Here is a 134,748-nt window from a genome sequence, read left to right as displayed (position 1 = left end):
TCAGGGGTGTCCATAGTCCCAAATTTAAAATTCGGAAAATTAGGCCGTGGGGGAGGGGGGGGTCTGTGGACTCAAGTCCCCAATGTAAATAAAGGGCAGTGCCCCCCCCCCCCCTCGAGCCCTCACTAATTATTCTATTCAATAGTCTTTCTAGTTGCTATTTCTGGTGAGTACTGTGCGAAATATTATAAATCAGACCGTCTGTATCACCTCATGTGTATTCGTCATTCTATGTATGTTAATCAAGGACGTCAAAAAAATTAAATCAATGCAAAAATGTGTCTAAAAACGACAATCCGAAAATATGTTTTGAACATGAAATAAAATGTGTATATCGTTTGAATGCCCAAAAATAAAATATTTGACCTTGTAAGATGACCTTGACCTTGTGAAGGATGACCTTGACCTTTCACCACTCAAAATGTGCAGCTCCACGAGATACACATGCATGCCAAATATCAAGTTGCTATCTTCAATATTGCAAAAGTATTCATAAAATAAGCGATTTGGGACACATATATTTGACCTCTGACCTTGAAGGATGACCTTGACCTTTCACCACTCAAAATGTGCAGCTCCATGAGATGCACATGCATGCCAAATATCAAGTTGCTATCTTCAATATTGCAAAAGTATTTATAAAATAAGTGATTTGGGCCACATATATTTGACCTCTGACCTTGAAGGATGACCTTGACCTTTCACCACTCAAAATGTGCAGCTCCATGAGATACACATGCATGCCAAATATCAAGTTGCTATCTTCAATATTGCAAAAGTATTCATAAAATGAGAGATTTTGGCCACATATATTTGACCTCTGACCTTGAAGGATGACCTTGACCTTTCACCACTCAAAATGTGCAGCTTCATGAGATACACATGCATGCCAAATATGAAGTTGCTATCTTCAATATAGCAAAAGTTATTGCAAAATGTTAAAGTTGGCGCAAACAGACAGACCAACAGACAGACCAACAGACAGGGCAAAAACAATATGTCCCCCACTACTATAGTGGGGGACATAAAAAAACAGTTACCTAGCAAATACGTAATCAATATATATTTTGGTTAACATATTGCTTTACAATATGCTATTGCATTGCTTTACTTTGCTAATCCATCACTTAGAATATTTCATGATGACGGACATGTGCATTGTTTCGTTGACTTGTAAGAGTTTTGAAAAGTAGCGACGATTTTTCGTCAGCTACCGTCCATGTCCAAGCCATCAGCTAACCAATCAGCAATTAATAAATAAAATACCGGGAAAAATCGGTACCAAGCGCACATTACCAGAAAGACGATGAAGCTTTAACAAATATATAAAAAAAATCTTAATTGATTGCGCACTTTAAAGAATCTCTTCTCCACCCCCAACCCCCGCAAAAAAATCAGATTTACATTGATCTCAAAATCGACTCTGGACGGCCAGGGTTTTTTTTAGAAAAAGGGGAAGACGCTGGACGCTGGGTAAAAGGGGAAAATCGAGCGCGAAAGAGACATATTTGGGGAAAAAATAAAAACTGTTCATTTCAATTTCTATAACTCGCCTACAGACTTCAGGTTTTTTTTTTTAGAAAAAGAGGCATGTCTCTGACCTTTTTGTTCTTAAACAAATGAACAAGTATGATATTAAAGTCAAAGTCCTAAATAAAGTTGCAGGGGTAGATCTAATAATGGGAATTGTTTTCAACTGGGGCCGGGGGAACGATGTCAATATTGTGATTTCAATTTCATGATGAATGGGTTGACGATCTAGATCTGCTACAGTATTGGAAGGGAAAGGTGCGGCAGCTGCCGATTGTCTACTTTCACTTTCACAATCATCCGACAGTATTAATCGATGTTGATTACATGTACCTCCGAATCCTGCTGGGTTTCAACGGTTTTTGATGATTCATTCTTAAACAAGATGCGTTTGTGAAACACAATGTCCCCCTATATGACGTTTGACCTTGGAGGATGACCTTGACCTTGTGAAGGATGACCTTGACCTTTTACCACTCAAAATGTGCAGCTCCATGAGATACACATGCATGCCAAATATCAAATTGCTATCTTCAAAATTGCAAAAGTATTCATAAAATAAGCGATTTGGGCCACATATATTTGACCTCTGACCTTGAAGGATGACCTTGACCTTTCACCACTCAAAATGTGCAGCTCCATGAGATACACATGCATGCCAAATATCAAATTGCTATCTTCAATATTGCAAAAGTATTCATAAAATGAGCGATTTTGGCCACATATATTTGACCTCTGACCTTGAAGGATGACCTTGACCTTTCACCACTCAAAATGTGCAGCTTCATGAGATACACATGCATGCCAAATATGTAGTTGCTATCTTCAATATAGCAAAAGTTATTGCAAAATGTTAAAGTTGGGCCAAACAGACCAACAGACAGACAGGGCAAAAACAATATGTCCCCCACTACTATAGTGGGGGACATAAAAATGCGTCAACGAAATTAATATTTTCCGAGTCCGAACGTTTTATTTTGTTCGTGTATGAACGCCAATTGTGAGACTTTTTTCTGTTTTAACGTTTATATCTTGGCTTTCACATAACCCGGATGAAAATTCGACTGGTTTCCGGTAATTAATTGACGAAACACCCTTCTCGCGGAAGACCGGAATCCAGTAAAATAGTCACATGATTAATACGATTAGTTGCCCGGTTTCCATGACGTAATTTAAGAGCTATATATAGAATCACTGGGATTCCCAGATTTGAGTGTTCGTCGGGAGAGTGAGAGAGAGAGAGCGAGATCGTTGTATATGGTACAAATTGGATGTGTCGACTTCCCATAAGAAAAAAAAACATTTCTCTGAGGGTAGAATGTTATATTTTGGTGAAAAATTATATTTTGGGAGAGGAAATGGTAGTTTTAGGGGAAAAATTCTTGTAGGGGAAGACGCCGAATATCGGCGTCACTTTCTTAGTAAAAAAAAACCTGACGGCTAAAATCCAGATTTCCGGAATAATCTGGATAATTGACACCCATGACACTGTTATACATAACCAAGCAACAGTGACTGCATAGTTTTTTTCAGTGAATTGTGACAAAGTTTACATTAAAACAAAATGCAATTTCGATGAATTTGTATACCCTGACGAATTCATTTTGTTTTTATTGACGAGTGCAGATGAATGTACAGGAAAATAAATGTACGATTACAAAGTGTAGGTTTATTGTTTTTATGCATTGCAATTCTACTATACACCCATGCACTTACATTTTGAGATTCTGTATGGTATATGAGATATAGCAAATCAAAAGTTACATAGCAAGAAAGTGTATGGTTATGGTTGTTAAGCATGGCACTTCTCATTGATTACAATACACCCATGCAGTTTCATGTTGAAATCTTATATAGTTTCTGAAATATGTATAGAGAAGTAGATATATGAAAATCTTGTGACAGACGGACAGACTGACTGAAAACGCCAATTCTATATCCATCGGCCTAAAGGGGGACATAATAAATATGTCATTGATTACTGTTAAACATTAAACAATTAATAATTGTTATAAATAGAAGTAATTAAGTATTTTTTACTAAATTTTCAAAGTGATTTTTGTTGCACTTCAGGCAAGTAAAACAATTGTGTTAAATCAATCTTTATCTTTCCTTGACCCACTACACCAGTAATAACGCCAAAACAATATCCCTCCGCCTCTGGCGCGGGAATATATTCATACCAAGTTTCAAAGAAATCCGCCAAAGCGCTTCCAAGATATGGCTCCGGACACAAAAATGCCCATAGTTAAAAGCATTTTTTCAAGATATAAAGGGCCATAAGTCTGTTTTTAACAGATGGTGTACAATGCCATTTGGCATCATCCTCTTATGCATATATATACTCATACCAAGTTTAAATGAAATCCGCCAAAGAACTTCCAAGATATGGCTCCGGACACTAAAAAACATTTTTTCAAGATACAAAGGGCCATAAGTCTGTTTTTAACAGATGGTGTACAATGCCATTTGGCGTGCATCATCCTCTTATGCATATATATACTCATACCAAGTTTAAATGAAATCCACAAAGAACTTCCAAGATATGGCTGCGGACACAAAAGTGCCGGACGGACAGCCGGACGGACGGACAGACAATGCCAAAACAATATCCCTCCGCCTCTGGCGGGGGATAAAAATCACACCCCTGTTAATAACAGACTTTTTGCCAAGCTATTAGGAGAATTGCTTTGTCCACTTACATTTGGCATCCTTCCTTCTGGCCGTCAACAGGAAGTCTTTTATTTCCTGGATCTGTCGGGGCTGCAAACACAACACATACAGTCATGTTAGTAACCTACGAAACTGTGTCATTCTGGGAAAACGGGGCTTAATGCACATGCATTCCACTCGGTCTAATTGTATAAAGGGAGTCTCTTCTGAACAAAAATCCAGTTTAGATGAAAGTGTTGTTGATGATTAGCCTGTGCTAACAGAACAGGCTAATCTGACACGAGACTTTATGTAGCCTGTGTTGACAGAACAGGCTAATCTGACACGAGACTTTATGCACATGAATTAAGCCCAGTTTTCCTAGAAGCAGACCGATACCATAGCTTTTAACATTGCTGCTTTCACAGTCTGTTTACCTACCATGCTACGATGTATTTGACAAAAGCAGTTATATTTATATTAATGATTCACGCTCTGGGATTATACTGTAAAGTCAGCACAGGTCAATCAGTGATGACACTTTCCGCTTAACAATTTTTATAAAGAAAGTCTTCTTTCAGACAAAAATCCAGTTAAGGCAGAAATTGTCGTCCCTGATAAGCCTGTGGGGAATGCACAGGCTAATCTGGGTTGACAATTTTATGCACGTTCATGAAGCCCAGTTTTCTCAGAAAGCAGCTCATGTAATCTGCTTCAATTGATTATTCACTACTCTGAATCATTAAGCAATCATAGCAAATATGTGAATACAGCCCCCCCCCCCCCCCCCCCCCCTCAATTACATTCCACATGCACAGGGCCCTCAATCCATTTTAGGGGAAGCGGGTCGCTACCGATAGCAGGGGGAATATTCGCGGCGTTTTCCCTTATTGGGGGATTTTTAAATTACCCTCTAATTATTACATTTGTACATGTTTGCACTATATTCATTGCTTATTACATAAGTTAGTATGTTTGACAAGATTAAATTACAATAGAATTGAGATATAATAATCATGAGACATCTATCTATATAAAAAAATGTGTTTTTTTTTTTTTGTAGGGGGAATTTTTACCCCCAAAAGGGGAAAAAAGTATACTTTTCAGGGGGGAATGCGGCCGAATTTCGGCCGTGGATTTGACAGATTGAGGGCCCTGACGCATGAAGCCAAGTTTCCCATGGACGAGGCTTATACTATAGAGCTCACCACCTCTGCTGTACAGAGTCTGGTTAACAATTTATGTGACAATGTATTTCAAGAAAGCAATAGTACTATAAACAAGCAAATTTGTTGAATAAATATCCCCCGCAAAATAAAAGTTTAAGATAGACGAAGGACTGACAGACGAACAGGCAACCCCTAAACTATATGATATCCCTTTGCATTTGGCTGGGGATAATAAGCTGCACTCTGGGAAAACAGGGCTTAATGACTGTGTAGTGTCGACCTAGATCAGCATAGGCATGAAACTTCATTTTGCCAGAGCAAGGCTAAGAAATACAAGCTAAATCTCTTACCATTGTGTTAGTGTCTTTCACAGAGTTTTATCTGAAATACACAAAAAGAATATTTGTACACTGATGTTCTAATGAAGTTATAAAATGTAAAATGATGTTTTGATGAATGATGCAGTGTTTAAAATAAAGGCATGTTCAAACAACAATCACCAGTAAAAGCTCAGTCTGGGTAAAGCTCACATGTGACAAGCCTGAATGGTCTTGTGAAAGACAAAATCTCTATTAACACAGTTTGCTAAATAAGACTTGGTCTTTATTGGTCTGCAAGATCTATTAAAGAGAATTCGCCAGGTGCCCAACTAATAAGACAGTTTGGGCTGGTGTATATGGTTCACCGGTAGAGCTACATGTTGGAAGAGCTCTTCCACAGAGTTTCTCTGTTCAATTAGATATTTTAAAGAAATAGCACAGAACAAATGTAAATATGGACAAAACTATAGTATATCATTCAAAAACAAAGGCTATCTCTTTGAGAAGACCAGATTAAACATAAGTAATTCTGCACTTTGTATTATAAACATTTTACTTAAATAGCATCTGGATGTAAGCAATTTTTTTGTTGGAGCAGACAAATATATCTGCAACAATATAACAAATTAAAGTCGGGTATTAAGCAAACCCAAATTTGAAAGAAGTGGAACCTTAGTCTCTGATTATTGGACGGCTCATATTTCATCAGATAATTAATGTACCTGTTGCTGCACTAGTGGATGGTGATGTTTTAGTTAGAATCTTATAAAATTATCATATATTTTGGTAACCTAAGAATCTATATACAATAATAATTGATAGCTTTAAAATATATGTATTACTATGTTTTAATGTAATCAAATTGCTTTGCAATCTACAAGTTTTTATGAAGTGAAAACTTCTGTGTTGTCATCAAACTCAAGTGCTCCCAAACATGTGGTAATCCGCCCTTTCAAAATTCAAACTGAATTCAAACTTTGACATTGCGATATTTGAATTTGACCTGTTAAAAGAGGGCCATTGGTCCAAAGGCGCACACCTGAGACCCAAAGGCTAAGGTGGAGATCAGAATAATCAAAGAATTTTATGAAACTTAAATATTTTATTTTGGGATATCATTATACAGTGGAACCCCTCTAAACCGGACAACCCCGGGACCGACAGGAAATTCCGGTTTAGAGAGGATTCCGGTTTAGAGGGGACATCGACTATTTTACTTTCAGAAAGTCAATTACATAGCCTAATGTGGAAAAAACTCTTTCAGTAAATTTTAAAAGTATATTTACATATATCAGCATTATCAGTCACAACATAAATCAAACAGTGCACCCTGAAAAACAAACTATTTTATACATGTATGCATTTGTTATGTGAATTTAATTTTTTCGCACGATATCCCCGACCGTCGATTTTCCTACCCCATATTTCTCTGACAGCATCTTAAGTGTAGGTTGAGGGAACATCTCTGACTCTTTGATCAATTTGATTTTGTCTTGTTGGGACAATCCATGCGCATTTGCTTAGAAGGAGGTTCGGACATTTTTAGTCTTAGTTATCTTAATTAACAGTTTAAAAATCTAAATGAATATCTCAATGCAACTGCTCCAAAAACTCTGCAAATCACCATTTCATATGACACTTAATTAGCAATTGTGATAAACAACACAAAATTAAATAGCATTAAGATTATTAAACTTTTGCACGGCTTCCTACATCAAAACCAAAACACACTAAAGAACTCTATTTCGTTATCAGTAATTATAATCCGTATTAACACCTCCATTGATCGATATGTACATCACAGGACAAGTATCTTTTAATTGTTTTGCAATTTTTACAGTTAACTATTTTTTCGACCACCTTTATTAATTTCACGCATCTTAATCCGCTATTCACAACTTTTTGACACTAGGTCTAAGGTGCAATAAACCGGCCCTGAGCGGTTTAGAGAGGTACAATTACATATGGAATGACCCAATTTTGATTCAAAGAATGACCGGTATCGGAATTAAGGGGATTCCGGTATTGAGGAGATATTTTACACATGGTTTTATATGGGAAAAAATGGGACCGGACAATTTGTCCGGTTTAGAGGGGATTCCGGTATAGAGAGGGTCCAGTTTAGAAGGTTTCCACTGTAATTATTGTTCAGAATTTTAAGAAGATTTGACTTGAAAAGTGACTTTTAGAGTATTATCATATTTTTTCTTTAATTCGACCGTGTGTCCTTGTTTTAACCTCACTAGCCACCGTTTCAAACTCCGTCTAGACATTATTGGACATATGTTGGACAATTTTCTGCCTTAGTTTCGCATGACGATTTAACAATACATGTGGCAACTACATGTATAGTGTTAACAACTTAAAAGTTGATGACATATGACACTAACAAACAACGGACAAAAGACAATCACAAAAGCCTGAGCCTGTCTACATGGAATCTAAAAAACATTCAAGGTCCCAGAGCACATATCAGAAAAATAACTATTATATCTTAACTATGAGTCTGGTTTGTCTTGAACCAAAAGATGTTTTATGTTAAATGATTTAACTATAAAGGATTTCAAACTACCATCTTAACGTCTCAGATAAAGAAATAACAAAATGGAATTATTCATGGACCTTGTGCAGTGGTACTAGCTTTGTACGAAGGGTGAATGACTGAAGAAACTCAAACATTATAATCTTATACATGTATAAAGATTGTTTGATGCTCATTGATTGGTATAAAACATATACAACATAAAGACATTCTATTTTAGGTATGTACATGTACTTGCTTTAACAAAACAAACCATTCATTTATGGAAGTGATTAGAACTTAAGAATACAGACATGGAAAAAATGGGCATGGTTCATGTGAATGAGAAAGAAAATCACATTTTGAGCAGTTGTTTCAATGTTACTGGCACATTTAACCCGTTACCACTTAGATGCGTATTTTCACCCTGTGTAGTCCCTTAAAATGTTATATTTAATTTAAGACCTTTCTTATTAGATTCAAGTATTTAAGGCTTCATCTCCAAACTTCCGATACTGATGAGCAGCGAACAGCATTAAACCTAAACAGACTGCGAGTTACTTGCAGGCTGTTCTAGTTTTATGCTGTTCCCACATTTGAACTTTGCTTCTGAGTGGGAAAGGGTAAATCCAAGAATTTCAATAACTGTACAGCGATTTTCCTCCTTCTTTATAAAGTACCGGTAAACGGTACTTTCCCAATCAAGCAAAAATTCCCAAATTCCCAATCGGCATCTGAAAAAATCCCAATCGGCGTCCGAATTTTTTCTCAAAACGACCGAAAGTTTCGTAACAAAACCCAACTTTCGGCGAGCGAACAAAGAAAATCGTATACAGTAGACTCTGCCAATACCGGACTCTCGGAATACCGGAACTCTCCCGATTCCGGACGGTCGGGCCAGTCCCGTATTTTCTCCTATTTCTTTGTTAAAAAATGTTGAATAAACCGAACTCTCTGAAAACCGGAAACCGGACGGGTATCTCCGTAAATTTGGTCATTTTCAACGTAAAATACATCGAGTATACCGGACGGTCTAAATTCTCAAGATGCCCGAGGCGTGAAAATAACAATACCTAGTCGGCAAAGCGAGTGCGGTGTCACATTTTGCTCGCGCAATTATCGATAATCGGATTAAACAAACCATAAAGGTGTCAAGTCGTTACCGCGCTATGGGATTCCAATTAAGTAATGTAAACAAACTGTGAATGTCTATAATAGACGTGCGGTAACACCAAAAAGTGATTGACTCGATCGTTTTATTAATTATTTATTATCGCCTATGATAAACAATTTAATTAAGAAATTAATGCATGCCGTTGCGACGATCACTTTCTTGTGATCTTCTCGGGTATTTTAAAAGATCTTATAGCCATGTTTTTAACGCTGAAATGGTTGTTTGTTTGTTTGGCAGATAAACTGTTAGAAATATGACTGTTAAATATCCATCCATCTGTATTTGCTTTTAATCGATTAAAAACACATTTTTTAAGAATGCAATTAACATCATCAGTACCTGCGTACAGTTATCACATGGTACATGTAAATGTATACGGTTTGTTTTATTTAAATGTGATTCTGTACACAATGAATACCGTGTATATTTCGGCAATATGAAAAGTCTTGGTAAACCGGAACTCTCTGAAAACCGGACGATTAGGCCGGTCCCGAGACCGTACGGTTTACAGAGAGTCTACTGTAGTTGTGTGTAACCACGCGCTCGATTAATTTCAGGTTTTATTATTCAGCGCGTGCAATCAATAGAGTCGTTACTGTTTCCGGTTCTTTTGTCAGGCAGCCAGCGTACTGTTTTACGTCGGTTTGTAACCTTGCCTCTGTGGAAAGGGTGTTCAGTCTAATGAACAATCTTTGCACAAACAATCGGAACCGTCTATCACACGACACATTGACAGCACTAATGATGCTGTGCAGAGAGGGATGCCAGCAACTGATAGATGATCAAATATCAAAGATTGTTGAAATTTTCAAAAAAAAAAAAGAGACATTGCTTAACAAGAGATTAAAACAACTTGTAATTGATTTTGTGTGTTCTTTATAATATTTTGTTATTTATTTCAACTTAATTACTTAATGGTCATTAAGGCATGCCTGCAAATGATTATTTTAATGGGTATGTTCAATTAAGTATGAACTGTATGATGTATTCAATAAGACCCAAACTTCACGACGCGATTTTCCCAATTTAAGGATTTCACGACTCGATTTTTTCCCAATTTTGAGGTTTTCACGACTCAATTTTTCCCAATTGGACCGGTACTGGTACTTTTCCCAATTGGACAAGGAAAATCGCTGCTGTATATCATAATTATTTGTCGGACATTACCTTTTGTTTATTTCATGTGTTGCCCCATCCATCAATTTAACACAAACACTGCAGAAAATGACCAATGCAGACTCCTTATATAGTCAAAAATTAGATATTGAAAAACTACAACATTTTATGATGGACGTAGATTTTGTATATCAATGATTGTACAGTATCTAAAAGTAAGAACTGGACTGGTATTCACAACACAGATTTGTTTACGTGTCACATTTCTACATTTCTATAAACAATTACCTACATACATGAACAAATGTAAAATGTTACAATTGCCTTTGTCTCATGCAAACATGTGTTAATGTGTCATTTTAATCATTGAAGATACTGTATAATGTGTCATTTCAAACATTGATGATAACAAGGGCTGTTTGTAAAACATGCATGCCCCCCATATGGGATGTCCGTTGTAGTGGCAGCCATTGTGTGAATACAATTGTCACTGTGACCTTGACCTTTGACCTAGTGATCTGAAAATCAATAGGGGTCATCTGCGGGTCACGATCAATGTACCTATAAAGTGTCATGATCCTAGGCAAAAGAGTTCTTGAGTTATCATCCGAAAATCATTTTACTATTTCGGGTCACCGTGACCTTTGACCTTGTGACCTCAAAATCAATAGGGGTCATCTGCGAGTCATGATCAATCTACCTATGAAGTTTCATGATCCTAGGCGTATGCGTTCTTGAGTTATCATCCGAAAACCATTTTACTATTTCGGGTCACCGTGACCTTGACCTTTGACCTAGTGACCTCAAAATCAATAGGGGTCATCTGCGAGTCATGATCAATCAACCCATGAAGTTTCATGATCCTAGGCGTATACGTTCTTGAGTTATCATCCGGAATTATTTTACTATTTCGGGTCACCGTGACCTTGACCTTTGACCTAGTGACCTCAAAATCAATAGGGGTCATCTGCAAGTCATGATCAATCTACCCATGAAGTTTCATGATTCTAGGCGTATGCGTTCTTGAGTTATCATTCAAAAACCATTTTACTATTTCTGGTCACCGTGACCTTGACCTTTGACCTGGTGACCTCAAAATCAATAGGGGTCATCAGCGAGTCATGATCAATGTACCTATGAAGTTTCATGATCCTAGGCCCAAGCGTTCTTGAGTTATCGTCTGACAACCAACTGGTGGACGGACCGACAGACCGACCGACATGAGCAAAGCAATATACCCCCTCTTCTTCGAAGGGGGGGCATACAAAAATATGGTTCATTTTAAACATTGATGAAGATGTATTAACAAACATGTGTCATTTTAAATATTGATGAAGATTATATTATGTGTAATTTTAAACATTGATGAATATTTTAGGTGTCATTTTAAACAGTGATGAAGATGCCATTACAAACATGTGTAATTTTAAACACTGATCAAGGTACCAAAATAAATGTGTAATTAATTTTTTTAATGAAGAAATTATAACTAACACAGTTCAATTTAAAAATTGATGAAGATATTATAACAAGCACGTGTGATTTTAAACATTGATGAAGACATTATTGCTGTACAAGAATAGGGACATAAGGACCCAAAATGTCACATCCCAGACGTTGATCAGCAGGTACGTGGAATGGAAGGCAGGCTCTATGTCCCAGAACGTCTGGAAGGGTCTACTAAACACCTCATGACACACGTACACCACAATAGAGTTCATGCCTGGGTAGAAAAACGGGGCCCCAGTCCACACTTTGTAAACGTCCACTATCAGGTAACAGGCACTGAACAACACAAATGCAAAGCAGGCCATTGATAGGATGTACGACAGAGACCACAGGTTCTTGTTCACCGGAATCCAGCCATCGTTCTTACTGAACCTGCACAGTATGGCTGCTACAATGCCACACCCTGCTGCCCACACTGCATAGCGACGTAATCTGGAACCTGGCTCCTTGTAGATAATCAGGATCTTGCCAGCTTGTAGACCAAGAAAGCAGAGGAAGCAGGAGTTCAGAGTTCCAAGAAGACCCTCAGGATCATAGGGTACAGTACTTTGGTACACTTGTTTGCTGGTAGGGCTGCCATATATGAGCTGGTCTCCAAATACTTGTCTATCAATGTAGCCAGCAGCTCCACCTGTAAAATAAAATGCATGTGCATGTCATCCCAGAGTAGCCTGTGCAGTATAATCAGGGTTGAAACTTTCCGCTTCAACTCGATTTTTGCTTAGAAGACTTCCTTTAAACGGAAAAAATACAAGAAAAGCGTTAAGTATCGTCCCAGATTTTAGCCTCAGCGGACTGCACAGGCTAAACTGGGACAACACTTAACGCACATGCATTAAGCCCAGTTTTCACAGAACCCACCTGTACAGTTGAAGGCACTGGACCCATTGGTGCCATCATTGGCCAGCCCGCCAGGTCCCAGGTACCCCGTGGGGCAGCCAGGCACAGGCAGCAGGAGGGCCAAGGTCAAATGTATCAGCACCAGGGACAGCTGTACCAGCCACTCCCTCCAGTACAACACCAGGTCCTTCAGTGTGGCACGCACCCCACTCAGCTGTACATCCGTGTTAGTCATGAACAACAGCTGAGAGGTTGCCGTGACCAAGTACGTCAGAGCGAATCTCTGCAGCACCCCCATGATCCTCCAGTGGTGGAAGTTGTGTGAGCCTCCAGAATTCACGAGGATTCCTAAGGCAAATAGTGTCACGGAGCGACGGCAGATTTTCACAAAGATAGACAGCTTGGATGCTTGTGATTTGTGAAGGGATTGAAATGAAAATGCGAGAGCTGTTCCCATAATCCATATAAACCATGGAAATACCAGGTCAGCCACTGTCAACCCATTCCAGATTGAATGATTGAAGAACCAGTAGTTTGCCCCACCATAGTTTACAAACATCATTATGACAAGAGAAAACCCCCTGAAAGTATCCAATGATTTAAGTCGTTCTTTCTTGGGTTTTCTTTCCTGTTCTTCAGTACTTGGCAGGCCTAGGTCATTTTCTGCAACTATTTCAGAATCCACGATGTTCACAGTTGATGGGGAGATATTTGACAGCATGTTCAGACAGGCCCTTCTGCCTTTCTTGATGCTCAACCAAATGATAGCCAACGCAGCAAAGATACCAAACGCAGCATATATAGCCACACAGTTGTCACCTGGGTCATTGTCAAGGACTGGAGGCTGGCAGGTGATATTGCCACCCTTCTGAGTGACATACAAGATGTATACCCCAGACTCCTTAAAGAGGAAAGTCAAGCGGTCAACTGAACAGTTTCCATCAGTCGGTGCACCCATGCCAACAACGGCCATCTTCATCGGCCATCGTGTGTCTACAGCAACTGAACAGTTGTTATCTTCAGTGATGTAAGAGATGTTCTGCAGGGCACATTTGTGGCACTCGGAGGTGATCATCTGCAGGACTATGGTGCTGTTGACACCAACTTTGTTGACTACCAGATTAGCAACATTCATGCCACCAAGGGGCTTTGATAGTAGTGGGCACAGGGGAACCATCTTGGCATGGCAACGGATCACCAGTAATCCAACAAGACAAGCCCACAACTTTGACATTTTAACAGTTAACTGCCAGCTAGTGAAGTAAAGAGTCACAAGATTAATTTATCAAAGTTGACATACATAAACTTATATCAAACTCAATGAGATTACACATTGCAAAGATAACATCTAAATAAGTAGTGAATTATTTTAAACCAATTTAAATCTGGTAACATTTAATAAGGCATGCGTTTTAACAGAACCAAAGTTTGCAATGGTCTACTAAGCAATACAAATTTCCTCTGCCTTTTGGATCGGAAATAGCGCGATAAACCATGAAATTGGGAAAAATGAAACATAATTTATTTGTTTATAAATAACAGTAGTTATATTGTTTAACTGCTTTTTTAAATTTAAATTATAAAGTGCTACATAATAATATTGCTATATTACACATGAAATAAAACAATTATTTAGTTCATTTGAAAAGTTTGGTATTGTTTTTTGGGAAATTTTGGTAACATGATTGGGATTAAAAACACAAAACTTTTTGCCATTTCACAACAGCCTGTAATTTTTGTCTTGAGCATATGTTTTGAACTCCTATTAACATTTGGTGGATCTCGCTCATAATTTCAGTTTTGACAGAATTACCCACAACTCTTGGTCTGGGGCCAGTTTTGATCCAAAGTCATGATTTAATTTTATTGAGGGTAATTTCATAAACAGCAAGGCTCACCTCAGACATATTAATTAAACTAACCTGTTATGTGCAGATTTTGTGTTTAAACAAGAGCACCGCCTTGCGGCTGCAGACCGCTCATCTATTTTCTTTTTAAAGGTGAAGGGACTCTCAATTTTAAATGCGAACAAAAAATGCAAAAAAACAAAAAAAAACATTCGGGGGTGGGGGTGGGGGGGTATAGTGTGAGGGTGTGGTGGTAATTTGTGAGATGATTTAAAAAAAAAAAAAAAAAAAAAAATTAGGGGGGGGGAGGGCACGGGGGATGGTTTGGGTGGAGTCTATTGTGGTATGTCAGGTAAGAGTAGTTTTGTCAAAGTATCAATAAAATCTAATCATAAATAAAGAAGTTATGGCAATTTTAGCAAAATTTAATAATTTTACCTTGAGAGTCAAGGTCATTCAAAGGTCAAGGTAAAATTCAACTTGCCAGGTACGGTAACCTCATGATAGCATGAAAGTATTTGAAGTTTGAAAGCAATAGCCTTGATACTTTAGAAGTAAAGTGGATCAAAACACAAAACTTAACCATATATTCAAAGTTTTTAAGTAAAAAAAGGGCCATAATTCCGTAAAAATGACAACCAGAGTTATGCGACTTGTCCTTTTACTGTCCCATTATGATAGTTTGCGACTGTTCCAAGTATGAAAGCAATATCTATGATACTTTAGGGGTAAAGAGGACCAAAACACAAAACTTAACCAAATTTTCAATTTTCTAAGTATAAAGGGCCCATAATTCCGTCCAAATGCCAGTCAGAGTTACATAACTTTGCCTGCACAGTCCCCTTATGATAGTTAATAAGTGTTGCAAGTATGAAAGCAATAGCTTTGATACTGTAGGAATAAAGTGAACCTAAACACAAAACTTAACCAAATTTTCAATTTTCTAAGTATAAAAAGGGCACATAATTCTGTCAAAATGCCAGTCAGACTTACATAACTTTGCCTGCACAGTCCCCTTATGATAGTTAGTAAGTGTTGCAAGAATGAAAGCAATAGCTTTGATACTTAAGGAATAAAATGGACCTAAACACAAAACCTAACCAAAATTTTCAATTTTCCAAGTATAAAAAGGGCACATACATGTAATTCTGTCAAAATGCACGCCAGAGTTATCTTACTTTGCCTGCCCAGTCCCCTAATGATAGTAAGTAAGTGTACCAAGTTTAAATGCAATAGCATTGATACTTTCTGTGAAAAGTGGACCTAAACGCAAAACTTAACTGGACACCAACGCCAACGCCAAGGTGATGACAATAGCTCATTTTTTTTTTCAAAAAATAGATGAGCTAAAAATGTTCTTTTTATCCAGGTTTTTAACTCTTTATGACACAGACTTATAAGATATATATATATCCTAGAAAAGCAGTGTGTTTTCATTAATCGATACATTTACAAGTTTATATGCTTGATTTGGCAATTGACAAGATAATAACCCAAAATGGCAATATATTAGCACTTAACTACACAGCCCGTTTTCAACGACAATTAGTTGCTTGTATCCTGTCATCAGGGTTATATTGGAGCTACAGTGTATGTTTATTAAATCATTACCACAGATTTAAACTGCACATTCAAATAAGGACTAGTGTAATATGGATTAACGTGTTAATAATGTAACAAAGAATAATATGAATGATTTGTTTATTCATTCTTTACTTAAATTGAGTTGTTTGCTAAAAATATGAAGAGAAGACACATGCAATATTCAACGTGAATAGTTTTGGAACACCTTTCTGTTGGGACTCCTACTTTTTCCAAGTAAGAAGTCCCAGGACTCCTGTTTTAAAATCTCACTCAGTGGATTAATCAACCTGTAAAATATCTAAACTCATGTGTGACAGATCAGTGCTTCTTAGAGGAATAATGAAAATTCATCATGGTTGCTCTGCAGAGAATATGTCATCATTTCTGTCCACACAGATGTATCAAATACTGTTGGTGTACCCTCATATAAATTTAATAATGAACAAAAAGACCAAGCTTGGCCCCAATTAACCAACATATTCCTACACTTAAGGCTAAAAAATAGAAGTCCTAAGATATTGAATGTCCATGTTACTATGAAGACACCAGCAAAAATAACCCAACTCACATCATAATAATTTAAGACTAGGAAAACAGTGTTTAATGCAAATGTGTCTGCATTGACAATTCAGAAACAAACTTTCCGCTTTTATGGTATCTTTTTGTAAAGAACATCTCTTCTTAGCAAAAATCCACTTTCGGCAGAAGCGTTTGTCCCTGCTTAGCCTGTGCAGACCGCACAAGATAATCAGGGACAAAATCCAAAGCACATTCATTATGCTCCCCCTTTTTTTCCCAGAGGCTTATTAGTTTGTGGCACTATGAGCATCATTGGTACCTATAATAAGCAAGGCTTGCTGATTTGATTTCTTAGCCTCACTGTTACAAGTTTCTTACTTGCATCAAAGTTCTCAAAATTCTAACTACAATCACTGTTTTGAAATTTCTAAATTAGATCACTGTTCTCAAGTTTCTAACTTGAATCATTGCTACAAGACAACAGATAAGATTTCATGTCAAATAGTTTTCACTACAAGCTTTTGTTACAAATAGTTTTTTCACCTCAGAATTATTTCTGATTTTTTTTAAAAATGTATTCAAAACTTCCCTATGTTTCTGGATGAGAACAGCTCTTTATTTTGGACATTGATAATCCTCCGCAATTCTTATTCCAATTAATAGTCATTATAAAGTCACATTGTCAGTAGTTATTTGTAACTATTAATTGTCTATTGAAATACTGAATTTGATATCGACTGTTCAGGTTCCGTAACAAATTGTAAAATGTTGGACTTGCACGTAGTTATTGAAAGTTTCCTAGTGCATTCGCGTTCAGCAGCTGACAATTATTTGCCTGTTATTTAAGATGGAAGTAAATTGTTTATATTCACAGTTTCACACCGGTCAAAACCGATGTCTATACAAACTTACAACAAATATTACACCTGCAAACGTGTCGCAGATGGAAACAGTACAGTTAAAACGACCATGATTCAATTGCAATGTTTTTCCAGTTTCATATTTGTTTTCTGTATACTTAATTTTTTATTTCTATTTGTTTTCTGTCAAATAAAAATCGTTAAAACAATACTTATCTATTGCCCTGGGCGAGACCCTCAGGCCTGATTTGTAAATTTTACATGCCTCAATTATTAGTGTTCTACCCAGGAGGGCATAGGGACAAGGCAAAACTAGCACAAAATGCGCAGTTGAAGAAATGGCCCCCAAAAAATGAAAAGCCGGATTTTCAGTGAAAAATTATCAATGTAAATCAGAAGTGTGTTGTGTTATTGATGTATTTAACTGTGTCTTACTTAGATATTTAATATGTTTACCTTTCAATATCTTCCATTTCACTAACATGTTATTACAATAACATGTTATTACAATAAACAGTGCAGAGTGGCAACCATAATATAGCAGAATATGCACATGTTTCTGATTGCACACAGATCACTAACATGTAAGTCAAACAAAAGTTCCATTTGGGAAAGATAATCTAGTAAAAAAAATCTTTGCAAGTAGACTGAACTGAACAATGTACAAACACTACTTTCCGTGTCAGACAATTATTCACTGTTTTTTTAACAAAAATGTCTTATTTGAATCTTCTCTTATTCTCCATCAAAGGCATCATTGAAGGACATATGCTTTTCAATTATCAATATTAATTATATGTGCATCTTTAATTTGATTGTTATATGTCATAATACATTTTCGCAGAGAATCCCTAATTTCTGTCCTCAAATGTCCACCAAATTTGAACAAGCAAATTTGTTGAATTGATATCCCCCGCCATTATACTTCTGGACACAAAAGTTTTCTGGATGGATGGACAATGCCAACATGCATCATCCTCTCATCCATTATATACTCATACCAAATTTCAATGAAATCCGTTAAAAAACAAGAGCACCGCCTTGCGGGTGCAGACCGCTCATCTATTTTCTTTTTAAAGGTGACGGGACTCTCATTTTCAATCACAAAGGAGGGAGGGGTGGAGTGAAGACGGGTGAATAGTGTGGGGGTGTGACATTTATTACATAATTTTCCAAAAATGGGGAAAAAAAATTCGGGGGGGGGAGTGGGGGGGTGGGGGGGGTGGGTGGGTGGGGGGGGAGATTCTTGGGTGCGATGGTTGGACGGTATTTCAAACATAAATTTTTTTTTTATATATATTTGTGTTTTTTAACCGTTTAAAAAAAATAATTGGGGGGGGGGGTGTGGTGGGGGGGGGGGGGTATAGTGTGAGGGTGTGGTGGTCATTTGTGAGATGAGCAAAAATAAAATAAAAACAAGATGTGTTTCACGTGTTTGTGAAACACAATGTCCCCCTATATGATGTTTGACCTTGTAGGATTACCTTGACCTTGTGAAGGATGACCTTGACCTTTCACCACTCAAAATGTGCAGCTCCATGAGATACACATACATGCCAAATATCAAGTTGCTATCTTCAATATTGCAAAAGTATTCATAAAATAAGCGATTTGGGCCACATATATTTGACCTCTGACCTTGAAGGATGACCTTGACCTTTTACCACTCAAAATGTGCAGCTCCATGAGATGCACATGCATGCCAAATATCAAGTTGCTATCTTCAATATTGCAAAAGTATTTATAAAATAAGCGATTTGGGCCACATATATTTGACCTCTGACCTTGAAGGATGACCTTGACCTTTCACCACTCAAAATGTGCAGCTCCATGAGATACACATGCATGCCAAATATCAAGTTGCTATCTTCAATATTGCAAAAGTATTCATAAAATGAGCGATTTTGGCCACATATATTTGACCTCTGACCTTGAAGGATGACCTTGACCTTTCACCACTCAAAATGTGCAACTTTATGAGATACACATGCATGCCAAATATGAAGTTGCTATCTTCAATATAGCAAAAGTTATTGCAAAATGTTGAAGTTGGCGCAAACAGACAGACCAACAGACAGGGCAAAAACAATATGTCCCCCACTACTATAGTGGGGGACATAAAAATTTAGGGGTGGGGGGGGGGGGGGGGGGGGGCACGGGGGATGGTTTGGGTGGAGTCTATTGTGGCATGTCAGGTAAGAGTAGTTTTGTCAAAGTATCAATCAAATTTTATCATAAATAAAGAAGTAATGGCAATTTTAGCAAAATTTAATAATTTGACCTTGAGAGTCAAGGTCATTCAAAGGTCAAGGTAAAATTCAACTTGCCAGGTACAGTAACCTCATGATAGCATGAAAGTATTTGAAGTTTGAAAGCAATAGCCTTGATACTTAAGAAGTAAAGTGGATCGAAACACAAAATTTAACCATATATTCAAAGTTACTAAGTCAAAAAAGGGCCATAATTCCGTAAAAATGACAACCAGAGTTATGCAACTTGTCCTTTTACTGTACCCTTATGATAGTTTGCGAGTGTTCCAAGTATGAAAGCAATATCTATGATTCTTTAGTGGTAAAAGTGGACCAAAACACAAAACTTGACCAAATTTTCAATTTTCTAAGTATAAAGGGCCCATAATTCCGTCCAAATGCCAGTCAGAGTTACATAACTTTGCCTGCACAGTCCCCTTATGATAGTTAATAAGTGTTGCAAGTATGAAAGCAATAGCTTTGATACTGTAGGAATAAAGTGGACCTAAACACAAAACTTAAACAAATTTTCAATTTTCTAAGTATAAAAGGGCACAAAATTCTGTCAAAATGCCAGTCCGAGTTATATTACTTTGCCTGCCTTATGATAGTTAATAAGTGTTGCAAGTATGAAAGCAATAGCTTTGATACTTACGGAATAAAATGTACCTAAACACAAAACTTAACCAAAATTTTCAATTTTCTAAGTATAATAAAGAGCTGCGCCATGAGCGCATGATACGCCCGTCGTTCGCCAATGAAGTAGTAAGGTAATAAATAACCCTTTGAATCATTTTTTTACTTCAGTTTATTTGTATTTGAATACATGGTTTATTTTATAAGTACATGAGCATGGAGCGCCGTCTCCTTGACATTCAACAAAGTCCCATAACTCTGGAACAACAATTCAGAATTCCGTCAAAAACGAAAGGGGATCAGGGTTTATCAATATTAAGATTGTGTTGAAATTTGAAAAAAATCCATCGAAGGATATTTGAGCTACGGTAGGACATTCAATGAAATAACGAAATTTTGACGAACAAAGTCCCATAACTCTGGAACGACAATTCAGAATTCCGTCAAAAACGAAAGGGGATCAGGGTTTTTCAATATTAAGATTGTGTTAAAAATAGACGGGCGTATAAAAAGGGCACATAATTCTGTCAAAATGCACGCCAGAGTTATCTAACTTTGCCTGCCCAGTCCCCTCATGATAGTAAGTAAGTTTACCAAGTTTGAATGCAATAGCATTGATACTTTCTGAGAAAAGTGGACCTTAACGCAAAACTTAACCAAAATTTTCAATTTTCTAAGTATATAAAGGGCACATAATTCTATCAAAATGCACGCCAGAGTTATCTAACTTTGCCTGCCCAGTCCTCTCATGATAGTAAGTAAGTGTACCAAGTTTGAATGCACTAGCATTGATACTTTCTGAGAAAAGTGGACCTAAACGCAAAACTTAACCGGACGCCAACGCCAACGCCGACGCCAAGGTGATGACAATAGCTCATAATTTTTTTTCCAAAAAATAGATGAGCTAAAAATCAATCAAGATACAAAGGACAATAACTCCGTTATTATCCAATGGTGTACAATGCCATTTGGCGTGCATCATCCTCTTATCTATATATATATACTCATACCAAGTTTCAATGAAATCCGCCAAAGCACTTCCAAGATACGGCTCCGGACACAAAAGTACCGGACGGACGGAAAGACGGACAGATGGACGGACAACGCCAAAACAATATCCCTCCGCCTATGGCGGGGGATAATAATGCGAGTTAAAATTCTACACTTCTAACTACATTTTCAATTCAATACACGAGTCTGATTATATTTTGGGGCAATTCAAGACACTCCCGAAAACATTTGGAATAATTGTCAAATTAGCCCACTTTGTTATGTAATACACAGGGGTGTAAAATAACGGTCGCCCGCTCGCATTTGCGACCGTATTTTAGCCTCGGGCGAATGAAATCTCCAAAATACTCCCCTGACCAGGCGACCGCATAACTAGATCAGCCAGTGCTTTGATTAGGTAACAGGTGCTAGTCTTGTTGTCATTTTAAAAGACTGTGCGGCCGTTTAATAGCGATAGAAATGCTGCGCTATATGCTGGAACTGAAACCAGTCTGCAGTGTGCATGAGGTAATGTTTATTCGGACAGCGTTTATATTCCCACATTATGTCGTCGTCGAAACAAATCGACATTTGTAACTTTTTTGAAGCAAATAATTGAAAGGATAATAAAGATAGTGATACACCAATATCTAACCAAATAAACAAACGAAAGCTAGAACAAAGGACTAACAAGCAGTTAAAAAGAAAACGTCAGGTATACGTTTCAAACTGGATAGTTTTATTGAAAATAAGTGACAATTTTGACTAACCAAATTTAATAGTTGGTCAATGTGTTGGATAATATGTAAGACTGGTATATTTATTAGGCACATTACTACAAGACTGACACCATGCATGAAATGAATATAGGACAATGGGTGAATGAAAAACTTAGTTATTTTCGGTCATATTGTTTATTTACACAAATCAACACATGGTTAATGTTTACATACATAATTAGAATAGCTTGTCAAGTAAACAATTTTCTGGTTTTTAACACAAATATGAATTATACATATTTGCTGTGAAAAATGCAGGGCGACCACAAAATCGGTATGGGCGACCTACTTTTACAAGTTGTATGGGCGACCTACTTTTACAAGTTGGTGGCCCTTCAGGGCGAGTAGCTTTTAGCAAAATTTTACACCCCTGATACACCCAATATTGTTATGAATGTTGACGAATATGATGTGTCAGAAAATGTCAGGTACGAGAAACCACGACATAAAAATTGCTGTAAAATCTGCAAGAGGGTTACAATCTGGGGAAACAAAAATTACGGGACGGCAAGTCTAGCAATCTTGCATTTTACCGTCAGTTTTTTTTAGGGTAATGTCCCACGGGCCAAGGATTTTTTCCCATGGCAGAGGACCACAAGACAATGCTGCACACCTAATAATTAAGCCTGGACACTTTCTGGTCAGAGATTTTTAAAGATATCATTTTCAAGAACTGCTTTTAGCTTCAATGAGCATTGTGCTCCAGAGTCTGTGAATTAATAAAACATGATAAATACATTGTTTTTTAATCACACCCTAATTTTCTAGATCACACAAGAACATCTGCGAAATACCAAGAAAAGACGAGGGTCTTATGAAATAATTTACAAGCGCTGCATATTGTTGATAAATACTCCAGTTTTGGAATGATTGGTGGGCCCGTTCTAACACAGCCCTGCAGCAGTGTTTAAGACTAAATTAAAACAATAATAAAACCCTCAGGGCATTGTAGGTGATTGTGTCTGTATTAGATTGAATAGCAGTTCTCCGCCAAGGTTTTCCCTTTAAATTTAACAATGCTTATTTTGATTGAACAACTTGGACCGGTTCCATTTTATAAACAACATACGAAGGACAATTAACATTCTTACTGTTACTGTAGTTGATTTTCTATTTTATAAACAACATTCGAAGGACAATTACATTCTTATTGTTACTGTAGTTGATTTTTTATAATATGGTATCCAGACATTCAATGTCACATGATAAATAACTTTAATTCTTTCTTTAAATCATAGTGCTCATTCTTACATGTGCGTGCCTTCCTATTATGGTCTGTATTTATTGTTGCCATATAAAGTTGGAGTTCACAAGACATGATTGTATGCTACATTTTTGCTGAATACCCCCATCTCATGATGAAGACAGTGTGTGTAATGGAAATAACTATGTACAGACTTGAAAAAAATATTTGCAAAACTTTGTTATATTATCACGCCGATTTGATTATAGCCGATTAAACACGAAAGTTTATTTTCCAATGTTTACCTCTGCCAATTAACCGGAAAAGGAAGTATATACTGAAAGACCCAAAGTAATTTATTTGCAATGTTCTGATGGTTACATATCACTAACAAACACTTTGTGCTTTGCATGTCACTAATTTTAAATCAAAATTAAATACTTTTATTAAAACTATTTGAAACATTGTAACATTTAAAGAGTTGATGTGTTAAGGGAGATTTCCCGGTACTCAACTTACGCGGCACCTGAACAGTTCGAACTTTAACCACTTCGGCACTCTGTAGTTATTTCGGCACCTGAAATTAGATATATCGGTATTCATAGTTAGACGCTGCGGCATTTATCTTGTGTGTGTTTTTTTAAGTAAAAACGTTTTAAATAAATTGAATACATTTATTATTAAATCAATTATATCAATATACATTGTATTGCCATCGGCACTTACGCTTCGACACTAACTTCATTTTTACAAAATTACCAAAGTAATTAATATATACTTGATATTTTAATAAGGAACATACAAATAAGACAAACACATCGAATTTTAATCAGTTTTATGTATCTCTCTTGAATATATGAAAAAAAAACATACGTGGCAAAACACAACAAAGATGCACTTACCTTTTAACATCGTTAAACATGACCAAAACAAATATGAGCATTTATCTATCTATATATACTGTCTAACTCCCCTTTCGGGTATGATCGACATGTGGTCATAAAGAACACATCTTCTTCTTCTTCCAATAAACTTCAAGCCTCGAATACGAGTAATGTCGAAGTTGGTGAACTATGTACCTGTATCTTTGAGAACAGAACCATACGCTAAAATCGTTGTATCATACATGAATGTTTACAGTGAGCGACGGCCGATTGTCTAGGCGACCGTCTGCAGCCTGGACTTAAAGTCCTCGATTGTAGTGGCTTCAACAAATGTAGATGGTAACGAGTTAAATATTCTGATAGTGCTCGAGAATAATGAGCACATGTGTAGTTAAATCGAGATGGTTTTACCATGTATTTCCAGCAATGACCTCTGGTGTATGTTATGGTTGGACTAACTATGTGGGGATCAATTGAAATGGCTATAAGATGGTGTACTATCCCGAACATCATAGTAACTTTTGAATGTTCACGACGCTGTTTTAGACTGTCCCTGGATAGTTGTTTTGTGGCATAGATGTGACGCTACTTGTACGCCGATAGTCCCCTGTTACATATCCTCCTGCTCTTCTTTGAATTTGCTCTATTTTGTCTATGTTAGCAACATTCCACCCGGTGTTTGTTGGTTTATTAGAGTCCCAAACAGTTGCAGCATATTCAACTTGAGGCCGAACAAGAGATTTATAGCACTTTTCTTTCACATTTTGGGAACAACTGTATGTATTTCTTCGTAGAAAGCCAAGTGTGTTATTTGCCTTTGTAGTAATTATGTTCATATGAGATTTTCATTATAAATCAGAGGTGGTGTTGCAGCCTAGATATTTTGCGGTGTAAATGTTGCTGATACTTTTCCACGAATCTTATAATCAGTTTAGTTTTATTTGTAATCCGTAAGACCTCGCACTTGTTTTCAATAAATTGCATTTGCCACTTGTTTTCCCATTCTTGTAGATTGTCGAGGTCACTCTGTTGTTGTTTTGCATCGTCGGGTGTTTTGATTACATTGTAGAGCATAAAGTCGTATGCAAAGAGTCCTGGTTTGGATTTGACACATTTGGGCAATTCGTTTATGTAAACGAAGAATAACAATGGCCCAAAGACTGTGCCTTGGCGGACACAAGAGGTTACTGGCGTTCCAGTGGAGTGCTTGCCTTTAAGGACAGCTGAATGGGTGCGTCCAGTCAGGAAGATGGCTATCCAATGCAGAAAGCTGCCTCGCACGCCGTAACTCTTCAGCTTGGTGATGAGACGTTGGTTGGGCGCCTTGTCGAACGCCTTACTAGAATTTAGGAGTATGGCGTCTATTTGTTATTCCTCATCTAGACTGTTTTGTAGACCTTGTACTGTGCGAATAAGTTGTGACTCACAGGATCTGCCTTTGCGAAAGCCATGTTGTGCATCACTTAGGACATCATGGTTGTCCAAGTGGGAAATGACATTACTATGGATCACATGATCAAGAAGTTTGCAGCATATAGAGGTCAGTGATACAGGTCTGTAATTAGACGGTTGGCTCCGTCATCAATTAACATGTAAAATTAACATCTTTACGTTCTTGGTTCTGAGTTGTGCATTCTTCAGTAACTATCTGGAAGTCTTGTTTCAAATTGACTATGTCAGCTTTTTTCCAAAGGTATGTTTTCCTTTTGACTGGGCGTTTGTACTTGGCACTAATTTCTGACTATGTCAGTACCATTTCATGGTAACTTATATTTGTCTTTGTCGTTGGACTTTGAGAGTCTGGTTCTCCCGGAGGTGTTACGTACTGGCAACCCCACAGGAGGACCCCTCCGGGGAGTGTCAAATACCACTCCCACATGAGGATCGCGCTCTGTGAATATCTAGGTGTAATGTAGACAACGGTGAAAAAGAAGATGGAGATCCTATATCTGCTGATGGACTGAAGAAACGGCCTTGGCTAACAGTAGGGCTATCACATTTTGGACAGAACCATGTAACGTCACTAGCAGAGAGAGAATTTTGTTCAGACATACCAATGTTTAAGCAGTCGGCGTGGCCCCATTTCATGCATTTATCACACGCTATACTTGGTTCGTTCGGTTTAATTGCCTTGTCGCATTGTAGACATGGGTATTTGTGGGGGACGACCACGAGGACCTGAGTTTGGTTGACATCTCGAATGCGCCCTATTTATGACAATAACTAATTGATGTTATAATTACAATTAGAGAATATACCATAATTGCAAAACACGTATGTGATTACCAATTAATGGTAAAGTGCGAAAATCATAATTATTGTAGACAACATCGGCTTTTGTTTGCAACTCGAGTACGCCCAATTTATGACACATATTGTTTATTGTTAACAATTACACTAATTGATAATTGATGTGTCATTAAACGATTTAATAATTGAACAATTGCCGTTTACTGCCACGCTATTTTTATATTTAATATTTTATCACAATCCTGAATGAACATGAGTTACTTATTTATTAAGACATGATCCGTATGGTTCGCAAGTGTTCAATTTTAAACAAGTATGTTGTCATTAATGTCATTACAGCTACTTTAAAATATAAACAAGTATGTTGTCATTAATGGCATAACAGAAACTTAATCTTTTAATTAATTTATTGATACAATATTGATATGGCGGAAAACGAAATGAATATTAATTCAGACATGTTCCGTATGGTCCGCAAATCTGTGACGTATAATCCGCTTATCTGGGCCGTATAGTCCGCTAAACTGGACCGTATAGTCTGGGCCATATGATCCGCAAATGTTCAAATTCAAACAAGCATGTTGTCATTAATGTTACTTTTAATATTTTATTAAATTTATTTATACATTATTGAAGGAAGTGAGGCATAAAATGAATATTAATGTGGACTTGGTTCGCAATTATGGGCCGTAATTTAATCAAGTATGTTGTCATTTATGTCATTATATCAACTGTAATCTTTTATTAAATGAATTCATACACTATTGAAGGAGTGGAACACGAAATGTATATTAATTCTGACGTGTTCCGTTGGTCCGCAAATGTTCAATTTAAAACAAGTATGTTGTCATAAATGTACATGTAATTACATCAACTTTAATACTTTATTAAATGTATTAACACAATATCAGGAAATGAATATTAATTCAGACATGCTCCGCATGGTCCGCAAATCTGGGCCGTATAGTCCGCAAATCTGGGTAATATACCTGGCAAATCTGGGCCGTAAAAGTCCGCTTATATGGACCGTAAAGTCTGGGCTGTATGGTCCATGTTCCGTATCATCCCTAATTGTTTATTGAAAATAAATCTTTTCGTTGCGTTAAGTCGTAGATTAGCAAAATAGTAGCTGAAAACAAGCAATTATACAATACAACAACAACAACAATGTACAGTTGTCATACACATATTGTTCAATACCCACCAAAAAGGGCATAAACAGCTGGCAAATACACGTGGGCACACTCTCTGAGAAGAAATAAGGCGAATATCTCTCTGACTATAAAACAGCATACCCTGGGTGGAATAAGTGGCTTTCCGTTGATCACTTTGCATTTTACCTTTGGACATTAGCTTTAGGTGGAGATGGGTGCCCGATGCCTCCGTGTAGAGTTCGAGTACAAGTAGATAGAATGCTATTGGTCTTCGCGTTGCAACCTTGATGATGAAACGTCTGTGCCATCGCTCACAATCTTTGTTATTTCTAACACTTTTCATGAAGATGGACCGACACTCAACCGGAAAGACGCTGCTGTTTATCCAGGTGTTGAATATATACCACGACAGCGTCCAGATGGTCATTGTTGGCCCGCTCGTCCAAGGCATCAAACATGGAAGGAATGTGTTCCTTCGGGAGAAACGGAAAAGCCATGACAATCGATGCTTGTCTATTTGTTTGTCACACTCATAACATTAGTATTTGCTTATATATAATGTATTAGCTAGTGTGTTTTTTTTTCAACGTAACTCTGCTTCAATGTTTGCTGGGTCTGCATGGCTGAGTTTCTGTCTCATTTGGTTACCCGCGCGAACGAGGTTTGTCGATCGGAATGGGTCCACTGGCCACAGGGGCTGTCAAATACACGTGCGCACGCATCACAGACTCTACGATGGTATATACAGACTTCTCGAATATAGATCTACAATACTTACCTTGTATGTGAACCTTAAGGTAAAGCACCTGAAACTGGCGTAAGAAATTTATCAAATAAGACACAACATATATATTGCTTTAAAATACAAACCAGTGCACAATACTTTACATATGTTATTCATACATGTACATACTTTTGCTTTGAAACGCATCGCGATCGCCGACCCTGGTTCAGATACGTGAATGTGTTTTTTCACCCTAGGCTTGAATCGGTCGCAATCTTGAATCACTGTCGTCGGGCATTTCATGGCCTTCGACTTCTTGCTACAGCGCCATAGTTTGTGTTCATCTTAGCTGTTCTGTAAGAAAATGAAACAAATTATGACCCTATGTATAATGTAGTATGATAAACGGTTAACGGATGTCTCATACCTGAAGTTTGTAACTGAATACACTGCTATCAACAAGTTTTTTTTTCCTTCTGAGCGTTCCACTTTCGATGATCTCATACTGAGGTTCCGATGGTTCTAAACTTATATGTCTACAATCGAAACAATTGGCACTGTTGACTTAGCTGCAGGAACGACAAATGACCAATGTTTTTTTCTGGAGCAATATGAAATGTTTGGTCCCTGCTTTAATTATCGACACGCATCTTTAAATAGCAATCTATAAACAACTCAATTATCTTAAATTGGTTTATAGAGTTATACAAACTGTCTCTTTTTTAACAAAAGAGTGTAGATGAAATATAATATCAAATTAAAATACGCTTTATTAACAAATGCAGGAAGGCAGACACGGGCAGAAAACTTGGTTTCTGCAAAAGCATGTTACTTTATACCAGACGAATACACGTGATTTATTAGATTGTAACCTAGAACAAAAACAACAACAATACGTCGGTTACATATCACAGTTTGTCAACAAGAAAAAATATGTAACTATGCTATTAATGATGGTATGCAGTGTGAAGATTCGAATGAAATCACATTTGATTTAAATCGCATATGATTATACCAAGACATCTTTTCTATCAGAGTAACGCATTTTTTTACGTATTGGTAACGATACTTTTTGTTCAGTGTACCTTCTCCTACTCCTACTCGGTTTACGCTCGTTTCCTCCCCCCCCCCCCCAAAGACGTTTCCTCCCCCCCCCCCCCAAAGACGTTTCCTCCCCCCAAGACGTTTCCCCCCCCCCCCCCTAAGACGTTTCCTCCCCAAGACGTTTCCCCCAAAGACGTTTCCTCCCCAGACGTTTCCTCCCATTTTAGTTTTAGTGCAGACGTCCCCCCACCCCAAATAAATGTATAATTGTTTGGTTGAAGTAAAATCTTTGTTTATTATAAAAATTATTATGTTGTTTATGAAGTTATTAAACTATTAATATCTATGAAGCTGCTTGTATGATTTTTTTGGGTTTTATAATTGTTTTTTTGGAGGGTTTAACTGTGTAAGGATTGCATGTAAATCATTAGTAAGTGCATGTTGGTGTACTAGTGAAATAAAAGGAATATTCTGAAAATCTTACTGAGTATCTTATACAAGGACGGTCCCAAGCCCGCGCTGAAAAAGGAGGAGGGTTGGGCATAGGGCTAGCTACCCTACCCTGTTGAAACCTTATTGCTACAGAAACGCCTAACAGAATAACAACAGACATCACGGACCTGGGAGAAGGTGGACCTCCAGCTGGAGGACGTATGACGCCGGACGGTGAAAGACAGTGTCAACTGGAAGCCATCAGGCCGAAGACCATCATCTCCACCAGGACCACTACCACCATCGGTACATGGAATGTCCGAACCATGTATGAGACCGGGAAGACAGCACAGGTGGCCGCAGAGATGAGGAAGTTTAACCTCACCATCCTAGGGATCAGTGAATCAAGATGGACTGGCTCTGGGCAGAAGCGACGGACTTCCGGTGAGTTACTGTTGTTCTTGGGGCATGAGCAGGAGGATGCAGCACACACCCAGGGAGTAGCCCTAATGCTTTCCAAGTCGGCACAGAGAGCGCTCATCGGTTGGGAGGCACACGGACCTCGATCATGACGGCCTTTTTCCTTACAAAGAAAAAGAGGATCAATATGGACATTATCCAGTGCTATGCCCCAACAAACGACAGTACAGAGGATGAGAAGGACAACTTCTACAATAGACTGTCAACCATCATACAAGACAGACCAAAGAGAAACATCATTATTCTAATAGGTGACTTCAACGCCAAGATCGGCAGTGACAACCGAGGATATGAGGAGATCATGGGAAAGCAAGGGTTAGGCGAGATGAACGACAACGGGGAAAGAGATTCACCGACCTGTGCGCCACAAGTAACCTGGTCATCAGAGAAAGTGTTTTCCACCACAGAAGGATACACAAGGCAACTTAGGTGTCACCAGACCTGTCAACGGAGAACCAGATTGACCACTTGTGCATCGCAAGGAGTTTTCGTCGCTCTCTTCAGGATGTACGTGTCAAGCGAGGAGCAGACGTGGCTTCGGACCATCATCTCCTTGTCGCCCGATTGAAACTAAAGCTGAAGAAGAGTTGGACAGGGGGGCCCAACCAACGCCAACGGTACAACACTGCCACTCTGAAAGACACCTGGAAGCAAGAAGTGTTCAAGGTCACTCTCTCCAACATGTTCCAGGTCATAGAGGAGCTGCTTGAAGAAGGGACGATAGAGCAGAAGTGGCAGAACGTGAAAGAAGCAGTGACTTCAACATGCCAAGAAGTACTGGGCCCCAAGTCTTACACCCACAAGGAGTGGATGACAGCAGAGACTCTTCTGAAAGTTGAGGAAAGACGAGCAAAGAAGGCAAGTGTAAAGGTAGCCTATCAGAACAGAACTAAAGATCTGTACTCCATCACCAAGAGATTAGCAGGAAAGTTTGCCAAGCCAGAGAGGCCAGTAAGGGACAAAAATGGAGGAGTAATACCAGATGATGACGGGCAGAAGAAGAGGTAGATTGAGCACTTCCAGGAGCTACTCAACAGGCCTGCCCATGTGAACCCACCGGAGATTCTGCCAGCAACAAGCGATCTGCCAATCAAATGCTGCACTCCCACAAAGGAAGAGATCAGCAGCGCCATCAAACAATTGAAGAACAGCAAATCTGCAGGACCTGACAGCATACCGGCAGAAGCGCTTAAGGCTGACGTGGAGACCAGTGTGGACCTACTACACCCGCTCTTCAGCAAGATATGGGAAGAAGAAGAAATCCCAACAGAGTGGAAAGAGGGTTACCTCATCAAGTTTCCCAAGAAAGGCGACCTCAGTTTCTGCTCCAACTACCGAGGAATCACGCTGTTATCCATCCCAGGAAAGGTGTTTAATCGCATCCTACTGAACCGAATGAAAGAGGCAGTAGACCCGCATCTCCGTGACCAACAAGCAGGCTTCCGAAAAGAGAGATCGTGCACGGATCTGATCGCAACCCTGCGCATCATTCTCGAACAATCCCTGGAGTGGAATTCGCCGTTGTATGTCAACTTTATTGATTATGAAAAGGCGTTCGACAGCGTTGACCAGGAGTCCCTCTGGAGACTTCTGAGACACTACGGAGTGCCAGAAAAGATCACCAACATCATAAGGAAGTCTTATGAGGGAATGACCTGCAGAATTGTTCACGGCAGACAGCTCACGGATGCCTTTGAAGTGAGAACTGGTGTGAGGCAAGGCTGTTTACTCTCACCTTTCCTGTTCCTGCTGGCCATAGACTGGGTAATGAAGACATCAACGGAGCAGAAGCGGAATGGAATTCAGTGGACACTCTGGGAACAGTTGGAAGACCTTGACTTTGCTGATGATTTGGCTCTTCTCTCCCACACCCAACAACAGATGCAGGAAAAGACAAACATGGTAGCGGACAACTCAGCTAGACTGGGCCTCACCATCAACAAAGCGTAGAGCAAGTTGTTCAGAACCAACGCATAAAACAACACACCCATCACAGTCCAAGGTGAGGCGCTGGAGGAGGTGGACAGCTTCACCTATCTCGGCAGCATTCTGGACAACCAGGGAGGAACTGATGCAGATGTCAGAATCGGCATCGGTAAAGCACGAACAGCCTTCCATCAGCTGAAGAACATCTAGGGATCCAGCGTAATTGGCATCACCACCAAGATTAGGCTCTTCAATACCATTGTGAAGCCGCTACTCCTCTATGGAGCAGAGACCTGGAGAACCACTGTCACCACCATAAAGAAAATACGGGTCTTCATCAACACCTGCCTCAGGAAGATCCTCAAGATCCGCTGGTCAGACAAGATCTCCAACGAAGAATTATGGAGAAGAACAAACCAGCAGCCAGTTGAAGAAGACATCCTTCAGAGACGTTGGAGGTGGATAGGCTACACCCTTCGCAAGCCTGCATCCAATACAACAAGGCAATCCCTCACATGGAACCCCGAAGGGAAAAGGAAGAGAGGGCGGCCGAGAAACACCTGGCGCTGTGACCTGGATGCAGATGGGTAAAACATGGGGGCAGCTTGCGAGACTCGCCCAGAACCGAGACGCCTGGAGGAAGCTGGTTGGCGGCCTATGTCCCAGATGGGACCACAGGCGAAGATGAGATGATGAGATCATTTGGGAACACAAATGCAACCAAGAATAATGTGTTATCAAGACCCGTTTTAAATACACAATTTACACCTGATTTCAGTTTGAGTAAACCTGGGCAGGGTTTTGCAATTGTAGTTGTTTGTTGTTTTTAATCCAATTAAATATGGTCAATTTGTGAATTGAAAAATGGTAAATTCAGATTTAATTTCAAAACTGTTTTCCTTGTAACAGTTAAATATGATAAATAAATAAACTTTGTAACTGTCAACATTTTTTTCATGCATTTATATGTTTATTATCAAATGATTGGATGTCACTGATATTTTATTTTTTACTAATAACTAATTTAGACTAATTAAAGCAGAATTGAACTTTCCTTGCACATTATTTCATTATTAATAATATAACTAGCAAATGTAATAAAAACTTATTGATATTTAAATAATTTAACTCAATGATATAAATAATATTTAAAAGCAAAAAAAAACAATTACACTTTTTTATTAAATGAATTTGTGGAATTTAAGGAAAAATTAATAACTTTATGAATTAAAAAAAAAAGTCAATTCAAAGCAATTCATTAAGAAAAATTAGAACAGTGATAAACTATTTAAAAATGTTTTTGTATGATAATGTGCTAATCTCATCTTATGAATGACTATCCCCCTTCAAAGATGTCACCTAATCTCTTCAATGCTGATTAATGGGCCTGTATATTGCACCATAAGTACCCCTTTATACAATAGCTGTTATCTTGCAATATACACTCGCTAATCCAATTAACGCTTGTTTAATGGTAGGTGTGTGTTGTTACTTCATATTAGCGAAAACATAACTTTCCTATTATTTGCCTGGTTTTGAAAATATTTTCATCCTTGAGTTTCCTTTAATTTTTAAAGAATATTTTTGAGAGGTAAAACCTGAGTACTACAAATCAATGTAAAATGTTCATACTAGCTGTATTAGGCCATTATAATTTAAATGTTAGATAACAATTTTAATTACTCAAAATAAATATCTCAATATTATATTTATTTAGTCAAAATAATTTGTGTTTCAGTTAAAATTTGAATATAGTTATTATTCTTCATTAAAAATCACAACTTGCGGCTTATCTTAATTACGTAACTATTATTTGTAACATACTATTCCACTTTGAATGATCATCAAAGAACATTAAAGGTGTGCTTTTACTCAATTTATTAATACAATAGTTATAATTGTTTAAGTAACATACTATTCCACTTAAAATGACCATCAAAGAACATCAAAGCTTTGATTTTACTCAATTTTTCAAGGATCTCAATTAATGAAAGAAAAATTTCAGGCACTTACAAAAACAATTATAATTAGATCTATTTAACTGGTAAAATTTGTTTGAGGTTTCCCTAAAAACAACCATAAAAAATCACCCAGTCACTTTTACCAAAGACCTATAAAATGTATTCTATAGGTCTTTGCTTTTACTCACTCAGGACTCAACATATATTTTGTTAATTAATTATTAAGACACATAAAATGCACTGAATTTTAATACTAATCGATAAAGTTATTTTTTCCACATATCCCTGCATTATTACAAATAACTACTTCTAATATACATTTTCATATTATGTGGCCGTTTCACCCCCAAAATGGGGTGAAACGTCTAGGGAGGAAACGTCTGGGGAGGAAACGTCTTGGGGGGAAACGTCTGCCACCCCTCCTACTCCTAGGTTATTTCGTTCAATGTCATGTACTTCGACAAGTTAAAAGGTTGAAGTACATCAATTTTTCGTTATGAAAGTGACGTATCACTCATGCTGATTATAACAATACTATATGACAATACTTAGATATCATTTCTTCCTATCAATTGATGCTGTTTAGCTAGCTCTTTAGCGAAGTGGTTAGAGCGTCTGACTACCACTCTGAAGTGGAGGTCATGGGTTCAATCCCACATTAACATTAAGACAGGAATAAGTATAGTGAAATAAGGTTACTTCGAACAGCCTTGCTGTTGGGCTAGCTCTTAAGCGACATGTAAGATTGTCTGACTACCACTCTGAAGGTATTGAGTTCAATCCCCCTCTGGAGCTCAGGATTTTCACATTAATGGCTACCAGGCAAACACAGTTAATAGGTCTAAGCTTGTGTAATGGTTCCAGGAAGCCGCTTGTGTAGCAGTTGACACGTGTATAGCTAAGTGTCTTGGGCCTTGAAACTTAAAAAGGGGGAGGAGTGTAGTGAAATAATGTCACTTCAAACAGCCTTGCTTTTGGGCTATTTATTTAGCCACGTGGTAAGAATGTCTGACTTCCACTCTGGAGGTTCAATTCCCCGCTAGAGCTTAGGATTTTTCACATTAAATCATTGACTTATTGTGCTGTATTGTGTTTGCTGATTTATCAATAATTTATCTTTTAAATAGATTTTTTTAATTAAATATACTCAATGTTAGGGTTGAGTTTAACATTGACCTATATATGCACCTATATCTGATTTATGCAGATTTGCACATGTTATTATAACATCTGATTGGATAATTTACTAATTAAATGTTATTTTGCTTTTAGGATACATGTATATTTTACCCCCACCTCATCCCTATGACTGATTGTGAGTAACAGCCACTCTTCAGCATCATGGCCTCGGCACTTGAGACTGCCAACAGTCTAGACAGCCTTCAGCAGCTGTGTATATGCTACCTGGTTAACCACATGGACGTCTTGGCAGCTTCCCTGCGGTCAGCCTCCATGGAGTGGTCAGTGGTCAGTCAGAATGGACCCTCTGCTTCACTGTCCATTGAGCTCAGTGACCGAATGCTGGAGTATTACTCTAGAATAAGTATCCACAGTTTGGAGAAAGAGCGCTCCCTGAATGACATCCTGAGTACTGGTCTGAGTTTCAGTAGAGTTTCACTGGTACGAAGAGGTGTAGTCAGTGCTGAAAACTTAGATAAATTGTCTGATAAGAACAAGTTTAAAAGCATTGAATTATGGCTGTTTGAGGAAGACACTTATAGTGGTATTCGTGTTGAACAGAATAAACTCCTTGAAAGCAGTGAACACAGTTTGTGTTCTTTAAGTTTACGGGTCCTTTGCAGCCCATTTCGCTTGTCTGACATAATGCATGCTCTGAGGGGTAAGCAGATGAACGAAGAATTTATGATGAGCTTACGTGGTATTATCCCTGAAGCTGACCAACTTGTATCCAATATGAAATTCAAAATTCCAAAGTCTTCAAATGAAGTGTACAATAGAGATGAAAATCAATCCCCAGAAAAAGAGTTGATTTGTGCAGGGGGTGACAACAGAGGTTTTGAGTGTCATCAAGACTTGCAGACCGACAGCCTTAAATCTCTCACACTTATATGTGGAAGTTATTTGAAGGACTCCAGAACTTTTGTCGTTTTAGAATTCTTATCCTCACTTATTCCTCACATAGCCAACCTGCGCTGTCTTTCTGTGACAATGAACCTGTACCGACCGATATCATGGTTGCTATCTGAGACCTGGCTAGCAGATCTCCAGCACTTGCAGTCTCTCACTATGTCTGCTTGCTACATGCCAAGTGAGGAAGATAAACTGATCACAACAGCCATGCCATATTTCTTTCAGAACTTGTCCACTCTCAGACATCTAAGGTAAGTGTAGTTTCTAAAGCTTTTTGTTAGTTCTATTATTTACTGTACATGTATGTATAAGAATTTTTCAAAAAGTAAGAAATTAAAAATATCAGCAACTAGCAATCTCTTTGTTTTGTGATTTCTAATTTAGTTTTTTGAGGTAACATTTTTAAATTTCTAGGTTTTGTACAATTATATAACAGTGAGGAAGTTTTATATTAATATATATACCTTATAATAGTAAATAGTATTGGATCCAGCGACCGTTATCATTATAGATTTTTCTCAAGAACTCTGTTTCAGTTGATTTGATTTGCACTCTGTGAAAACCAGTCTGTATGCTTGTATGATAAGTGTCTTCCAAGATTAAACTATGCAGTCCACACGCCGCTAATCAGTTACAGCACTTTCTGCCTAGGCACAATTTGTTGGATTACACTTTTCTTTAAACGAAAATATTCCATAAAATGGAGAGTGTCATTCCAGATTATCCTGATCAGGCTGCATAGGCTTATCTGGTATGACAAATGCATTAACCCTTTCAGTGCGGGAACTGAATTTTGAAGGCCTTTGCAAACAGTTTGGATCCGGATGAGACCCCACAGAACGTGGCGTCTCATCAGGATCCAAACTGTTTGCTATTCTGATAATATTCTTTGAAAAAATCGAAGAAAATGCTAATTTTAGAAATTCAGCAGACGACATTTTAGCAGACGACAAGCTCCCAGCATGCAAAGGGTTAAGTCCAGTTTTCCCAGAGTGTAGCTCAATGGTAAAAGAGCTAGATACTTTGTAAAACAATTTAATTTTTTACAGGCACCTGGATATCAGCCATGGATGTAAGGACTCTAAGAATGATGCCTTGTACACAGACAAAGAGCAGCAACAATTCTTTGAGGCTATTAAAGCCCTGCCATGTCTTAAGTCACTGGATATTGCTGGCACAAACTTGCAGAATATTATTTTTCAGAAGGACTGCATGTAAGATTTTTGTTTATTGGAATTTTGTAAAAAATACAAGATTAAGATTCTTTACTTGTATGGTACTTTTTTTGATTAAATGAAATTGAAAATTTAACATTATTGTTACGTATCTATGAAATATATCAAGATTTTCCATTGTTTCAATTACATGCTCTTGTAAACATTAACCCTTTCCCACTCAGAAGCAAAGCGAAAATTGCTATGTAAATACAGCATAAAACCAGAAAAGACTGCGAGTAACTCGCTGACTGTTCAAGTTTTATGCTGTTTGCTGCTGATCAGTATCTAAGGGTTTGACATAAAACCTTAAAAACTTGAAACAAGTAAGAAAGGTCTTAATTAAATTTAACTTTCAAAGGTACTTCAAATGCATCAAAATACATATCTAAGTGGTAAAGAGTTAAACATAATAAAGTTGTTGATTTAATTCAAAATAATTAAAATAGTATATGATTCTTTTTAAAAATGAAAATGAGTGTGAATCTGGGAAAATGGGGTTTAATGCATGTATGTAAAGTGTCGTCTCCGATAAGCCAGTGCAGTCCTCTCTGGTATATCAGATAAGCCAGTGCAGTCCTCTCTGGTATATCAGATAAGCCAGTGCAGTCCTCTCAGGTATATCAGATAAGCCAGTGCAGTCGTCTCAGGTATATCAGATAAGCCTGTGCAGTCCTCTCAGGTATATCAGATAAGCCTGTGCAGTCCTCTCAGGTATATCAGATAAGCCAGTGCAGTCCTCTCTGGTATATCAGATAAGCCCGTGCAGTCCTCTCAGGTATATCAGATAAGCCAGTGCAGTCCTCTCAGGTATATCAGATAAGCCTGTGCAGTCCTCTCAGGTATATCAGGTAAGCCAGTGCAGTCCTCTCAGGTATATCAGATAAGCCAGTGCAGTCCTCTCTGGTATATCAGATAAGCCAGTGCAGTCCTCTCAGGTATATCAGATAAGCCTGTGCAGTCCTCTCAGGTATATCAGATAAGCCAGTGCAGTCCTCTCAGGTATATCAGATAAGCCAGTGCAGTCCTCTCAGGTATATCAGATAAGCCAGTGCAGTCCTCTCTGGTATATCAGATAAGCCAGTGCAGTCCTCTCAGGTATATCAGATAAGCCAGTGCAGTCCTCTCAGGTATATCAGATAAGCCAGTGCAGTCCTCTCAGGTATATCAGATAAGCCAGTGCAGTCCTCTCAGGTATATCAGGGATGACACTTTCTGGTTAGACTGCATTTTTGTGTAGAATAGACTTTTTTAAACAAAAAATTCATAAAAAAGTATTTTCAGAAGCGGAAAGTATAAATCATACAATGTTGAATAACAGCTTGAATACCAATTATTGGTTTTGTACGCACAGAATGTACATTTGTTAAATCAGTGTGTTTTCTTACAGGAAAGAATGCCGAAGGTTCGATTATCTGGGTCTGTTTGCAAGCCATGAGCGTGTTTGCCAGCACACATTCATACCAGCTGACAAAGTAAGGCTTCTATCTCCTCTGTTTAATAAGGGTGATTGTATTTCATATACAGTCTAACCTAACTAAGCTAACTAACTATCATTTGAGTTAAGGGGTGACTGAGGGTTAGCGGTCAATGTAGATTCCCCCTGACAAAATCAGTCATTATTTAACTGAGTTGAATGGTCCGCTTACAATCACCACTGACAAACACTCCTATAAGTTGTTTAAACACCAACCCTCCTATAAGTTGTTTAAACACCAACCCTCCTATAAGTTGTGTAAACATAATCCCTCCTATAAGTTGTATAAACACAGTTTCTCCTGTAAGTTGTGTAAACATCATCCCTCCTGTAAGTTGTATAAACATCATCCCTCCTGTAAGTTGTATAAACATCATCCATCCTAGAAGTTGTGTAAACATCATCCCACCTATAAGTTGTGTAAACATCATCCCTCCTATAAGTTGTGTAAACACTATCCCTCCTATAAGATGTTAAACACCATCCTTCTTATAAGTTGAGTAAATACCATCCCATGTTTAAGTCATGTTGTGTAAACACCAACCCTCCAATAAGTAATATTTAAACACCATCCCTCTTATAAGTTGTGTAAACACCATCCCTTGTATAAGTCAAGTGTAAACATCATTCCTCCTATAAGTTGTGTTAATACCATCCATTGTATCAGTCATGTATAAACACCATTCCTCCTATACATTGTGTAAACACCATCCCTCTAAAATGAAGTATGTAAACACCATTCCTCTTATAAGTTGTGTATACATCAGCCTTCCTATAAGTTATGTAAACACCAACCCTCCTATAATTTGTGTAAACACCATCCCTTGTAAAAGTTGTGAAAACAAGTTTTCTGCTATAAGTTGTGTATACACCAACCCTCCTATAAGTTGTGTAAACACCAACCCTCCTATAATTTGTGTAAACACCAACATTTCTTAAAGTTGTGAAAACAGCTTTCCTCCTATAAGTTGTGTAAACACCATCCCTTCTATAAGATATGAAAACACAGTCACATTCCCTCCTGTAAATTGTGTGAACACCATGCCTCCTATAAGTTGTGTAATCACCATCCCTCTCATAATTGTGTAAACTCCATTTCTCGTACATGTATTAGTTATATGTTGACACCATCCCTCCTATAAGTTGTAAACAGCATCCCTCCTATTAGTTGTGTCAAGTATTATAATTGATTATAATTAAAATCTCATTTGTCTATGATCTAGTGGGGCTAGTTTAATTATTTGTTTGACATGTTATTGAACAATACATTCAGGTTTGGGCAAAAAAGTGTAATAGACTCACAGTTTAAACACTTTTGACTGTTATGCTACTGTACAGAATATGTCAAAGGTTTTATTTTACATTTTTAGCTCACCTATTTTTTGAAAAAAAAATATGAGCTATTGTCATCACCTTGGCGTCGGCGTCGGCGTTGGCGTCGGCGTCCAGTTAAGTTTTGCGTTTAGGTCCACTTTTCTCAGAAAGTATCAATGCTATTGCATTCAAACTTGGTACACTTACTTACTATCATGAGGGGACTGGGCAGGCAAATTTAGATAACTCTGGCGTGCATTTTGACAGAATTATGTGCCCTTTTTATACTTAGAAAATTGAAAATTTTGGTTAAGTTTTGTGTTTAGGTCCATTTTATTCCTTAAGTATCAAAGCTATTGCTTTCATACTTGCAACACTTACTAACTATCATAAGGGGACTGTGCAGGCAAAGTTATGTAACTCTGACTGGCATTTTGACAGAATTATGTGCCCTTTTTATACTTAGAAAATTGAAATTGAAAATTTGGTTAAGTTTTGTGTTTAGGTCCACTTTATTCCTACAGTATCAAAGCTATTGCTTTCATACTTGCAACACTTATGAACTATCACAAGGGGACTGTGCAGGCAAAGTTATGTAACTCTGACTGGCATTTGGACGGAATTATGGGCCCTTTATACTTAGAAAATTGAAAATTTGGTTAAGTTTTGTGTTTTGGTCCACTTTACCCCTAAAGTATCATAGATATTGCTTTCATACTTGGAACACTCGCAAACTATCATAAAGGTACAGTAAAAGGACAAGTTGCATAACTCTGGTTGTCATTTTTACGGAATTAAGGCACTTTTTTGACTTAGTAACTTTGAATATATGGTTAAATTTTGTGTTTTGATCCACTTTATTTCTAAAGTATCAAGGCTATTGCTTTCAAACTTCAAATACTTTCATGCTATCATGAGGTTACTGTACCTGGTAAGTTGAATTTTACCTTGACCTTTGAATGACCTTTACTCTCAAGGTCAAATTATTAAATTTTGCTAAAATTGCCATAACTTCTTTATTTATGATTAGATTTGATTGATACTTTGACAAAACTACTCTTACCTGACATACCACAATAGACTCCACCCAAACCAACCCCCGTGCCCTCCTCCCCCCCCCCCCCCGAATCCCCCCCCCCTATTTTTTTTTTAAATCATCTCACAAATGACCACCACACCCTCAAAATATTTTTTTGAAACGGTTAAAAAACACAAATGTCCACACCCCCAACCTATACACCCCTCTTCACTCCACCCCTCCCTCCTTTGTGGTTGAAAGAGTCCCTTCACCTTTAAAAACAAAATAGATGAGAGGTCTGCACCCGCAAGGTGGTGCTCTTGTTTAATTGGATCTCATTTTACAAGGTTTAACTAAAAGTGTCTTTTGGAAAAGGGCAGGATGGTGGCATTTGCAAATAAAACATAATTGTTCAATATTAATATTGACAGGTAGTAAAGTATGAATGTTGAGATAAGAGTGCACATTGTGAACAAAAATTTAGTTAAAAATATGTGTCATCTGTTTTTTAACCTTTTTAGGTTTCCATTATTGATGTCCGACTTGTATTTTCTACAAGAATAGTTCTATGGTACAAGGTTGAACACTAATTTTTCAAACACCTTAAAATGAAAAAATTAAAAATTATTCTAGCTTGCCTGATTACCCAGTGCTGATGGTGAGCTTTTAGGATACCGTGTTGTTAGTGTCCATCAGTCCATGCCTGCCTGCATCCATTAGCTTGTTCTTGTGTCGACTTCTCCCCCTGAACTGATATGAAGATTTTAAAGGAAACTTCAAAGGAATAATCATTGATTGGAACTTTGAAATTGTTCAAATCATTCTGGGCTAAAATATTGTTTTTAAATAATAAAAATTCTTCCTCTCCAAAATAACAAGATTTTAAATATTTGGTGTGTAACATTGTCTAGCGGTTCTCTACTAAGTTAAAAAAAATCCTGTCCTAATGGTCTAATCTGGCCATGCCACAGGGCTTACATGATTTATAATTATTGACTTATATAGTAAACAATCAAAAATCTTATTCTCTGAAACCTCAGGGATTAGGGGTTTAATATTTTGTGTGCAACATCATATAGTATTCGGCTACTTAGTTTGTTAAAATCATGGAAAAAATAGGCCCCACCCTAGGATTTACAGGTTTTTTTTATGCCCCCGGAACGATTGATTGGGGGCATATTGTTTTTGGCCTGTCTGTCTGTCGGTCTGTCATTCTGTCCCAAAATTTTAACCTTGGTTAAAGTTTTGCAATAACTTTTGAAATATTGAACATAGCAACTTGATACATGTATTTGGCATGCATGTGTATCTCATGGAGCTGCTTATTTTGAGTGGTGAAAGGTCAAGGTCATCCTTCAAGGTCAAAGTTTAAAAAAATCAAAGTGGCGCATTAGGGGGCATTGTGTTTCTGACAAACACATCTCTTGTTGATGTTTATAGTCAAGACTTAAAAAGTTCTAATACTGTCTCATATCACATTTAGTCTGTGTAATACAGGATAAATAACCTAGATAACAACCACAGTTGTTATACAAACATCATATAATATATACATAAGAGGTTAGTGTTCTTGGTGAGTGACCTAGGGCCTTTATGCTCTTTTGTTTTAAAAATTATCATTTTGCCAATGAGTCCCTTTCATATTTATTGCATACATAAATTGAACATACTTAAATAGTTAAATGATTTGTATAATTCAAGAGTGATATTTTCAAGGCATTACATGTACATGTTAATGTCATTTTCTGAACTTAAGGTCTCTAGCATGTTTCAATACAATAATTGATTTGATTGGTTGTTTAGATCAGCGGTGACGCTAACGAGGAGCAGCTGTTGGTTGCGCTGTGGTCGTACCAGCACAACCTGGTGCTCATGTACCGAGTCCTGGGGGCCGTGAAAGAGCTGGTCCGTGATGGGGAGACGTTCTCAACACAGAATGGGCTTGCCTTCTTTGAAGTGAGAACACTGTCACAAAGTTTAAGTTTGTGTTAAGATTCATTTGTTATCATCAAATGGCTTTTTTAACTTCACTTTTTGCAAAAAATTATAAAATTATGAAAGTATTGATTTTATCCTTTCTCCATTGAGTAATATTTTAATGGTCAAATGAGGTTTTAGAAAATAAAACTTAAAAAAAGAAACTAAAGAAGTTTAATGTTCGGAATTTAAGATCATGTTGTGGTTCTTTGCAAAATTTGTTCAAATTGTGCATTGGGATCAAAACTGACCTTGCCTCATGTGCCAAGCTAATATAAAATTTCCCTCCATGAATTTCAGGGTTTGCTGACCTATCTTACTAAGTGCAGTGAGTGGGACTCCAATATGGCCAGCGATGACCACCTGGAGGAGAAGAACATCTACAGTATTCTGTATGCTTTATGGTATTTTAAAGAACATCTACAGTATCATGTATGCTTTACACTGTTCTTTACAACATCTACAGTATCCTGTATGCTTTACGCTGTCCTTAAGAGCATCTACAGTATCCTGTATGATTTACACTGTTCTTAACAACATTTACAGTATCCTGTATGCTTTACACTGTTCTTTAGAACATCTACAGTATCCTGTATGCTTTACACTGTTCTTTAGAACATCTACAGTATCCTGTATGCTTTACGCTGTCCTTAAGAACATCTACAGTATCCTGTATGCTTTACACTGTTCTTTACAACATCTACAGTATCATGTATGCTTTACGCTGTCTCTAAGAACATCTACAGTATCCTGTATGCTTTACACTGTTCTTAACAACATCTACAGTATCCTGTATGCTTTATGCTGTTCTTAAGAACATCTACAGTATCCTGTATGCTTTACCCTGTTCTTAAGAACATCTTCAGTATCCTGTATGCGTTACTCTGTTCTTAAGAACATCTACAGTATCATGTATGCTTTACACTGTTTTAAGAACATCTGCAGTATCCTGTATGCTTTGCACTGTTCTTCTTCTTCCCATCAAGTGTTGAGTTTCAACGCACTGTGACTACGCAAGGAGTCCGTTTCCTGGGTAGAACCAGTACTTGGTGTCTTTTAGGGATATCTAAAGAATGCTCCCACAGTGAGAATCAAACTCATGACCTCCTGTTAGCTTGACAAACACCATAACCACTATACCATGGCGGTTCAACTGGACTGTGAAACTTCCCCATCTCAAATTTAAATTTCGACCAATTATAAGGCTTCTAGTTTTTTAGTTGATTTCCATTGGTGTGATTTTAAAGATGAAGACTTAGCTTAAGCATATTTATAGTGTCCAGGTCAGTGCCTTCCCCAGGAATTTGTTCAGGCGCCCCGGGGGTGGGTTCGGGGTGTCCCCTCCTGACGTTGATTTTTTTTTAATTTAACGTGTCAATTCACGTTCTGTGGTGCGTTATAACTAAAAAAAAAACAGCGTCAAAAGACGTCATTTGGTGCGCTATGACTCTTCAAAAAAAATCCCCATGTCATTTAAAAATATATTTTTTTATATTGTTTAATTGTTTTAAAACTTTTCCGCACAGATAGTAAAATCCCGACTCGAACGATTCCCCAATACATCCATTTCAACCCGACTCTATTACTGTATACTTACTATTTTTCAAGTTTCTATTTATTACCCGATAATCCCGTTTATTCCGTTTTTATCAATCTCTTTCTGGTAAATATTTACGATACAGAGGTGTCAATGTTCAGGATTATTCCTGAAATCAGGATTTTGGCCCTCAAGGGCCAATTAAGATATTGATATAAATCTGAGGATTTTTTTCTGGAATTTTAAGATTATTGTCACAAATGTCATCTTAAAGACAATTTGTTTTACTTTGACATATTGTTTACAAAGTTATAAACAATAGTTAACAAAGTTACATGAATTATTAACTCTTTTTTGCTCTGGCCCCCAAACGATAGGCTTATTTTCAGGATTTTAGATTTTGGCCAATTGACACCCCTGCGATAAAAGCTTTCAGTTATTTCTTTAACACAAACCTTGCCATTTTTTAAGTGAATATTTATAGATTTGATGAAATATTGCCTCTGAATATGCGTCAATCCCCTGACCTGTTGAGTGCTTGTTAAAACGCTCAATACACGCCATTTGTATGCAATAGACGCGACGTTGTACATGCTGCATAATTTTCGCGCTCTTTTTAATTGAGAGAAAGATTCGACACAAAATAACACACAAAATAAATTTGCACTGCTAATTTGAAGCAAAAATATTTAACGTTGCGGTAACATTTACATTCGGAAGTGTGTTTCGGATTAAAAACGCGTTAACATCGACTTACGGTAATGGGTTTCGGATTACAAATTTAATTATTCCCGTTTGAGATTTCAACAAATATTAACCGTTGCGTTATAAATTCAACGATAATTTGTTGCCACACTTTACGAGTCGAATAAATGTTTTGACGGAATTATGCATGAAATTCACGTTGTCCACGAGGATCACGGCCGGTTGCCATCATCAGTCTTCTAACTATCGGACGAAACATTTACAAGTGTGCGTAATTAATTCAACGAAAATTTGTTAAAGCGCATTATGCATCGAATAAATGTCAGAAAAACGAGGTGAATCAGTTCAATAAATGGACATGTTGAAATATACATGTACTGGAATTAAATAAATTGTTATCACATAATTGTAACCGGGAGTCATTTGCACAACTTACTTGCTATAATAATTAATTGTTTACCACTTGCAATTAATTTCTCGTATTAATTATGAGTCATAGGTAACACTTGTTTACAGTAAAAAGGTGTGATGATGATGCCCGAAACCGTCTTTAATGTTCTGTACTGTACTAATTAAAGGTTTTATATTTCTCAAATGGTACAACTTCTTGCTAATCAAGCTGCGATAAACTCTTACTTCATGCCCGACGTCAATCAAAAATAATGGTCGATAGTTAACCCCGCCCTCATAAGCATTCGCGTAACCGATTGGAAGATGAACTTCACAGTTTGACGACTGGAAAGTTACCAGATACATCCTTGTCAGCATTTAAATGACCGTGTAATGTGGCTAGAATAATCGATACGCGCGTCATGCTATTCTCTTATCAGTGGATTATCCATTACCCCATGTGGTGTTTATGGCGATTACTTGTGAAAGTAGGTACCGAGTGCTCTTTTAAAACAGGGAATATTGATACACTGATATAGAAACCTTGATTTTTTTGGACAATCTCCACTTTCGTTTACTGAAGAATACACTGATCAGAAAATTTCAAGCGCCCCGGGGACTCTGATTTCGAAATTCAAGCGCCCCAGCAAGGGGCACTTAAATGGCCTGGGGAAGACCCTGCAGGTCTAAGCAGCAAATTACTTTAAAGCAGGTATGCACAATTTTGTCAAATATTTATGAATTTATATAAAATGTGAAATGTGTAAAAAACTTATTATACATATATTTCAATATTAATTAAAATAAAAGTTAAGAAGGACATGTGTCGAAAAATGCGAAATAAGCCAGATATTTAATTCTGAAATCGAAAACGTCTGTACAGTCGAATTCGCAAGCATGTATATCATGCATTTACGAGGTGAAAGTTCTAAATTTAGTTTTACGGATCATTTTATTTTCCTGAACGATATCTATTCATAAGACACACGAACACTAACTTCAATCTTAATAAAAAGATGAATGCTTCGGTTATTGTAGGAAAATATGTAGGAAATATCTTTGTTACAATCGGCTCGGGGCGCTAATTTGTCTTTGCTGCATTTTATGAAATTCGTCTTTAATGTAAAATTTTTCTTGCCTATTGTGTGTTATTGTAACATATTTTTAATCAAAATATTACAATTTAACACAAATAAAACTCGTGCAGTCCAGCTTTAAATCATTATTATTGATGGAAAATTTATTTTCATTGATTTCATGGGTTCACAGATCAATGAATTTCTACACAAATTCTTCTTTTTTCCATCAAAATTAAGAAATCCACAAGTTGAAAGGTCAACAAAAAGTATAAAAACAAACAAAAAAACAGCACCACAATTTCATTCTGACCCATATAAATGATTTACAGTCATAATACAATTCCATTCTATTCCAAAAAAACATTCAAAAACTGCATCCATAATTAATGTAGATCTTTATTTCTCCATCAGTTTTTGTGGATAAAAATGTCAATAGTATCAAGTTTTAGAGCATATTATATATCGTGTATTTTCTGTAAAACAGACATTTTAATACAGGACATTTTCTCCTTATATTTCAGATATATCCTATATTACTTGGTATACAAATCAGCTGTCAAGACAGCAATAAGTGTTCAGCAAAGAAGGTATTTCTACCTACTTTTGAGAAATGCATTGAATCTAATCACATTTCACTTTGTTATCGGAAAAATTAATCTAAGTTCTGAATGACTGACATATTTAAAGTTCTGCACAAAAATATAGTATTTAGCTTGGTTTGTTACATGATATTCATTATAGTAATTTATATATGGAACTTGCTCTGTGAAAAAGGGGTTTAATGCATGTGCCTGAAGTGTTGTCCCAGATTAGCATGTGCAGTTCGCAATGGCTTATCAGGGACGACACTTTCCACTTCTATGATATTTTATGTTTCAAGAAAGTCTCTTCTTAGCAAAAATCAAGTTTAGGTGGAAAGTGTCTTCCCTGGTTAGCCTCTGCAGACTGCACATGCTAATCTGGGATGACACTTTACGCACATGCATTAAACCCCCTTTTCACTGAGCAAAACTCATATATATAAATAAGGAACTTCGAAAAAACACATTTTGATCACCTGTTGCTCCTAATGATACAGATATGCTTATTCCCTTGGAAGGGTTACTGTATATTTTCTTTTGGAGTCAGACACAGAATGTTTCCTTAAGTTGTGTTCCCTTTGGTTGGGAAATAATCTGCTCAAAAACATAATTGAGCCTTGCTCTGTGAAAAGGGGGTTTAATGAATGTGTGTAAAATGTCATCACAGATTAGCCTGTGCAGTCTGCACTGGCTAATCAGGGACAACACTTTTCATCTAAAGTGGATTATTGCTAAGGATGACTTACTTTAAACAAATATCATAAAGGCAGGAAGTTTTATCCATTATAAGCCTGTGTGACACTTAACATGCATGCATTAAACCCCGTTTTCACAGAAAAACATGTTTTTTAACCAATTGTATGAAATGTTGTTGCAATTTTGGTCTAAACAAGTAGTGTGGCTACTATAATGATACTTGAACTAAAGTAAATAGTAGGGAATACTAATAATTATGTATACAACATCTATTGGCTGCAGAAAAACAGTAGGTATATATAATAATGTTTAAATCTCTTTCTATGAGGAGCGTTATTTTTAAATATCAGTGTGTATAACAACTTACTGCAGAAAACAGGGACAGTGAAACAGATTTGCCACAGTAACACCCTTTTTTAAATGTTGCTACATTGCAAAATCAGGTATTAGTCAGGAAAGTTTTGTTTTTGATTATTATTAAACATGCTACTGATGAAGGAATAAGGCAAAATATGTATACATGTACTGTTAGTATTTAAGTAATTTAAAATAACAAAACTGACACATTTGAATAATGAATCAATTTACTTGACAAAAGTAAGGCATAAAGCACATTCTTTGTAGCATAAAATCAGGTTAACATCAGGCATTGTTCTCAGGAATTACTCTCGCAACGCCAGAAACTGTGTAACTGTGAACTTCTATTTTAAGGCGATTCCTAGAACAACTTTTAGTGGTTTTTAAGACACTAAACTACCCTGGAAGCTGGAAACCTTCTCTGAATGCTCAAAGGAACAAGGTCAGTTATGCACTGTTGTATGGATTGCAAGGTAACATTGCTTGCTTTTCATTATTTTCGTCTGGATTGAGGAACAACTGTATACTCTTCCTTAACCCTTTCCCACTCAGAATTGCAGTGAAAACGGCTATGTGCAAATAGCATAAAACCAGAACAGTCTGCGAGTAACTCGTAGTCTGTTCAGGTTTTATTATGTTTGCTACTCATCAGTATCTTAGGGTTAAAAATAAAGCCTTTCAAACTTTAATATGTTAAGAAAGGACTTAAATTTAATTTGATTTTCTAAAGGACTTCAATGTCTCAAAATGCGTTTATAAGGGCTAAAGGGTTAACAGTACCGCTTATTGTGACAAATATAAGCCTTGTTCTGGGAAAACGGGTCTTAATGCATGTGCCTCAAGTGTAGTCCCAGCTTAGCCTGTGCAGTGTGCAGAGGTTATCAGGAGCCACACTTTCCACCTAAACTGGCATTTTTTCTATGAAAAGACTTTCTTTAAACAAAAAATGCCATATCAGCTGATAGTGGTGTCCCTTATTAGCCTGTGCGGACTGCAGAGGCCAATCTGGGAGGACACTTGAGGCATATGCATGAAGACCCATTTTAGCTTACCTGAGCGCAATGTCAGTTTCTTTGTATCTCAGGTGAGCCAATTTGGGCCTTTCAGGCCATCTTGTATAGTTATACGGAACTACTATAACTGTCTGTCTGTTTTTATGATGTTTAAGCTCTTTGTTGCCCATATACAATAACTATATAAACAAATTGACTTTGAATACCTGATCATAAGTATATTTTTGACAAGTGTGTCTAGTAAAGTATATGTCAATTGTAACATTTAATTACCATCAGTCCATGCAGCTTATGGTGCTTGAGACAACAGGATAGTTTAAAGTTAGTTATATTCGTCATGTAATTTGTCAAATATTCAAATTGTGATTTTGCTATTATTTTGCAACAACAATGTACCGGTTATTTGATATTTTGCAGATTCTGAGAGTTGGAATATTGCATATAATGATCCTGGATCTGGAAGTTGTTGCTGTAAGTAACTGTCTTGATGTATATAGGTCACACTCTTGGAAAATGCAGTCCATATGTGCTAATTCGTACTTAACCTTCTGCTGTGATGGTATTTTTTGTTTAAAAATCCAGAATTTTTTTTCAGGTGTACAGTCATCAGTTTGAGCAGTATGTGCAGGTGTTGTTGCATTCTACAGGTGTTCAGTCACTAGTTTGAGCAGTATGTACATGTGTTGTTGTTTTCTACAGGTGTTCAGTCACTACATGTAGTTTGAGCAGTATGTGCAGGTGTTGTTGCATTCTACAGGTGTTCAGTCACCAGTTTGAGCAGTATGTGCAGGTGTTGCTGTGTTCTACATGTGTTCAGTCACCAGTTTCAGCAAGTATGTACAGGTTTTGTTGTGTTCTACAGGTGTTCAGTCACCAGTTTGAGCAGTATGTGCAGGTGTTGTTGTGTTCTACAGGTGTTCAGTCACCAGTTTGAGCAGTATGTGCAGGTGTTGTTGTGTTCTACAGGTGTACAGTCACCAGTTTGAGCACGTATGTACAGGTGTTGTTGTGTTCTACAGGCATCAGTTTGAGCAATATGTACAGGTGTTGTTGTGTTCTACAGGTGTACAGTCATTAGTTTGAGCACGTATTTACAGGTGTTGTTGTGTTCTAAAGGTGTTCAGTCACCAGTTTGAGCAGTATGTGCAGGTTATGTTGCATTCTATAGGTGTTCAGTCACCAATTTGAGCACATATGTACAGGTGTTGTTGTATTCTACAGGTGTACAATCACTTGTTTGAACAGTATGTGCAGGTGTTGTTGTGTTCTACAGGTGTACAGTCACCAGTTTGAGCATTATATGCAGGTGTTGTTGTGTTCTACAGGTGTACAATCACTAGTTTGAGCAGTATGTGCAGGTGGTGTTGTGTTCTACAGGTGTACAATCACTAGTTTTAGCAGTATGTGCAGGTGTTGTTGCATTCTACAGGTGTTCAGTCACCAGTTTGAGCACACATGTACAGGTGTTGTTGCATTCTACTGGTGTTCAGTCACCAGTTTGAGCATGTATGTACAGGTGTTGTTGCATTCTACAGGTGTTCACTCACCAGTTTGAGCAGGTGTTGTTGCATTCTACAGATGTACAGTCACCAATTTGAGCTGTATGTGGAGGTATTGATCGTTGTGTTCAGCAGATGTACAGTCACCAGTTTAAGCAGTATGTGCAGGTGTTGTTGTGTTCTACAGGTTTACAGTCACCATTTTGAGCAGTATCTACAGATGTTGTTGTGTTCTACAGGTGTACAGTCACCAGTTTGAGCAGTATGTTCATGTGCTGGTCTCCACATACCAGGGCTGGTGTCACCAAGAACAGAAGGAGCTGATATTGCGTCTGCTGCACTGTGCGTGCAGGATCAGTCAGGAATGCAAGCTGGTTGCTGGGAGCAACGCAAACCTTGTACAGGTTGGTTTCAGGGGCTGTAGCCTACATCAGGTCTTATATAAAAGCGGTGTTCTGGCGAAACTGGTCTTAATTTATGTTCGCAATATATCATCCCATATTAGCCTGTGTATTCTGCACAGGCTATTTAGGGATGAAACTTTCTGCTTTTATGGTATTTTTTGCTTAAGGGAAGTCTCTTCTTCATGAAAATCAATTTCAAACAAAAATTGGCACATCTGATTAGCCTGTGCAGACTTCACAGGTTAATCTGGGACGACACTTTAAGCACATGCATAATGCCCCATTTTCCCAAAGCGAGGCTTTTATTAGGATAACTTATTATTATTAAATGGTATTATAAAATGGTTATGAAATTTGGCAGATAAATTGAACACTGATTATATTGTTAAATTTCTTTTAACTTGATGTCAAAGTAATGAACAATTTATTCAAATAACTGTATATAAAAAATGCAAGTTCACCACAACTGTTAAGTGGTTAGTATTATTTTACCAATTACTCTGAAGATCGATATAAAAATTTAGGTAAAAAAGAGGAGGGTATCAGTGTCTGTTGATAGTCTGACAGGGGGATGAGTTTTGCTATTGTATCAGGTTAAACACATTATTTCTATGATACTATATCAGATACAAAGATGTATATTGTTATCGTGTGCTTACAGACAATGCTGGATTGGATCTCTGACATGATGCAGAGTGGTGTGGTTGTGGACGAGCTGTTACAGAAGCAGTGGAGCATACTGTGGACACTCACTGACGAGGTGCCGACCAACTGCGCCCTCTTTGTGCGTCATAATGGAATGAACACTTGCAGCCTGTGCATTCAGGTAAGGGATACTACATACCTTAAACTTACAACCTAATTAAAGGCTTATTTGATGCTGTAATATTGCTTATAGAAAAAACCAACCAACAATCCAATCATGTTGTTTTGTTAATAGATCTACTCCAAAAGTTAAAATGCCACATGGTAACACGATTGTTTCCATAGAAACAATATTTTTCCATAGTAACACAATTGTTTCCATAATGACATGATTTTTTCCAGAAATATTCACAAGATCGTGACATGCTGAGGAAGATTACTGGAGCCTTGGTATGTACCGCATGTTCCTGTTCATGGTCATTGATAAAAATGGAAGCAGGGCTTATGTAAGTGGCGCTGCCTACAGTATCGTCCTATATTAGCCTGTGCAGTCTGCACAGTCTAATCAGAGATGACACTTTTTTCAAGACTGAATTTTCGTTTCCAAGAGATATCCTTACAAGAACAAAAAACACCATTTTAACAATTAGTGTCTACCCTGAATAGCCTGTGAGGACTGCACAGGCTAATCTGGGACGACACTTTCTGTACATGCATTTAATCCTGTTTTTCCCAGGTCCACATTTAAAATAATGCAAGAAGACAGTTATTAATGTGTGTTTGTGTACTAACAAATTTAAAAAGTTTGTATTTTATCATCACTTCCATTAGTGTTTAAATTGGAACCATTATATATCATAAAGCCACTATTTCATATCACGGTTCACCAAAATAGTTGTGTTGATTTGTTGTAAAGTTATTTCATAATTCAGAGCAATGTGTCTGAGAACTTCCACCTCCACGATCACTTCATGACAGATGAGATGGTGAAAATGTGCAGGTAAGTCAAGGCAGTCTTGCTAAAACCAATGGAGCCTCGCTCAGGGAAAATTGGGTCAATGCATGTGTGTTAAGTTTCGTCTCTGCGGGAACCGAATTTTGAAGGCCTTTGCAAACAGTTTGGATCCAGATGAGACGCCACAGAACGTGGCGTCTCATCTGGATCCAAACTGTTTGCTATTCTGATAGTATTCTTCGAAAAAAAAATCGAAGAAAATGCTAATTTTAGAAATTCTGCAGACGACATTTTAGCAGACGACAAATTTCCCAGCATGCAAAGGGTTAAGTTTCGTCCCTGATTAGGCTTTGCAGTCCACACAGGCTTATCATGGACTACACTTGCCACCTTGACTGTTTTTTTTTGTTTAAAAGAGACTTAGTTTAAATGAAACATTACATGAGCTAATCTTGCTCTAAGCCGTGTTTTCCCAGAACCAGGCTCCAATTATGGCAGTTTTGCTGAAATCAATAACTATGGAGATATACATTCTAGTTTATAACTTTGCATGTGGTGGTCAACTAAAGTTCTGTTACTCAGATGGTGTTTTCTGAAGTCAGTGAAAGTACTGTCATGTAAATGTATAGTATTTCTTAAAAAATTATTAGTGTCTTTTTGTGTGAAAGTCTAATGTAAATTCTTATTTTTCTTTTGAAAAACCATGATTACGAATCTTCCAACAAACATTCATCCGAATATTTTAAATAGCTCTTCATATTCTAACAATTAACAGAGCAGTTATTAGAATTTCATTCTAAAGAGGCAATTTTAAACCCACTTACCACCAATTACATGTATCGACATGTAGATGGCAGTTTTAGCTCACCTGAGCACGTTGTGGTGAGCTTTTGTAATCGCCTTTTGTCTGTCGTTCGTTGTCCGTTGTGCGACGTCAACATTTGCCTTGTTCACTCTCTATCGGCCACATTTATTGCCCAATCTTCATGAAATTTGGTCAGGAGATTGGTTTCAATGATATCTTGGATGAGTTCGAAAATGGTTACGTTTGCTTGAAAAACATGGCTGCCAAGGGGCGGGGCATTTTTTCTTATATGGCTATATATGGCTATAGCAAAATCTTGTTAACACTCCAGAGGCCACATTTATTGTCCGATCCTCATGAAACTTGGTCAGAAGATTCACCCCAATGATATCTTGGACGAGTTCGAAAATGATGTCGGTTGGTTGAAAAACATGGCCGCCAGGGGGCGGGGCATTTTTCGTTATATGGCTATATTAAAACGTTGTTAACACTCTAGAGGCCACATTTATTTTCCGATTTTCATGAAGCTTGCTCAGATGATTTGTCCCAATGATATCTTGGATGAGTTCAAAAATGGTAACCTTGGCTTGAAAAACATGGCTGCCAAGGGGCGGGGCATTTCTCCTTATATGGCTATATATGGCTATAGTAAAATCTTGTTAACTTTCTAGTGTGCTCAATCTTCATGAAATTTGGTCAGAACATTTGTTTCCTGTGTAGTAAAGTGTCGTTTTATTATGTCAATATTGTGTGACATTAACTGTATTATGTAATTTTTCATAACACAGAATTTTCATAGTTAACATAACTGTTTTATTCATTAACACTTATGATAAGCCTTTCAACTAAGAGATAACTGAAAGAAAGACAACATGTACATAATTTTGCAGTATTTATGCAGTATTTGTTTAACCTGGTTCAGTAATCTATTTTTAGTTCTGCTCTGGAATTTGGGAAGATATTGATCATTGATAAATGCACTGTTCTGAGGGAAAATTGACTACTCTGCCATTGATCTCTTCTGAACTGTATAAAATAAGCTGTTTTGGCTGATTTGAACACCTCTTGATGCTTTCTTGAAAAGTTAACAGCTCTTGAAAAAGGTTGGAATTTTGAAATAATTAAACTCTAAATTATTTTTAACACCAGCATCAAGACATTTTGGCATTATTTTCTAGATTATTCTTATTATTTAGATTATTTTTATTTGGCATTTTCTAAATTAGAAAGACTCTATTCTATTTCAATAACTTTAGTAATTTTTCTTATTTTTACATTTGATTCACTGAAGTTTCCTAATCTCCATAAATATTGTTCTTTAGATTAAATTAGACCTATTTTGTAAACTAGATTTTTGAAGAACTTTCTAGACTGACAGTAACTTATATTTATATCAGTTTTTTTCACAGATTTTGAACTTCTTTTTTTTCATTAAGGAATTTGCTGTATGTTGTTCATTTTTGTAAAGATACTTAGATTCTTTAGACTTGGCTTGTACCTGTTCTTAATTTTCTGTCATTGTTCTTCATTTTCCAAGTTCTTGGAATAAAAATTAGTTATTTTTGTTAAAGCTGCCTTGGTTTTCACTTATAAATAAATTCTTTGCGTGTATTTAGGCATCCCTGACTGAACGCCTTTAGTTAATTGAATTACAACCAGTCAATATAGTCATCCTGACCGAAAATAAGAGTTAGTCAAATAAATATTTCCGCATTACATAAGTGCTCACAAAGTTACATAACTTGTAACTGTCCTGTGACCGGTTCATTTGCGTAAGCGTAGGAGACCGCACTACCACACCTGGATAGGACAGTTGAGTTCGATAATGGTTTGGATCGGTAAAAAAACATGGCCGCCAGGGGGGGGGGGTCTTTTTCCTTATTCTTATATAGTAAAAAAGCTTGTGAACACTCTAGAAGTCACATGTTTTGCCTAATCATCATGAAATTTTGTCAAAATATTAGTTATGTAGATGTCTCGGACGAGTTTGAAAATGGTCATGATCAGTGAAAAAACATGGCCGCTAGGGAGTGGGGCAGTTTTCTTTATATGTATATAGTGACAACATGTGAACAGTCTAGAGGACACATTTTTTTCCCAATCTTCATGAAATTTGGACATATCTTGGAAGAGTTAAAAAATGGTTCAGGTCTGTTAAAAAAACATGGCCGACAAGGGCTTTTTGTTGTTCATTCTTCATGATACTTGGTTAAAACATTTGTTCCATTGATATCTTGGGCTGCAAATAACAGAGGTAATTTCTTTTTATCTCATGTGAGCGACTTTGGGTCTTTCAGGCCCTCTTGTTTAAGCAACATTTGAGTCTGTAGCTCAAAGTTTGAATACACCTTAGAGGTTGAAGTTAAAATATTTCTGAAGTACAGCTTTTGCAAACTGTAGCAACATCATTATTGAGGCGATTTAAAGTAACTTTCCACAATCCTTGTTAAATAGTACAGGGCAGTTGATCACGCTATGTCCTGTATTCTCAGGTCAAGTTAAAGATCACGATTAAGACTTTAAAGATCAAATATGACTTGACAGTTAAGATAGCAAGTTTACAAAATGACTTGCCTTTAAACTCAAATGATCATTTTTTGGAGTTATTGTGTTGCTTGCAAAATCAGTGTCAAAAGTCAAAAGTCAATGTCACAATATGGTTTGTTTGTCAAGTTGATCAAAACTTTCTCATTTATAAGGCAACTTTAAATTTAATTGCTACCTAAATTAATATTGTTTTTTTTAGCAGTGACAACCTTTTTTGGTTTAACTTTATGGAAGTTTTGATAGGCATATACTGAGCATAAGGTTTGGTTTTCATTGTCATTTTTCGTACAATAAATGAGTAATTCCTCTTCCAACAACACATCCACATTGTAAAGATCTATTAAAATGAAGTCTTGTCAAACAACTAGAGTGAACAAGTGCGTATGTGTAGCACTCTGTGATGTAGGGGCTTAATGCATTTTAGTTATGTTTTGTCCCAGATTAGCATATGCAATCCTCACAGGCTAATTGGATATGACACTTTCAACTCATGAGTCATACCTCTTCCAGTGACACATCCGTATCATGGAGTTCTTATTATAAAAAAGTCTTGTCCAACAACTAAAGTGAACCTGGGCACATATTTAGTGATTCTTGTTGCTCCCTTCAGGTCCCTGTTGGAGTACACAGAGGAGGGGGACTATGGGGTCAGCTCTCACGCTGCAAGCATCCTCATGATGCTGACTGCCCCAGGTCCGGCTCACTGGACGCTTGCAGAACAGTCAAGGGAGGTCATCCTGTCTGAGGTGGATGAAATCATTAAGAAGTGGGACATAGATCAATCAAAAGGAATCAAATATAGGTGAGAGTAAAATACTGTAAATATTGTTTATTTTCAGTGTAGAAACACGTACCATGTATTCTATAAAACAGGAAAGAAAATGTATTGTTTGACCTGGACAGATGTTATGCTACATATTTTATATTGCTGATTTAATTTTTGAAAAACATTTGTTTCATGATGTTTTTGGGATCAAACACAATCATCCAGAATATCAGTACTTGTCCATTCTTGGTGAATCCTCTGCTTTCTTTTGTTCTGTTTAAACTTGTGTGCGCTCAATTAGGTGGCCAATCACAGTTGCTCTTGGCCAGAAGTAGTAGAGTAACTTGTGTGACTTTTACTGCATTTATGATACATGTATTAATTGGAGGCCTAAAGGCAGGCTGTTTCACAAAGGCAATGACATATTTTAGGTCACTTATGCCAATGATTCGACAGCTGGAGAATTATTCGACACCCACAGCTCAACTCTGGGCAGCTTGGATCATCTGTAACCTGTTAAAGATCTCTCGTAAGTTGTTGACACATTTGGTCTTCTGCCAATTATTTGAAAGGTTCTGATCCATTACACAAAATGGTTGCTTGAGTTAAAAAGTAGAATTTGCGTATAAATTTTGTAAGTTTGACACATTTTCAGATGATGTCATATCTTCATGAAATGTACACAGACGTTCTTTTGAAGGTCCTTCAAACATGTGCAAATGCTTCTTCTTCACTTCACAAAATGGCTGCCATAGTTAAATATGAGACACAATCTAGGAAAACCAGGCTAAATGCATGTGTTTGAAGTATTACCCCAGATGAGCCTGGCACAGGCTAATCAGGCACGACACTTTCTGTTCAGATTGGTTTTTATACAGACAACACTTCCTTTTAATGCAATTTTCCATAAAAGCCGAAAGTGTCGTCCTTGATTGGTCTGTGAGGACTGCACAGGCACATCTAGGACGACACTTCACTCTCAGGCATTAAGCCCCATTTTCAAAGAGGGTAGCTAATATTTATCTTAAGATGGTTATTCAATTCTGCCCCTGTACTTTCATGGACTCTGTAGCGAATAACTACTGCACGCTGCTGAGTCAGGAGGGAGGCCTGTCTGTGATACAGCGTGTGTTGGAGCACGGAGACTTGAGACCAGACGTCCAAGATCTACTCACACAGATCACACATCTGCACGTCACTCACAGGGGATAGGCCCTGAGGCCCCTGACAGTGATACAGAGTGTGATGGAGCAGGGAAACACAAAACCTGAAGTGTTTGATCGTCTCGAACTGATCAAAATTCTGTATATCCATTTAAGGTGATATGCGCTTGGGAAGAACAGAGTTAATTCATTGTGATAGTGGGATATTGGTGTTTGTAAAATACTGTTATTTTATTTTACTGATATGCTGGTAGCATCATTTTATTGTTGGATCATCTCCAGAACCTACAAAAAAGTATTTCCATGGAAACAATTACATGTACTAAGAACAGTCATAAGCTTTAGCTTAGCCTAAGTTTCAAATTTTGAAACAATGGTTATATGTAGTTGTTAGATTTCAAGCATCCTCATTGGTTAATACTTGGAGACAAAGATGGCGCTGGATAAATGTTGTAGTCGTGAGACCAGGTCAACTAACAAATGTGAGTCAGTTACCTCCCCTGATTATTCATAAACACGCAACCTCCACGCAGAGATTTGACTGTTTTGTAGCTTTGCTCAATATCAAATCCCTGCCATTTTAACCTACCACATGATGATAACCGAGCCATGTGGTACAATAATTTTCTATTGTTATTTACACTTATTTTTTATTTAAGCAATTATTTTTTTTATTATGAACCTAAGCTTTTTCTTCAAAATATAAAAGACATTGATACTACTTTTCATAATATAATAATTAAATGCTTCTTGGAGTTTGAGGCTGGTTCGTATTGTTGGTATACTCTGTTTTTATCGTTGATCCAAATGTTCTGCATTGTGCTCATCTATCTTTAATCTCAGTTATTGATAAAGTTATTATATTGGGCTTATGGATACATGATTTTCAAATTGTCTTTATAAATATATTATTTGCTACCAGCTTAAATTAGAATAAATTTGACAAGATAAATACATTATCACAAAATTATCTGTCTCTCACTATGGAAAACAACGATATAACCGGATGATTATAAATACACTGACATATGTGCACTTTGGTATATCTCAGTCTTTGAGTGTCAGGGGAAGAAATTGTTAGAAGTGCTTACCTATCAAAATAAAGACTATCAACTGATTGAAAGTGGATGAAGAATTCAGGATGCCTTCTTAGAAATGTTTAGTAACCCAAAGAATGGCTGATATGGAAATTATGGCACTCTTTTCAGGTAATTCTTTCATAAATGTTTATAGTTTTATATTGTAAGATTCAAATCCATGCAAGTATGTAAAATTTGTTCTTTTTAATAAGACATAAATCAAATGTAAATGACTAGCATACTTATTCATAAAAATTGGGAACTTTTATATCTCTAATAACATGTCTCTGGCTAAAATCATGTGAGCACTCTAGAAGTCACATGTTTAATTCATTCATCATGAAGCTCATCAAAAGTGTAGTTTTAAACTTGTGGCCTGTCCAGAGAATTGACACTGGATGTACAATGTAATAATTTTTTTTACAGCAAATTCAATATAGAATACTTTTTGTTATTTTAAAACTTTCTAATAATATCACAGCCAGTGAGGAACATACTGTGTCTTTGAATTTTTTCATTGTTGTCATGTAGGCAACTCTGTTTCCCGTGGTTGCTTGCATTTTGGCGAATTCGAGTTAGGCATAAATTGCATAAACTATCTTCTTTATTCCACTTTTGAAAAAAAAAATCACCTTTAAATTGATACTAGGATTACAAATTCTGTAATAAACAAAAATGCAAAAATGTCGTCAAAATTTTCGATTTCATAATGACCATATAACAATTGGATTAATTGTAAACAAACAATAAAACAAAGCATTTGATTAAAATTTATAATAAATGAATAAAATCACTGTGTTACATGTAATGTCCAATTAAGGTAGCGCACCCATAATTGGCACCTTTCCAAATATAATCTAATGTATTATTTTCTTAATCAGCATCATTTCACTGAACTACATGCAAATTTTTCAGATAGGCTTTCCGTGCTTAAAAAAAATACTGATTTTTTTCAAAACCTACCCCACGTTCAGCTTTTGTCCAGTTAAGTTGCACCCCTGGGGTATAATAAAGTTCCATAATTCATCCCGATTTCCAAATATGGGCATGCAGTTGGTGTGTACAGATGCAGTAAAGGTGTTTAAAGTTTAAAAAAGATGAAATAAGTATTCTTTTACAGACTTATTTTTCACAACTTGTTATCTATGGAAGAGTGCCATAAAATGTAAGTGATTTCTGCCAAGTAGAAATTGGGTTGGTTAAAAACAAAGTGTCATTAAATTCAACATAGTATTTTTTAAGTAATATTTTGAACTTAGTTTTTATAGATACACTATATACAGCAAAAATACCAAGAAATAGAGAGATTTACTGTTTACATGGATGATTCGTATTTTCAGCAGTCAATCACCCAATTTAGCCATAACGTTTTAATTTTAAAAATTGAAGAATGTGCATAAAAATGGCAAAATACCTAACAATAAATTAGCTTATAGGCTATATCTAAACAAATTAGGTTAGAAAAGAAATATAACGCGTCGCAAAAAAGTATGCGTCTTCGGCAGGATTCGAACCTGCACGGGGAGATCCCAAAAGATTTAATGTCAATCGCCTTAACCACTCGGCTACGGCAATTTTACATATGCTCTTCAATCTTCACAGAAATCGCGGGAAATCATTATGGGTGCGCTACCTTAAAGGGCCCTGCAGACTTCTAACAAATTAAAACAACAACAATGAAGTTAGCCGTAAACTTTTATAGTTGGAATCTATGTAAATAAGATTAAGTGCACTCGAACAATAAATAAAATACAGGGACCAGGGGTGTATCATAAATAGAAAAGTTTACAAGTTTGTTTGAAAACACAATGCAGGAGCATTTATTTCGCAATTGTTTTGAGCCATGACATACGATTACATTCTTGTTGAGCAATGAGATTCCAATCTGTACAGTATCCATTTCTGTAACGTGGCTCCGTTTCGCAAGATCATGTTATAACGATAAAGGTTTAGTTGATGCTTAATGTTATTTTATCTTGACACGTAACTCAGAGAAATCTTAATCCGCACTTATAACTTGTGTTTGTTCATCACGAGTTTTTACTGCTAATGCTGTGAACATTTGACGCAATAGTAAAAATGGAGTTAAAATGTTTCATTTATTTTTAATGGTTACTCAGGCAAATCCAGTTTATTGGTTCAACTGAAAAGCCATACGCAAATCTTCGAACGACTTTGACAGGCCATATACAAAATTAGAATTAGAATGACATCGAGGTCAGTTTATTGTTTAAGCATTTTTCCTCGTTTATCAATTTGAAAAGAAATAGACAGATGTTACCACTTATAAGAAATCACAATGCTGGAAACAACTTTACTAATCCAACAGAATTATGGGAAAAGACACTCGATCGGTCCCAGAGTCAATAGATCTTTATATAAGCCGTTGTTTATGTATTGAAACAGTCTGTGAGACTGATATTTATAAAAGTAGTACATGTACTAGCCAGGAAGTTCGAAACAATTTCTCATTTCTGACATCTTCAGTAAAGGCAAGCCATGGATTCTTTATTATAATGATCTTAACAACTCGAAATCCACACCTTTCACGCATCGCTCCCAGGTATTTGAGTACTTGTTTACCATACCCCCCCCCCCAAAAAAAAAATGAACTCGGATATCTTATACAAAACATCTCTGGTCCGCATACATGATAGTATAATGCATCGTTCGTAAATCTTTATAATCATGTTAAATGCCACTAGAAATGCCTTTATATTGCGAAAAGGAGGTGAAACGACATGCAAACAAAAGGAAAAGAGAATGCGTCCGCTTAAAATAGTAAAATTGTTTTAATAGATTTGAGTAAACTGTACTCAAATGTTCATACGGCGACTCTTGACTAATTGAGAAATACAAGCCTTATAAGGTATTAAAGAAGTATTTGGAGACTTTGATAAGAAGTTAAACGTTGAAACATCCTTGTTCAAATATGCGTGTCGACAAATAAAGAACCGGAGTATATATTAAAGACGTATAAAGGAAGTTTGCTCTTTATGATTATATAGAGGTCAACGGCACATGCAGAACACTTTCAAAATGATAAAGACTCCTCGTCTCACAAAAGGAATATATGAAATGATTACACACAAAAAACGCGTATACTTGCATTATTTATTTTCATTCTTACAAATACAATACAATTGATATTGAGTTATTGTCACAAAATATTCTATTAAAAATGACAGTTTAAATATAGAAAAGCTAGCATGCAAATGTAATGTGTCAAAAACGTTGTATGTAACATTTAAATTCAGGAATTGCATAATAAAACACATTGAATACAAAACGAAAATAATTAAGAGTATCGGTTTGTATCAGAACTTTAACTTTAAGTTTTTTATTCTCCCTAAAACAAGGCACCAGAATTATAGTATATATGTATATATCAGCACTTTACCACTGTTCTAATTAACCGACAGAGAAAACCCATATGTATGGACAGCAATATGGTCTTAACACAAAATATTAAGGCGAGATTATACGATTTGTATATGTGTTAAATTGTAATATATTGATAAAAATATGTATCAATAACACAAAATAGGCAAGAAAAAAATATACATTGAAGACGATTTTTCATAAAATGCAGCAAAGACAAATTAGAGCCCCGAGCCGATTGTGACGAAGATATTTCGTACAAAGCGTCCTGCAATAACCGAAGCATTCGTATTTTTATTAGGATCAGTTAGTGTTCGACTGTACAGACATGTTCGATTTCAGAATTAAATATCTGACTTATTTCTCATTTTTCGACACATGTTCTTCTTAACTTTTATTTTAATTTATATTGAAATAAATTTATATTGAAATATATGTATAATAAGTTTTTTTACACATTTATATAAATTCATAAATATTTGACAAAATCGTATAATCTCGCTTTAAGCACGACAAAGCTCTATACCAGGCTCTGGATAATAGCTTGATTTGAATGCGTTGTAAGACGAACGCAGGCAAATCGTTGTGATCTTTAGATTTAAATAAACAAATACTCAATCGGATTTTAACGATTCATTTAAAACTATCGCTTGATTTATATCTTGATTGCGATGGCAAACAAGCTCGATCAGATATGCGAGTATGCTCCTTGTGTGCATTAAGATCATATCTTTAGTATCTGTTTGTTAAATAGCTTCTTCGTCTCGCCTCGTATTTTGTTTTCATTCATAATATGGTGTAAACAACAGATTAGAGTTTTATTATGCCTAACAATCAATTTATTCAATTAAATTATGAAATTACATTTTTAGTGCGTATTGAAAAACAGCGACGCGAAAACAATTGTAAAATATGTGGTTTGAATATGGAAGTTATCCCAATATTAGTTTTATCGATGAATAATATTATACCAATACTTGTGTCATTTTAAAGTGGGACCATACTCTAAGAGGCAAGATAAATGAATATGTTTGTTTATTCGTACGCAATAAATACTGTTCCGCTCACATTGGATACATTTATCATATGGGATAAATAGTATAAGCTGTTATATATATATTTTATATACTGTTTAAAGAAATATTAAGTCGATTTACAACTCTCCAGTTGTTAATTTAACTAACCAAACTAACTGATCAACTAATCAGAAACCGTTTATCGCCGCCACAGTTTCAGAGTAACGGAATAAGCGTTTCATACTAAAGCAATAAAAAAGCGGAGCGATCGCTTATTTTGGCGACTGGTTATGTTTAAGGTCAACATCGAAAACAATTCCCAACAATAAAATCTAGTAGTTGCTCATGTTAGTTTGTTTTTTGTCCTGATAAATCGAGTACTATAATTTAACGATTCGATCCAAATAAACTTGAAAATAACCAAAATTAGGTTAATTTACAAGATCGAAGTTCGCCGTGGATAAGGTGTCCGCTTAGCGATCGGGATGTCACGGGTTCGATCTCCACTCGGGGAGCGTTCTCTAGATCTTCCCCAAAGACACCAAGTACTGGTTCTAGGCCCAGGAAACGGACTTGAGAGCGTTTATATAAGCATTAGGCTTTCGATGCAATCGAGCTAGAATAAACTAATTAGTTAGAATAAACTAATTAGTTAAACTAACTAGTTATGAACTAATTTACAAGATGTTCAGAACCACATGATATCAGTTTCATCAGTCAATTGAAATTTGGTATATTATATGTCATGCACAATGATGCCCTTAGTATGTTTACTATTGTTTATCTTAATTGCAAGAATTTCGCATGTTAAATTTATATATATGTTAAAATGACGTTTCTATATTAAACCGATGCCTTCTAAAAAGCTGTCAGAATTTAAACTGCGTTACTGAAGCAACTTTTGTGTTATATAAAAAATGAAGTCGAACATTTTAACCCTTGTTGCAAATTAACAAGTTTAAAGTTTGTTCAATTAAATCGCATGATTTGCTTTGCCTGAAAAAAGTTTGGTTTTCAGAAATTATTGTATTGACCCAGATTAAACTTTGTATACGATATTTAGAAGAGAACTTTTTAGAGAAAGTTTTGACTTTTGTCTTTAGGATTAGAATAAAAAGCACTTTGATGTTTTGTAACCCATTTTAAACTATTAACTCTTTAACCTTACTCTTTATATTCAAGCTTACATAATTCAGTTCTGAAGTTTATTGTCCAAGTTGTTCTTAGTTTGATTTGTCAAGAATGTTTTCAGTTTTTTCAAATGTCTGTGAAACGTAAGTGTTCAGTGGAGTTAAATGTATTGTATAACTAAAAAAGATTTTTTTCTCATTTCGATTTAATAACTTTATAACCAGATGGTGGTTTAAAGTCAATTTCACTTCATTTATACAGTGGACATTATCCAAAATATACTGGTAATCAACATAAAAATGCCGACATGACATTATAATTAAGTACAATTGTGTGAATTCCATCTTATCAGCTGAACCGAATTGTTTAATGTGTGCAGCCATTTACCAGTTTCAATTCAAAATAATTCAAGTGATATGCAAATAATAGAGTGATTAGATATAATACTTGATCTATATGACTAACAGATGAAACAAACCATAAGAAAGAAGACTAGTCTTCAGGGTAAGTAAGTAGAATTTTCTAGTTCTAACCAAAAGTTGCATCACCCAGTAAGGGCACAAAAATCAATTTGCATTAAAATCTTTCCAAGGACAAAAGAATAGCACACGAACATATCATCTTTCTCCGAAATTACATATTTAAAAAATGTTAAACTCTTTGGAAATGATTGGAAAACGACCATCATCCCTCCTGCATATATTAGAAAATAAACTTATGCTTTAATCCACAAAAATTAGTATGGTGGTGTTAAGGTCATGATATAAAGCATACACTACACACATCCGTTTGGTAGCATTTATTGTGGTCTAACGATCGATGTATATTAAAGGTTCTATAAAGGTAAATTTATTTTTATAAACGTGTATATAACAGAGTGTTATAAAAGTCGTCTGATCAAAAGTTTAATTATGTTCATAAATTAAAATGGTTGAGTGTTTCAAAAATCATCATTGGTGACGTTGTATGATTTAAACGAAAACTATCTTACATGAATATGCACCAGTGGTTGTTATTGTAAATTAAAAAAACACACAGCAAACAAAGATATCACAGACAATAAAGAGAAAACGACAGTGACTGAATATATCCAACTTCTCTCGTTATACAGTTCCACTTGTTTAAATAAATTGAAAATGTTTAAGACTATATTGGCATTATAACAACAGTTTTGTTAACAAGTTTATACCAGTGCTATATATCAAATCTTTACTTTATTGAGCTATTCGGTTGTTATTACAATTTGGATGCTTGAAACATTTTATGGAAAGAACAGCATTGACAGTGTTATCATCAAAGTCATCTGTGACCCCTATACCCCTTTTTAATTTGTATGAATATTATAACGGTCTTAAAAAAATTTGCAAGTATAGGCCTTATGAAGTTACACTATAGACTTATTGTGCGTTTTGCATTGATTTCATTTTAAGCGAACGTAGTTGGTGAAGCAGATTGTATTAATACATGCCAGTTGGGTTACCGGAAATCACATGACTAAGGTTATCAAACACGCCGTTACTGTCTTGAAAGTGGTGTATGTCTTGAGAGGAAATGGACATATAAAACAGTCGTGTACAAAAACCGTTATCAACAACAGTCATGGAAAACACAACTCATTTTGTGTTATTTCACAAGCAAAACGATATGCGTGTTTCATGAAGTCGGACAAACAGGTTCTTGAACTAAATAATTTATGAAAATCAACAAGTTCAATTTACATGATATTGTCTTCTTTTTTTTGAAATTCGAAAGAAATCGAAAAACTGCTTTTGTTTTTTGGTTTTAGATAAAACACAAATTTACACGTTGGTCGTAGTTAATTAGCCAGGAAAACGTTATATAATAATTTCTACAATTCAGGGTAAAGGTAAGGATTTTTTGTCTCTTCAGTTTTCCCCTCGGACTTCCACGGTTACTTCATTCTAGCAGCCAACAAGCTTGCAGCAAGCAGGAACATGGACATGACCACTGTCGAGGCTCCAGAGCCTAAAACACAAACAATTCCAAACGATACTCATGACATTTTTCATTTCAGTGTATTTTAGGCGGATAATTGGACACATATTTTCATTTAAAGTGTGGTTCGGTCATAAACTAAACCGATAACTCGTGCAATCTTTTTTACATAAACTGTCGTTGAATAAAAGTTGAACCAAAGAGAAACAAAGGGATCTTAAGTGTTATGTGCACCTTTTCCTATGCTCCAATGTCAAATTATCCAATGATATCACGTATCATTCGCTGATATTTGCCTCTCGTTGATGATATGCTAAGCAACATAAACTGAGTTGTTTTTTAACCAAATAATCTTGTAAACCACATTCTGCCTACATTATAAAAATGTATACGTATGTTGCACTGTTTCATGATATTATAATGATATATTATTACACAACATCGGACAAATTAAGCAAACAAATAGTGTCCGCCTATGTGGATTTGCTTTGCTCATTTTATGACTTCCCGCGACCCAGTTTTAAACTTGGCCTCGATATTTCAATACAAACATCATGTCCCAGTTTTATAAAGATTGACTCATACACGTTGTTTAAGACTAACGCGATTTTAATAGACGTTTGCCTGGTAACCTAGTTTGTTTACCCACAATTGTTCCAATTCAAACTTAGCCTATATATTCCTTATATAAACAGTTTGACTAAGTTCCACAAACACATACAGGTTGTTTCTGGTTTGGTAACAAGACATTTCTGGGATTTGACTTGCTTACCTAGTAACTCTACTTGACCATAATTCGAACTGGACTTTATAATGAAAATAATAACGTTAAGTCAAAGTTTCATCGAGGTGGAGTCATAAATGTGGCTTTTCCTAGTTTGTCAAGGAATTACACATAGATACCTTGTTTTGAGCACACGCGACCCAATTTGACTTGGCCTAGATATTGTAAATTGTATACACGTCACAATTTAGTGGGTCTCACTGTTTCATTGTGTTACTATAATATCTTGTAGTTTTATTAAAAAGCAAAACAATGAGTACAAATTGTATTGTCATAATTTGTAGTGTTTGTTTACTTTAATCAGGGACCTATTTGTTTGTATAGGTCCCTGAATTAATTGAACTGATTGATTTAATTGAATGATTACACCATACCATGTATTATGGGTGACTCGTAAGTCATGCATGCGGATGGGATCATTCAATCATACACATGTTTGTTTAAACAAAATATGATCTGATTTACCAATTATTGTTAGTTAATACGATTTGTCTCATAAATTAAAATTCAATATGAAACTTCTATCAACATACTGGACATAGTTCCATCAAGATAAAGCCAAAGCCTATTGTGTGTAAATAAGGAAGAAGTGGACTTCACACGACGCACAACTTCCAACGCACGGTGTTGGGCGCCGCCCCCACAATAGCTCACAGTGAGCACTTTATTAACATGTGAGCTAAAACGAATGTTACAACTTACTTGTACATTTTCCGCTGCTGCCAATTGTAAACCCGGATTTGCAGACGCAGTATCCTTTGCCACACTCGGAGTTGGCATCCAAGCCTGAGCAGTAGGTTGAGCCAGGCTCGCAAACTGAAAGAAGTGTTTTCAGTAGATGCAGATCACGGGCAAGTTTAATTTTAGGTCCATGATAGTACATTTCCATCTACAGGTATAACAAAATTGAACAAATGTGAAACAATATTTGAATAAATATGTATTAAGGCACTCAAACATATTATTTCATTGCATAAGGGCAAATTATGGAAATCATTCCATGGAATTATGTTGCTAGATTAACAATCACGAATTAATGCCGTGAAAATATTTAAATGTTACAAGTTGTATCCAAAAATGTATAACAAATATAACATCTTTATGTATACCCTTTGTAGTGCAGGCCGGTGCAGCCGCAGTGTAGATTGCTCCACATGCACACACAGGAGCTGCTACAGCAGTGTTGCAGTAACCACCAGGGAGGTTTCCACATTCCCCACCACTTGCAGTACAGGTTGCACCCACACCTGGGGCATTTGATTGAATTGATATAGAACTGTTGAAATGCAACGCATATTTGAAATAATTTTCAGCATGTGACGCATAGAGAATGACAGATTTCTGTCCTTTCGTTTTGTAATGTCAGGTGAGGCTTAGAATAAAATAAAAACGGCGAGGCTTCCCTTGTGCAGGTTTATCGTATGGTATAATATCTTGGTATCAAATTGGATCCGTTAAACTTCACATGAGAAACTACAGCTAAGTAGTAAAAAAACTCGAGTGCAATGTTTTTTGTTTTTTTTTGTTTACATCAGACGCATAATTTAAACATACGTTTCAATTCAAGTCTATATAAAACATATCACACCACCAGACGGGTTTAACCAATTTCGACTTCGAGGAATAATCTGAACAAACTAAGCACATGACCACTATCTGATATTTCTTATAAATGTTAACACCTAATGGTATTTTGTTTGCAAAGGAAATGTTTTGAAGCTATTCTGGTAATAAAGTCTATATAAACCACCAGAGCGAGATCAATTTTGACGCAAGGAAAATGGTTTGAACACAATTGTTAGAGAACCACAATACGATGATTCATACTGATTATTAAACCTCCGTGCCATTCGGTTTTATCAGAGAAAATTGTGACATATTTAATGATAAAATCTCTGTTTATGTCACCATGATCTAATTCACCAATGGACCATTTGAACAATTTTTCATATAGGACTACCCAATTAACATTCCTGCAAAGTTTCTTTAAATTCTGCCTAGGGGTCTAGAAGGAGATGTCGTTTGAAAAAAACGCTGATGGACAAACAGACATACACACGTCGCACACGGACGAACACGAATATCACGGAGTCCTTATTGCTATGAATGGGCATTTTATGATCAGGTGAGCTAAAACATTTAAGGCACCTTTGTTTCTGGCCGATGCCAGCATAGTGTTATGGTAAATCACCATAAACCATAAATAATGAGTTACAGTATAAATCCGTTAGTGCATACAAGCATTGTATATTTAGATTTAGATAGTTTAAGCTTTTTTACACATTATATTTCATTATGACATAAAGTTAAAATATTATACACATGTTTTGATGTTCTTACCAGGCTGACACGTGGCCTTGATTCCCATTTTAAAGATTCCATAGTTTGCTTTACACTCGCAGTTACCACCGGTACACTGTGAATTAGCATCAACGCCTGTGCAGTCAGTGGCACCGCCTGCGCACGCTGTTTAAATGAATGAGTCATATAATAATTATTAATAATCATAATAAAGACATTTTGATTTACAACATTATCAGTAATACTATTGTTACAAATAGTTTCTAAACCGTACAATAAGTCGTGACTAGTAATAAAATACCATCAGACATGTTGGGGCTCGAAGATAAAACGTATCTGATTGGGCAAACGTTTGCTAGAATAATACGGTGATTCATTAATTATTCATATTATTTGATGGTCATTTAAAGCCACTCAACTTATTTGGCATTGTAAATTTAAGTATAAATAAGAGACAGATTTTATCTATGCAATTTAGAATATATCCGGTGGTTACAAAGTGGAAATCCGTCTTTTTTGCGCTTTCAAACTTAAAAATGTTTGCGTTTGTCGAAATGGACGTATACGTATAGAAATCCTACTTTCGATTTTAAAAGCGGTACCGTTTGAAAAATAATAAATTACTTGCTAACTAGGCTATATAGATTTATTATTTTCTATGCCAATAATAATATATCTGGTGGTTACAAGGTATAAATCCTTCTTTTTGCGTTTTAAAACTTAAAAATAATCGTGTTTGTCGAAATGGACGTATAAGTATAGAAATCCTACTCTCGGTTTTTAAAGCGGTACCATTTGAACAATGATAAATTACTTGCTAACTTACTAGGCTATATATTTAATGACAATTTTGCACACTTGCAAATTGCATCTATATGTATTCATTACCATGTATTTCATTTCAAGGTCAGAGGCAAAGTGTGTGGCTTTAATGTCAATAATATATTGTTAACGGAAACGTCATGTTAAAACTGACTTTTTGCCGTGCAAGAGGTGCCAGTTGGATATATCGTGGCGCATGCGCAGACAGGAGCGGCCACGCCTGTATTGCAATATGCATTGGCCAAGCCGCTGCATTCTCCACCGGTGGCTGTGCACGTGCCTCCGGTAGCTAAATAAACAAATCAGATTTAAAACTCAAATGTGCGTTAAACAATAGATCTACTTAAATTAGCATTCAATTATCTTAAGCTGCAAAAAAACTAAAAAATCTACAACTGCAGTTTTTTCGTTGTCATTTTGATATAAATAAATTCAATGTTGAGCTGGGTTTTGCGGACAATCGTTAAATGATCACATATTTCATAAAATGTCGATTACATTAAAAGTATGCAAACGACTATAAAAATATAATATCATTATTGTCTGGAGATTTTGGGATATGGTTGTCATGTCTTCCTGTTCATACTAACCAGTTAAAATTTAAAATACCTAGGTATTCAACATCATGGCGTTGGTTCAAAGCAATTATAAAAAGACGTTTGCAAAGTTTGAATATTATCTTGTGTAAATCTTACCTAGAGCCGTGCATGTAGCTGCACCGGATGCTCCAGCATGGGTTGGTTTGCACGCGCACTTTTTGTCGGATCCACAGTAACCATTTGCGATGCACTCGGCATTAAGCGCACACGTCGTTCCAACCTCTATAGTCACAAAATAAGTTATTTTACAACTGGATATAACAACTCGAAGTAATATCCGGCTGAATATTTTCATACCAATTCAATTGAAGATTGAAAAGCAAGACATGTCATGAATTGCATATGGAGATTAAATTTACTAACATATGGCAAATACATGCGTTTACTTAAATTTACTTTTCATTCTGCTAGATGGGTATCTGAGGAAGGTGGGTAAAACCTTAATAAACGTTCATGACTTGACATTGTATTTAACAATTTCTTGAACGCGTGTGAATGCGAAAACCTTACATACTTCCTAAACAAGTTGGCGCTGTGCCAGTGTAGCCAGTCGCACAGTCGCACGTGTCTGCTGCCGCGTTCTTGACCATATATTTGCTGGTATCACAAATACACGTAGTTGCAGCGCCTGTCGTGGCAGCTAAACATGCTGTTCCGGCAATGCTGCATGTGTCAGCAGCGGCATTACAAGTTCCCCCGTATGTTGTAACTTTAACAGAGGCGTTTATTATTTTAAAATGTCATTGTTCTGAATAAATTTACATACACAATCCTTAGACATACATTAGCTATAAACAAATTGTACAAAAACATTTTTTTTTCAAAATGTATTTATATTTTGTTAAACACAAGTTTTTTTAACACTGAAATTTCTACAGAGGTGGTTTTTATTTTTGCCGTGAGAAGCGTCGTTTTCTCGAAATGATTTTTTGTTTGGTTTTATAAATTTTTACGCGAGTACTTTTTTGAAACACTATTCTTATACAACATGTAGCGTTTGATTCTTGTTAAAAATTAGACTTAATGTTTTAACAGTGAAACAGTTATCTTAAATAACATATTTTTTACATGCACGCCATCATTGTGTACTTGTATCTTGTAAACGTTGAAACTTTAATATACAGTTTTCAATGTGAACATGTTGCAAACCATGTTAATACAAATCTTAATCGTCATTTAGTTTTTATTTATTAATAATGTATTGTTGAAAATGAAATGTGAAAAAGTAATGTACCAGCCACTGCTTCCGCCACCTGCACTACACCAGCCAAGACGAACGCCGCGCACAAGATCGGGATGGAATTCTGAAACAATTACCAATAATTTTATATTTTCTTTAAGAATGCAATGGCATTCGTCAGGTCTAAATAAGGTTATTAAACGTGCTTATATATACTATTTTATGTTATATAATAACAATTAATCCGAACAATTAAAATACGTAATAAAATCATTGACATATGTACCATTATACCGATGGTTCAAAGGGGCTATATGCAATTAAAGATGCAATCAATGGTCAATTTTGTAACAAACAATGCAATGCAGATATTAATACTAAATATAATAAAGGCGATACAGCAAATAACTAAATGAATAAATAAATAAATATATGAATGAATAAATAAAACAAAAATGAATAAATAAAATAGTAAAAAAATAAATGTGCAAGGGTTCTGATAAGAAAAAGATCTTGTTTGTGTTATCCTTTTCATGTTTGTGTTTTGACGCCACTATTTTTACTATTAACGTTTTTACCTCTTATAACTAAGCGCGATTGCATAACCACGCTGATTTCTTCGTTTTGGCTGTTAAATCGTGAAATGTATATCTGCTTAGGGTTATACAAACTTAGGTTTATTGGATGAACGGTTTCTATCATACCTAACCCTATTTTGTATTTTATTATTATTTTTATTTATGTTGTTTAATGTCTTAACAAAGTGCATCATAATATAGTATCATTTGCAGTTGTATATTAGTATAAATCCAATCTTTCGATTACATATGGTCTACTATAAAAGTCTACTATTTGTAACAGAAAATCGCTGCTTCAATAGTATAGGCATGTAAACTGCACTCAAACAAGCCTTGTTGGGTCTTCAACTTATTTTTGCTCAGTATTTTAAAAGTTCACATAACAGTTCTATGGGAGATGGTTATTATACGACGTTTCAATATGCCAGAATAATGTAAAATAGTTTAATTGATGCAAGTAATTGACCAAGGAACGTTAGTTAAATGTACAAATATCACGCCAATAAAAGAGAACAACACAGCGTAAAGTTTATTCGTTTTGATGTTGATTAAATTAATTACATACGATATGTTGGATTAGTTCAACTTAATGATGTTCTTGAACTTGACAATGAATATAAAAATCCTTGAAAAAAAAAACAATATTCTTATAACCATCGTAAAACAATAATATAAACATAAATTTCATGAACAAATTAACCTCGAATTAATACACAATACACAACGGAGCAAAATCAAAAATTAAATATGCAAAAGAATTTCATCAGTAAATATTTGACTGATTATTTAAAAAACCATATAAGACACATATATACGGAATTTAAATTGGGAAAATGCTTGAGAATAATTTACTGGTCAAAACAGAGACAATTTAATATTTTTTTTATTTCATTATGGTGTTACATATCATTTCCATATAATGATACTGGCATGAATCAGTTTTGATCAATCGAACTGAATACCGCAAGTATATGTTATCAAGATTTTGGCATGTATTGAAGTTTGTCATTAAATGCTTTGTATTGGTAAATGTAAGCATTGGATCTAAAAAGCTCCAGTAAAAGAAACAAGAATAATAATTAAAGAAAGAAAAAAGTAACCCTCAATTGGCCTCGAACCACTGACCCCTGAAGTAAAGTTCACTCGGCCATCCGTGGTCATGCAATTAGTGAAGTATTTTATTCTTTATATAGGCGATCCTCGTAGTATTCAAAATATAACGACAACAACAGAACTCTCCAAATTATTCAATCGTTTCGCGTTGCAACGCTGTATGACTTTCAGATTTCTAAATCATCAAAAGATACATATAATGGATATTTTACAGCATTGTAAATGTTCAGTATTACTGTCTCCTCACAAATATCATAACTATAGCAATTTGCAAATCTGAAACAATTTTTTTTATTATGTCAATTTACCAAAACGTGACAAGGCCCCTTATGTTGAGTATGTTGTTTGACATTAATTGCGACTGATATGTTATTGTATTATAATATTTTGAATGATATTGAATATCAAATTATATTTCAAAAATAATGCCGTTATAATAATACATTCGTTGCTGCTCAGTTCCACATGGTAGCTATTGACTCAGTCACTAAGTGATATCATGAATTTTGAAGAATTTAAAGTAAAGTATTTAGAACTTACCATTATCCGAACTATGTTCTCCCACACCTGAGGCACAGTAATGATAGAGCAAAGACTAAAGCCCTTTGTCAGTGCGCCTCTTATATAGAAATAGCGGGCTAAAGAGTCAAGGTCTTACTACGTGTTTAAACTAGAATATTTTTTTTGTTACAAGACTGCGTGTCAGCGAGTTCACGGTTTAAATACAAAGCACGAAAAGATAAACATGCAATAAACACGAACGGTGATTCATGTTAAACTTTTTTAAGTTTAATACAGATTTACAAATAGTTTAATTGTCAGAAAACAGAAAAACTTACTTTTAGCAAATCTATGATTATGAAATTTAAAGAATAATCTGTACAAAGTTCTTGAGCTTGAATTAAGCAGATATTAAATTTTGGCTCAATGAAAGGATCGTAGCCCTACAAACCAGTTTAAACATGCATTGCTTTTCAACGACAGTTTAAATGCAGTGAGCTCAGTTGTTTTCAGTTGCTTTTATTGGATGAGTTTTGTTGCGTTTTTGTTTGTGTTTTGTGTTTAGAGCTTTTTTGCTCTATTAGACTTTGGCAATCGGTTACTTAAATCAATAACTTGTCATTAATAAAGGGCCTCTATTGTTATATTTTCAAATGAAACATGCATGTTAAATAAAAAGACATTTATGTTTACGCTATGTGTACTTACGACCTATTGAGATTGCTCCAAACCCTGGAAGAATAATTAAGTGAATCAACGTGTATGCCAAAAGCACACCTCGTAAGTGTTGCTAAACGGTTCTTACGTGCTGACCTTTCTTGTTCCAAACCTAAGGTTTAGACTTTTGCTCAATACGAAATTTATGCTTTACAATGCTTTTATTTCCTAAATGAGCTCATCGATAACTATAATGCAAAGATTAAAGTCCTACGTTCGCATGAATCGCAATGCTTGACGCTCGTACATAATTACTTTATACCCTCTTGAAACGATAGTTTTACGCTTTTGCTCACGTTATAATTATTGTACTTCAGTGGACTCACTCTTAGTTGTGGTACATTTATTATATGAAAAACGTGGGATGGTTAATTTACTTCTTAAACACGTGCCGTATAATTTTCATCTCACCAAAATTATTCGAGTAACGAAACATTCATCACATGGAATATAAATAATGGTTAATGAAATGTTATTTGTTTTATGTTTTCTAATATTTATCAAACAAAACGGTTAAATATATAAAACGCATAGTGTTGATATTCTTAAAAATAAGGAGTGCATAAAAATCAAGTGTTATAAATTCATTTGAACCATAAAAAAACAAATTAGTTACATACCCGGACCTTGTTATGGAGCCAAACATTGAACAAAGAGTAAAACAAATCTACAAATCTTAAAAGTTTGCATTAACAATCCCCCAAAGCCTTACAATTTACTAAAGACCCACGCTACAGTATGCAGGTTTGTTCTCAAGAAAACATATCTGGCGTTTGATCTTGGGTCTGATCGGTTGGGAGACCCACATGGAAATAGCGGCATAATAGCTCAATATGACTGAAGAGATTTCAAAAATAATTGAACCAGGTTCGGCTTACGACCCCCCCGTAGCTTTGAGTAATTTGGATCCCATTTAGTCATGCAAAGTTAGCTAGCAATTACAAAGAGATCTGTAAAAATTTTGTTTGACATATCAGACAACCTTGCGAATGTTGGTATACTATACGGTGTTCAGATAGAATCACATTTTGATTTGCATAGTCAACATCTAGATTGCAAGGACAGGCACGCGAGAACACGAGATCAAGATGCGATAACGCGAAATCAGAATGCAAGATCGCGATATAAACAGGTCATTGTTGATCGCAATTAAATCACGTAATGTACAATCTTGCCCGCCATAAAATCTCGTGATGTAGAATGATTCTCGATCTTATGCATAAAGATGCTCATCCTAGAAAGGGTAACACTGTTCACGAGTCTCTTGAACGGAAGCAACCACTTAAAATATCTTGATATACAATTTTCCAGCCCAGGAAACATAAGACCAAAATGGAGCTCATTATAAAAGCTAATGATGTAAAATGAAGCTCACTATGAAATTTCTGATATACATGGCGCTAACCTTTAAACCTCATCACAAGAATTTACAATGGTCAGCGTAGAATCTCGTGGTGTATGCTTGTGTTCACCTAAATCGCGTTCTGTACAATATTGCTCAAGCTAGACTTATTTTATGAACACTGGTGCTCGCTCGACAATCCCGTGATGTACAAGAGTGCTCTTCTCCTGATTTACGTGATATGCTATGATGCTCGCCCTAAATTCACGTGATGTGTAATCGTTCCCACCTTATAATATCGAGATGAACAATATGCTCACCCTTGTATAACGTCATAACCAAATAGAGCTCACCCTAGCATATCGTGATGTACAGTTTTGCTCACCCAATCATCTCGTGATGAACAATGGCGGCGCTTTTCCCGGAATCATGCGATATGGAATCGTGCTAATCTTAGAAACTTGGGATGTACACTATCTTCTCACCACAGTTTAACGTGATGATATAAAAAGCTCGCCCTAGCATCTGCTGATGTACAGTGTAGCTCACCCTATTGTCTGTCGATGTATCATGTCGCTTTACCCCAAATCTCTGATGTACAATGTGTTCGACCTAGCCCTGGTACTTAATTCAGAAACTCGATATGTACAAATGTGCATGCCCTTGAATTTCGTGTTGTACAAAGGTGAACACCATTAAATTCCGTAATTTCCAAAAATGCTGACCCTAGAATATCTTGATGTAAATACATGCGCATCTTAACATCACGTAATTTACAATGGTACTAAATATAGAATCATTAGATGTAAACAGGTCCCCACCCAAGAATCTCGTGATGTTTAATATCATTCACTTTTAAATGTTATGATGTTGTATGAAGCTCACTATACAATCTCATATTGTACACTGATGCTCTTTTTAGACTTAAATTATAAACATTAATTAATGGTCTTCACTCTTGAATCATTTGATGCACAAAGACGCTCACTCTTAAAACGGGTGATGGGTGATTTTGCCCATTCAACAGCCTCATGATGTTAACTGGTTCTCAATCAGGAAGCGCTTGATGTTCATTGATTAACATTCCACACTCTCGTGTTGTTCAATGTCGCTTACGGTAGAAACTCATGATGTTGAATGGTGTTCACTTATCATCTCAGTATCTACAATCACGCCAACTATTAAAATAATATCACTCGATCAGTGGTGCTCATCCTGCAATCTGGTGCTGTAGATTCGTGCTCACCATTAAACACCTGATGTAAAATGATGTTCTCCATAGACCAACGTTATGTGAAATGATACTCATCGTTGATGCTTTTGATATACAACGGTTCTTCCAATGTAAGAATTTGACGAAACAAAAGTGCTCAATTTACAGCCAAGTGATGTTCGATGGCGCTTCTTCTAAAAGCACGTGATTAACAAAAGAATCTCGTAATGTTCAAGACTAAAGAAAACGCTGTGCACGGTGCTCACCCTGGAATGTACAATGGCGATCAATCTAGAATATCTCGATGAACCTAACCATAGCATCTCGTGATGTCAAATGGTACTTTGTGTTTTAACTCGCGATGTGCCCTTATGCTCAATCTTGTTAACATAATTGAATCACGTACTGTTCATGATACTCACCTTACACTATTGACGTAGCTTTCCTTATGAGACACATGGCATGCGTAAATAAGACCACGCCTTTTTGACCACTATACAAGAGCCATGTTAATAATATTTCTATCCAGTTTTCTCGACATGTGTTTAAAAGTTTTTATAAGACCTATTACATATTTAACGTTGCGCTTCTGGAGACGGCACTAAAGGATTCCCCATATACTAGTGGTACCTAAGTCGATTGGAGCAGCATCTGGAGACTTCGGCATCCATTCTTACCCGTCATTAAAGTTCACATTCTCCTTAAGAAACTTGAGGGATGTTAAGATGTGTGTCTTGGGGCACTGTATTGAAGGAACACCATTGACTTGCGACCTTCTAAAGTTTAGGAACGTCATCTCGTTGAAACGGCTTTAATATTGTATTGCTATATAACTTGCGATTAACTTAAGTTACTTTATTGATAAAGGGAATCTTGTTTTTCTTGTATAAGCCAACAAATACCCCCTTAACTTAGGCACTAATTTGTCACACACAATTATATAAATGACGAATATCAATGTTGAAACTTTCAAGATAATGCTTTTTACATAATATATTTACACGATTTGTACGAGTGTTTCAAACAGCATATGCTAAACGTGTGTACAGAATATGGTAAAAATATAATCGGCCCTCTCGTACAGAGGTTCTAACAATAAAATAAAAAGATGTACTATAATGATTACAGTAGAATATTTTTGTTAAATGACGCTAGCCTCCTTTGATGGTCGATTATGCTCACTCTGTTATCTGGTGATGTTCACTATTACTGAATCTAGAATCTGATGTGCAAATATTCTCATCATACACTTTCTCGACGTAGACTGGTTATCACTCTTAAATCATGTGATGATTAATTGTGGTAAGTTTTGAATCGCTCGATGTTAAATGATGCTTACTCCTACAATGATGAGATGTGCAATTGCGCAAAGCATACACTATGTACAAGTTAAATAGTCACTTTAGAGTCTAACTAAAATGGTTATGTTATTCAATAACGCTCACGACAGAAATTCACGTGATGCACAAGATGCTTAAATTAGAATAACATGATCTACTATACAACCCTAACCAAGGATCTATATGCTAACCTTAGAATAAAATAATGCACAAGGCTTCTCATCTTAAATCAAATGATGAACCACGATTCTATTTCTAAAATGAGGTTTGATTGCGATAATATGCAACAGTGAAATGCTGTTTTTTGTTAAATAAATACAGCCGCAATAAAATGTGCCTCAAGACTATTACAATCCGCCAAACTGGATTTCATTCCAAATTACGCTTTCAACCGAAGTGGGGTTAATAGTTTATTTTATAAACTTCAATGATTCGTGCAGATCACTGAGCATTATTAAGTACGAAAAACTGTGAAACACACACTTTATTTTGTGCAAAAGTCCTAACAAATTCGTTATCAAAAGGACTTAATGATAAGTCAGCACCTTGACGTAGAACAAAATACATTATTGTAATATCTGTTTCTGATATCTCTGAGCTGATCAGCTGGAACAGCAAACGTGCAAAACTAATGCCCAGCTTGTATTCAGTTGATGTTTATGTTTACGAGGACGACAAAGGGAACTACCCGTCGCCAACGGGCACGTAACAAAGTACATTTGAAAGGAAAAAAACAAACACAAACACAAAGCAGTGAGGTAAACGTATCCACGGACAAGTCGAATGCTTCTGAATGGTTTGTGGAAGATATGGCCTCTCATACCAGCTGAGGTAATTTAGAACTATATTCCGTTGGTTGTTATTGTAAGAATCGCTAAAAGCTGTCAAGGGCGAACAAAAGGCATGGGCCCATTGCGTGCTATGTAGTTTGTGTACTTAAATATTGTGACCTAGTTACATGTTCTGTACAATTACTTTTTATTATTGTACATTTTGCAACAAGGTTCTTCTCTGGGTTTAAACGATGGGAAACATGTATAAAAAATGTATTGTCTGAATAACATTGTATAAGTTTCCAATAAAATTACTCATTTACCGTTCAATACAAAAGCAAATACTACAAGTACTTTAAAAATTATTGTCATGACACAAATATTTATGTGACATTGATTGAAGAATGAATGAAAATGACATTTGGAAGAGACACGAACAATTTAATGTGAATGGATTTTGAATGATTTCAGTACGTTATTTTCTATATACTGATGATACGAAATATTGACTCGCCGTTTCAAGGCCACATATTTTGCTTATTAACATGTACTTAATGGAATAAAGTTAGCTTTTATAAAATTGAATTCGCCATAGGTTACCGCCCTGACTTTGCGAAATAAATCGCTAAATAGCCGTGTTTTATAACCAAAATGTCTAGAATGGTTTTGTTAAGCTTTCTTCGGTGAAATCACCGGAATCTTTAAGTCATAACTACCGACACATCTGTAAAGTTTAAAAATGGCTCCTTCATGCAAATGTTTTTTGGGCGTAGTATATGGTTTTGACACACTTGGTAATGTATTGCTGATTTTCTATTAGATCGTACTTAAACCATCGTAACGTTGATATCAAATATATTGACAATAGTTTTAAAATTATATGCAATAATAAACATATAAAGACACACTATATATATTTATTAGCATTGTTATTTTATTATATTTCTGATGTAAGCTTTTTAACTGCTTATTTTTGTCTTCTTTCGTTCATCTACAAAGGCATTTTTACAGTATGTAAATCTTAATTTCATAGCCTGAACTCATTTTAATAACTACGTTATACATAATACATTTTCTATACCATTCGCTTAAAGAATTAATCACAAGTGCATGAGAACATCAGATATGAATAACTCATGTTCAAGTACCCCGATACTGGTGAGTAAATCTTAAACTGGAACTACTACCATATTGTTCACAAATAATTATAAATGAGACTTTGATTTTAGAGAGAAACAATATTAAATTGGTTTAACGAAGTGATTCTATAAATAAAGAAAACGCATAGTGATTATAGTCTTAAAATTGGGCTAAATACGAGCTTAAGAAAATCAACTGAAATAAATTACTTTGAACGAAAATAACAAAATATTTGAGTACAAGAACCTTGACATGCATGGCACCTTACACACCACAAAGAATTAACTACAACCTTTTGTTATCCTTCACTAATCCTTAAGAAAATAACTAAAACAAAGAACCACGATTCATTAGGCAGGTATGTCTCCCAATCAACATACCTCGTGTTCGGATCTTGGGGATGATCAGATCAAATACACCCATAGAAATGTCACCGTTATTTCCAAACATGATTACAGAGTTTCTTTTGTTACATTTGATCAAGAAACCCCCGGAGCTTCTTTAACTCTCTGGTTACGTGTATGGCGCGCGAAATAAGTGATCAGTTACAACGCAATTTGTATGAACTCCGACAACGAATTGAAATCTGGGTAAAATCGTTGGCAATTACAAAGGAACTTCATAGGACTTGTTGGCAGGTTGTATAAATTAGTCGCGTCTAATTTTGTTTTGCGACACCGCAAAGTAACTTCAAGGTCAACACATGAACAAACACAGTCAAGTCATGTTCAAATATGTTCACTACCTTGTAATGTAGTTTAACTATTCCGACCGACTTATTTGACGAGTCTTCAATTTGAATACTGCAATAAAGTAAACTTGCTAAGGTTGATAAAAACAAACATAATGCACAATCGTAGATGTAAGGATCATTTGTTAACATGACCTTTCAACATATTTGATTAAGTATATCGGCAATTTCAAGTAAATTTAACTTTTTTTATAACCTAGGAACTTTGACCTTAAGGCTTCGATGTTGTAAAATACAGATAAACTGCTTTCCACTAATGTCATCAGCTAGGTACCACTTGTCATTGCTTGTTTCGCCCTTTTAAACCTAGGACAAGCTCTAAGTGGCGGGCGGCAGTGTTGATCAGACACTACCCATTAGTGGATGGCTTCCAGCTACTGGCGTTCCTCCTTAGCCACAGCCAGCTGGAGCTTCTTTCTGCTGCCTGTGATACCTTCTTAATGGCCAGCTTTCTCGCCTGTCCCTCTATTCCCATATCCTGGAACATCTTTCCCAGCGATGGTGCAGGAAACCCTCTGCATCCCACTTCAATCGGGTAGTTCCATGCTCTCCACCCGGCCTCTCTACATTCCTGGACGAGATCTTCGTACTTGGCCTTCTTTCTCTCATGTGCCTGAGTACATCTTTCTTCCCACGGGACAGTCAGCTCTACCAGGATGATCTTCTTTGTCTTTCCGGAGACCATCACAATGTCTGGGCGTAGGGTAGTGTGGACAATGTCTGGAAACTGCAGCTGTTTCATAAGATCTGCCCGTAGTTCCCAGTCATTTGTGCCGTCTAGGATACTCGGATGTCCTCCCTTTGTACCCTTCATTACTGTCCCTGCTGGTACAAAGTTGATGTGCTTTGCCCCTGCATGTACTCGTGCCTTCTTCTTGTGTCTCTCAAGTGTATCCGCTACCTCTCGGAGTACCTGGTCATGTCTCCAGCGGTATCTCCCCTGGGCAAGTGCTTCCTTACACGAGGACAAGATGTGGTCCAGGGTAGCTCTTCCTCCACATAGGGTGCATTCTGCTGTTTCTATCAGCCCCCATCTCTGGAGATTCGCCGGTGTTGGCAAGACATCATAAACTGCCCGGATCAGGAACTGCAGTTGAAAAAACTGGTACTTCCAGATATCTGTCCATGACAGTTTCCTCCCTGTTGTCTGCCACTTTGTCCAGCTTCCCTGGCTCCCCATCTGGACTGCTTTCACCTTTCTTATCTCTTCTTCTTCCTTTCGGATTTCGCTCTGAACAAGTTCTCTTCTTTGGACTGTTGTGGCTGAACTCCACGGTTGTCTAGTGTTCAAGCCGAGTCCCTGTCTACCTTGACAACTTGTTCCCACTATGTCTTGATGTCTCAGTCGACTCTCTGCCTGCTCAACTGCATTCGATGCTGACCATCTTCTTCCAGTTCTGACCTCTATCCCTGCATTTCTAATGCTCATGTCACTAGAGTCTCGTAGGGTCAACACGAGCCTTGCCTTACTAACTTTGTACTCCTCTACAATTGATGAAAGAGGGAGCTGCAACATTCCGGTTCTGTTGTAGAGTCCAATACTTGTCATACATGATGGAAGTCCGAACCATCGTCTCAGGCTCTTGTTTATCATGCTTTCCAAGCTATCAACCGTCGATGTTGGGATCTCATACAACATTAGTGGCCACAGAAGACGGGGCAGGAGGCCATGCTGGAAAAGCCATGCCTTGAACTTCCCTGGTAGGCCTGTTCCCTCTATCTTTGCAAGCCCATTCCTCAGTTGCTGCCTGATGCGCTCTGTGTTATTTCTGCTATCACCCAGTGTGGTGTCAAACCATTTACCCAAGCACTTGACGGGGTTGTCAATAAGTGATGGGATATCCTCGCCCTGTACCCTGAGTGTTGTCTTCTGCCAGACTTTACCTCTTCTCAAGATAAGAAATCTTGACTTCCTTGGTTTGAAGGCCATTCTAGCCCATGACACAACATCTTCAAGGGCTGATAGGATCCATCGAGCTTGTATGTGGGACTCTGTTGTGATAGTCAGATCATCCATAAATCCCCTCTGTGGTGGAAGTCTGATATCTGTCTGGGTCTTCGGTCCCCTTGACTCCCTGTCTCCGGCTTTGATGATGAGATTCATAGCGGCGATGAACAGTACTACTGACACTGTGCAGCCGGTTACAATCCCCTTCTGAAGCTGTATCCAGGATGTTGTAAAGTTCTTTGTTGTGAAGCGCATGTTGATGTTTCTGTAGTAGCTTCTGACAATGCTCTGAATATGTTCTGGTACATGGTGGTGTTTCAGAGCAAACTCTATTACCTGGTGGGGTACCGTGCCATACGCATTTGCTAGATCCAGCCATACAACTGTGAGATCTGTCTTGTTGATCTTAGCTTCCCTGATTAACTGGCTAATAGCGCATGTGTGTTCAATGCAGCCAGAGAATCCTGGAACACCTCCCTTCTGTGCTGATGTGTCAATGTACCCATTACTGGTCATGAATGTTGTAAGACGCCTGGCAACCACTGACATGAAGATCTTGCCCTCCACATTCAACAATGATATTGTCCGGAACTGTCCAATATCCTTGGAAACCTCCTCCTTTGGGACGAAGATGCCTTCTGCTCGCTGCCACTCCACAGGTACATCTCCTTTACGCCAGATCACCTTCAATAGTTTCCACAACCGTCTCAGCAGTTTTGGGCATGACTTGTACACCTTGTAAGGTATTCCATTTGGGCCTGGTGCTGACTTGGATCTAGCCTTCTTGATTATATCTTGGACCTCCTTGAGGGTTGGTTCTCCCTCAGTAAATGCAACAATGGGCATGGGTACTGGGGCTATGCGTTCATGTCCCTCCATCCGCATATGTCTCGCCTGATCAGAGTGCGTGTTCTTCAGATGCTCTTCAACCTCCTCTTTAGAACAATTCAGCTGTCCCGCTTTCTTCTCTTCAAGGATTTCCTTGCTAAAACCATAGGGATTGGAAAGAAATCGTGATCTTTGTCTGGCCTTCTCCCTTCTGGCTTTTCGTATCCTTTCCGCTTTCCTCAGGTCTTGAAGTCTGCGTCTGGTGTGGTCTCGTAGTTCCTGTAGACCAATTTTCTCTAGCTCTGATGCCTGTCTGTACTGGTTCCACAAGTTGCGAAGGTCCTTCCTCAACTTCTCTATTTCTATCTGCCGTCTGTTCTTGGCGACTGTAGTCTGCTTCCTTTCCGATGGTGTCACCCCAAATCTTTCCTTCCCGACTGCATATATCAGTCTACACATACTCCGCAGTTTCCTTTCTACTGTTTCAAGTAACACCTGTTCCACGATGCCATCTACATCCTCATCAAACTCCTTCCACTGTTTCTCGTTCATAGCTGACCATTTGATGCGCTCTAGTCTGTCATCTGTATGACTGCCCTGGCTACCAAGATCATGTTCTGGTCTTGTAGGCTTATCCACCTGTTCCACCTCAGATTCGTGGAGATCCTCAGCACTGTGGTGTTCTTCCTGGCTGTGGTCCTCCTGTGTCTCACCAGACAAGTCTGTGCACTGTCTCTGCTCCGGATCAGGCTGACAACCCTTCCTAGACCGGTGTATCTTGAGACCGAGAATAACATCTTTATTTGCGAAAATGTAGGCCTATATTTTCTATGCTATGCCGTTTGAGATGTAAACTGTACATGTGCTTGTTAATTCGACGTACAATGCACAGGAATGTCTATGCCAAGTAGCACGCTGTTACACAATGAAAACAAAAATAAAAGACTCGTTTTACAAGTTGAAATTTGTAGATGTAATGCGATTGGTTAAACTGAAAATGGTCAGAATCAAGATAATTCACCCGACGAGGAGTGTACTTTTGTCTTTCATCATGAAACTAACGCACACTTTTATAATACCTGTTGTCTAAAGACAAACAACGATTGGCGGAATCGGATTTTATGCACAAGGTCATACATTATTGTCATCGTGTATTAATGTGATCTGTGATATGTTATTAATATATTATATACCGGATTCATAGGATATATCCAAATCAAACCAACGTATACATTATAATCATTTTTGTTTTAATGAAATAGACCAGCTGTAATGTATCTCTTTATTATTATCGTTATTTAAATTAACTTTTCGGAATTGAAGATTAAGATCTCTTTGATTATGTACTGTCATATTGGATGCGCATGTGTATAGGAAACAAACTTCACATACTAGTGGCTAACGTAAATACTTCAAATAATTATGTATTATAATCATTGTTTTTATAAATGTAAAACGTTGTATTTCGTTGTTACCGCCGTTACAACTGTGCGTCTATAATGTTATATATTTTTCTGAATATTAATTGTTTGTTAGGTATGAATTTTATTTTCAAATCACCCTATTTAAACAATACATCTGGTCATAACCGATATATGTAAAATATTAATTCAGTTAATGTTGACAATTGCCTTATTTTTTCTTGTTACCTGTGACGCGAACAGTTTGTGGAAAGGAAACGATTTGGAAGTTTAGGTTTCTCTAACAGCGAGAATAGATATGCATTGCATAAATCGGATAAAATGGCATCTGATTTCACTTGTTGGTCGTGACAAGAGTTTAGCGATTGCCCAACACTGCTCACCTAAATTCGTATTTGTAGAGAACGAACTTGGTGAGACACATCTTCATTAACATAAATTATTGACAATATAGTTCAAATCCAATCTAAGTTTACATGAAAATGATTTAATATGTAACGTGAATCAACCATGAGTAAGTAAACAAAAAATGTCGCAAACATTTGTACTATTCTTGGCAACTAAGGGTAAATCATCAATTAAGCCAAAGATCAAATATGATGGAATATTTATCTTACAAATACTTAAAACATATATTTTATACGCCGCCTACATTTTTATACAAAATGTATGATGCAAACTTTGATAAGAGCATCAACTAGTGTAGATCTCAAATTAGCATGCATCCGTGGTCAATATTACCTCAGAGTCAATATCGCTTTTTATTTCCATATAACTGAGAGACTATAACATATTGCATTGATGGTGTGACGATCTCGATAAGTATGAGTGTATGTTGACACTGAATAAACAAGCTGTTAAGTCAAATCCCCGAAAAGATTTTCTTTTTTTCATCTTAATTATTCATCTATCGATGTAGGCAAACATATTGACGATGCCTAAATATTTGGAAATAAGTTGCAGTTGTACTATTGTTGTCTTTTACATAAACAATCACAAGTTCTTGTTTTATGGATATAAACAATAACTATGAAACTCGTGATAGTTTGGAAAAATTGATACGAAAAAGAACCATTTGTTCCATAGAGTTACTATGCGACGATGCGACAATGCGATGCACATATTGATTGTTGTGCTCATCTCATAGACAAGCAAAACCGTCTATAGATGATCATCCCATATTGCGTCTATAAGAAATCTCGTAAAGATCTCGATAATATAAAAGTCAATATCCCGCATTTTCACATCATCTCAGGAAACAAATAGGGCAAAATTGAACTGATGTTATATCAGCCAGAACGACAAAAAGGAAGACCCTAGGACTAACCATTTGTGTCTATGTGGCCGGTATATTTGTCATTCTTTTGTGTAAGAATGGTGCGGGTGGAAAACAGTACAACACGTTTAAATGACTAATATACCCACCAGAGCAACACAAATGGCAACAAAACCGCCAACAGTTCAGATGAATGTGCTTTATATGAGCCACATAGGCACCATGACTTAAATGCATGTTTATCGTTTTTATAATCACGAATGTCATCTGGCGGACTTACGTTAAGATCACAAAAACTAAATCAAACAGAGATCTGTAGTAGATCCTTCGGGCAAGAATGTCTGAATAAAATAGTTCTTTTACATTCGGCGCAGAATGCAGCCACGGAACATTGGCCTATTTCCCTCTGTTTGGAATTTGTACATGTTACGACACTTTCGCGCCATTGCGCGGAAGGTCACGTGACGTTAACGTCATATTAGTGAGAACATTGTGTTTTGGATACATATAGAGTTAAATAGATTCAGAACTAGACACAACGCTTTCTTCCTTGTATACGATCATAATACATGTTGGTGCCGTGACCAGCTAGTCAATAGTCGAAATATGCAGCTGACCAAGCTTATTGCGATGCGCGCCGGTCATCGTCGCCTTAAATCCAGAGAATTAGAAAGATTCGACTCAACCGAGTTAATGGCATTCGAGTACGAGAGGTTACTTCACCAGATTATAGAAGAAGCATGAGAAGTGAGAATTCACAACTATAAGATCATCAAAGTATCGGAAACAAGAAGAAATTACATCGAACGTTTCACAAGACGAAAATAACAATGAGCAACCGGAATCCGATACAGAAATTGTTTGCACAGTATACGAAATACAACCAGGTCTTCCAGAATTGAATCGGCACACACTTCACGAATCTACCACGAAGAAGATGACCAACAAGAGTGTTTCTTTTCAAATGTTGCCAAAATTATCTCTGCCGTCGTTCCGCGGGGATATAGTAGAGTGGCAGACGTTCTGGTACATTTTCGAATGCCATGTACACCAAAACCAGGCATTATCACACGTGCAGAAATTTGCATATCTTCGTGCATTAGTTCATGGCGCAGCGAGTTCATGTATAGCGGCATTCCAGTTAGCTAACGTGAACTAAATGAAAGCTATCCAGCTACTAAAACAACGATTCGGACAGAAAAGATAGCGGAGGCGCTGATGCAATCGCTGATCCAATTTGATCCACCAAAGAACATTCCTGATAGTCTTCAAGCATTTTATGAAATAATAGAGACCAGAATACGAGGTTTAGAATCACTAGAAGAGTGCCAAGAGCCATATGGGAATCTGTTGGTGCCTATCATAAGAGACAAGTTACCGGCCGCAGTGCGTCAAAGTATGGCACGTGATCATGGGACAAATCGCTGGAAGCTTCCCGACCTAAGATGTGCCATTGAGAAAGAGATTGTCATCATGCGAGAAGGTGACACGAGTAGATGTCCCAGGAAAAAAATAATACCGTCAAGATCAAACGAAGACATTAAACGTCGGAAGGTGATCTGTCATTTCTGCTATGGAGAACATTTTGCAACGAATTGTAACAAGACAACCAACGACAGGGTTCAAATTGTTAAACCGAAGAAATTGTGTTTCAACTGTCTGTCAAACTTACACCAAGGATCACTGTGTAAATCCCACAACAGATGTCGCAACTGTCAGCGAAAACATCCTACCGCCATCTGTGAACAGAGGAATACGAGCTCTTCCCTGAATCCTGATGCCTCTCCATTCCAAGGCAGCGCTACGGGACATACGATTCTGCATTCTTCCACACAGGCAATATATAATGTTCTCATGAAGATCGCCGTTGGAAAAGTAAGTTCCGACAACTGTATTATTGAAGCAAATATCTTGTTCGATGCAGGTGCTCAGTGATCTTTTATCACAGAGAAACTTGCGAATGATTTAAATGTTAAGGAGACTGGTACAGAGACTATCTACTTTGCAGCATTTTGTCATTCATCTCAAAATGTGCAGATAATGAAAACCGCCACAGTGCACGTTATCACTGACCGGAAGAAGCGGATCCCGATTGACGTCCTAATTAAAACCCACCATAGCCGTCTCGCTTTCAAACTTACAGAAAAACATCACGTCCCTATCGAGGTTTAAAATAAGCACACTCAGTCACTGCTCATGAGACGTTAGATATTGCGATGCTGATTGGTGCAGATGCTTACTGGAATATAGTTTAGAATCGCGTTGTAAGAGGCAACGGACCTACGGCAGTACAATCGAAACTTGAATATCTTCTTTCTGACCCGCTGCCAAATACAAGCGCACGGACAATACACCATATGCTTTACGTTATGACGTCACCTTTGAACACCGTTGACTTCGAGCAATTTTGGACATTGGTGTCCATAGGCATCACGCCGGAAGCGGAGGTGACTTCCGATCCGAAAGAACTTCAGACATGGATACCTGCATATTTTTCAAGGATAACCAAGACAGTGTGAAACTGCAATGGAAAAAAGACCACCCACCATTACCAACGAATAATGATGTAACCGTCAGTCGTATGCAGAACATGATAAAACGTCTACGAACAGACCCGTACATATTCCAGAAGAACGACGATTTAATAAATGAACAGCGAGAACGTGGATTTATAGAATCCGTAAACAAAAATTAAAGCCAAGCCATCCGGTTCACTACATTCCACATCACAGCGTGCGAAAAGAATCGCTGACAACCCCAATACGAATCGTTTACGATTGTAGCTGTCTGAGATCGTCTAACGAGCCCAGCCTGAACGACTGTCTTCAATCGACTCCACCGAAACTGAACGACCAAACTGGTATTCAAATGCGCTTCCAATTAAACAAGTACGCTGTTACAACGGAGATCGAAAAGGCATTCGTGCATGTTGCCCTAGATGAAAGAGATCGTGATGCTACCCGGTTCCTATGGTTACGAACTCGAGATCCAGACAGTCCATTGATGAAGTATCGGTTTCAAACGGTATCGTTTGGCGCAACATGCTCGCCCTTCATTTTTTGTGCGACTATTTTGAACCATCTAGACAACAACAAGGAAAACTGGGTGAGTGTCCATGTTCGCCGCGATATATATGTTGATAACATCGTTTCCGGTTTCCAGGAGGAGATTGACGTCGTGAAATTTTATCACGATACCCGGGAATTGATGTCGGCTGCAAAAATTCAAACAACGCGCCTGGAACTCCAATAGCAAAATTTTGCGTGACAGAAATAGTGTTGACTGTGTACTCGACACTGATGAACAGACGAAGATTCTGGAAGTGAGGTTGAACTCAGATGAGGACACATTGTGCTCTCCACTAAGAAACATTGCTGTTGTTGAAACTGTGACAAAGAGAGCAAAATTACAGCATATTTCGAAAAAGTACGACCCCCTTGGCATTCTTACACCGGTGACTATTCGTACAAAGGTATTGTTACAAGAACTGTGGAAAATGAAGTATTCATGGGACACTCCCTTATCACGAGAGATATACCGGAATTGGAGCGACTTGGCATCAGACTTGAACACACTTGCATCTTAAAGAGTAAATCGTTACCTGTTAAAGAACACATCAAGCAAGTGACGCAAGTATGACGTCATATGGTGCTAGAGTTTACATCTGTACCGGACATGAATGCTCCCTGTTGATTGCGAAGTCCCGCGTCGCTCCTCTCAAATCCCTTACCCTACCACGGTTGGATTTGATGGCTTGCCTCATTGGGGCGCGACTTACCAAACACGTTCAAAACAAATTGGAGATTTGAGAATGTACAACTGTGGACTGACAGTCAAATAGTCTTGCACTGGTAAGCTTCTACACGTGCTCTACCAAGATGTGTGAAAATTCGTGTTGCTGAAATAAGCTCACTTCTACCAAATCAAGAGTGGCGATATTGTCCTACACAAGATAATCCCGACGACCTGTTAACCCGCGGAATCTCAGCAGAGCAGTTCATGCAAAGCGATCTTTGGGTCAAAGGACCGCGTTGGGTAACGGATCCCGGAAGTTGGCCGTGACGGGAACCCAAGAACACAGCTGTCTGCGTCTCAGAAACATGTTGCCATCCATCAATGCAAGCGGTTATTGAACCAGACCAACAGAAAGTTCACGCAGTTCAAGCGGTGATCTGCATGGAGTAATACGGTAATTTACAGCAGTTACTGCGCGTGACAGCATATGTATTACGATTTATCAAGAAATGCAAGAACAAAAGCCTATCACAGTCTAGATCATTGACTGCATCTGAGCTACTTGATGCAGAGAAAGTATGGATATCGAGTGTTAAACACTCTTCATATAAAGAAGAAATTCAGTGTCTTTGAGATGGCCATTCACGAGCGACACTGGTGAAACACCTGAAAGTGTTCATTGATGATAGGGGCTTACTGCGATGTGGAGGACGTTTACATAATGCCCCGGTTACAGAGACTGTGAAGTTTCCTTACTATTACCACAGAGACATAATTCACTTGACTAGTGATAATGAACACTCATGAAAGAATTCTACATTCTGGTCCAAACTCGACAGTGACTTTCATACGTCAGAAATACTGGATTCCTGAAATTAGACGATATGTGCAGCATGTGCTTAAGAAATGTGTGCCATGTAGAAGAGTTGTCGGCAAGCCATACTCTTCACCGGATCCACCACCGTTAACCGCCGTGAATGTTGAAGAAGCGGACCCATTTACTGTGACTTGTTTTGACTTTTCCGGAGCGTTACAGGTACGTAGTACAGACGGTCAGAACACGAAGGCATTCATTTGCCTGTTTATATGTGCTTCCACCCGTGCAGTTCATCTGGAGCTGGTACCTGATTTGTCCACAGACACGTTCATACAAGCTTATCGCAGATTCTGTAGTCGACGCTCAGTACCCCGGATGATGATTTCAGACAATGGAACAACATTTGTTGGTGCAGCGAACCAAATTAAGAATCGTTTCGCGTCCGAGAGAATCCGTACGGAACTTAGCAGAAAAGGAACAGAGTGGCGCTTCATCATCAAACGTGCTCCATGGTATGGAGGCTGGTGGTTTGATTGCGTTAACGAAAACGTCTATCAAGAAACTGCTAAGACGCTCTTACGTTGACTTCCATACGTTATCGACTGTGATCATGGAAATAGAAGCTGTTATAAATGATCGACCCTTTACCTACATCAGCATTGCGCAGAGTGACTTGCAGCCGCTTACACCTTATATTGTTTCTGGTCGCTAAATCACAGTGCTACCCCACAGCCGTGACGTGGATTTGGATCCTCAAAATGTTATCACCAGAGAGAACATTTCCAAACGAGCGCGAATGCAGCAAAAACCCATCGACGATTTCCTATGCAGATGGAGAAGAGAATACCTTACAGCATTACACGAAAACCAGCGGATTTCCTGGCGTAATAAGCATACGATTTAAGTCGGCGACGTCATCATGGTACACGATGAAGGTCCACGGTCACGATGGAAATTGGCAATGGTCGAGACGCTCATCCAAGGCAACGACGGACGAGAACGAGCCTCAAACATTTGGACTGACGGGATAATTACGAATCGCCCAATCACCAAACTATATCCATTGGAGGTTGGGGACAGTGCTATAAATTGATTGATAAATGTTGTAGCGAAAGACAATAATCGTGCTAAGAGGGTTTTGTTAAAATGCATTTTCGTCCCTGCTGTAATATTAATGTTTAATTTATAAAAGTATTTGTGTATTGCTTTGATATTTAAGTGCATTTATTGTTGTATTTCTATGTGTTTATGCATATTTTGCGACCCCGAGTATGTTCGGAATTTGTACATGTTACGCGCCATTGGGCGGAACGTCACGTGACGTTAACGTCATATTAGTGAGTACGTTGTTGTTTTTGGATACATATAGAGTTAAATAGATTCAGAACTAAACACAATGCTTTCTTCCTTTTATACGATCACAAGACACCCTCACAGGTATAATCTTGTGTTGAGAGGATGAAATGTTGGATTAATGTTTTGCTCCAAACTTTGCCTTGTCTGGGCAGGATTCAAACGAGGGATCTTCCGATTCCTAGACCAGCATCCTACCACTAGGCCACTGTCCCTCATTGATTGACTTTTTTTCCATAAATACAATAATATATTTCATTAAAAAGCATATAATCGAAATTAATCTGATAAATATCGTGCTTAGGTGAGCTAAACAATACGGTTGTGTCACGTTCCGTTATCCTGCAAACTAAGTAAAGAAAGACATGTGGATGATCTCCCTTTACAAACCATTACAATTTATGTATGATATTGAAGGACATAGGCTAGTTTACTGACCTGAATATGTAATTGTAAAATGGAAATTGAAATCGTTCGCATATTTGATGAAAGCGGCATTGCTAATTTAGAATCCCTATTTTAAGGAACGCTCCGAATTGACGTATACGCATTCGCCACTTGCTAGACATTATTTGTCATTAAATTTATTTAATACAAAATGCGTTATTTTAAAGTATCGGGATAGAATAAAGGACGATGAAATTATGAAAACTTAATAAAGCGATTGCTTTGTTTGTTAAATGCATTTTACTGTGGTATTTAAATGTCGATTTTAAAATTGTTCAGCAAGTTTATAAAACATGTTTGGAGGGAAATTACTCGTGTTTTAAGTGTTATAAGTTTAACTATGCGAATTGTTTGCCCTTGAACCACTTATGGAACTTACATTAACATTATGACGTACACGACTTAATTTGTATATATTTTACAAACATGTCCTAAATTGTTAATTTTCAAATAATTTTATGAGTCATTTTAATAGGATCATTTTACCATATATAAATTGTAAAACAAAATAATCAACGCCAGATTACACCCACTTGTTAAATATAATAATGTATTGCTTTTAATTTCACGAAGTATACTTATTAGGACCAAAATATTGTTATCACTTTTCCATTCGAAATTTTTTTATAAAGACAAAACAACAACACATATTTAGTTAGTTAACAGTCTGATGTGTTATAAAGAAGCATATAGACCTATACAATAAAGAAAAAAGAACGACACGCATAAACCATAGTATAATAAAGGTATTTTTGCCATGGTGTACACAACTTGGTTAAAGGTAAAGAGAAAGGTTTGCCAGACTTTACATGAATAGGTAAGTAAAACGATTAGAATTAGATTGAATGACCCCAGTTTGACTGAAAACGTTCAAAATGTTTTGCAGTTGTTAAAATGTTTCTTCTTGTTATGCAATTTACATGAAACAAAGAAAGTATGAAACCCAGCGCTCGGTGGAGCAGCTTCTATAACAAAAGACAAAAGAGAAGTCACTAAAATACATATAAGTCAATTTACAAGTTTCATGTAAGCACATTTGATTTGAATAGTTTGAGTATAGTACGAAAATCATGAGAACTGTTAATTAAACATGATAATGTTTTTCTCAAATTTCTCTGTTATGACACTGAATTTAAATTAGCCACACCAACGCTGGATGACGAAAGCAGTTTTTTTTTATTACAGCTTTTGTAAGCAAAATATCACTGGATATACATGTGTATAATTTACGGAATGTAATGTAAGATCATATGTAGATCTATACCATTTATTTACGTGACTTTCATTCTATGTTTGGTAGCTGCGTTATTAACAAGGTTGAAGTGTCTTCTTATTAGACAAATAACAGTGATGTTAGTCTAATTTATTCTAGTTTAAAACTGTTATAACCTAATGAAAACCTTAAATGTTCGCCTGAACTTCTGTCAACCAATTAACCATGCACTATATCAAAAAGAAGTTAAGCTGTCTTATATATTTATATTTACCAATTAAATCGCTAATAAAATAATTGTATTATCCAATGAAGTGAATAGTTTCAACAAGTATTTCGCACATTTTCACAGATCAATTATCTAATCACCATGTTCTGTAAGCACTGTTTGGGGTGTGGTTTAGAACCAACAAACATAGAAAAATACCACACTACTCTAACGGTGACAAATGTTTTGATAGTTAATGTGACCATACGCACTAAGTAAAGGGTATACAGTCCAAACTGCCCGAGCGACCGCCTGTTAATAGCGACCAACAGTCAATAACGACCACACCGATTTTCTCCCGAACGATTTCGCTATATATTGAACCTGCGAATAAAGTCCACCTGCGAACAAAGACCAAAGACCGCCCTTTTACATTCCCAAAAGTCCATTTTGATAGCTTACAACGACCACTGCAATCATAAAAATCAACGATTTTGCAACTTTCAAAAAACAAAATGGCCGCCATGACGCTGTGTAGTCACGTGATACACATCTTACCAGTGGACTCGTCGGTCGATATGGAAATATTGGCAAGTGACAGTTTATTGCACTCGATAGCAGTTGTTTGTTTATTTAACACGCATTGCTAATTGGTAGTCGCCTGCTTCTTTATGCATTTGACAGTTTGTCAAAAGTGTAAAAATATTGCCTTTGTAATAAAGTGACTCGCGATTAATGTTCTGATTGCTGAAAATATCAAAGACAAGTTTGGGGCTTTCATCAATTCATTAACACATGAAAAATGCATAGATAAGACATGTATATGTGCATGTAATTATGCAGACATTTTGCAGTGTGTATACACAAACAATGATGTCTAAATTGTAATAACAGATCAAAAAGGCAAATAGAATAATAGAAAAATAGAGAAACAATAGGTGTGCTTGATTAAACTTCATGACACAAAGGTCAGGCGTATAATTGTATTTAAGTTAAAAAAACAACAACAATATAAAAACAAACAGCGATCATCAAGTTTAAGTTCCATGTTTGTGAGAAAATGGCATTAAATAGTTCCCATTCAATGTCAAAGGGTGCAAAATTATTGTTTGAAATTGATATTGTTCTCAAGTTATCATATTTGTACTAAATGTATTTCTTGGCACCTGCTATGCTTGGTATGCATTTATTCATTTTACACTTGTATAAGTATAGCTTTATAAACAAAAAACTAGTATTTATTGCCCTAGCAGATTTTTGTTAAATATCCAAGTAGACAAATTGTCTTATTAATGAAAGGAAAAGATTGTTCAGGTAATATTTCATCGAGAATTCCTTTAGATATATGACATTGCCAGAGTAAGTGTTCTAAATTTGCCTCACTTTGTTTGCAAAAAGAACATAATGGATCATTAGTTATTTTAATTTTATTCAAGAGACTATTTGTCCTAAGTATTCTGTGAATTATTCTGTATTGGAAACACTGAACCGTTATATCATTAGTTATTAAAAAGGGTAGCTTAAATATACAATTCCATTCTTTTTCATTCATTGTGGCATTTAGTTTAGTACACCATTTTGCTTTTACTGATGTTTTTATATTATTTGTATTAAGAAGTGTGTCTACAGTAGTCTTTTTGACCCAGATTCTTTTTTCAGAAAAAGTTGAAATAATGGGGGAGGGGTGGGGGAAAGGGTTTTATAATTTGTTGGGAGGGACAAGATATACAATACTTTTTTATAAATTTATCTATTGCTCTTTTCACTCCTTTATAATGAATGATACCTATGTTCAAATTGTATATTCTATTTAGTTCATCTACCGATAAAAAGGTTCCAATTTTTAATACATCACCTAAACAATAAATTCCAGCATCGAACCATAATTTTAAGAAAACAACTTGAATTTCCAATAAATATGTGTGGGTTATAAAATATTGGATAATACAAAAAAACTTCCTAGTTGACTTCTAGTTTACCACAATAAATTGAAAGGCTTTTTGGAACATCTATCCAAAAAGCTATGAAATTTTGCAAGATATATTTTAAACATAATGATAGCTGCAATTAAAGAGTTTATAAGTATCAAAATAAAGTGTTGTTATATCTACACTTGGGGACTTTTCTAACGCATCACTTTTCAAACATGAATATATCAGTTATGAGTAAAGATATTGATTTAAAATTTTACATGCGATCATTTGACTACATTCTATGCTAGCTCATTCATAAAATCATTCATCTGTGACGATTGGAAGCTTTAGCACGTGGGGTAGGTGTGGTTCCATATTTTTTTACGTGGAAATGTTGAAACGCGATTAAATTTTAGTTTCATTTCAATGTTATTATTTAAGGTGGGTTCTTACACAAGGAAAACATAAAATTAATTTACAAACAATATAGCTCGTATGAATATTCAGGAGCGCAATCGCGCACTTTGCATTTTACAGGCTACCTTTCCTATTTGCTAAAGCGTCTGATCGTCACGGATGAATGATTTTATCGTTAGCTTGCACATTTTGTAGTGATCACATGTGCAATTTTTTAATAAAAATATTTACTCATTACTGAGATATGTAAGTTTTAAAAGTGTTGCGTTAGAAAAATCACCAAGTGTAGTAAACGGCGACGTACATGTTATTCCAATTTAATTTCAATTTCATAATTCTAGGTAAGTTTTTACACAAAAAAACATAGCATTAATTAAAGAAAACAATATGGCTCGTATGAATATTCAGGAGCGAAACGGCTCGATCGGCATGTTGCAAGCCGGCCAGTTATTAAGACGTGTACGTTTATGCGTTTTACTTTTCAAATTATTTTTTATCGTTGTACGAGTGAATTTGATTTTGAAGTGACATTTTTAATTTGTTAATTTTTATATTTTATTGTTTTTAAATTTCAATTAAATTTTCAGGAATTATCAGATATATGTTGAATTATTATTGGTCCAAATTTCAACACAAGCCGTTAAAAAGTAAGAGAGTTATATTGATATGATTAAGTGATGCGTTAGAATAGTCTCCAAGTGTATCCAATTTTTTTAAAGGATTGTATTTTTTTGTAACCTTGTTAGTTTCACTGTTGGTATAAATTAAAAATGTTTTAAACCTCCTTCACTATATTCTTTCACTATTGTTGTTAACTTGATTTTGCTATGTCTGTACCCAATAAAACTTAGAATTGAAGTTGTTATTGAGTTTAAATTTGAATTTATTGGGTTAGACAGTGATATGAACAAGTGATTGAATAATGACACGATAACTGTCTTCACAATTACAATATTTCCAATTGGTGTAAAAAAAAAATAGTGTCCAATTTTTCAGAATATTTTCAATTATATGTCTTTCATTGTAATTTAATAAATAATTTTTGATAGGGAACTGAGCAACAGCCGATTTAGAATCTTTAGATCAGACCTGAAACCAACGTTGTATGTATGGACCGAAATTAAAGAAAGAAAGTGTATTTTGTACCAAGGACCACTCCAACGAATCAAATGCCTTTTTGAAGTATATGAGGAGAGGTAAACCTGTGTATCTTTTTTTTCAGTGTAGTGCATAATGTCATAAATTTATCTTGTATTTTCATTTTGCTGAACCATAGCTTAACATGAATTGATAACCCCCTTCTGAATAAATATTATTATACATATCGGGGGTAAAATATGTGTCCTGCAGACAATATATATTAGCTTCTTTATTCTTTTAAGTAATTAAAATTTGTATCCTCTTCAATTTCCCATGCTTTCCTCTACAGTTTAAAGAAAATAATTTAAATGTTATAAATATAATTATGTTTGAACAGCCAAATTTGGAAGAAACAAATAAACACATTCCGGAAAAGTGATATTTTAGGTAAAACTGTCCAAGGTCAGTAGCTTCGTCAAAAATCAATAGACCGAAACGACACAACTCAAACTTGATCTGTAAGTCATAAAGGTAGACTCACACACCAAAAATCATATAAATATATGTAAGCGTTTAAGCCAAAAAAAATCAAAAACTATTATTAACAGACAATTTGTCCAAGGTCCAAGGTCCGTAACATCGCAAGAAGTCATTGGAGATGAACGTGACATGCAGGTTGATTTCCCACAAAAACATAGTAAACCATCTAAAAGCGTTCAGAAAACAACTCCGGAAACGGAATTCCGGACGGACGGACGATGCTTACGATTTAATTGGTTAGATCTTAACTACACGTACAGTTACTATCCAGCCAAAAAAGTTCTACGTTACATTCTATGGAGGTGAATGTAAAAGCCGTAAGAATGTGATTAATTAAATAAAACTAAATTAAATAGTGATGATGTCTTCACACGTATACTTTCGTGAAATCATGGAAAGTGTCTACTTTGATTTATCAATTCGCTACAGGGTAAATCAACTTTTGCTTAAGTTCTCATTTGAGTTATGGACCAAAATCTTTCAAAATGGACTTGCACACGGAAAACCAGTTTCCGACTTAAAAAAATTGCATATTGTTATTAATCTTTCGTTGAAAACAGAACTATAAATACGTTATCCGATGTATTTGTATGTATGTGTTTCCTTTAAAAACGATTTTGTCACTTTTGGTTATGTCATGGAATCGTGCAGGAATTTTGACAATTTTATCCCTTGTATTAATTTTTAGTATATTTTTTGTATTTTTGTTTAAAGTTCCTGTGGATATTGCTTAAAAAGTGAGTGAAGTCGAACGTGCATTTAGCACTGTGGTTGAGTTGAAAGATATTTAAAGGTTATTTTTGCTAAGCGTTATATTTCAATTAATGTTAGGAAACGAAATATTCCAACAAAATATACCTCGTTATCTTCAATAGTTGATATAATCTTTTATTTATAATATATACAACATTAGTTGTTATTATAATGTCCGCCAGTGTTTATTTTACCTTAATATAAAGTAAATTTATGTCAAGAAGTAATAGTAGAAATAACTAAAAATTTGAAACACATGTAATTATTTTTTAATTTAAAACAAAATACAGGAAAATGCAAGAGATATAGTTACGATGGACCGTAAAACACCGGAAGACGGGTGTTAGGCCTGCGACGCAAACACCAGTTATCGTTACCTTATAAATCATCGAAACCATGAAATATAGCGTAACCACGTAAATCATCGACATCATTAAAGACATGCCTTCATTTTTGAGAATGTCTGGTGCTTCTGCCTCACAAACCATTTTTGTACGCCACTACACATTTTCAAGACAATTTACGAATGAAAACAACAACATTGAATACCTCATTTCGCGTAAATCCTTACCTTCTGAAAAAAGAGCTTTGCTTATACCTTTTAGTCCACATACTAACAAACATAAATCTATACGTCCATACAATATTGAGTGAATTCAGTTTTGTTTAAATTTTTGTTTAATGCAGAAATTAGCGCACACATTATATTAAACCCAGCGAGAGTTCGATGGTATTTACATCAATTTATTCCATGCGGCATTGTCGATGATAGAAACCACACTAATAAACGTAAACATGCGTCAATCACTTTGTTTCGAAAATGGTAAAATGTTTTGGACGAGTTCATTTTGTATTGGTGTTGTTGCAGTATAAAATGCTTGTGTTTACCTAATTGGTTTTAATGGTTGGTTAGGTTTCGACATTGCTATCCTATTCTTTCACGACAACCGTTGTATATAAATGTTTACATGTGCATTTTTAACACCACAACAACCCATTAATAGGCTGTGCCTATTTCGCAAGTGCAAATGAGGTACCCATAGGGAATGCATTTGTTTTTATCTTTCAACACATGTGTCAATCTCTATTTTTAAAACTTGATTGTTTTGTTTCCAAATAAGCCTCTGTTATTGTATATAGGAGTCTGGATAGGAAATGTTTTTTTTCTCGACGAATATTTATTATGAAATTTATGTTAACGTTGAAGTAGTTTGGGCGGAAATAGTAAGCATTTGACAATGATTTTGAATAAAAAGTGTTCATATAAAATCAAATTCGAGAAATGTTAAGAATCGTCTAACAATTTGCCAGCTTTTAAACAGACAATAAGTATTTAATATCGCACAGAAACTTGTTATAAACTTTATTTACCTCAATGGCGACCAGTATATATTTTTTTCTTAGTATTATGTACTTCAGAAATTAGAAAGAAGCGTTTTTAACCATACACTTGTATCATTAGTTGGCATCATATACATATTTTTGAAGATACACAATTGTATAAAGTGTTGCTGTTTATTTCCTTAAGTTGACTTAGACAAGGTAAAAACAGCACAATGAGAACTTTGATAGAAGCAGGTCAGCAAAAAGTAAGAAAAGACAACAACATAATTGGATATCGAAATAATGATTTGGGACATATAACGGTAGTGTTTGGTCATGCTTGGGAAAACATCTGGACCAACCAATGACATTAAATAGTATACATAATAATTATGTCAACATGACAACTTTTATTTAATGAAAATTAAGATGTCAATATTTTCCACAGCTATTGGAATTCTAATCGGTGCCTTTCTTCCAATAACAAACATCCACATCTAGAACTTATAACGGCTTATATATTACAAACTTGTTTGAATCAATCGTATAATAAAAATGATGTAAATAACATTTGCATTTTTTACATGTATTTCCATGTTGTATAATCATCCACACAATATAACTTGGACTAATTATTTCACTATTTTAAATTTCTCTGTACATTTTTAAATAGCTCTACCTAAATAGATTAATGGTGCGCTTTATAAATTACGACCTTATGAACGATGTGCTCTTGTATTAAAATACAAGAAACAAATTGGAGAAATCACTGACGTTGACATGTTAATTAATTCCTTTAAATTAGTTACAAAAGACGCATATTCGAAAGAATTTACGAGTAACCACAATTGCAATGAGCGTTGTTAACGGCCGACAAGTTATGAAAAATGCATTGACCGTTACCGTAAAAGCACTTATCTGTAGCTTTCAATTTCAGCTTAATATAGCTTGCACTTCTTATTGGTTGTGTCTAGTTAAACTGCGTTGCTGTAGTAACTAATATTCAAAGTGATTGGCATGTCAAGGCTGTCCAGCAACGATGAATCATCAACAGTTTTCATTTGAGATTATACATTGTGACACTGCAATCCAGTGATATTCAATCGTCACTTTAAATAAAATCACGACGAAATTAATTTGAATGCAGTAACTTTTTGTACAAATATGTAAAATGCACAACCTATAAAGACGCGTTTATGGATATGTTTCCATAAATATTTTCCATGTTGTCCAATTTTCCATAAATACTTCTTTTAAAACATATGTGAAGTAAATGTAAAATAATAAAATTGACTTTAAAAAAACAAATGTGTGACTTACATTGCTTCTTATGGATGACGTCAGATTCGTAAAAAATCGAATCCTGTACGACGTCATTTAAATCGATACAACTGTTAATGTAAGATGCTATTAAACACAAACTAAAATGAAATGTTGCTTACAATGTACGTTTTGTTTAATGTAACTCTATACAGTATCATAAAATAATCATGTTTTTGTTTATGTACGTGATACACAGACAGTAAGTGTGTAGCAATCTTTCCGAATACGTTTTAACGTTCGTATTTTTATGTACAATTTATCGGGATTCTTTTGATAAAGTTATGAAATATAAGGCTCCGTTCATAATTTTGAAGTGTAACCTTCTTTGTCTATAAAAACAAGCCGTGTAATGTAAGAATACATTAAAGAGGCCTTTTCACAGATTTTGGCATGTATTGAAGTTTGTTATTTAATGCTTTATATTGATAAATGTAAACATTGGATGTAAAAAGCTCCAGTAAAAAAATCAATAATAAAAGTTTAAAAAGCAAACATAAGTTACCCTCAACAGGGCTCGAACCACTGATCCCTGGAGTCCTAAAGTAAAAGTCTACCAATTAGATCACTCGGCCATCCTTGCTCATAAAATGTAGGAGGTATTTTATACTTTATATAGGCAGTCCTTGTAGTTTCACAAAATATAACGACAACAACAGAACTCTCCAAATTATTCAATCGTTTCACTTGCAACGCTTTATAAATTTCAGACTTTTATATCGTAAAAAGATTCATATAATGGCTCTTTTAGAGCAAGGCAAATGCTCAGTATTACTGTTTCCTCACAAATATCAGAACTCAAACGAAAATTCGCGATTCTGAAACAACTTTTTTTTAAATTTTGTCAACTTACACAAACGTTAAACGGCCCCTTAAATTATATTTTTTTTTACAAAAATACGTATATTTTATGAACCTTCTTATATGTCCGTAAATTTAACACAAAAAACAAACGCGTGCATGTATGCAGGTAAATGTATATATAATTCAATTTAATTCGAGCTGCACGGTTTAAGAACAATAACCGTATAATACTAAAATTTAAGCACATCATTATTCTCGTCCTTGCTATACTTAGTTAAAGATATATAAGAATAAAGTTTGATTCATATAATAAACTAGACTACCCTTGAATATATTTAATTAAAGTACGTTAAAATGTCAATTGTTTTTAATAAATAATGGATTGAGTAATATACCAATAAATACTCTCCACGGCTTTATTTTACGCCGACAGGGATTGTTTTATCCCCCTTATCATTCCTGTGTCTCCCGTAAATTTGTATGAACACAATGTAAAATAAAGAACCGGTACGATGAGACCTATTTGTAAGATTATAGATATGAATAAAATGACATGTATAGTTGAATAATACGATATTTGTATTTGAACTGTGTGGTAGCCTTCTTCATTCCTATCATATTTCCGTTATTCGGGTTTCTATCAGCAGTAGATTTACTTATAATAATATCGATGTCCGTGCTCAATTTTATTTCTTATTGGCCCTCATAGAGCTGATAAAACATGATCTGCTGCTGATGCAACTAGAGTTTCGCTGTGTTGCAATATGTGTCTTGTTTTACATCCATCTTAATCGTCCAAAGCTGTGCAATAAATATAAATGAATAATTTATAACTTAGTTTCATTAAAGTTAAAAAGACTATCTAAATGCTTTTATTATTTCCGATCATGACATGATTGAATTAATTTATTCGAAACTAACACATAAACTACTAAACGTAACTATACATACAGTAGCATGCATATAAAACATTAAACTTATTATACCAAAAGCAGCCTCAATCAACAATTCAATTTATGTATAGTATGTATTTGAATTGCACGCTTTTGTGGCCATGCACATGACAGCAAACATCAAGATTGTGTAACAAGAAGCTCCATAAACCGTAACATGGAATATTTGGAAATGAAAATCTAATTGCTAGTAAAAGCACTAAGAATAGTCTACTGAATATACACTAAGATTAATAAAACAAGAACTCGAATACACAACAAAATTTAAATCAAGTATTAAAATTGTATTCTAAATTATTTTCTCAATAAGAGCATACATTCCCCTGTGCTTACGTTCACGGATTAATGTAAAACTACTACTGTCGATGGTTAATTGTACTGTGCTATAAACATGCTTCCATGACATTTTCTTACACAACCTTCTAGGACTCTCCCCGTAAAACATACCAACAAATACATGTCTTTACAGGTTTTTAAATGGCCATAGAGAGGAATATGTAAGGAGTCTATATCCACCAGTACATGCATGCTGCTTAATGATATTATTATGTTAGTAACGCGTTTGTGAATTTTTTTCTTTTTGGTGAACAAACAATAAATCGTGTATTCTTCCTAATTGTAATTTTGGAATTCGAAATATTTATTTTATTTGTCACCGGTGACAAATTGTCCTAACTTGAACAACGACCCATCATAACCAAAATATAACGCTGAATAACTTTAGATGTTGGTCAATATCTTTTTTAAGTTTCAGATTTTTAGCAGCAATACTTTTTGAGTGACGGGCGACACAAGTTAATTTTTGTTTGTATAAAAAAGGAACTACAACTCTGGTTGATACAAAACGATCAGAATTAAAATATAAAAGATGCGCAAGTTCACATGCTGGTAAATATGTTTGAACAGTTTAAGCCCTCTAGCAGCAAAACTAGTTAAGCTTCAAGTTTTTTCATATAAAAAGGGACCATAACTCCATTGGTCGAAAGCATGCGAACCAAAATATTGAGGCGAGCAGTTTTCTATACTGGTAAATATGTGTAAACTTGAGTAATCTAACTGTAAATTCCTCTTTTTGACTTTTGATTTTCAACTTCAATTGGACAATATGATTACTAGCCACATCCCGAATTCATACATTCACATTGAAACTAAATAACGGATTACACCAAATGGTCTTTTTTCTATTCTATTTTTATTATAGCTATAACTATAAATACTTATATTTAAACGTATCTTTTCTATATTATCTCATATATCAACCTATTGAATAATTAAATGTATCAGTAAGCGCAATTACCATTAACATGGAAGGAAATACAATTTCAATCAATATCAATAACAGATAAGAAACTCCTGAAAAATCTTCAATGAAAAAAGATAAGGGTAAAATCCGAGATATAGTGTTCCTTTTTCAAGACCATTGAGCTTAAACAACTTCTACAGAGTTGGCTGACAACTCCGTACACTATTCACATTTTAAAGTTGCATTTGTACTGCTGTTTCAATTTGTAATTAAATATTATGTTTATTTAACATACATTGCTTATCAAATATTGATTATTTAGTTAATAATTAATTGCATGTGCTGGCTGACAAGTGGCTTGGACGCTTTGCCATGGCGGTCGTACTGTCTGAATCTACGGTCAGTAGATTTTATAATGCCTTGGCAGAATTCCTATGAACATAAAATGTAGTGGTCACTATTTTTACGGCTACCGTTCATCTTATCTTGTATTAATATATACAGATATCTTACATCTGTTTTACGGTCTATACAATGATGACCCACAGTCTGCGTACAGCATTCGTGCAGTTGCCGTAGTGCTTTTTGTTATCCCGCGGCAGCCATACGGCTTCCGTGTGAACATTCTGGTGCGTTCAGTAAGACCCTTCATTGCTACAATCTACCCCCCCCCCCCGACAGAAATAATAATATAAAGTAAAATAAATAAAATTCATCTTTAACGTTAGCATCCAATACATCAAAGTACTGAAGACACCTATAGGATATTAGAAATAACCGCATAAGACGTGTAAATAACCATATAACATTTGTGTTACGAAAACGACAGTGTTTGTAAATTTGAGTTAGGTCTGTCTTTTCGTGTAGAAAACCCATTTTATAAGGTTATTGTTCGAAAATGAAAAAAGACAAAAATGGTTTGATTTATATGTAAGTGAACCCGTGCATAATCAGATTCATATGCATAATATGTTTATTTATGTTTGTGAATTTATACTGTTTACTTTAATGACCTATACGTTTTGTGAAAGATGGGGCTTCGATTATTTCTCAACCTCTTACTCATGTTATTAATCTATCTCTTATACAGGTTGTTGTTCCAGATGATCTCAAGTCTGCTAGGGTTGTTCCTATTTTAAAGAAAAGTGATAAAACCTCTGTTGGTAATTACCGTCCAGTCTCTATTTTGAGTATTACATCGAAAATATATGAAAAGGTTGTATATGACCAGGTTGAGTCATACTTCAAGGTTAAAAAATTGTTGTATAAATTTCAGTCTGGTTTCAGAAGAGGTTTTTCAACGGACATTCATATGACTGATTATATCAGGTTGGAAATGGATGAAGGTAATCTCGTAGGGATGATTCTTCTAGACCTCCAAAAAGCCTTCGACACTGTTAATCACCCTATACGTCTCATGAAATTAAGTGCAGCACGTCTTGGTGATGATATCTTAACGTGGTTCAAATATTATTTTTCAGATAGACAGCTTGTTGATGTTTCAGGCATTCGCTCAGACCCAATATCATGTGGAGTTCCACAAGGGTCGATTCTAGGTCCCCTGCTCTTCCTAATCTATGTTAATGATATGTATGCTGTTGTTAAAAATAAGCCCCGCCTATATGCAGATGACTGTTAAAAATTAGATGCACAACAAACTGTAAGGGACTTTAGCTCCGCAAGTAAGTGGCATTTGTCTATCACACAGTTCAATCCCCTCACTTGATCATATCTTTTGTTTGATTGGTGCTGAAGATCTCTTTGCACACCATTTTCCAATATATTACAAAATTATGAAGAAATCTTTCAATAAACATAAATACAGATTTTATCATCTTATAACTTGTTTAAATGGCATCTTGCAAGATCATAAATGGTTCAAAGTATAACCAGCAAATTACATACTGAAAAGTCACAGTTTATTTTTAAAACGCATAATCCAAACATTTGTTTAGACTGATAAAATTTTTATTGTAATTATTATATTGCTAAGTTGACTGCGTTATATGAGTATCAAATGCTGGGAATAGAAAGAAAGCATTTTGATATTATTTTTAATTCTCATTCTATCAGTGATGTTGAAGCCTTTAATTCATCTCATTTTCGACCAACTCAATAAATAAACGAATTGTTTGTCACTTAATCAGAAGCAAGACATATCTACACACACATCGAAGAAATGAAAATAAGTGTATTGCGAGCTTGGAGAAAATGTGAATCCATCTATATTTAATACGCTACGAACAAAAGACAATTCTATAAAATGACATACAAATTACAGAATATCTTATGTTCACACATTTTATGATCATGAAGCAGTTCCAATTAATTATTTGAACGCTTTTTAAGATCAGTGATATTAAGCGCTTTTGTATGATCATAACTAATAGAACCCACATCAGTGAACGAATGTAATATTTTTCATATTTTACTAGATAATTTGTATTTTTTCTTTTCTCACTAGAGAAAGTCACCTCTGATAATTATAATCGGACGATCAAAGTCCTCATTTCCAAATAATATTACGGTATATCAACCTACATTTATATCAAATTAATAAATGTTATGACCAAAACGAAGTCCCTGGTGTTGGCAATCAAGATTTAGAACTATTGTTTTGAAGACTAAATAATTTTATGAGATCGTACGACATTTTACGGTTTAATATTTCCACTAGATTATTAAATTGTGTATGAAATTAAATGATCAAAGCAGAAACGGCCGTTATGTACATTAAGAATATATGAACGAAAACTATTTCAATAGATATGTTATTGAGCTTTTATTAAATACGTTCACATTCCTTTATGGCACCGTTTGGAATTTTTGTTTTGCAATATTTATATAAAGCCAATAAGTAAAAAATGATTAAGAAATTTCTGCAACAACTAAATGTCTTTATTTGAGAGTCATACTCCAGATATTTATATCTGAACAATCAGGTGTCTCTAAATGGTTATACAACTATCAAAGTTTACGATCATGTATCCATTTTTATTGTTTTACCATGTATTGTAAGATATCGAATCAATGTATGGTTGCGCTTTAACATTTTAAACTAATCAAGCATATAAATAATGACTTAATAATGACTCAAAAGGAGCTGAAATGTGTATTATTGAAGATTAAAAAAAAACTTTTGAGGTACTAAAATTGTTTCAGATGCCTCGCTAAATGGTTATAGCCTAAGTGCCTAGAATAAAGGTTTCAAGTTTCTTGTTCACAGTTATGCGTATTTTTTAAATGATTTGTTTAACAAATCAGTGGTGTTTGGAATACTTTACAGCAATTCAAATAACATAGGGAAAAAATGTTCCTGCCCTTGGGCTGGAGCCCGTGACCTTTTGGGGCCAAAGCTAATGCGGTACCAATAAAAAGCTTTCGAATTGTTGAGGTCGCGTATACATGGTTTTGTAAAAGTATCGATGAAAAGTGTTTGAAATTGTTTATAAGTTTGCCAATTTCGATCGATATTTATAAATAAACGAACACATACTATTTTAACATTTTAGCTCATCGGAGCACGAAGAGCTCAATATGAGCTAGGTAATCACACAATGTCAGGCGGCCGTCATCCTGCGTTGTGCGTCGTCAATTAATATCTAGTTGCCATTCTAGAGGCCACATTTTGTATACAATCTTAATGAAACCACATCAGAATTTTATCTAGCCAATATCTTGGCCGAGTACGAATCTGTGTGAAAAAAACTAGGCTTCTAGATCAAATCTCAGAAAACAACTTGTCTACTCTCTAGAGCCCACTTTTATGACCCAATCTTGTTTAAAACTGGTAAGCATGTTTATTTTGACGATATGTAAGCCAATTTCGCATTTCGGTAACCCGTGTCTGTAAACAAGGTCGCCGGGTCAAATTAGAAAAACATGATATTCACTCTAGACGCCACATGTATAGCCCATTTTGATGACACTTTGTAAGAAATTTTATCTTAACAATATCTAGGCCGAGTTTGATCTTGGTCACATGTGTCTTAAAACTAAGTGGTCAAATGTTCGAAAACACTGTTGCCACACGAAAGGCAATACGTATGACTCTTTCGTAATAAAACTTTTTCAGAATATTTATTTTGACAATGCCTAGTCTTAATATAAATTAAGAACAGTTGCCAGATGCGATTGACTTTAAATATTCCCGCTGCATAAAATATCGCAATATATCTAGATGAAAAATGGGCTTAGAAAGCCAAGATTTCACAATAGTGTTGTGAATCTGATAGAATAGATTGAATTCCAGTTGAGTGTTAACAAACAGATTTTTACACGTTGCGAAACCTGAATGCTCGTCGTAAAAAAAATCAATATTGCAGAAGTTAAATATAAATATTTAACTCTTATTTTAAGAATTGTATTTTTTTTAAATAAATTTACGTTTAGATAGTATTTTTTATTTTTTAAGTATATGGGTCATGTTCTAGTTATCTACATGACATTGTAAGTTTAAGAGGATTTAATAAAATGTGCGAACGGCAAACAAGTTTCATTTCTATACGGTCATTATCGGAAATAAAAGTACTTAAAAGCTTATATAATTTTTGTTTTATTTAAAGTTTCAGAAGAGATTGAATAAAATTCTTAAAATAAAGATCTTCACATTGTACAGCTTTATTTTTAATTTTTAAGGCAGAAACAAAAAGCATCGCTTATAACAACAACAACAATGACAACAACAACATTTATTTCAGCAAATAAAGCTTATACAAGCTCTTAGCATACACATATACATTTTATTTATACAAGTTATACAAATCATGGCAGATGTGGATTAAGTGTTAAATTGAACACATGGTGTTAGTGCAAAAAAATATATAATTTATTCGTTTGAAAAAAATATATTCAACATTGACAACAATGTAATGTTTAGAAGTACAGTATTCATTCACTGAAAATTAAGTTAGTATCCAGCAACAACTTATAGAAATAATTAAAAATCAAATTATTTTAATACGAGAATGATGGTTATAGTTATTTATAAAAAATAACAATTTCTGAAAGTTGATATAACATCATAAATAATTAATAGCTTAGCCATTAAAAAAATAAATTCAAAATGAAACAACAAGTTGAGCAGAAACAAATTAGCATTGTTTATAATGCTATTCAAATTTATAAGTGTCACATAATGATAGGAAATTAGGTGAAATATTTGGGTTTTCTTTATGTAAGAAATATTGACAAGTTTATCAATGGCGAGTATACATGACAGTCACAAAGTGAAAGATTAAATATTTAGATCTGGTGTATGTTTAACAACAAAAAGGGAACGATGCTGTTGACACAAGGCTTGGGCTGTATTTGCATTATTTATTTGTATCACAATGCTGATTAGCGTGCACATACTTTAATAGTGACTCTCCAGTCCTAGGTTGTAATTCAACCAACCAGCAATAAGCGCGCAAAGAATCGACCAATCAAATATGTTATAGAAATTTTATTAGTGTATGTTTATGTGTAGTTCGATAGAACGAGATGCTTGGTGTGGAAACGAGGTGAGACAGCGTTTAGACTTGGAGGCGTACGGATCGAGAAAGATACGATCATGTAGTTATCAGACTGTATTTGTATAACTGAAAATGTTAAGTATGTTAGACATCAAATTGGACTAGAGACTGATAAATGGTATTGTTGAATATTTTATCCCACATTATGCAGGGAAATTAACATTAATAGAGAGCGACGGACTTGTCCGATGCGCGACACGGGAAAATGGTAGTTAATGCAAATATCGTCATCATGGCAATACGCGCATGACGAGGTAGTGAATGATAGGCTACACACCAGTAATTTAAGAGTAATGAACAATGCTAGTAACTATGTGTCGTCCATGAACTATGAACGATTACGTGACATAAGGAATGAGAAATTGAATTTGAGTTAAGGTTTGTTGTGCGTGAAAAAAAAGATGGAATAATGTTAAAGGGTTGTTACGTTCTAAAAGACTAATTACGTATCAAGTAGGCGTCGTAAATTTGAAGCTTCGTATATAAACTTTGCTAGACTAATAAGCATAGTTTTATTCTCACTGGACATCAGACTTTGAAACTTTGAAATTGTTGGCCATCTGCAGTACTGTGACTTTAAAAGTTTTCTTCTTAAGTGCGTATATATGGGGCAAACTAGTAAGAAATGGTACTCAGTTTCTACAGTATTCATATTACATAATTTGCATTTACGGTTTTCTTTTTCAATATTATTGTATCGCCCCCTTTCTATTTCTAGGTTATGCGATGATAAACGGAATCTGCTTAGGGCAATTTTTTTTGGTTCATTAATTTTGTCTAAAAAACTTTCTAACGATAAACTATGTTTGAATAAACAGTACGTAGAGAGACGGGTAGAGCTGTAAATATCGGCGTGCCATGTTTGAGTATAAGTGTCTAATATTCTATATTTGCATTGTATAAATTGAGATTCGGTTATGTTTTGGTTTATCCATAATTCGGACATGCCGATGCTGTCGAGAATGGATTTAACATGATATGCCCAGTTTTGATTGTTGTATGTATGTCCATTATCCGTATCGTGTTTTAGCATACTGTATGTAATTTTGATCAAGCTACTCTCATTTGATGATAGTAGTTTAAACCAGTATTTAATGGTGTTTATTTTTCGTATTTCATTAAAGGGTATTCTTTCTCATTCTCCATACAACGCGCTAAGGTTGGTTGATTTTTTTACACACAGTAACTTCCTTAAAGATGTCGTGTGTACGGCTTCAATATCTTTCGCCTGTGTAGTACCCCATATTTCAGACGAGTAATTCAAAATTGATGCTACTAAGATATCAAAGAGTTTGAGTTTGCTTTTTGTGCTGAATTCATACATGTTGAGCACTGAGAAAAGTCGGTGCATTGATTTTGACGCATGGTCTGCTATGTATTTTTGCGTTCTGTTAAAGTTAGCGTTTTTAAATAAGTATACCCCCAGATATTGAAAGGAAGTAACGACTTCTAGTTTTTCACCATACAGAAAGATATCGTTGTTGTAAGTAATAAGTAATGTGTTTCTTTTTCGAAGATAAGCACTTTTGTTTTAGCTGTATTTATTTTTAATTTCGATTCATTACAGTTTGCTTCTATGTTTGTTAGCATGTGTAGTAGTGAGTTTGGTGACGTTGCGAATAAAATTTAGTCATCAGCATATAAAATAAGAAATAATTTCAACTCGTCTATAGTGAATAAACCATCTAAATCTGTATTTATGTTCTCCAACATGTCATGAACGAACATCATGAAGAGCAGTGATGAACTGGAATCACCTTGTTTCACTCCTTGGTGTATCGAGAATGGGTCGGGCAAGTTATGATTGAATTTAATTACTGATTTTACGATACTATACATCGCTTTTAGAGCGTTTATCATTTTTGAACTCACATTTTCCGATATTAATTTTTGGCAAAGTAGTGTGTGATTGATACTATCAAAGCACTGTTGATAGTCGATAAAAATGGTGTATAATTTTTTACCTGAGTTTATTATTTTTGATATAATTGCGTTTAGTATAAATATACAATCTGTTGTGCGTTTGCCATTTTGATAACCAAACTGGCAGTTAATGATTTTTTGGTGTTTGTTTGTCCAGTTTGTTAAACGGTTGAGTAGCAATTGTGAGTATATTTTTGCTAGGATATTATTTAAGGTTATACCCCTATAGTTTTTTTGTTTCATTTGATTTCCCGCCCTAATATATAGGGACGATGTATCCGAGGCCCCAGTCTTCCGGGTATTCGGCATGGTTAAAAAGTTTGTTGTATATTGCTAGGAGGTGTGGTCCTAATACACTAAACGATGATTTAATAAGTTCTGAAGAAATATTATCAGGTCACAAGACTTATGACGTCATACGACCGACTTTCCCAGTTGTAATCTACATGCATAGGTCATTGGGTTTATAACGTTCCATTTTATTTTTATTTTCTCTCGGATAAGCGTTTCTTGTTTGATTTAATTATTTTTAATTTTTTTAGCAGTCACATAAACAACCAAGCTATGTAATATGGAATTTTTACACCCATTATTGCTGCTTCTTCCTGTATTTGCGCGATGATTATCTGAGATATTAACTCTATGATTCTATATTCTCAAATCTTTTCTATAAAGAAGGAATGTAGTTGACAATTGTTAATAGTTTTATTTGATCGTTCGTCAAAAAGTTGTAATTCTGTTACTCTTGTATCTTCAATGCAATTGAGTAATTAAATAGTAATTAAATTGAATGCGTTTTAATTCCCTTTTATTATTGTTTAATTTGAGTTACAATGCTATGACGTTAAATTTTATTTACACTTAAATGTATTATGAATATTGCTGGACCAAGTGTGAGGTTGAGCGCTCTATAACCAGGTTTAAACCCCCAATGCGTTGCATTGACCGTTCCAAGGCGGTGACCCCAGCTTTATTCATATTTTGTGTTTATGTTGGTTTGTATTGTGCTGTATTGTACTGTTTGGGCAATCGGTCACTTGCCTTAAATAAAGGACCAACTAATTGTTTTTAATGAAAATTCAATACTGCTCCAGCAGCTGGAGTTTCACTTCTTTATATTGTTATTTTTTTATGGAAGACGGCTGCCTTGAGTTCGTGCAATGTGAAATTTGTATGTTTTGTTTTTCTTTTCTTTTTTTATTCAATATAATACATACAATGTTTACATGTATATGATCATACAACAAAGTAATTGTACAAAGCAATAAAGTTCAGACATGTTATACAAGATATGCTAATATATATTTTTTTGGTTTCCTTAAGATTAAAAAAAAACAAAATAAAACAAAAAAAAAATGGGTTAATATGTTTCTTCCTTGGTTGTTTGTGATAGGTGTTTGTTTTTTTTAAAGAGAAAAGAAAAGAACAACAGAAAAGTAGTTATACAAAATGATGAGTTGTATAAAGTGGGAAGAAAGCATACTGGACTTGTGTGTTTTGTTGTATATTCACAATGATCTTATCAGATTGAGAAAAAAATATACAAAAATATTTTAGAAAGATAAACTAACATTAGAGTGAAATATATATAAGTGGACAAACATTATGAGAGTTTAATCAGATTCTATTTTTGTTCAAAGATTTGTAATGTGTCATTACTGAGGGCTATTTTTTTCTCAATTTGGATTTTTAGTTTAAGACTATGGACAAAACAATTAAAATTTGGTACTTGTTTTTTGTATTTCATGTTAAAGATAAAATATATCATCAATATAAGAATAAAATTCACAATATTATTATAGTCTAATGATTTCAATGAGTAAATTCCGAAACTTACATTTAAGAAAGATAGTTTAACGTTTAGTTGCTGTTGTTCAAGAAAAGATACTAATTGATTCCAAATAGGCTGGATGTGTTTGCACTCCCCAAAAAGATGTTCTATAGTTTCGATGTTTTCACCGCAGAAGTCACACAGATTTAAGTTAGATAATTTGCATTTAACGAGATATTTATTTGTAGCTATAATTCTATGGATGTATTTATATTGAAAATTTCTCAGTGTGCTTTCAATAGTTGCTTTATATGGCATGGTAAATATGTGTTTCCAATTAAGTTCATGTTCTCCGAATAGGACTTGCAATCTATTTTGGGTTTTGGAGTTTTCTGTAGGGTTTTTAATTTGTAGTGTGCAAAATATTTTATTCGTTTTGTTTTTTCTTCCAAGTATGTTTTCTACGAATGCTGTTTGAGTACATGGTGTATTATTTTTATTGATTTCAGATTTAATATGTATGGGTATGCTTTTGATTAGTGTGTAGTACTTTAGAAAATTATTTGAAGGTATTCCGTATATGTAGCATATATCATCAAAAGAGTAGAAATCCTTAATTCTGTAGTCATATAATTGGTCGACATATTTAATGCTTCGTTCAAACCAATCTTTATAGAAAAATGTCTTATTGTTTGAAGTTATGTCTTTATTGTTTCATAAAATAGTTTTACTGCTGGTTTGGGTTTCTAGGTTATGAGTGACATCACTCCATGCTGATAGAACATCAGACAGAAATATGTTTTCGTTTGCAATTTCATGTAAGGTAGTATTGCTGATGTTACATTCAAAGAGTAAGGAGTCACCATATTTTTTTAAGATTTTCTGGTAGAATATTTTCCATTTACTCGTATTGGTATTATCTAGGTATCTTTTAACCCAGCTGCATTTGATTGCATTCAAGAATGAGTCAATGTTCGTTAATTGGATACCTTCATTTACTACAGATTGAATTAACTGAGTTCGTTTTATTTTATCAGGCTTACCGTCCCATATGAAATTAAATATTGCTGATTTTATATCGTTAATAACATCAGTTGGTGGATTTGGTAGAACTGTTAATACATAAATTAATTTAGGAAGTGCAAACGTTTTCAATACTGTGTTTTTTTCCGATTAGTGTAAGTTTACGGTGATGCCATGATTTTAAGCAGTTTTTAAAATTCTGTAATTTAGGTATTATGTTTTTAAGAACTGTATCCTTTTCATTATTTGTGAAAGTAATTCCTAACGTTGTGGCTTCATCGGATGTCCAATTAAATTTCATTTCTTTTTTAAATTGGACATTTCTTTGTTTTAATTTACCTACTCGTACCACAGTGCATTTCCTTTTGTTTAGTTTAAGACCCGATGTCATTCCGTAAAGGGTTAGCGACTCTATTAGGTTATGGAAAGCATCGTAATTGTCGTTTAAAAAATAAGTTGCATCGTCAGCAAATAGGGACTGTTTGATTTCTTCGTCAGGTTCTAGTGATATGCCTTTTATGTGTTTATTTGATTGGATGTGATGTGATAGATACTCGATGCAAATAAGAAATAACGATGATGAGAGTAGACATCCTTGTTGAACCCCTCGTTCGATGTTAAAACTGTTTGAAAAGAAGCCATTGTTAATGATTATACTGTTAATATCGGTATAGAATAGTTTGACCCATTGGATGAGACTTTCACCAAAGTTCATATTTTCTAAGCAAGAGAACATAAATGAATGATCAAGCGAATCGAATGCCTTTTCATAGTCTGCAAAGAATATTAGACCAGGATTATTTGAATTGTTGAAATAATTTATGCATTATTGGATAAGACGAACGTTTTCACCAATGTAACGTCCTTTTATGAAACCAGATTGAGATTTTGAAATGATTGATGGTAATATTTTTTTAATTCTGTTTGCTATACTTTTAGTTGCAATTTTATAATCATTGTTTAGTAAACTAATTGGGCGCCAGTTCGATAATGATTCTAAGTTTTTTCCAGGTTTTGGAATGAGTGATATTATACCTTGTTTTTGAAGCGTAGTTAGGTTTTCATTATTATATGAATAGTTTAGTGAATTAATTAAATGTGTTTTGATATCATTCCAAAAAGTTTTATAAAACTCAATGGTGATGCCAGCAGATCCTGGACTTTTGTTATTTTGCATTTCTTTTAGTGCTAATCCACATTCATATTCATTTAGTAATCCGTCACACAATAATTTTTCTTCTTGATTCAAAGCGTGATGTGTATTATTAAAAAGGGTGTTATTTTCAACATTTTTTCGTTTATAGAGGGTTTCGAAAAATAAACGTTGTTTTTCTAGTATTTGAGTTCTGTTTGTTTTATCTTTGCCATTGACTACTAATTTGTGTACAGTTTTTTGTTCACTTCTACGTTTTTCAATGTTTGCGAAGTATTTTGTATTTTTTCATTGTGTTCAACATGCTGTGCACGCGCTCTTAGTATTATTCCATTGAGATGTGTATGCTAGATTCCATCTAATATTTGTTTTTTTAATGTTATTTCATTTTTAATGTCGGTGGTATCATTTGTGTTTATTTGATGCAATTGTTTTTCAAGAGTTTCAATTGTTTTGATGGTTTCAGTTTCATGTTTGTGTGTTTCTTTTTGTTTAAATGATGTGTATATAATTGTTGTGTTACGTATATTGCCTTTAATTACTTCCCATATGGTGTTTGGGTTTGCATCTTTATTATTGAGCTGTATTTAATATTTCCTGTTTTATTTGTGTTTGATATTGTGTATCTAATAAGATGCTGTTGTTAATTTTAAAGTATCCTGGGCCTCTTTCAGGTTGTATATTGTGCAGTTTAAGTTCAACTAGAGAGTGGTCAGTTATAAATCCTGGTTTTATGTAAAATGTGTCAATAATGTTGCAAAGAGACTCAGTTATTAAAAAATAGTCTAATCTACAAAATATTGTTGGTTTTGTGTTTGAGTGCCAGGTGAATTTGCTTTCGTTTGGATATATTGTACGCCAGATGTCTATCATATCGTAGTTTTCAATTATGTTATTTGAAATGTTTCTATTTTTAGGATGAGTATAAAGGTTTCCCTTCTTTTTATCTAATAATGGGTTAAGAACAGTATTGAACTCACCACCGACTATAATGTTTTTATCTTGGTTATTATTTATAAAGGATTGTAGTGTTTCGTAAAAAGTGGAATCATCTATGTAGGGCCGTAAACGTTGATTAATGTTAATTGTGTTTCGTGTATTTTAATATCTATACTTGCTTGTCTGCCAATTATAATTTCGTTGAAGTTATCGACTGTGATCCCTATATTATTTTTTATCAGAAAGGCAATGCCTTGTTTATAAGTATGTTGTCCACTGAGATAGATGTCTCCGTCCCATTCATCCTTTAAGGTTTGTGCTAAAGTATGTGTCAAGTGACTTTCTTGTAATAGGCATATACTATATTTTTATCGTCTAACCATTTGAAGATTTTAATTCGTTTATCTTTATTATTTAGCCCTTTTACATTCAAAGTACATAATTTAATCATTTAAAGAGGTGAAGGGTGGTGTACGTGATACACAAAAATAGAAAACAAAAAATAGGGATACAAAAAAATGAAAATATCCCATAGAAATGAATAAGTAAAAAGAAATAATAGCAAAATGGTATAAACAATAAACAAACAAACATAAAAAAGAAATGATTACAATATATGTTAAAGCAGCTCGGTTAAACATTGCAAAGATAAACGAGCATATGCAGATCAGTACCACATTAGCTTGAAAAGTTTCATTTTTATGAAAAGTGGTTTTATTTCTATATATATGTACTCTATTATTAGCATTTTTTATAAGTATTAATATACAAATATTATATTATCATGAATTGTTTAAATTAATTTTGTTTGTCAAAACTTAAAAGTATATTATTTTTAAATCATCAGTTATTAGCACTATTTAAGTGTATACTTATTCAAATATAATGCTATCATGAATTGACAAGAGTGGTTCTATTTGTAAAAAACTAAATTTATATTACTTATAAATCCTAAAGGTGATTGCTGTCCGTTTCGTGTTATCAGTTCACTAATCTAGACTGGACAGACTCTATTTTACAATGACAATGTCATGATTGTATATATCTTTAGTAAGATTACAAAGCTGGTAACATGGCTATAGTTTGTAGCAATACAATGATACACAAATACAGGAGGTAAGTATACATTCTACATGCATGTTACTAATAATTGTGTAATTTATCTACTTAAGAAAAATATAATACTATAAAAGCAACGACAGTGAACCAGACAGTGTAATTGCATTGAACATCTACCATTCACTTAACACTTGAACAAGGCTTCATATGAAAGCGAAAATGAAGCAAGAGTGTTTATAACCAAGGAGAAAAATTCTAGTTTATTAGTGCTAAATGAAAAAAAAACAGATGGTGTATGTTATCCACTTATAGTACCTTCAAACATACGTTATATTTACAATAACAACTGAAAAGGAATCCTTTGTATTGAAGGTATCAAGTGGATAAAACATAATGTAATTGGTAACACTGAATGACTAGGTATTGTTATTAACATTCACAATAACCTGTTTGTTTTAATGGTTAAGCGTGCACAAAGACGTAAAATTGAGATTGTAAACAGTATCAATATTTGCGAACTTTGATGAGAATAGTATCGATTCCAATTGCAAAAAATCATGGATGATTGCTCATTTTACGTGCATATTTAGGCACTAAAACATTCACTATCATAAACATATATAATGTTCAACACATATCAATGTAAAAACATTACATTTATCTGGAAAGGCATACGTGAGAAATGACACTAATTACACACAGTCATATACATAGTTGAATGTTAAACACATACAAATGTAAAAAAAAACATTTAGGTACAAGAACATTCACAGTCATAAACATAAACAAAGTTGAATGTTTAACACATACAAATGTAAAAAAACAAACAAAAAACATTTAGGTACAAGAAAATTCAAAATCATAAACATAATTGAATGTTCAAAGAATACAAAAATGTAAAAAAAATGTATGGGGTAATGTATACTTGAGAAAAAACACTATTTACATGCATCGTATAAAGTTACAATTTTGTAATTGCAAAAATACAAATACTATTGCCTAGATTTCATGTATACAGACATAAACAAATACAGAAAGTTATTTAGAAAGGTAGTTCTCGTCAGATATTTTTTTAAAGGTTGGTAAATATAATTTCACATCCAAATAAATTCGCACTGCTTAAGTTATTGTAGTTCATGCATATTTAAGTATACAAACATAAAGCACACAATTAGCACATTTTTAACATGCATGAATGCAGAATACTAAAAAGCGTTCACGAAAAATACATTGAGCTCAGCAGCGAGCATGTAATTTTAGCTTTAGTTTACCGTTATACGTTATACTATGTATAGAGAAAACCAAATCACCTGCATGTGCGTAGCATGATCAAGTACTATACTTGTAACAAAGAGACAATGTTTGATAATAATGTAATAATGTATATTATATGTGATAAAATAGATTTTGATTTAAAATAATTAACTAAGGAGGTTTATGTTGATAGGCAGCGTGGGGCACATAACTGTAATTCCGATACACACATAGTTGTATAAATACCCAGCTCCAAACTAGAACAAAGTTGGAAAATGCTATAGGTATTAATCGTTAAGCCTTAAAAATGTTAATAAAATTTACATATTTATATTTTTATATATTTATAAAATTTCTCTCTCTCTCTCTCTCTCTCTCTCTCTCTCTCTCTCTCTCTCTCTCTCTCTCTCTCTCTCTCTATATATATATATATATATATATATATATATACATACATACATACACACACATATACATACATATACACACACATATATATACACATAGATATATATTTATATTTAAAATTATGTTATATATATATATATATATATATATATATATATATATATATATATATATATATATATATATATATATATATATATATATATATATATAGTAATCAATGTTCATCGATACACAGGTCGTACATGTGACTAGCGTGGTGATACTCTGTTTCTTGCACTTGCGGGATTCTCTACACACTCGGAGTATGATTTTTTGGGCCACGGTTTTTCTAGCCAGGTTTTAAACTCTGAATGTTTTATTTGCATGGCGTGTTGGTTTCCCTTGAATAGCGCGACTATTTTGCCTTCAAAAGACCACGATTTTTCGACAGCGCTAGGCTGTTTCAGACGGACGGACGCCAGTACCTCTGCATTGAGCTTGGTGAGGTCCTCATTCACAAAGATGCCAGACCCTTTTAAAAGCTTGGCTTTGCGCAGAATGTCAATCTTAGTTTGTCGCCGAACAAATCTGACAATCACAGGCCGATTTGAGTAAGGTTTGAATTGACCGAGCCTGTGTGCTATGTCAATATTAGGGCTGTCACGATTCACCGGTATACCGGTATATCGCGGTGCATGTCGTGAAAAAAATCGCACCGCGGTACGGCGTTGCCGCACCGGTTTTTTTAATATTATTATATTAGCACAGATATAAATACATTACATAATTATTTTGATATAGATATCGTTTTGAAAACTGTAGAAGCGATTCAAAAGGGCTAAATAAATAATTCGTTAATATCCAGGTCAAGCAAGCGCTTCCACTGGTAGATGTTTAACTTTCACGTTTAAAATACGGCGATGTATGGGTCCGTACCTTTTTTGGAATTAGGGACAGATTTGGGATTTCCTTTTGCAATTTAGTTCATAATTATCCAAAAAATGTTTATTTTATTTCTTATTTTCTTTCTTTAGTATATCGATCGTTCAAAGCATGGCACTTCCGAATCATGTTATCTTAAGATTCTGAATAAGTCGAGGGAGAGTCAGAACGTTACGGATTTTCAATACTGGGCCTGCTGACTCCGCATTTTAAACATGCCCTTGAAGCGTTCGATTTACACAGACCACAGTCACAGCTATTGTAAACTACACGGCGGACATTTTAGAAAAAGACGCGAATAACAATAACAATAGCAATGACTACTTCTATCAAGTTTGTTACAGTTTCTTTTACAGTTTCTAGTCATACTATGATACCAGTGTTTTCTGATTATTGAGCTTAATAAAGTTTGTGAAACTTGTTATTCTGCTGTTTTCTTCACAGATACATATTCTGTAAAATATCGCGGTACGTACCGCGATACAGTGTTGCCGTACCACGATATACCGCGGTACGCTCACGGCGTATCGTGACAGCCCTAGTCAATATCATTAGGCACTATGGACGTACCCAGATGCGTGTTAACCAGAGTGACGAATTTGTTTGTTACCGACTCCGAGGACTGTCGGTCCTGGTCTTCTGGAACACCGGTTATTCTTAGGTTATTCCGCCTGCTATATTGCTCCGTGGCATTCGCGAACTCGTCGTGCTGCATTGACTCCATGCCTTTCTTTTGTTCGAATGCCGCATTTTGTATTTTGAGATCCTCGATTATTTTGCTCTTCGAGGCATTTTCGTTTTTAAGCAATTCGATTTTTCGATTTTTGCTCAAAAGCGTCACTTTCAAGGATTTCAATCCGGCGAATGACGTTGCCTAGGAGTTGGTCCTTTAATTGTTCTACTGTTTCTTTGATTATGTCCTTAATGAATGATGAGTCTTCTTTGGTGAGGACGTGAGACAATTTACTGCTTATGTCATCAAGGCGTTTCTCAATTGTCATTTCGCTTTTATCACGATTTTCATTTTGTGCACTAGTGACAAATGTCGTCATTGTTTTTTCGAGTCTGGTTTTGATTTTTTCTTTGTATTTTTTTACTTGACTGCTACTTTCACACTTTTCGCCTTTTTCAAACACCGACGTTTCTAGCAAGCTTGTGTTTGTAGAGGTTTCGCTATCTGTAGACGACAGTGTCCGCTTTACGCTATTCATTGTTAATTAGGAGCGTCTTTTAAAGCGTGAAATTGTGGATAATCAATGGAGGTAAAATTAGAAGCTTTATAAATGTTAATATTTGTTCAAACGTGACGATTGATTTGCTACGTAGAGCGTGACGGGTTATGGTTTAACGGTACTTGCTAGGCGTTCAGACCCGCTAAAACTAGTATCAAGTGGGAAAAAAAACCACCCTGCGAATTTATCTTTGAGAGTTTTACAATTTATCAAATTACTTATTTTGTTTGCATTTCGTTTTATACGTACACTTTCATTGATTCACAAATCCATTATTTTCACTAATTGCACACTTTTCACACTTCAGATCGCATTGATTGCATATGTTTTTAGAAAAACTAAGTTCTACATTTTGTTTTGCACTGTTTACAACCGGAACCGGAAAAAAATGTGAACTCTTTATCTAAATCAATATCTGTAGATTCGGTGGTGGCAACATTTCATTTATTTGTTCGGGTTGTTTGCCTAATAAGTTTTTTAAGTGCGTATAAAAGTCTGCTACTGATATACTGTCATCTTTGTTTGGTGCTTGTTTATAGCATTTTTTAAGGATTTCCAGAAATGTTTTGGATCTGATTTTGCTATGTCTTCAAGTTTTTTTCCTTCTGATATTTTGCTTAAGATTTCTTTCGTATTTTGTTGTACTTTGTTCTCATATTTACAAAGTGTGTTTTGTTTTCATCTGTTTTTAATTTATTGAATATGTTTCGTGCGCGTTTGAATTCTTTTTTAGCTGTGTTGCAGTTATAATCAAACCATTTCTGGGAATCTGCTTTATTTCGAATTTTTTTGTCGTGGTTAACATTTACTTTTTTTCCAAAAATAGTAACTGCATTGTCATAAATATAGCTAGTTAAATGTTTTATTTCACAATTAATGTTTTCCTTGTTTTCATTTAACAAATTGATATTCTCTTTCAATGAGTCTTGAAATTTTTCAACAAAACTTGAGTAAAAAACAAGCTTAGTTTCCTCTTTGTATTCACTGGTTGTAATATGTCTAGTTTTGGTATTACATCTTAAAGAAAAGTAAACACCTGCGTGATCAGAAAAGTTTTGCCAATGGAGTATTTAAAATTCGTTTATATTATCAACATAGTTTGCTTTTATAATGAGATAATCTGTTATACTCAAGCCTCTATTTGAGACGAAAGTAAATTGATTGTCCTTCTCTTTGTTGAGACGACCATTAACGATAATATGAATAGTAGCTCTGCATAGATTGTTTAGCCTTTTACCGTTACAATCAAATACCTTGTCCGGATTGTTGCGTATAACTGGGAAATGTTTATTTATATTTTCTGTTTCTAATTCTTTAAACCAGTCATGGTACTTATCGTACTCTAGTATATCTGATAAGTTACCTGTTCGGGAATTGAGGTCACCCGTTATGCATGTTTTTCCGAGCTGCCCATATTTCTCAACCCCTTTCTCAATTTCATAAAAAAAATCGAAATCTTGGTCAATTAAAATTTTCGAATTGACAGGTGGGATGTAAGTATGACACAGATACATATCCGACTCTACAGAAAACAAATCTTGTTTTAATTTTAGCCACACTATTCCATATTAATTAGTTTCTACAATGGATATATTATAACTAATTTTTATAATAAATTGAAAGTCCACCGCTAAAGCGACCTTTGTTTGTACCAGAACGTTTATTAACGTAAACATGGTAGCTAATATACCCATTAATGTCAGTGTTAAGCGGTTGCTGTTTGTTTAGCCAAGTTTCAGAAAGTTATATTAGATCATATTTTTTAACGTATTCTTGAAAGTCAACATCATTTATTTTTCTGGCAAGTCCATTCACGTTCCACGCTATAATATTTAACTTCCCTTCCTTGTCCTAGTGTGTAACCTCCTTGAGCTGACTGCTTCCATTTTCGCGTGATAAAAGTTTTGCACCGGCCCACTTCACTTGTGTACCGGCACTCTTTTCACGGTTGAATAGAGCGTTCTTTTCCCGCCCCTGCTGTAGCACTGCTTTGGTTTGCTGAATTCCGATGCCCAGCCCGGTGGTTGTGAGGTCATTTGTTTTGGTGATAGCCGTCGTCCGCACCAATTCTCGTTGTTGGTAGTAGTGGAATTTGGCCACTATCGGTCTGCATTTTCCGTTACTGGGTTTATCAAGTCTGTGAACTCTGTCTAATGTTATATTCTCCACTATTCTAAGCTTTTCAAAAATTATGGATTTCACAGTCCTCTCACAATTTTCATTTAACACTTCGTGGAAACCATAGAACAATAGATTTTCTCTCATGCTTCTTGCTTCTAGGTCGTTCGTTTTTTGCTCGTTTTCATCTGCTTGCAATTTACTGTTTTGTATCTTTTCTTCGAGTTCTTTATGATGTTTAATAATGCTTTTAATGTCTGTGTCGGTGGATTTGACTTTCTGCCTGGTGTCTTCCAATTCATTATTCATAAATTGAGAAGATGATTCAATTTCTTTCGTTTGAGCATCGATGGATTTCACGTTTTGTTCCAGCCCTTCTACTTTCATGTTTAACTTATTTAGAAACTTTTCAATTTCGTCCATTTTTGCCACGGATAGCTTTATGCTTTTAATGTCATTTATTAAAGATTTTGCCCACTGAGGTGTTTGAGATTGGTTATCTGTATGTGTTTGTGACGTAACCGGATATTGTGGTGTGCTTTGATAGCCAGGGTAAGTATAGTTCTGTGGCGTCATGAATTGCAGATGTGGTGGGTAATATTGCCCTCCATACGCAGCTTGTGTTGGTAGCCCGACACCAGTCAGCTGTGCAGTCAGCTGTGCAGTGGCTGATGCTTCCGGCGACTGGTTTGACATTATCACGCACTTTTCTGGCTGGTCGTTTGTATAATTAGGAGAGGCGTCGTCCTTGGTACGTTTCTGCCCCCCTTTCGTTTTTTAGCTCATCTATTTTTTGAAAAAAAATTATGAGCTATTGTCATCACCTTGGCGTCGGCGTCTGCGTCGGCGTCCGGTTAAGTTTTGCGTTTAGGTCCACTTTTCTCAGAAAGTATCAATGCTATTGCATTCAAACTTGCTACACTTACTTACTATCATGAGAGGACTGGACAGGCAAAGTTAGATAACTCTGGCGTGCAATTTGACAGAATTATGTGCCCTTTTTATACTTAGAAAATTGAAAATTTTGGTTAAGTTTTGCGTTTAGGTCCACTTTTCTCAGAAAGTATCAATGCAATTGCATTCAAACTTAGTACACTTACTTACTATCATAAGGGGACTGGGCAGGCAAAGTAAGATAACTCTGGCGTGCATTTTTACAGAATTATGTGCCCTTTTTATACTTAGAAAATTGACAATTTTGGTTAAGTTTTGTGTTTTGGTCCATTTTATTCCGTAAGTATCAAAGCTATTGCTTTCATACTTGCAACACTTACTAACCATCATAAAGGGACTGTGCAGGCAAAGTAATGTAACTCTGACTGGCATTTTGACAGAATTATGGGCCCTTTTTATACTTAGAAAATTGAAAATTTGGTTAAGTTTTGTGTTTAGGTCCACTTTATTCCTACAGTATCAAAGCTATTGCTTTCATACTTGCAACACTTATTAACTATCATAAGGGGACTGTGCAGGCAAAGTTATGTAACTCTGACTGGCATTTGGACGGAATTATGGGCCCTTTATACTTAGAAAATTGAAAATTTGGTTAAGTTTTGTGTTTTGGTCAACTTTACCCCTAAAGTATCATAGATATTGCTTTCATACTTGGAACACTCGCAAACTATCATAAGGGTACAGTAAAAGGACAAGTTGCATAACTCTGGTTGTCATTTTTACGGAATTATGGCCCTTTTTTGACTTAGTAGCTTTGAATATATGGTTCAATTTTGTGTTTCGATCCACTTTACTTCTTAACTATCAAGGCTATTGCTTTCAAACTTCAAATACTTTCATGCTATCATGAGGTTACTGTACCAGGCAAGTTGAATTTTACCTTGACCTTTGAATGACCTTGACTCTCAAGGTCAAATTATTAAATTTTGCTTAAATTGCCATAACTTCTTTATTTATGATTAGATTTGATTGATACTTTGACAAAACTACTCTTACCTGACATACCACAATAGACTCAACCCAAACCATCCCCCGTGCCCTCCCCCCCCCCCTGAATCCCCCTCCTTTTTATTTTTTTTAAGATCATCTCAGAAATGACCACCACACCCTCACACTATACCCCCCCCCCAAATTATTTTTTTTTGAAACGGTTAAAAAACACAAATATTTATTTTTATTATTTTATGTTTGAAATACCGTCATCCTTCGCACCCAAGAATTCCAACCCCCCTCCTCCCCCCACCCGAATCCCCCCCCCCTAATTTTTTTTTTTTTTTTTTTTTATGATCATTTCACAAATGACCACCACAAATGACCCCCCCCCCCCAAATTTCATTTTTTAAACGGTTAAAAAACACAAATATTTATTTTTATTATTTTATGTTTGAAATACCGTCCAACCATCGCACCCAAGAATCCCCACCAATCCCCCAACCCCCATGTTTTTTTTGCATTTTTTTTCAGCATTTTTGGAAAATAATGTAATAAATGTCCACACCCCCACACTATACACCCCTCTTCACTCCACCCCTCCCTCCTTTGTGATTGAAAATGAGAGTCCCTTCACCTTTAAAAAGCAAATAGATGAGCGGTCTGCACCCGCAAGGCGGTGCTCTTGTTTTACTCTGTTTTGATATATGATGTGTATGCTACCAGTCTAATCTAATCTCATCTTATCCAAATCGACTGCGATGTGTCAGGGACGATTGTATTTATTTTATTGGTGTTATTACCGGTTCGTGATATAGCTAGCTTGAATAAGTCCAATTATCGGATTAGTTTATCGGTGGTTAATACAGCTCACGAATTTTGCAAGAAATTGATGTCTTGACTGTGCTAAAATTGCAAAATGTACTATGTTTATCAGATATATGTTTAAAAAGTACCTTTTAATACCACGCTTTCTATGTAATATATATCCAAAACGTAAAGCACATATGTAGCACTAAATATATTCCATTCCTCTGTCCAAAATTCGGTTTTTGCACTAGCGTTTAAAAGTCATTTTATCCCATATTTGTGAGAGCTTAAAAAACACGTCCACCCCTGTCGATTACCTGTGAATACAGAACAGAACAGAACAGAACAGAACATGTGTTTTATTATGACTTGCACAATGTACATCGTCAATATAACAAAACAAACAAAGCATAATTAAGAACATACAAATATAAATATAAATCACCAGTAAATGGAGCATGCAGGCGTGTACCAAGCCAACTCGGCGCTGTGTGCACAGACCGATGTGGATTTACACGAGCTAGATATGCATGCATCATTGTGTAGTTGAAATAATGTATGGATCATGACTGATTCCAGGGTACTTCATTTCATTTCTCCGATCTAACTACTTGTGTAAAACAAAGTTTAACAAATTTCGGGAATGAAAAGGAACTTTAAATTATATTGGAATCAATCATGATCCATACATGATTTCAACTAAACAATGATGCATGCATATCAACCTCGTGTAAATCCACATCGGGGTCTGTGCACACCGCGCCGGGTTGACTTGGTCCACGCCTATTTTGTCTGGCTAAATCATTGCTATGTTTGTTTTGGTTTCGATAGGATTAAAAAAGTAAAGCCTCTCGTTGTTCAGGTTGTACATGTTATAGAACGATCGCTGGCGCGTGTTGCCCGCAACCCACGCGTTTGAAGCGAAAACTGCGGCCAATAACAGAATAATCTGGAAAAATGCAAGCCTAATGGACCTGGACTTTGAGGTCGTACCGACTTTAAGAGACGCAAACATATATTAAGAATAACTTGCGTTTGTGAGTATATATTCCGTTGTGTTTCATGTTATAATTGTCAAAACGAGTAAATTATGAAAGATGATGCATTACATGTATGTGTTGACGATTGTGCAGAATTATTTAATTGAAAGTAAACATGTATATGTTATATATAAACTGATATAATATACCGAAATCGATTTTGGTTTAAAATGATTAAATCTTGCATAAATGGTAAATTGCTTTGAATAGTAAGGGATATGTATGAGAATGTGAAGTCGCGTTTTATATCATGTTTATTTTATTCAGATTATTTAGTTTTGCTGTAGAACTGAGGCCAGGGGAGTTAATTCCGCCGATTGTCTTCTCATTATTTGTTGAAGACCTTGAACTTTACCTACAGGATAACATAATCTCTGGTTTTATAATTCTTGATACTGTGTTGATTTTATTATTATTTGCTGATGACATGGCTATTTTAGGCAAGTCATCTGCTGAAGTTCAATTGCATTTAGTTTAAACCTATTTATTTTAGCTCGATTGCATCGAAAGCCTCGGGCTTATTGAAACGCTCTCGAGTCCGTTTCCTGGGCCTAGAACCAGTACTTGGTGTCTTTTGGGGAGATCTATAGAACGCTCCCACAGTGGAGATCGAACCCATGACCTCCCGATCGCTAGGCGGACACCATATCCATTACACCACGGCGACCTTAAATGGCATTTTGATAACTTATATGTACATTGTAATTGAGGCTTACTGCTAACACTGCAAAACAACAAAATAATGCTATTTCGGAAGAAAAGCAGATTAAAAGAAAACGAAAAATTGACATAAAATGGGAATGTTTTTGAAAATGTCGATAACTTAAATTATTTAGAAAGAGTGTTAAATATATTGCACTGAAAGTTTTAAATTAACACAGGAAATTTGGTTGGTAAAGCCCTTAAAGCCATGAATACATTATTGTTTAAATGCAATCACTTTGCCATAAAACCAAAAATATTCTGCCATTTCTTTGACTCTTTTGTGAGTTCTTGATTAAATTATGTTTCGAAGTTTTGGGCTTTACAAAGTCAGATGATATTTAACGTATACATTTAAAACTTTGTAAACAATTGCTAAAGGTTAAAATAAATATATGTTATATCGCTGTTTATGGAGAATTAGGTGGATATCAATTGTACGTCAAAAGATTTGTTAAATTTCTACAATATTATTTAAAATCTTAAACGACAAAAATATCAATATGCAAATTGTTAACAAACAAGCCATAACCGACTGTAATAAAGATTATACAAAGTGTGTCACACATGTAAGGAACATGTTAAATAATTGTGTTGTGGTTTTTTGAAACGCAAACGTCGTGCAAGTAAAAAGTTTTAATAGCGAGTTTAAATGTAGACTGGTTTACAATTTAAACAAGAATGGTAGGGTCAAATTAATAACAGCTCTGCATTATATATGTATGACGTTTTAAAAACCTTATTGGAATATGAGGAATATTTAGACTTGCTTTCTAGACGTATACGCTTGTTTTTGTGTTATATTTAGAGTCTCTACACCCATTGAAAATCAATACTGCTCAGAAAACTTTTCCACGAACTGAACGTTATTGTTTACGTTGCAATGACTATGATTAAAAGACGAATACTATTTTTATAATTATGTATTTACTGCTGTTACACTTACTTAAGAAATATCAAAGTACTGAAAGTACTTGTGGGGCGATTTTGCTCAAATTTTGTGGTCGTATATACACCCTGATGCAATCCAATCGCCTGTGTTGAATAAAACAGATCGAATTAAGGAAGGGTGACAGGCTGTCAACATAATAAATGATTTAGCTATTGGGGTTAAAAGTAAATGTTGCTTTTTAAAAATAGTTATTGTGGTACGTGCCAATTCATAACTGCGAAACGTTTGTGAATACAATTTTGATTATTATAATTGGAACTGCTGACTTTTTTACTTTTTTACTCTGACTTAGTGTTATATGTATCTGAGATTTCGTGAAGACAAACGTTGTCATAAGGTTTCTATACACCATGTAGATTCAATTATTATTCACATATATTCACAGTGTAGGTCATATAGCGACTTTATGGGAACAAAAAATAAATGTTGATAATGTTCTACTGTTAGGACGGACATATACGAGATTGTTTTGATTACTTGGAAAACATTAACGCAAATTAATTAGCTGCTGTGAAAGTGACAACCATAACATGTATTTCGTGTGTAAGGAAAACATTCAAACTGGCATGAAAATCACGGGCCAATTGTCATACAAAAACTTTGTAGTGCAGAGAATAGTAGGATGTTTACTTTGACAGTAAAAAATGTAGCATGTGGTAATTAAAGTTTGTCGCCCCTATCGCGAACGCAGTTGATTTCTGAAAACGAAAGAACATAACTGCGCTGTATTGGTTAAGTGTAGATAGTTCAGTATTGAACCGATATTTCGTCGCTGTATACACCTTCCATGAGGACTGCGTGTGACGCGGTTGCTAATACAACAGTGAAAAAACGTTGTCATAGATGGAACGCGCTCATCGGAGCTATTTTGTTTGCGAATGCAGAGAATCTGGGTGCAAAGTGGTTAAATGCAGTAACGGACTACATTCTTCGGTATACGTATATAATGTTACCTATGGGGCGAATTGCAGAAGGAAATCGCCCCAAAAATCAACCGTATATTTTATTCTTACCAATCTGTATATAAATTTCACAAGTTATAAGTTACATGTGACAAATCAGTAAATGTATCAAATGTTTCAATGAATGTTAATATATAAAAAAAAAGCTTTTGTGATAAGAAGTATGCTCGTAAATATTATTGTGTTATACAGTTTATTACCGCCTCGATAGAACATACGTGTTCTTGCAATCAATTGTGTTTAATTGTATTTATATTCTTAAATGATTATTGTTTGTTATATACTGTTATGTTGTTATACCAATTCACGTAACAGAAAATAATGTGTATATGTAATTATGAAGACGATTACCAGAATAGTTTATTTCGACTTAAGCATATACGATGTACTATGGTATCAATCTAAATTAAATGTCTGTATGTCTGTGAACAAGTATTTAAAGGAAGTTATAGTAATAACTCTAACGGAGCTATGAAAATAAAATGCCAAACGCATACTTCTTTTTTTAGATTAATGTTCTATTTACCATTAGAGAAAATATATGCTGACAATGTGAACACATTTAAACATCATTAAACACATGTTAATTCGATGTTATAAATATGTTTAATTAAGTTACAATTATCTAAAGTTATAAGCGTTCTGGCTAAATTTTCAGTCAAAATGTTGTCTCAACTTTCTGTTTATGAAATGGAATATAAATATTAATGTTGCATCTGTGAATTCATGCCGTAGTCTTTCTTACTGTATCGCTTCTTCAATGTTTTATGTGATCTAATGCATTCCGAACCCGAGTTATTTTGAAATAGTTTTTGCCATCAACGCGACCATTTATTCGACTCTCGACACGATACGCGACATTTTGAAACGACAAGCGAAAATTTAAGACGACATTTTCTATTCTACTTTGCCTACTAAATATATTTGCGACAATACGATAATCGGATGTTCGAATTTCATGTGTCGTCTTAAATTTTCGCTTGTCGTTTTTATCGTGTCGTACCTCGCTTTGATTGTCGTGTGTCTAGTTCGAAGTTCAACATGTGACGTGCAATGTTTTCGACCGAAATCCGTACAAATCGAACATTATCGCAATTGCTAAACTCATCTTATAAGATGGGGTTATTAGGACTATCGATTTTCTTACGTGCAAAGCAGGGCTTATTTAAAAAATTTAGAGCAAAAGGTGTTAACTTGACACAGCTCTCTCGGTTGGCAAGGTAGTGATGATGGATCATGGCCAACCAGGATGCTGTTCCTCAAGATGCATAGGCCTATTTCTTTTTTCAGAACGTACTTAAATACAAATTATACACAATTTATTGAGTCGATTATTCGAACAACGTATTTGTATATATACGAATTATTTCAATGTTATGTGTATTTTAATAATGTGATATCAATCAATAGTTTCAAGCTGCGTCTACATACTAGCAAATAAACTAGTTATGACACCAGCCCTCCACGTGTTATGATTTCTGATTATGAGCCTAGGATACACGCATCTCTTTCTTGGAAAAGGGAATATAACACATTTCCATGTAATTACTACAGGCTTAACATATACACCACAGCCATTTTATATACATTTTATTGACTCTGCAAATAATTCATTATTCCCTTTGAACATTTAATAATTTCCCAACGGATTTATCAAATAAACGATATTACATTATAATTTAATTAATTTTAAACATGTTCTGTTTGTTATCAAATTAATTGGTTTGTTTGTATATAAGCATTTTGATAGATATAAATGGTTAAACAGATCATAGACATGTAAATAATTCTTTATATGTCTATGTACATGTAATACAAAATAAAGCACATCATATGGCGCAAATGTTTTTTATATATATATTTATTTGCTACCTACTGCGGGGTGACTTACGTATGTTGCAATAGACAAAAACTGAATTCATGCCGCACCTATGCACCAAAACTACGCTGTCAAAAGTAATTGCATTGAGAGTCTGACATCAGTTCTAGAAACATTCAACATTGATGTAGAGCGGATTGTAACGTAACAGTCCCGTGATGATGTAAGAAAATAATAGAAATATATTTAACCATATAAAATAAATATAATGTTATATAATGTGAAATAAAATCTTACAAATTTAGTAACATCAGTAGAGATAAATAAATTAATTAGTTATTTATCTATATAACATATTGTTTATTCATATACAGTTTGTCAGCCAGTTCCGGATAATCGGCAGTTCCGATTAATTAGTATTTAATTTTCCATAATGCCCCAATATAAACAAATGATAAGTGTCTAAGGTATACATTACGTAAAGGAATAAATTAAGAAAGTTTAAGCAATAAAGCTTTTGTATTATATGCTGACAGGGGGATAAATGCAGCAAAAATTTAACCGGAACTGATTGAATGAGTTATGTTTTTAAATGTCCATATGGATAAAGAAGGCTTTATTATGTTCAAATAAACTTTTTGCTAATTGATAACAAATGCCATGACAATGTTTTGAAAGACTTATTCTGTAAGTTGAATGATTTTTAATAATTTTCTGAATGGTAAACTTTAATTGGCTATTTTTGACAAAAAACTGCAAATGCCGTCTGGCCTAACCTGTTATCATACAAATCAAAATATACCCTTTATTTTCTCACATCTTCTCACATTAACACTAAATTCCGAAAGAAATTATGGTGGTCAAAAGAATACACGTTTTTTGGTGGTTGATTCTAAACTGGTTATAATAAAACAATATGATAGAAATTTAGTTACAGATAATATTAATAATAGGCTAATTAATAGGAATTTATTAGTAAATTTAATTATCACAAGTTTATTCAGAAATTATCAAGAGATGTTTTTATAGTATAACAAAATCATATGTGCATTTTCAGAAAGTAAATAGATGTTTTAGTAATGTAAGAAAATGTTAAAAGTTTATTTACATGAATATTTATAAATAAAATGTTGTAATTATAGATACATCTTATATCATAATAAGAGTTCTATAAAGAAAATAGTTGAATGTTGGAAACTATAATAACATAAATGAAGTTTTGAAATTAAATAATAAATCTTTGTTGGCCATAATTATGGAATTTGAAAATTATCATTATTTGTTGAATTATAAATAATATAAGAGTATACATAAAAAAGAACTTTAAAAAGATTTCTCGCAAGTAAAAACCAGACATACCTTTACATTCATAGATCAACAATTT

The 134,748-nt window shown here is 35.4% G+C and overlaps 3 protein-coding genes and 2 long non-coding RNA genes across 10 annotated transcripts in view; 1 reads left to right on the top strand and 4 right to left on the bottom strand.

Moving 5' to 3' along the window:
- The window catches only part of LOC127868923 (uncharacterized), a 2,924-nt gene extending 474 nt beyond the window's left edge, over window positions 1-2,450 (bottom strand). The window contains exons 1-2 of the long non-coding RNA XR_008044308.1: window positions 2,144-2,450; window positions 1-698 (exon numbers count right to left, since the gene is read on the bottom strand). The exon at window positions 1-698 is cut by the window's left edge and continues 474 nt beyond it. This is a non-coding gene — a long non-coding RNA (uncharacterized LOC127868923). The remainder of the gene's footprint in view (window positions 699-2,143) is intronic.
- An 8,378-nt stretch (window positions 2,451-10,828) lies between these two features.
- On the bottom strand, window positions 10,829-14,118 carry LOC127868922 (heparan-alpha-glucosaminide N-acetyltransferase-like). Of its 2 annotated transcripts, XR_008044307.1 has the most exons (3): window positions 12,853-14,118; window positions 11,264-12,622; window positions 10,829-11,124 (listed from the first exon to the last, which is right to left on the bottom strand). XR_008044307.1 is itself a non-coding variant. In XM_052411087.1 (2 exons), the coding sequence occupies exons 1-2, from the start codon at window positions 14,063-14,065 to the stop codon at window positions 12,027-12,029; spliced, it is 1,809 nt and encodes a 602-aa protein (XP_052267047.1). In that variant the 5' UTR covers window positions 14,066-14,118; the 3' UTR covers window positions 10,829-12,026. The 2 variants fall into 2 exon arrangements, 1 of the variants encoding a protein (XP_052267047.1); XM_052411087.1 differs by having other exon boundaries at window positions 10,829-12,622.
- A 15,243-nt stretch (window positions 14,119-29,361) lies between these two features.
- LOC127868920 (protein zer-1 homolog) lies at window positions 29,362-59,192 on the top strand. Of its 5 annotated transcripts, none has more exons than XM_052411082.1 (16): window positions 29,362-29,446; window positions 35,606-36,675; window positions 37,474-37,638; window positions 39,029-39,113; window positions 43,251-43,403; window positions 43,725-43,816; window positions 47,657-47,722; window positions 49,124-49,211; window positions 50,200-50,253; window positions 51,521-51,685; window positions 52,347-52,511; window positions 52,733-52,780; window positions 53,263-53,330; window positions 57,248-57,439; window positions 57,835-57,932; window positions 58,476-59,192. In XM_052411082.1, exons 2-16 carry the CDS (start codon window positions 35,675-35,677, stop codon window positions 58,613-58,615), a joined length of 2,580 nt encoding a protein of 859 aa, XP_052267042.1. In that variant the 5' UTR covers window positions 29,362-29,446; window positions 35,606-35,674; the 3' UTR covers window positions 58,616-59,192. The 5 variants fall into 5 exon arrangements, with proteins under 5 accessions (XP_052267042.1, XP_052267043.1, XP_052267046.1 ...); XM_052411083.1 differs by having other exon boundaries at window positions 29,387-29,526; XM_052411086.1 differs by having other exon boundaries at window positions 29,393-29,425.
- A 12,963-nt stretch (window positions 59,193-72,155) lies between these two features.
- Window positions 72,156-75,189, bottom strand: LOC127870506 (uncharacterized). Its single transcript, XR_008044856.1, has 3 exons — window positions 75,047-75,189; window positions 72,870-72,939; window positions 72,156-72,344 (listed from the first exon to the last, which is right to left on the bottom strand). It is a non-coding gene; the product is annotated as an uncharacterized LOC127870506 (long non-coding RNA).
- Window positions 75,190-82,632: 7,443 nt separating this feature from the next.
- On the bottom strand, window positions 82,633-125,891 carry LOC127870066 (uncharacterized). Its single transcript, XM_052412723.1, has 4 exons — window positions 125,809-125,891; window positions 124,996-125,184; window positions 121,389-121,491; window positions 82,633-85,836 (listed from the first exon to the last, which is right to left on the bottom strand). The coding sequence occupies exons 1-4, from the start codon at window positions 125,889-125,891 to the stop codon at window positions 82,633-82,635; spliced, it is 3,579 nt and encodes a 1,192-aa protein (XP_052268683.1).
- Between the last annotated feature and the right edge of the window lie 8,857 nt (window positions 125,892-134,748).

The sequence above is a fragment of the Dreissena polymorpha genome, chromosome 2 (assembly GCF_020536995.1).
Source record: "Dreissena polymorpha isolate Duluth1 chromosome 2, UMN_Dpol_1.0, whole genome shotgun sequence".
Taxonomy (NCBI): domain Eukaryota; kingdom Metazoa; phylum Mollusca; class Bivalvia; order Myida; family Dreissenidae; genus Dreissena; species Dreissena polymorpha.
This window is presented reverse-complemented; position numbering and strand designations above follow the sequence as displayed.

Excerpts from the sequence above, each read along its gene's own strand:
- LOC127868922 (XM_052411087.1), bottom strand. The coding sequence starts at position 14,065 with ATGTCAAAGTTGTGGGCTTGTCTTGTTGGATTACTGGTGATCCGTTGC. Across the intron at positions 12,623-12,852 it reads CAGTGCCTTCAACTGTACAG|GTGGAGCTGCTGGCTACATT; the intron begins GTGGGTTCTGTG and ends TTTATTTTACAG.
- LOC127868920 (XM_052411082.1), top strand. The coding sequence starts at position 35,675 with ATGGCCTCGGCACTTGAGACTGCCAACAGTCTAGACAGCCTTCAGCAG. Across the intron at positions 52,512-52,732 it reads CTTGCAGCCTGTGCATTCAG|AAATATTCACAAGATCGTGA; the intron begins GTAAGGGATACT and ends GATTTTTTCCAG. Across the intron at positions 53,331-57,247 it reads GAGATGGTGAAAATGTGCAG|GTCCCTGTTGGAGTACACAG; the intron begins GTAAGTCAAGGC and ends TGCTCCCTTCAG.
- LOC127870066 (XM_052412723.1), bottom strand. The coding sequence starts at position 125,891 with ATGTCAAACCAGTCGCCGGAAGCATCAGCCACTGCACAGCTGACTGCA. Across the intron at positions 125,185-125,808 it reads GGGCTACCAACACAAGCTGC|ACCGATAGTGGCCAAATTCC; the intron begins GTATGGAGGGCA and ends CGGAAAATGCAG. Across the intron at positions 85,837-121,388 it reads TCACCAAGCTCAATGCAGAG|ATACACCGGTCTAGGAAGGG; the intron begins GTACTGGCGTCC and ends CTCGGTCTCAAG.